Here is a 144,179-nt window from a genome sequence, read left to right on the forward strand (position 1 = left end):
TGATGAGCTTGAGCACCAAGATAATGTTTGACAATCCCTTTTAGGAGCCCATTTTTCTTAATTTTCCTTCCAAAGTAACTTTACCCTACCCAGGTTCTCAGTCTTAGGCTCCGGGGCCCCACTTGTCCTCAGAGATAGGTGAACTAAACATGAGCAAGGCTGACCTAACAGCAGCTGTATAAAGTTTCTATTTGCTACTGGTAATTACAGCAGCCACTGAATCCTATTCTCCATCAATACCGTATCATCTTCCTAACCATTTCCTTCCTTTTACCAAACCTATATCAAGACCTCCTGATGATATCTTCCTAGATTAAGCCAGCTGGGTATTTTTATCTGACCTGTATGAGGTCCAGGTTTTCTTTTTTTTCCAACGTTTTTTTTTGGGGGGGGGGGGGGACAGAGAGAGACATAGCATGAACGGGGGAGGGGCAGAGAGAGAGGGAGACACAGAATCGGAAACAGGCTCCAGGCTCCGAGCCATCAGCCCAGAGCCTGACGCGGGGCTCGAACTCACGGACCGCGAGATCGTGACCTGGCTGAAGTCGGACGCTTAACCGACTGCGCCACCCAGGAGCCCCCTTTTTTTTTTTTTTCCAAAGGTCCAGGTTTTCAAGGGCAAGAGAAGAATGGGAATTTATGGAGAATAATTCATATAATATCATATGTGTAGTCTGTACCTGTGTTCTCAATAGAGGGTGGCTGGATTGATCTGGCACATAGGAGGCTCTCAACTAATTGTTGAATGGGTTATTTTCCTTATACTCCTGTAGCTTCAGTCTCTGCCTTTCTATGGACTCCTTCCCAGTAGCAGTTCACCATACTGTCTCGCCACCCCTCTACTTCATTTCCTCAAATCCTTATGTTCTTCTCCACTGCTTGATCTCCCTCTGGCAGCCAAATTTCCTAGGAAAGTTCCTTGTGCTTGGCCATCCCTTTCCAATTCTTATCCCTCTCCAGTCTGACTTCCACCCCCATAAATGCCTCTGATTGAGGTCAGCCATCGTCCTACTTGCTAATCTCACATTTCTCAATTCTTACTGTACTTGCTCTCCCTTTGTTGAGAAATACACTTCCATCAGCTTTTGTGACCTCAGCATCCATTTTTTTTCTTCTTCTTCCTCCCCCTGAGGATGTTCCATCTCAGTCTCCTCTGCAGGTCCCTCTTTCTTTGCCAAGACATTAAATGTACTAGGTATTAATATACCCAAGAGCTCTGGCCTTGTACTTCCTCTTGCTCTCCATTTTCCCTGGCACATCTCACCTTCTCCTTTGGCTTCAGTTATATGCTGATGCTTCTCAATCTACTTATAATTCAAACACATCCCCTAAGGCCAGAGGTATATATTCTAGTACCTATCAGATGTCTCTATGTACCACTGGCACCCCAGACTCAAAATCGCCAAAGCTGATCTTATCATTTCTCCTTAAAACCCACTGGTTCTCTTATTTTTCCTTCTCTCTCTCTTTTTTTTTTTTTTCATTCTGATGCTATTATTGTCCTTTTACCTTTAGACTTCCACCATTTCTCCCACTTCTGGCAACCACCAGTCTTTTCTTTGTATCTGTGAGTTATTATTTTGTTTTTAAGTGTCTACATACAAGAGACATTATATGGTATTTGTTTTTCTCTGTCTGATTTCACTTAGCATAATGCCCTTGTTGCAAATGGCAAGATTTCGTTTTTTATGCTGAATAATATCCCATTGTGTGTGTGCATACTGTAATATGTATACTAGATATACAGTAATATAGACACATACACTCTCTCTATATAATATATACTCTAATAAATCTGTATATATATAACAAATTTTTATCTGTTCATCAATCAATAGTCTCTCAGGTTGCTTCCATATCTCAGCTATTATAAATAATGCATACAACCTTTTCAAGTTGTGTTTTTGTTTTATTCAGGTAAATATTCAAAGTGGAATTGCTGGATCATATGGTTGTTCCATTTTTAATTGTTTAAGGAACTGCCATACTGTTTTCCATAGTAGATACACCAATTTGCATTCTAAATGTGCAAAGTATTCCCTTTTTTCCACATCCTTGTCAAGACTTCTTATTTCTTGTCTTTGTGATAATAACCATTATAACAGGTGTGGTTTTGATTCATTTCTCATTGTGGTTTTTACTTACATTTCCCTGATGATTAATGGTGTTGAACATATTTTCATGTGTCTATCATGTGCATGTATTTTTTTAGATAATTGTCCATTCAGGTCCTCTTGTCCATTTCTGAATTGGATTATTTGGGGTTTTAATGGCCATTGAGTCTTATGTTCTTCAATTATTTTGAATATTATCCCCTTATCAGATATAGGATTTGCAAATATTTTTGCAAATAGTTTGCCTTGTCAACTTGTTGTTTCCTTTGCTGTGCAGAATCTTTGTAGCTTGATATAGTTCCACTTGTTTATTTTTGCTTTTGTTGCTTGTGCTTTTTTAAAATTTTTTACACTTATTCATTTTTGAGAGTCAGAGACAGAGCACAAGTGGAGGAGGGGCAGAGGGAAAGAGGGAGACATAGAATCTGAAGCAGGCTTCAGGCTCCGAGCTAGAGCCCGACGCGGGGCTCCAACTCACAAACCTCGAGATCATGACCTGAGATGAAGTTGGATGCTCAACTGACTGAGCCACCCAGGTGCCCCACTTGTGCTTTTGATATAAGATTCAAAGACTCACCACTGGGGCACCTGGGTAGCTCATGAGTTAGGCGTCTGACTCCATCTCGGCTACAGTCATGATCTCACAGTTTGTGAGTTTGAGCCTCATGTTGGGCTCTGCACTGACAGTGAGGAGCCGGCTTGGAGTTCTTTCTGCCTCCCCCTGTACCCCTACCCCACTTCTGCTCACTCACTCTCTCTCAAAATAAATAAACTTTAAAAAATTAAAAAAAAAAAAAAACAAACTCATCACTAAGACCGATGTCAAAGAGCTTACCACCTATGTTTCTTCTAGGAGTTTTATGGTTCCAGGTCTTATGTTCAAATCTTTAGTCCATTTGAGGTTAATATTTTGTGTATGGGATAAGTAGGGGTTGAGTTTCATTCTTTTGCATGCAGCTGTACAGTTTTTCCAACACAATTTATTGAGAGTCTGTCCTTTCCCCATTGTATACTCTTGGCTCCTTTGTTGTGAATTAATTGACCATGAGTACAAGAGTTTATTTATGGGCTTTTCATTCTGTTCCATTGATCTGTGCTTCTGTTTTAATGCCAATACCATACTATTTAATTACTATAGCTTTGTAATATAGTCTGAGTGAGGGAGCATGATGCCTCCAGTTTTGTTCTTTCTTTCTTTCTTTTTTTTAATGTTTATTTTTGAGAGAGAGAGAGAGACAGAGCATGAGCAGGGGAGGGGCAGAGAGAGAAAGGGAGACAAGGAATCTGAAGCAGGGTCCAGGCTCCAAGCTGTCAGCTCAAAGCCTGACGAGGGGCTCGAACCCACAAACCGTGAGATCATGACCTGAGCCAAAGTCAGACGCTCAACCGACTAAGCCACCCAGGCGCCCTCCCCCCCAATTTTAAATATTTCTTTTCAATATTTTATTATCAATGTATAGAAATACAACAGATTTTTGTGTATTGATTGCATATCCTGCAACTTTACTGTATTTGTTTATTAGTCCTAACAGATTTTTGATGAAGTTTTTAGGGTCTTCTATATGTAATACCATATCATCTGAATATAGTGAGAGTTTGACTTCTTCCTCCATTCCTACTTATACATACCTTTAAAAAAGTTTACTGATTTTAAGCCTGGGATGCTTCCAGTTTTGAACATTGAGCAACCCAAGAAAACCTGACTGCAGACAGAGTATATAGTAGCATTTTATCTTCTGTATTTCCCTTCTCTGTGCTATAATCTCAGCTCTGCAGACCTTCCTACTTGCATATCTTATGTTCCCATCATCTCTTCACACAGTCCTCTCTGACCACTTTCCTTGGCTATCAATAGCTGAGCTGAGATTACACTTCTATCTGTCCTTTTACCTTATTTTGAATTGAGCAGCATAGTGATAAAACATGGGTCTACTTATGAAATAAAAAGAGCCCATTCTGCAGTTAAAACCAAGTCTTAAGATACTAATATCCTGAAGACACATGATTACGATTTGCCTATTTTACTTTTTAAAGTTTATTAATTTATTTTGAGAGAGGAGGAGAGAGAGAGAGAATGGGAAAGGGACAGAGAGAGAGGGAGAGAGAATCCCAAGTAGGCTCTGACTGTCAGATGCAGAGCTTGATTTCACAAACTGTGAGATAATGACCTGAGCCTAAATCAAGAGTCAGACCCTTAACCAACTGAGTCACCCAGGTGCCCTGCCTATTTTAAATATTAAGCAGTATAAGTGTAAATTTCCAAAAGAGGATACAAGTAAAAATGACACAAGAGCATTGTTTAAAAAATAATTTATTTATTTTGAGAAACAGTGCACAGAGCCCAATGCGGGGCTTGAACTCACGAACCATGAGATCATGACTTGAGCTGCAGTCAAGAGCCAGTTGCTTACTGGACTGAGCCACCCCGATGCCTCAACACAAGAGTTTTTGATGGGAGAAGGGAAATACCAAATCTAAAATAGAAGAGTTTCACAAGGATGGGAATCCAAGGAATCAAAATAAAACTTCTATCCCAGATTTTTGCCTAAAAAGGAGCTCTAGGAGTTTCTGTCTTGCAAGAGTTCCTATCTGGGTAGACACAGCTGTACTGAGCCCCTGCTTGTCACCAGGCTTTGCTGTAGACACTGGACCATTCTGCAGTAAACAACAAGGCTACCGGATTAGCAAAGCAAATACTTTTATTTCAATTTAACAGACAATAAAACTGAGGCCCAGAGAACTTGACTGAGTGATTTTCCTGAGGTTCTTGGAGACAGTCAAAGAACTGCATCAAGAACTCGAGTCTCCTCATTGTTCTTAGTAGACCATAACTACAAATCAGACGTTAGATACAGGATTCTAATAAACCTTGTCACAGTTTCTTACTTCCTGCACCCATCTGTTCTTCACTTATTGGAGTATCATTCTCCATTTTTCTCTGTCTTTTCCTCTATTTCCCAAGAACGTTTTGCACTTTGGCCTTGAGATTGTATGCATTGCTCCATTATCTTAAATAGACCCAGCCAAAGATTCACATGATAATCTCTGCTGTAAGCACATTGGTCAAGGTGCGAGGGAGGCAGGAAGTGTGCCAATACATTGCATAAGTGCCATGAACATGTAATCGGATAGTGTGACACGGACAAAGTGACCAAGGGAAACAAAGAATAAGGCAGAATAAAAGCAAAGGGGAGAAAACCACCGGACTGTTACTACAATGTACTAGAAGCAGAATAGGCTAGGATTCTTCTGTAACCACACTGTTGGAGAGTTTACTGACAGAAGGAAGTCTAAATAAAATCCAGAATCTAATTACATGAAAAGTTATTAGGCCACTTGATCCATGATCAAAGACAAGAAATAGACATTTCCCCTGCAGCACAGAGTATGTGATCTCCCTATGGGTGCTGGGATATACAAAGCGACATGATGTCTGATTTGCTCACTAATGTTGTTTGTAGTTTGTTTGTTTTTTTTCTCTCTGAAGTGTGTTGCAGTTTTTTACAAAAGATCGTAGAATTGGGGAAAGTCTTAGAATATTCTTTTATGCAGTCTCTGAAATGCCATGTTTTCAAAATGTAAAGGAAAGGTATTCACTTCACATGGTATTTTCTCATTTTAGGAACCATTTTCTGCTCACCCTCAAATGATTGTTTTGTACTATCTTTGCATGTTTAGCAAAAAATGGGTGATCTGTGCACTCTAACTTTATACATAGCAAAGGTTGGAAAACAACTCCGGTAAGGATGCCTGGGGAAGGTGCTAACATCTCTACCTTTCCCTTATAGAAAAGTCTAGAGACGATAGTTTTTCAAATCAGCTTATTCAACTCCTGCTGTCACACACCTTGATGTCACCACTTATCAGTATCCAAGATTTTCTAAATAGTTTTTAGAAACATTCTGGGAGTGAGTGTATAAGAGATGTCTGGATATTACAAAAAGAAATGTTCTGGGAGTGGGTATACAAGAGATATCTGGATGTCAGAGAATTTAGGATATGAGCTCATTCTGTTTATTTACAGCTTGGTTTCTCTTGGGAGGAAATGTACTCCCTTTTCACTTACAGGATCTCCTACGTGGAAGACAATTGTTCTTAAGTCCTCCTGTTTGTCTTTTCAATCAAAGGTCTTGGGCTTGAGATTGATTTTTCTTCAAGGCTATATAAGTCTTGGTGTTGGCAGGATGATTTTAGAGAAGGTACAAGATGGAAAAAAAGGAGTACAAGCTATGAAGGCAGTGGGTTGACATGCTATTTCTTGTAAGTCCTTAAGGAATCTTCAACTATGTGATCAACTCCTCCCAACTGAATGAATACCACTTTTAAATTGAATTAATATCATAAAGCAGTTGTAAAAAACAATAGCAAGTATATTGTTTATAAGGCAATGCTAGTTCTATTTCCTATTCTACTATAAGAAAATGAACATATTTTATTTCTTATACTCTTATGTTAAAAATATAAGTATAACTGGCAGGCTGCACAAACTAATATTTCCTTGGAAAACTATTCAAACCATGGTTTTCATATTGTCTTTCTTGATATAATTTTTAATTTTTAATTGATTTTTTTCTGCTTAAAGATGAGAATGTTCTTCAAATGTAAATAGAGAAATACTTAAAAATGAAATATATATATATATATATATATATATATATTATTTATTCCACTAAGTAAATATGAGCACTTTAAAGGTTTCATTTATTTTCTCCCAATGAAAACGCTATTTCTTTTCTTTTCTTTTTTTTCTTTTCTTTTTTTTGTTTTGAAAACCCTATTTCTTATTGCCTAAGAGTGATTCAAGACTGACTGTTGTATAACATCAAAATATTAAGAAATTCAATGTCATTAATTAGGACTTAAAAGGAATGATTAGAACTAAGATGGACATATTACATTCATCATGACAACTTAGTTCTCATTCGTTTAGGCTTTTCCACTATTCATATATATGTATTTTTTTTTGGTTGGGATATTTTTCTGATGTTCTAAATACATCTTATTATAGTTCATTTGACTATTATTCCTAGATATTATGACAACTGATATCTACAGAGCATAGTAAAAGGACAAATAACTTTGATTATGATGGCAAGCTTTTTTGTGCATTTTTTATGTCTTCTAAAGTCAAGACATATGTTTAATTATCTTTTTTTTTTCTTCTAAGATTTTATTTAAATTCAAGTTCATTAACATATAGTGTAGTATTGGTTTCAGGAGTAGAATTTAGTGATTCATCACTTATATACAACACTCAGTACCCTCCTTAATGCCCATCACCCATTTAAAACATCCACCCCATATCCCCTCCAACAACTCTCAGTGTGCTCTCTGTAGTTAAGAGTCTCTCAGGGTTTGCCTCCCTCTCTGTTTTATCTTATTTTATTTTCCCTTCCATTCTCCTATGTTCATCTGTTTTGTTTCTTAAATTTCAAATATGAATGAAATCACAAAGTATTTATCTTTTTCTGACTGACTTACTTCGTTAAGAATAATACACTCTAGTTGTATCCACATCATTGCAAATGTCAAAATTTTATTCTTTTTGATGGCTGAGTAATACGCATGCACACACACACACACACACACACACACCACAATCTTCTTTATCCACAGTCTCTTCAGTAAATAGTGTTGGGAAAATTGTACAGTGACATGCAGAAGAATGAAACTGGACCACTTTCTTTTTTTTTTTAATATATGAAATTTATTGTCAAATTGGTTTCCATACAACACCCAGTGCTCATCCCAAAAGGTGCCCTCCTCAATACCCATCACCCACCCTCCCCTCCCTCCCACCCCACATCAACCCTCAGTTTGTTCTCAGTTTTTAACAGCCGAGAAACAAATAACCCAGTGAAGAAATGGGCAGAAAACATGAATAGACACTTCTCTAAAGAAGACATCCGGATGGCCAACAGGCACATGAAAAGATGTTCAACGTCGCTCCTTATCAGGGAAATACAAATCAAAACCACACTCAGATATCACCTCACGCCAGTCAGAGTGGCCACAATGAACAAATCAGGAAACTATAGGTGCTGGAGAGGATGTGGAGAAACGGGAACCCTCTTGCACTGTTGGTGGAAATGCAAATTGGTGCAGCCGCTCTGGAAAGCAGTGTGGAGGTTCCTCAGAAAATTAAAAATAGACCTACCCTATGACCCAGCAATAGCACTGCTAGGAATTGACCCAAGGGATACAGGAGTACTGATGCATAGGGGCACTTGTAGCCCAATGTTTATAGCAGCACTCTCAACAATAGCCAAATTATGGAAAGAGCCTAAATGTCCATCAACTGATGAATGGATAAAGAAATTGTGGTTTATATACACAATGGAATACTACGTGGCAATGAGAAAGAATGAAATATGGCCTTTTGTAGCAACGTGGATAGAACTGGAGAGTGTGATGCTAAGTGAAATAAGCCATACAGAGAAAGACAGATACCATATGGTTTCATTCTTATGTGGATCCTGAGAAACTTAACAGAAACCCATGGGGGAGGGGAAGGAAAAAAAAAAAAAAAAGAGGTTAGAGTGGGAGAGAGCCAAAGCATAAGAGACTGTTAGAAATTGGACCACTTTCTTACACCAGACACAAAAATAAATTCAAAATGGATGAAACACCTAAATGTGAGACAGGAAACCATCAAAATCCTAGATGAGAACACAGGCAGCAACATTGACCTTGGCCTCAGCAACTTCTTACTAGACATGTGTCCAGAGAAAAGAGAAACCAAAGCAAAAATGAACTACTGGGGCCTCATCAAGATAAAAAGCTTCTGCACAACAAAGTAAACAATCAACAAAGCTGAAAGGCAGCCTACAGCATGGGAGAAGATATTTGCAAACAGCATATTGGATAAAGGGCTAGTATCCAAAAATCTATAAAGAACTTAACAAACTCAACACCCAAAAAATAAATAATCTGGTTAACAAATGGGAAGAAGACATGAACAGATATTTCTCCACAAAGACATACAAATGGCTAACAGACACATGAAAAGATGCTCAACATCACTCATCATCAGGGAAACCAAATCAAAACCACAATTAGATACCACCTCCCACCCATCAGAATGGCTGAAATGACCAACACAGGAAACAAAAGATGCTGGCGAGGATAGGAAAAAAGGGAAACCCTCTTACTGTATTGTTGGGAATGCAAACTGGCACAGTCACTCTGGAGAACACTATGGAGGTTCCTCAAAAAGCTAAAACTCATTCGAGTTTTAACCTATGACCCAGCAATGGCACTACTAGGTATTTGCCCAAAGGGTACAAAAATATTGATTTGAAGGGGCACATGCACCCCAATGTTTATAGCAGCACTATCAACAAGAGTCAAATGTAGAAAGAGTCCAAATAGCCTTTGTATATTTCAATTTCAAATTTATATAGTGATAAATCAAGGAGAATTTTAGAATCCATATAACCCATAATCTAACTTTCAAAGGCCCAGGATTCTGATATCTCTTGTTCATAGCTGAAAAAAGGTTTTATTTAGGTTTTATTAAGTCCTCAGTCTTTCAAAAGGCAGTCTTAGTTGAGGCAGCTGAGTATTGGGAAATCATCCAGGTGTTTGGAAAATATAGAGTTATGGGTAATCCATTAGATATCCATTTCCTATTAAGAACTATAGTTGTAAGAGTAAAAACATGACAACTGATTACGAGGATAAGAAAGGATGTTACAATCAAACTACATTTTGACACTTGATAAGGAGTGATTCTAACAGCAAGGATAAATAATAAAGCCTGGCTGATAAATGACAGTTTCTTTTTCTAGTAGTTTATCCGCACTATAGTGTTCTTTACATGAGGCACTCATAAGGCTTAACTGAAACGGGTAAGGTAAATAACTGTAAGGTGGGGTGTCATAGCAGGAACCAGAGTAGTCAAAGAGTACGTATAAGCTATACCTTGAGGGAACATAAACCCTGAGTTACCCCTCGGAGACATAAATTCAGTGTAGTGTAAAGATGAGGAGTTTGCAGTGGAGTTATCCCCTAATAGCAGTACAGAATTGCACCCGGAAGAAGGCATTTACCTTTTCTCATCTGCCATCTGTGTGACTTGAGTTAGCACTTACGGTTTGAATTCATTTTGAATAAATTAGTTCATGTATATGTGTCAGCTAGTCTGGTTTTTATAATTACAAGTCATCAGAATAGTTGCTCTCAAAAGTCAGCCTTGCTCAAGAGAATGCAAACATAGAGGTCCTTAAGGATGGCCTGATATTGGAGAGAATTCTGAGACCCAAGGGGAAAGATAGGTTAACTTGACTTGAAAGCTAAGCTTCAAAATTGTTTGATTGTGAAATAGCAAATCCCTGTGCATGATGGAGGCTCACTGTTCATGATTCTGATACTACAGATGATCAGAATTCCATCAAACTTTTGATTGATAATTATTACATTATACAATGCTTTGATGAATCTATGCATTAAAAAGTATTGACTACCCACTATGTTCTAGACACAGTGATGACTGCAAATCACTTCCCTCCGTGAGCTTCCAATTTAGTGGATAATGATAGTTAATAACACAAGGCAGCATTTGTTAATTTTCAAATGAGTGTCATTGACAGTAAATTCTCCAGGAAACCATCTTTCTCAACAGAGAGGCTCATAAAGCCTCTTTGCTCCCTGACATTAATCTGTCCATCTTTCATGTGAAACCAAACATTCAACTAAATTTACATTCTTCTCCAAGGAGAACCAGCTGGTGTTTATAGTGAATCCTTTTGGCTTGATTATTGCCATGTACAACTTATTCTTTATTTCTATTTTATAACATGACTGGAAACAGCAACAAATTTAAACAGAGACATTAGCAACGGTCTCCAAACATAGTTAATTTATGTCTTTTAAAAACATGTATTTTTAAAGCATGGTGCAAAATTACCAGAAGTTTCTATAGCATGATTATAAATGTGAAATACATTTTCATGGAGCCACCAAAATAGTTAACCTGAATACCCCTTCTGAGAGAAACTGATAGAAAAGCATATGTGGCATGCTGTTTTTCAGGTCGTTATTCAAAGGACTTCAAAATGAAGTTTGTGAATTCATACAATTATTCGCAGAAAGTTAGATGACTATAATGTTCATTAATCCAATGAACCTATTCAAAGGTATCAGAGGTATCTCACAGAATGTAGGGATATAAATATCTTTCCTGGCTCTTATGTGCGCTATCTGTGTCGTACGGGTTAAGAGGATATCTAAGTGTTTCTCGGTGATTTAAGATAAATGAGACAATTCTTGAGACTGTCCTTAGAGTATTTTTAAGCTTTTTACAGATCAGATTGCTGCCCAAGTTACTTATTTTCTATGATTACGAGAAGAGTAAGGGGATCCGGAAATCCTACTTAGTTGTATAGTCTGAAAATGTTTTCAGAGATGAAGGGAAGCAAGGTTTGGGTAGGGAGGAAAGGAGGATGGAGAATCACTGGTCACATACACCTTTTGTTTTTAGGACCTCTTTGGTGCCCATTGGAGTGTGGGAAGATTTGCTAATGCCACTGGTAAGCTAAACTAGTTCTCTCACAAGCCCACAGCTGGCATGGCTCCAAAATGTCAGGTGGGTGACTTCTATCCTCAGAGTCTGATCAACTCCCCCTTTAATGAATCTTTATCACCTTGGTAACACATCTCTGTCAATGTAACCAGCAACATTTTGTCATAGAGATCTTAGAAATAATTTGTCCAATTTCCATAGAAAGCCTTCAGTGTGACAGGCCCTGAGCCAAACAAGGGGCAATTCACTAATACCGAGTTGTTACTGGCAAATAACTGAGCCAAACTTCCAAGGGCATTTATATGATAATGCAACAAAGGCAGTGGAATACAGTTCTCATTTTGGGTATCAGGAAGAAAAGTAGAGGTAACATTCTTAGACTCAATGATTTATGTTATCTCTTTGGGCCTATAGATTTCTAAACTTCTATTATAGCAAAACGAACCCGATCAGTTTCTTCTGTCTTGTAAACTGCCTTGCAGGCAATACAAAATTTCACTACTGCTTTTATCTACTGACCCCCAACCTTAGTCTTTGCAATTCTAATCTAAGCTCTGATTATGCTTTCAACTTTCAATATTTACATGTCCATTCATTTTTCATGTGTCCTCCATAATTCCCTTCCCTTCATCAAGGCCTTTTGGGCAAAATATATCAAAGTGATCTGCTGTCCAAATGGCAAAATGTTGATAAACGCTGAAGCTGGGGAATGATCCTGTAAGGTCATTCATTATACCTTTATTTATACTTTTTAATTTTTTTTTAAGTTTGTTCATTTATTTTGAGGGAGAGAGAGAGCGAGAAAGAGGCAGGGAGAGAGAGAATCTCAACCAGGCTCCACAGGACTTGATCTCATGAACCGTGAGATCATGACCTGGGTTGAAATCGAGTCAGATTCTTAACTGACTAAGCCACCCACATGGCTCTATTACAAATTTTACAGAAAAAAGTTTATAGGAAGACTCACAGACTTAAATGTGCTTCTTCTATCCATTAAAGAACATAAATATGTCCATTAAAATACATAAGTATCTTCTGTATTAATTTCATGTGGAATCAAGTCTTTGTATGAAAGTCTGTGGGTCTCCTATGGTTTCTAAGTTTCCTTGATGAGGTGATGTCCATGTAAATCTTGATCAAGAGTTAGGCCTTGAAATCCCAACTGCTAAATTCACCATTTCTATGTGGGAGTCATTGTTGTTAAATTTAAAATTCCACAAGTCTGTGACTCTTTTTTAACACATCACTAATGTTAGGGACCAGATGTTTCCTTTAGATCACATCAGGGTTTGTTATTGGTTTCCCTTTTTTTTCTCTTATGATACATATGTAGCAATATGCACACTGAAGGCAGTTGTTTGAGGAACATTACAGTGTAGAATCCTTCAGGTGGAAGCTTGAAATAGTTTCTCAGTGACAAGGAAGGGAAATGTGACAAGGGGAAAATGTGGAAAGGAAAAAAAATAATAAGAGAAACAAGCACAATGTATATACCAGATGAGGCTAAGGAAAAAATAGATAACAATCTCTAACTTGTTTAACTACTGTGATCTTAATGCGAAAAAAAAAAAGGAGAAATGTTCCAATTTGCATTGTTAGTTTAATATTGAGAAAAACTTTTGATAACTGTCTTTTAGGATGTGAATATATCTCCATGGCTTGATATTCTCACTGTATCAGTAAATTTTCCATTATGTATCATTTAATGGGAAAAACAAAAATACTGACATTACTCACTGTGCTTCTTTTGATGTAACTTTTGCTCCCTATGATCAAGTAGAAAATATGTACCCGCAAAGGACATTCAGGATTGTAATGGCTATTATAAAATTCAAGTTAATTGAATGTTTTTATTAATATATCATCTTTTTGCTGACTTTTACAAGTGATAAAATTAAGATTTAGAGAAGTTAAGTGACTTGTGATCACATGTGTTATAAGTGGGAGAATCACCATCCCAGATCTCCTCAGTCAGAATTGTTTAATTTTCAAGGACTCCCATTATATGAACAGCTCATTTTTTCCCTTTGATACTAAAAAAATAGCATTTAAAAATATATTTTGAGGGTTTTTTTTCAGCTTTTCAAGTCTTCCACATAAAATTTAAATGAGTCTCAACAAATTGTCATTTAATTTTCAAACACTGAATTGTTGAGTCCTATATTTCATCTAACTCTCATTGCAAGTGGTTACAAGTTTTGCCTGATAAACATTATTTCTCGAGATCTCATTATATTTGGAAACAGGATATTTCCAAAGGAAAGAAATGACAAGGCTGCATCTTTTTTTAATATTTTAAACAACTGCTGTATTTTAGGGATGAAGGCCAGCTTCTTCAAAGTCTCATGAAAAATCATGATGAGGAATCACATGTGACTAGGAAAAAACAGGCACTAAATTTTGTTTGTATGCATGCCAATTCACAGCCCAGAAAGGAACTGGTTGGTTTATTTTGCTATCTAGTAACTTTATGTATAAGCATATATACAGAATATAAATAAATTCTGAAAATACCTTTAAATATTCAAATGTCTGTTTTAAAATGCATTCTAATAGGTGATATATGAATTCAAGAGGCCTAGATAGACTTCATTTTAAATTCCAAACTGTTAAACACAGGCTGGTCATTTGGGACACCATCTGAGAAGATTGATTTTTTTCAAGGGTCGAGACCTCATTGAAAATATCCCACTCAAAAACTGAGAAACCCTAACTGCAGATGAAATGAGCCTAAGCAAAGTCCGTAAGATAAGGCTGAGATCCACGTTCCTGGCCAAGAACCTAGGCACACCATGGTCGGTGGTGAGGCTTGAGGATAAACTCAGAGAGCAGTTTCAGAGCTGGGTGTGAGAGGAACATCATGAATACAGACTGGAAGTGAGCAGGCAGGTCTGAGTTTCATAGGCTGTGTGAGCTGAGCAGTAGAGTTCTGATACAGCAATGCAGACGAATTTCTCACAGATTCTTAATGGAAACCTATGTCGGTAAATAGATAAAATGACGGGAAAATTTTCTTACCTTCCTGCTGGGCTTTACCTCTGCTGTCAATGAGGGCCTCACACTATGAACCCCACGGCAGCGCATCCACACAGCCGCTAGGATATTTAAACTGGGAGTCAAGGAAAGAAGTTCTGTGATTACATGCTGTGATCAGTGTATTGGCATCTGCCTATTCTATTGGCACGTGTGTGACACATACCTTAAGCACATCACTTAACAATGTACAATTTCTACAATCTTCCTTCATTGCAAAATGCATGGCAGGCACCCCGTTGAGTGTGTTTGTCACTCCCTGTGGCTGCTCTTGAAATATTTACGGGAACATTAAAGAAAAAATATCCTCTATCACGATAAGTACAGGATAATGAATACAATTGTTGAATTTTATATTGTACACATGAAAATAAGATAGCACTGTATGTTAACTCTACAGGAATTAAAAATTTAAATGTAAATATGAATATGAATATAAAAATAAATAAATAAATAAATAAACATACATACATATATACATTCTCAGGTTCCACAATCTCAGAACAAAAAGTCACCCGTGGATAGGTTGCAAGGATCCAAGGTTAAAAACCATGGTAGTGACTCATATCAAATGCACTGCTGAATGAGCAGTCATAGAAATGAATATGTTAACAGTAATGGTGGGATCAGTAAAAAGAAAGTTTCCACGATTGCACAGATAGGCAAATCTATACTATTTTCAGACCTTTGACCTTTGCTCAGATATGACCCAGCTAGTCTTCTATGCCTTGGCCTTTGTATTTTATCTGACCCTTTACTGCTAATAGACATGAAACAAATCGACAGCCTTTTCTTAAAATTTCCCATTTAAGTTTGTGCCCTTTTTTTCACTTAGGTTTTTTTTAAATTTATTTTTAAATTTACATCCAAGTTCTATAATGATTTCAGGAGTAGATTCCAGTGATTCATCCCCTATGTATAATACCCAATGCTCATTCCAACAAGTGTCCTCCCTAATGCCCCTTACCCATTTAGCCCATCCCCCCACCCACAACCCCTCCAGAAAAAAACTTCAGTTTGTTCTCTGTATTTAATAGTCTCTTATGTTTTGTCCCTCTCCTTGTTTTTATGTTATTTTTGCTTCCCTTCCCTTATGTTTATCTGTTTTGTATCTTAAATTCCTCCTATGGTTGAAGTCATATGATATTTGTCTTTCTCTGACTAATTTCACTTAGCATAATACACTCTAGTTCCATCCATGTAGTTGCAAATGGCAAGATTTCATTCTTTTTTTAAAAATTTTTTTAATGTTTATTCATTTTTGAGAGAGAGAGCAGAGACAGAGCATGAGCGGGGGAGGGGCAGTAAAAGAGGGAGACACAGAATGTGAAGCAGGCTCCAGGCTCTGAACTGTCAGCACAGAACCCAATGCAGGGCTCAAACTCATGGACCACGAGATCATGACCTGAGACGAAGTCAGATGCTCAACTGACTGAGCTACCCACACGCCCTGAGATTTCATTCTTTTTGATTGCTGACTAATACTCCATTGTGTGAGTGTGTGTGTGTGTGTGTGTGTGTGTGTGTGCGCACGCGCCCCACATCTTTTTTATCCATTCATCCATCTGATGGACATTTGGTCTTTTTCCATACTTTGGCTATTGTCAATAGCGTTGCTATAAACATTAGGGTGCATGTGCCTATTTGAAACAGCACACCTGTATCCCTTAGATAAATACCTAGTAGTAAGTTTGTGCACTTTTAAATAGGATTTGAAGTAGCCTATATTAAGGCACAATGATCACTGCTTCATTATGCCATTTTAACCACCATTAGTGATCAGAGACAATAGTATGCTTTGAATACTGTGTATAATTTAGTCAATCTGCTTATCGGTGCTTGAAAAGGCAAAAACAAAACATATAGCTGCTAGAGACAAATAAACTAAAAACTCCAATCAACGATAAAAATTATGGCATGAAATGAAGACTAGAAAGCTGCTATTAGTGTTGTGTATTTTGAATGTATTCATAACTACAAATGAAAAGGCCAAGGTTAAAATCAGTTAACATAGCTTACTTCTTGCAGGAATCTATGACAACAGTGTCTAAATAAATAATAAACTATGATCAGCAAACATACAGGTTTTCTTTATAATCTTGTAACAGAGACTATTGTAACACATTATGTAACTATAAAATTATTATTTGAACTTTCATACAAAAATATAAAAAACACCTTGTTACATAATATTATTATTAAGTCTTTAGGCTTTATGCCAAAGTGTTACAAGTTTGATAAATAGGAAATCTCTTTTCCTTGTACCTTTATTGTTACAACTGATGTCTGGCTACATGTTGACTATATAGATAACAATTGAATCATGGGCATGACCAGTAATTATGATCTTAACTTGGTACAGAGATGTCGTGGGTTTGGTTCTAGGCCACCACACCAGCAAATATCACAATAAAGTGAGTCAAATGATTTTTTTTTACTTCTAGTGCCTATGAAAGGTATGTTCACATATACTATAGTTTATGAAGAGTGCAATAGCATTACATCTAAAAAACCCCAATGTACATGCTTTAATTTAAAATGGTTTATGGCTAAAAAACGTTAACTATCATCTGAGGTTTCAGCAAGTAGTACCCTTTTTGCTGGTGGAGGTTTTTCTCTCGATGTTGATGGCTTCTGACTGATCAGGGTGGTGGTCGTTGATGAAGCGGGTGACTATGGCAATTTCCTAAAATAAGACTATGAAGTTTGTTGCATTGTTTTCCTCTTCCTTTCATGAATGATTTCTCTGTAGCATGTGACGCTGTGTGATAGCATTTGACATTTGACCCACAGTAGAATTTCTTTCAGTCCTCTCAAACCCTGCCACTGGTTTATCCACTAAGTTTCTGTAATATTCTAACTCCTCTTTGGTCATTTTAATAATCTTTATAGCATTTTCACCAGGAGTATATCCCATCTCAAGAGACCACTTTCTTTCCTCATACATGAGAAGCAGCTCCTCGTCTGTTCAACTTTTGTCATGAGATCACAGCCATTCAGTCACATCTTCAGGCTCCGTTTCTAGTTCTCGTGCTATTTGCACCCCATCTGTAGTTACTTTTTCCACTGAAATCTTGACCCCTCAAAGTCATCTATGAGGGTCGGAGTCAATTTCTTTCCAAATTTCTGTTGAAGTTGATATTTTTGTCTCTTCCCATGAGTCATGAATGTTCTTCATGGCATCTAGAATGGTGAATTCTGTATAGAAGGTTCTCAATTTATCTTGCCCAGATCCATCAAGAAATCACTATTTACAGCAGCCATAGCTTTACAAAGTATATTTCTTCAATAAGACTTGAATGTCAAGATTGCTCACCAATCTTTGGACTGCAGAATGGATATTGTGTTAGCAGGCATGAAAACAACATTAATCTCCTTGTCCACCTTCATCAGCGCTCTTGTCAAAGAGCAGTAGTATTTTGAAAGCAATCTTTTTTTTTTTTTTCCTGAGTAGTATGTCTCAAGAGTGGGCTGCAAATATTCAGTAAACCATGTCAATAGATGTGCTGTCATCCAGGCTTTGTTGTTCCACTGATAGAGCACAGGAAGAGTACATACAGCATAATGCTTAAAGACCCTAGGATTTTCAGAATGGTCAATGAACATTGGCTTTAACTTAAAGCCACCCACTGCATTAGGCTTTAACAAGAGAGTCAGCCTCTGTCCTTTGAAGCTTTTTAAAGTCTTTTTTAGAGTTTATTTATTTTGAGAGAGAGAGAGAAAGGGTGAAGGAGGGGAACAGAGAGAAGGAGAGAGAGAGAATCCCAAGCAGGCTCCTCACTGTCAGCACAAAGCCCGACACAGGGCTCAAACTCATGAACTGTGAGATCATGACCTGAGCCAAAACCAAGAGTTGGATACTTAAGTGACCTAGCTCCCCAGGTGCCCCTGTCCTTTGAAGCTTTGAAGCCAGGCACTGACTTCTCTCTAGCTATGAAAGTCCTATCTGGCATGTTTTTCTAATATGAGGTTGTTTTGTCTCTCTTAAAAATCCGTTGTTTAGTGTACCAACCTTAATTATTTTAGCTTGATCTTCTGGAAAACATGCTGCAGCTTCAACATCAGCACTTGCTGATTCACCTTTCACTTTTGTTATATGCAGATGGCTTCTTTCCTTACACATCATAAGCCAACTTCTGCTAGCTTCAAACTTTTCTTCTGCAGCTTCCACAACCTTCATAAAATTAAAGAGAGTTAGAGCATTGCTCTGGATTAGGCTTTGGCTTAAGGGAATGTTATGGTTGGTTGATCTTCTACTCAAGTCACTATAACTTTACATCAGTAGTAAGCTTTTCATTTTCTTATCCATGTGTTCATGGGATAGCGCTTTTAATGTCCTTCAAGACTTTTCCTTTGCATTCACAACTTGGCTGTTTGGTACAAGAGTACTAGCTTTTGGCCTATCTTAACTTTTGATGTGACTTTCTAACCAAGCCTAATCATTCATAGCTTTTGATTTAATGTGAGAAATGGGAGACTTTTCCTTTTACTTATCACTTACAGGCCATTGTAGGGTGACTGATTGAAATAACTGACATACATCAAAGAGATTAAATATGTATGCTAAGTATGATAAAATGAGATTTAAGTTTACAGGGAAGTAAAGGGTCACATATAATACTATGGGAGGTCAATATAGGAAAAGCTTATGCCAACGGGAATTGATGAAGACATGACAGAAGGGAGAGGCTTTCATTGAATTTTGAAGCAGGACTACTGTGGGCAGCTACATACAGTAATGCTTATTGTACACTGAACAATACTAAGGGGCACCGTTTACACCGTATGTGTGATAAATTATATATAAATATAAATATTATGGTATAAGAAATATAAATAAATTTAAATATATATATATATATATGTATATGATATGGCACTTTTCTTGCAGAGTGCAGCGGAGTGTCTTGAAGAAGTGGTTCCTTTTATTTGCACAAAGTAACCATATGGGCTAATAGCAGCATTAACAGTAATTTTTAAACATGGGAGTATCCATTAATTCTGATTTAATTTGTCTGGGATGGAAATTGAGCATGTTATGTTTTTTAAGGCTTCCAGTATACACACCATGTTAAAGGATTCATTGATTTTGAAGAGTAACATTTAAGTAGAACATCAAAAATTGTAGAGGAAATACCTGAAGCAGTGGGAAATGCAAGGTGAGAATGCAGAGACCATTTCCCTGAAGGACAGACTTCATGCAGGAATAGAAATGATAGTTGAGAGCCTTCAATGGTGGTCTAAAGAGGTTAAAGTCCATTCTCTGGGCATTGGGTACAATTAATGTTTTATTGTAAATAAATAAGTCATAAAATCTAATTTCTTTTTAGAAGATTAATCTATAAGCAGTAGGAAGGATAAATGAGAGAGGAGTAATTCTGCATGCAAGAAAGTCAATTGGGAGACCATGGCAATAGTCAAGGTAGGTTGGAATAGAAACCTGACTTGGGTAGAGGCACACAGGAGTTAAATAGAACACAGGAGACAAACGGAAGATACATGGTGAAGTTAGAATTGTTAGGAACTGGAAGATGATGGGGTGCATGGGCAGCAGTTTCAGGCTGAGTGACAGGAAGCACAATGATATAAGTGCAGAGACTGGGGGCACAGTCTCAGAGATAGGGACGTGGAGACGTATGTTTAGGGCAGCAGGGTAGAAATGTCCACAGAAATGCAAGAGTATTATATCACTGTGGGTCAATTACAGAACAGTATCTCCCAGCTCAAGATTTGAATCTATGGAGAGAGGAACTAAAATCTGGCTACCTGGAGCACTCTAACCATGAAGCAGGTAACTTAACATTACTAAACTTCCATTTCAACTTGTTAAATGGTAAATATTAGTTTTATCTTCAAAGTTTTTTAAAAAAATACATGACATAATACAGACACTGTACTAGTATATAGAGAATTCTCAAAATGCTAACTAAACTTACTATTAAGATAGAAGTTTGGGGTAAAAAATAGATTTGGGGATTAACTGGAAAGGTGCTAAATCAAGCTCATAGAGTTGCCAAGGAAGAGAAGATACAGGAGGAAAAGAATAGGGATAGGCCTAGACCTTCTTAGATGCCTACAATGAGAATGCAGACAGAGCAAGGGCAATCCAAAAATGGACAGGAAAAGGACAGTTAAGAAACTGGGTATCAGATCTTTACATGAAAAAAAAAAAAAAGACACAGAAAAGAAAAAAAAAAAAAAAGAATCATGTGAACTGTGATCTGAAGAGTAGCGGTCTTAATTCCAGAACTTTGTCAGAACCTTCTGACTGACTCAGGATAGTCTTATTTAATCCTCCCATTTCTCTTAAAGAGGATTCCACTACAGTGTACTAGACACTGCTTTGTACAATTGCTCACCAAAAAAGTACTAAAGGCTGCTTGATTATTAGCTGATTATTATGTGATAACATCAAAACAAAATACTACAAACAGAAAGTGCTACAACATGGAAGTAATAATTATAGCTACCAAGGCTCTGTCTGGTTTTAAAAACCGATGGGACATCTGCTTAGCTGCTAACCATAATTGGCTACCAGCCTGTTGTTTTGTTGTGCTGGAAGAAGGACTTTATGTTCTGTGGATAATATTTGCTCTTGGTCCAGGGGGACCCAAGTTTCCATTAGATTACAAGCTCTACAGACATAGCCACATGTATGCAAGACACTTGCACAGTTTCCCTAGTCACTTTAAATTTCCTTTTAGTACTGGATTCTTTCAGGGGCTTTTGGTTCCTCTTCTGTTAGAACTAACAATCCCATGAACTTCTAGTCTCTAAAGTGTCACTTTGTGTCTTGTGACACTTCCTGTCATAGCTTTGGGAAAACTTCCTAGGATAACCTAAACAAACAAAAAAAAGATAGATGATGTTACAATATAACCATTCACTCCTGCTCACATTGTACTTAATTCCACTCATTGATCTCTTCATTTATACTATCTTTAATTCAAAAAATCTTATTTCAGCATTAGCTCTGGGCCAATCACTGAGCTAGATGTATTCTCACGTTATCTGTAGAGTAAGTGTTCATGATAGGGTGCAGAATGATTTTTGGAATAGCTTCACTTTAAAGACTTTCTCAATGAATTATTCTGCCCCTTTCTTCATACACCACAACTACTACCATCACCAAAATCTGTTGATTATACCTTCCAAATATTTTTTTAAATCTATGTGGATATTTTCCTCCATTTTTCCTACATCCATTTTTGGTCATGTGACCATTCAAGTCAGTAATAACTCCCTAACTAGTTTCCCCACATCCATTCCTACCTCTCTTCAATCCCAGCAGCCATGATGCTATCAGAATTTGTTTTTAAATGTAATTGCGATTCAATCATGTATCTCTCTTGAAATTCTTCAAAGTCTTCCCATTGTTCTTGGGGTAAATCCCTGCAAATATCTATGATATCTGGCTCTTTCCTAACCCCTCTGCATCATCTCCTTTTGCTTTTCCCTATCCTTGCTCATCCAGCCACATTGTCCTTCTTCTTTCCTGTCCATGGCAGGCTGCTTACAGTTGCTGGCTTCTTACCTCTGAATGGTTCCCTAATCTGCTGCTTCTTAAAATCTATACTCACTCTTAGAAATTAGTGTGTGTCTGTATGTATGTGATGTATATCTATATACATTTGAGCTCAGTGATAAATAAAAAGCCAAAGTTTGTGCTCCCAAGTATTGTTTAGTGAAAAAAGTCAGGCATTATTTAAGAAATCCTAATATATAACCATAAACTGAAGTAAACTGGAATAAATTGAGAAGGGATGTTACATTGTGATAAGATAAAGCTGAGAGGTCAGAGCTTCCCTGATAAATTATACACACACACACACACACACACACACTTTCTGAAATAATATGTATATATCTGTATATAGATATATATCCATATCTATATATAAACAAATGCTTACAATTTATATACACACATATATATGATCATACATATATATATATATATAATATATACATATATATGTATATTAGAGAAACCTCTCTGTTCAGTTTAGCTTATCACAATGACACTTTGATTATTTATCACAGTTTATGATAATGCATTATGATTTGTTAAATCGTGCTTGTTTTCCTTCACTAAACAATAAGATACTTGAGAGCCCAAAGCTTGGCTCTTAATTAGCCATTTTCCCCCAAAGGAGAAGCACAATCCTGTATACATCAACAAAATTTCAATATATCTTGCTGTTGAATTAACAAATGATTAAATGATGACCAATCCAACTTAAACAGGAAGAATGCTGCGTTGGGGCTATAATATTTCATGTAAATTCTTGATAAAACTTTTATAATTAATGCAGATGACATTGGAAGGGAGATAAAAATAAGGCTATGAAATTTAGCAATAATTTGAAGCTTCAAAGACTTAAAAAAAAAGCAAAGAAAACCACTCTGTTAGATTATTTTTAATAGTATAAATTATGATTGATCCTCATTACTTTTGAATAACAGAGCTAGAATTCTCTCCTAAAGTCGGTTTCGAGAATAAATGGTAAGAAAATCTTTACCCTAAGCTGATGTTCAGAATAAAAGCATCTCACACACATATAGATTTGAGGAGAGCAAGAGAAGTTTACTGTGAAGTCTTTTCACAGCTTTCCTGCAGGTAAATGCTCCTTATGGAGAAGGTCTTTGAGTGAAATTATTCATTACATGCTAACATGGGAAAGCAAACAGACAAACAAAACTCTGGTAAGAAGAGTCTGCTAATAGAATCAGTTACAAATGAGCCCCAAAATGTCTTTCAGAACCTGAAAATACACATTAAGTAAGCTGATAATAATCCAAGGGCGTTTTCCAAATACGTTTTTCCTAAAAACAAGTTAGCAAGGTTAATGTGTTATATTTTCATTGTTTTCAAGTGTGTACGGGGGTTTATGCCAATTTTCCCCAACAAGGCCACAAACTGTTCTTTCCCTATTATGTTACAGAGCCAGGGATTCAAAAACGCTTTACTGTTAACTCTTACACAATGGACAGAAATATGAAATAAGGGACAAATCTTTGATTTAAAATTTGAGTTTCTCTGAAGAGAATTTTTTTCAAGCATATTATTAATTTAAAAGTCCTAAACATACTCAGCATGGCATGCTTAAGGATGAAGTCAGTACTGTTATTAATACTTGATGAAGCCCACTGGATGATGCTGGTTGGATAGAGAAGAAAGATATCTGGAAGAATAGCACCCAGAGGCATCAGAGACATATGATTGGGAGTTGTTGAGAGGGAGAGAAAATATGATTACTCTTAATGCCACTGTATTGATGATGCTTTGCATATCTTATTTTGAGATGAACTGCTTGTTTGGAGAAAAGATTTTCACAAAGAAATGGGAAATTCCATAATAACATCTTGCAGGGAACAGTATCAACAGCTGTTAACAGCTGCTATTAACAGCAGGATTATGGGTTCAACTTTAATGCCTTAAAGTTCTTTTTTTTTAATTTTTTTTAACGTTTTTATTTATTTTTGAGACAGAGAGAGACAGAACATGAAGGGGGGGGGGGGAGAGAGAGAAGGAGACACAGAATCGGAAGCAGGCTCCAGGCTCTGAGCCATCAGCCCAGAGCCCGACGCGGGGCTCGAACTCACGGACCGCGAGATAGTGACCTGAGCTGAAGTCGGACGCTTAACCGACTGCACCACCCAGGCGCCCCTAATGCCTTAAAGTTCTGCCATGTAGCATGCAACCAAAATCAGAAGAGGTTTTGGTTTTGTCTGATTTAAAAATTTAGGTTCATGATTTGTTCATTATAGCCACTCTGGTGTGAGGTGATACCTCAGTGTGGTTTTGATTTGTATTTCCCTGATGAGGAGCAACATTGAGCATCTTTTCTTGTGCCTGGATGTCTTCTTTAGAGAAGTGTCTATTCATGTCTTCTGCCCATTTCTTCACTGGATTATTTGTTTTTTGGGTATGGAGTTTGGTGAGTTCTTTATAGATTTTGGATATTAGCCCTTTGTCTGATATGTCATTTGCAAATATCTTTTCCCATTCTGTTGGTTGCCTTTTAGTTTTGTTGACTGTTTCCTTTGCAGTGCAGAAGCTTTTTATCTTCATGAGGTTCTAATAGTTCATTTTTGCTTTTAATTCCCTTGCCTTTGGAGATGTGTCAAGTAAGAAGTTGCTGTGGCTTAAGTCAGAGAGGTGTTTTCCTGCTTTCTCCTCTAAGGTTTTGATGGTTTCCTGTCTCACATTCAGGTTCTTTATCCATTTTGGGTTATTTTTGTGATTGGTGTAAGAAAGTGGTCTAATTTCATTCTTCTGCATATTACTATCCAGTTCTTCCAGCACTGTTTGTTAAAGAGACTATCTTTTTTCCATTGGATATTCTTTCCTGCTTTGTCAGAGATTAGTTGGCCATCCTTTTGTGGGTCCAATTCTGGAGACTATAGATACTGGAGAGGAAGTGGAGAAACGGGAACCCTCTTGCACTGTTGGAGAGAATGTAAACTGGTGCAGCAACTCTGGAAAGCAGTGTGGAGGTTCCCCCCAAAGTTAAGAATACAACTACCCTATGACCCAGCAATAGCACTGCTAGGAATTCACCCAAGGGATACAGGAGTGCTGATGCATAGGGGCACTTGTACCCCAATGTTTATAGCAGTACTTTCAACAATAGCCAAATTATGGAAAGAGCCTAAATGTCCATCAACTGATGAATGCATAAAGAAATTGTGGTTTATATACACAATGGAATACTACTTGGCAACGAGAAAGAATGAAATATGGCCTTTTGTAGCAACGTGGATGGAACTGGAGAGTGTTATGCTAAGTGAAATAACTCATACAGAGAAAGACCAATACCATATGTTTTCACTCTTATGTGGATCGTGATAAACTTAACAGAAGACCATGGGGGAGGGGAAGAAAAAAAAAATACAGAGGGAGGGAGCCAAACCATAAGAGACTCTTAAAAACTGAGAATAAACTGAGGGTTGATGGGGGGTGGGAGGGAGGGGAAAGTGGGTGATGCGCATTGAGGAGGGCACCTGTTGGGATGAGCACTGGGTGTTGTATGGAAACCAATTTGACAATAAATTTCATATTAAAAAAACAAAAATAAAAACATAAATAAAAATTTCGGTTCATCCACACTTGAAAAGCAACTGATTTGGGAGGAAAAGAAAGTCTTGGTTTTGACATTCTGTGACGAAATGTTTAATTTTGAAGATAGCTGGTTAAGAAAATTCCTGATGATTCTCTGGATGAAGGGGTCAGAGATCTTGTCCTTCTTCATTATCCCAGAGCCAGGGTCATTTTTTTTTAGTTCACTCCACTACTATTCCTTCCTTTCCCTCACCACTACTCATAAGTTGGTGTCTAGCAGGGAGTGAACAATTGAATGACAATGAATATATAATTCATAGAAAGGAAGCTCAGACTTTCTTATTCTTATTTATAGGACATAATCCATATTTCAAGATGATGGTGCTTAGAATGTTGAAGGCATTCTGATATTCATTGTGATTCGTAGAAAATATGTGTGATTCTGAGTTCACTGATTTGTCTTCTCAGTTCTTTGATAAGATATTTTATTAATAAGCTTTTAGTTTCACGGAAAAATGCTTTGCACACATAGAACAATACTTTTTTCAATGAACAGGGTCACATTTTATGATAGTTGAGAATGTGACCCCCTCACTTTCTCATGCAAAATTTCCCTGGTATTGGCTACCTGACCTTACCAGCTGACTCTGCCACATGGATATCCCTCCTCTATGCTGGTCATCCAATCTCTAACTGCCAGACGTGCTATTATGTCTGAGAAATGTATGAGACATGTATGAGAAACGTATGTCTGAGAAATGTATGAGAAATGGCCATCAGCTCTGGAAGGTCAAACTCTGCTTACACAAAATCAAGAGGACATGGGACATCTGGGTGGCTCAGTCAGTTAAGCATCCAACTCTTGATTTCAGGTCATGAACTCATGGTTTCATGGGTTCAAGCACAGCTTTGGGCTCCACATTCTCAGTGTGGAGCCTACTTAGGATTCTCTGTCTCCTTCCCCCTCCCCTCTCCTGCTCTCTCTCTCTCTCTCTCTCTCTCTCTCTCTCAAAAATAAATAAACTTAAAAAAATTAATGAGGACGAGTTGTCAAAAAAGAGAAATGCAAGAGATGAGAAATATTTCTGGCTAGAGTCATGCCTTACAGATCTATATTTTCCTTGTGCTGGAAACATAATGCTTCTGGGGATTTCCTGGTATCATAGCAATACTCCACAGGGAACATTTCTGTATTTTCCCTAACTTTGTCTTAAATAAAGAAAGAAGCCTTGGAATTACTCACAGGATGGGTAATCTGATACAGATAAAGTATGGATGACACTCATTTTTAACCTGAAACTGTATTGTATGATGGGAAAACAACGTACTTTCAGTCAAAATCCTATGAGTTAGACTCTTATATGAACCACTTATTAGCAGCCATTGTCAAAATCTACCATTTAAGTTCTAGTTTTCTATTCTGTAAAATGGGACATAAAAATATTAACTTGATTTGAAACGATACTTTTGGATTAGGAAAAGAGAATGAAATGATACGATATCTACTTAGCAAAGTGCCAAGAACATGGACAGTTCTCAATACATGGGACCTATTATTAAAATACAAAAACACTAGTTTTGGTAAATTGAAAAAATAATCATTCTCCCTTCTGGGATGGTCGGTACCACTAGATACAGATCAGCTTCATTTAGAAAGTGGTAACCCAAAATCCATTATTTTTCTTTAATGCCGTTCAGTAAAACATACTATTGGTTAAAACATTTAATACCTCAAAATCTCAGGGGAGCAGTATGGCTTTCCTAGTTCCTCTGTTTGATTTGTTCAAATATAGAATTAGAGATCCTTAAATTATGAGTCCCAGAGAGTGATTTATTGTTAGAAATCTTGCCATTATATCTTCAGAGTAAGAATTTTAATCATAGCTTCTCAGGCTGAAGGTAACCTCATTTATACGTTTACAAAGACTACTAAGCAAAATTCAATTTAAATTAGCTACATTATACAACTATACCAAAAGTTTAACTTAAACCAAAGCACCTGGCAATGGATGACACTTTCTGGCTCCATAATTGAGGCAAACAATAAAAGGACCAAATCACTACCTGCAGGATATAAGAGAAAAGATACTAGAAAGTTTACCAAATAGATGCTCACATTTAAGGACTCACCTGCCAAAGATCCTTTAAAAAAATAAACTGAGAAAATAATTCTTAATGTTCACTGTCATGCTTCTTTTATACTTCACCAGGAAAGGAGAATTTGAGCCTGTCTCTATACTATCCCACAGATGGTAATTATGGAGAGAAGTGAATTGATTATTAATGATTATTTGAATCCTCATGTTTCATAAGCACTGAAGCTATTTTTTTAAGGGGTATAACAGGTTTTAACAGGAAAAGGATTAATGGTTTTATTTTCCTCAACTGAGGCACAAAATGAATGAGATTTTTCAAGCTAATGTTCCTTCCGTCTGGCTCAGGTGTCTGGGCTCTATATTTATCTTGTGTCAGGCATGCGCCTGAAGTGCTGGAAGGCTCAGGCTGTCAATGGCTTTCAGATGTCAGGATAACCTTAAAGACAGATGAATGGCCAAGACCCCGTGCCTCATTTTTGAGTTCTCAGCTGCTGCGCTGTGGAAATCATGTGTTTATTTTCTGCGTCTCCTCCTACCACAGTCTCTCTGAAGCTGACTTCAGATCCTACATCGAGACAAGCCAGCTCCCCTAGAAGTTGGTGAGCAAAATCACTTTTGTTTAGGGGTCTGACTGTTAAGGTCTTTCTTGTTGATGGGTTATCATCTGACAGATATTAATAATTATTATTTTTAGCTGTTTAGGATGATAAATATGATCTGTTGGAATAATTTCATCTATGATGCTTCTTTTAACATTTGTAAGCTTTCAATGAAATAGATGAATAGACTCTTGACACTTAAATTTAACATTTCCACTAGTGTCTAAATTCATCCTATGAAATTCCCATTTGCACATTTTCCTGGCTTTTATTTCAAAAGTACCAGAAAATGTAGAATTCTTATCAAAAGTATAATATTACTGGCAATCTTATTCCCTCAGATTCTCTAAGTTGATATGGCTTGTCCTTATCTAGACTGAGTTTTTATTTAAATTGCTATTTGCCTTCTTATAGCATTTTTAAAATATCTTTTTGAAAAGGACACTCTAAAGCCCAATTAAATTTTTCTCTTCCAAATTGGAAAAACTTTATTTTAACTGAGACTAGAAGTTGAAGGATCTTTGTTCATGATATTCTGAAAATGTTTTTTTGGCACATTGTCATGACTAACAACTATATTTAAGCACTGATTTAACATACCCAATCCTCTAAACAAACTGACTCTTAGAAGGAAAGAAGAAAATAATCTTTCCATATATAAACATATTGATCATTAGTGGTCATACAAACTGTAGTGACTGTGGGCACTGGATATCTTACTTTGGAGGGAGGGGGTTTTGTCACATAGCAGAACTTTGTTACACGGTGTGTTTCATAGTATGGCTATATAAGGCCAAAAAACACTGCAAAGAATGATAGAGGAGTAACTTATGCAGAAAGGAAACTTAGCGACATACTCATTTAGAGACAAAACCAGATGCTGATTAAAATCAGTAACCTGTGACTCCCCACATTATTTTGCAAAGTCTCGAAATGAACTGGGTAGAATTCTTTACCTTTTAAAGAAGATCATTTCCTTGTATTCTTTGAAGAAATGGTTGCTTGAAGCTGTGCTGAATTCTGGGGAAAGCATTCTGCACTGATACTTACAAAAGTGTCAACTTCCTGTTCCCTTCCTGTGTGAGAGCCCAGAACTTAGATGGGATGCGGATCAGGTGAAAAGGAAAAGGCAGCCTGTGTTTTTCTCAGGTATACCTGACTAAATAATGAAAGTGGGATTTGTGAGGCAATACATGAGACTCCTATAATCTTGGCAAGGGAAGGAGAAATATTTTCAAATGATGTACAACACAAACACTAATTATTTGGAATCAGATCCCTTTGTAAAAGACAATGACAACTTTGCAGCTAACTGTTCTGAGAGTTTAAGGAAGAAAGCAAACAACTGAGGATAATAAAACAATTTTCACCTGGGAAAAGGTAAGCTCTTGACCTCAGAAGAATCATTGTCAGGCAAAAAAAGGAGGAAACAAACAAAAAAAAGCTTTCCAGTGGCTAACAAATCAGTGGCAAAGACCATGTAAGACTGCAGAGTAGGCCAATCAAATGGAAAAATATGTTTTGTTTTGTTTTTTTAGAGTGGAGAAATACACAATCTACTGATGTTAATGTGACTGGCTAATTTTGCTTTTGGCACCGACTGCTAATTAAGATCACTCATTAAGGAATTTAATCTTCTTAGTTTTTGTTAGCTAAATTTCACAGATTTCTGAAATTAAAAAAAATGCTTTAAAATGTATGAAAAGGGAAAAATTTTTTTATTGATAGTTTTCTTTAAAAATTTTTTAACGTTTATTTATTTTTGAGACAGAATCAGAGCATGAACTGGGGAGGGTCAGACAGAGAGGGAGACACAGAATCCGAAGCAGGACCCAGGCTCTGAGCTGTCAGCACAGAGCCCCACGCAGGGCTCGAACTCACGGACTGTGAGATCATGACCTGAGCCCAAGTCTGACGCTTAACTGACTGAGCCACCCAGGCACCCCATGGTTGGTTGTTTTTTATTGCTCTTCTGATGAAAACTGCAAAGCGCATCACCGCTTTACTATAGCTTCAGTACAGCTTCAAAGGAGTGGTGGGCAGTGAGGAACGGGGAGCTATCGCAGGTGGAGGAGGGACACTGTGTTTTTATCAGGGTCCTGGAATCCTAAATAATTCCAGGTTAAGAGTGATTCTCTCCATGACAAACAATGAACTGTTGTTCATCAGGAAAATGAAACTGTCTAAAACTAGCACAACTGCACAGAGAATATAAAAATAAACCTAGTTTAGTAAATAATTAGTCTTACTGTTTGCTGTGTTGTATCAAAGGGCAGAAATTGACTAAGACACTAAACTTTTACAAAAGGCTTTGAGTATGCCACTGGCTCCCCAGTGAACTTCCCAGCCATTTCTTTTTGAAGATTGGTAAGATGGATTTTGTTTTGTGTCTTCTGACAAATTTAGCTGTGTGGAAAATGATTAACACTTTTAAGGTGTTTGTTGGTACGCTGTTGTGTAAAATGTTTTGAAATATACCTAGAGACCTTTGTCACACAAACACTGTCATCTCACAGAGGAAATGACAGAAGGTTGGCAAGCATTATTGAGGGGCATAGCAGGCAGCTTGGCTCCATTCACCAAGGACTCCAGAGTGCCCCCAAATAGAAAAGCATTGTTTTTCCTTGAATGCTTGTGAAGTTTACAAGTGGAATAAGAACAGCGCTTTAAAAAGAACTACTAGTTTCATCCCTTAATTTTGCTTCCCTCATTAAATCTTCCAAATATAAATGTTACATTTCTCCCATGTTAATTTTTAGGAAATTGGAAAGGATATTAGTATTCATGTCATAGTTTTAAAAATTAAGAACACAGTGTAATAGAAATGCAGGCAGAGGCTCATTTTGCTCTATTCTGGAATTTCATTATTACTCTTTGAAATGTAATAGGAGCCAGGGTAGAGTGTCCTTCTTGTATCTCAATCCAGGAACCTTTAGAAATGAAATAATAAAAGTTAGTTTATTCACTACAGTGGTCCCATAGAATGGACCCTAAGCACAAGATCTTTTTAGAGAAGGCATAAATTTGTAGTAAGTGAGCAGGATCTTTTCAACAAATATTCTTGCCTTAAGAGCGAACCCTAAAACAGCAAACCTATTTTGAATACCTGATGGAGTCCTCTATCTTTCACAGTCACTTATTCATTGATGCATTTGTTAAAATACATACGGATGAGCATTCACTGTGTGTAGGACAGTGTTGTAGGCTCTAGAGAACATTATTAACAATTTTTTGCTGAATGTTTATAAGGATCCAGGATCTTTTTACAGGTGGTTGTTCTAAATTTTGTTTATATGGAATGAAATCTTTTGATGAAAGTTAAAAAAAAAAAAAAAACTGTTAGTAAATGATAAAGATGTAGGATGATTTTGTGGACATTTTCCCCACCATGTACACAAGCAAACCACTTAATGAACCATCCATCTCCTGAAGAAGATAGGCTGAATAGGTGACTGTTACCTTTACAGAATTAGAAGGAAGATGATGAGCACAGTTGCCTCCTCTGCCTGCTCTCAGCTTCTTGCCATTGCCCCTACAAATGAAAAAGGCATATTTAAAATGCTGAGTAACTTACATAAAGCACATGGAAACCCCTTCCGAATACACTAACATAATTGAGTGTACATCCTAAGCTTTAATAGCCTATTTAATAGGGTTTAATAGCTCTTAAGGGTTACTTTTTTTTTTAATGTTTATTTATTTATTTATTTTTTTAATATATAAAATTTACTGTCAAATTGGTTTCCATACAACACCCAGTGCTCATCCCAAAAGGTGCCCTCCTCAATACCCATCACCCCCCTCCCCCCCTCCCACCCCCCATCAACCCTCAGTTTGTTCTCAGTTTTTAACAGTCTCTTATGGTTTGGCTCTCTCCCACTCTAACCTCTTTTTTTTTTTTTTTTCCTTCCCCTCCCCCATGGGTTTCTGTTAAGTTTCTCAGGATCCACATAATAGTGAAAACATACGGTATCTGTCTTTCTCTGTATGGCTTATTTCACTTAGCATCACACTCTCCAGTTCCATCCACGTTGCTACAAAAGGCCATATTTCATTCTTTCTCATTGCCACGTAGTATTCCATTGTGTATATAAACCACAATTTCTTTATCCATTCATCAGTTGATGGACATTTAGGCTCTTTCCATAATTTGGCTATTGTTGAGAGTGCTGCTATAAACATTGGGGTACAAGTGCCCCTATGCATCAGTACTCCTGTATCCCTTGGGTCAATTCCTAGCAGTGCTATTGCTGGGTCATAGGGTAGGTCTATTTTTAATTTTCTGAGGAACCTCCACACTGCTTTCCAGAGTGGCTGCACCAATTTGCATTCCCACCAACAGTGCAAGAGGGTTCCCGTTTCTCCACATCCTCTCCAGCATCTATAGTCTCCTGATTTGTTCATTGTGGCCACTCTGACTGGCGTGAGGTGATATCTGAGTGTGGTTTTGATTTGTATTTCCCTGATAAGGAGCGACGTTGGACATCTTTTCATGTGCCTGTTGGCCATCCGGATGTCTTCTTTAGAGAAGTGTCTATTCATGTTTTCTGCCCATTTCTTCACTGGGTTATTTGTTTTTCGGGTGTGGAGTTTGGTGAGCTCTTTATAGATTTTGGATACTAGCCCTTTGTCCGATATGTCATTTGCAAATATCTTTTCCCATTCCGTTGGTTGCCTTTTAGTTTTGTTGGTTGTTTCCTTTGCTGTGCAGAAGCTTTTTATCTTCATAAGGTCCCAGTAATTCACTTTTGCTTTTAATTCCCTTGCCTTTTGGGATGTGTCGAGTAAGAGATTGCTACGGCTGAGGTCAGAGAGGTTCTTAAGGGTTACTTTTTGTTGAAATAATCAATATGAAATGGGGAACAGGCACAAATCCAAATTTTAGCTCAGTCTCTTGGAAGGGAAGTGGGGACGACCTCTAGTTTTTACAGAAACCTCTCATCTCTAGTTGCCTCATGCTTCTAAGAGCTGCTTGGTCAAAAGTTAGATCTAAGCAGACACGTGGAGGGGCAATTACAGTGCAGGAGGACACATGCTGTGGTAAGGGTAGGCACAGTGATCAGGGCACTGGGTACAGACCTTTGCTATTCCCTAGAGACAGCTCTTGGGCTGGGCTATAAACTTCAGGGAGGCAGAGGTCATTTGTCAACCGGGTATCATTAGCATTGCCCAGTTCCTGACACGTAGTAAGCACTCAATAGCTAGATTTTATTCATCTATTCAAAATTATGTCTAAATCTTTTCTAACTCCAGTGTTCACCTTTCACTGATTATCCCTAAGTGGGTCAAGTCCATGGACCTCATTTATTTCACCTAATACCACTGATTTCTTAGTCTTCTTCCTCCACCCTCCCCCCCTTCCCCCCCCCCCCCCCCCAGTCTGCATGCAAAACTTAGATGTGCTTGCTTCTGCATTCAGCCTCAGAGATGTCTTTACACTGTGTGCCAAGTTTTGGATAAAGCTAGAGAAAAACAGCACTGTCAGTTCTACTCAGGGTCCACTGGCCATCTTTAAGATTTTCTAACCTGGCCCCAGGTACAAGTTATGATTTCTCTTCTCATACTTTATGAGAAATCACAACATGCATAATAGTAGTTGTTTGCCAGTCTAGTCACACAGAACCCCAAAACCTTCCCTGGGGTTGGAAGCTGTGGCCAGCTAGTGGTAGAGGGGTGGTAATCATCTGTTGTCTTCCTCAGCCCCTTGGTCAGTGTTCCTCTGTGACTTTATTGAGAGCATCTCGCAAGTTTCTTCCTTCAGTCTTCCAAAACTCTGTGTATTGCGTCTGTACTCTGCACTCCTATTATGATAACTCAGTAACATTTTATGTTTTACCAAATGAAGTCAGGAAACAATAGGATTAGGCAAGGAAAAAAGTAAATCTTGCTATGAAGAGGCATACTGCAGGAAGCTTACTATAATTGTGCCCATTATCTTCTCTACCCCATTAATATTCCTCTTAAGGAATAAAGGTGCCATTTTGTTTTCTCTCTAAAATCTCCCACACAGAACTTCTGTACATAGTAACCGCAAGAACATTTCTGAAGCTGAAATCCTCTAAAATAAATAAAAGCAATTGAAACTAACTGAATGGTCTTTTGTGAAAAGAAAACTACTTACTAATTATTTACCATGGCAAAGCAACAGCTATGAAGCTTGGCTTTTTTCTGAGGTTTAAAGCTGGAAGTTGACTTTCGATGGCTCTCCCGATGTTTACATTTGTTCACAGCAAAAACTGCAAACATTAGAAGTGGGAATAGTTCTTAACATACTCTCAAACCAAGATCCGCTAATTTTATGAGTGAGAACCCCAAAGCCCATAGACATTAAATGAGTTTTTTGCGCTTCCCTGGGCATTGGATTGGCAGTCCCCCTGTTTGCAGTTTTTCTAGGGTCCCCTTCCCCACCAATATCTGTTCGGTGACCTCATTAACTTTTACAGTTTCACCAATAGTCTATATTTTGCAGAGAACCCAAATCTACATCTCTTGGCCCCAGTGCCTGCTAGTCAAGGTCTCAGTGTGGATGTTTTATATCTTATGTCAAAAGTATCTGACCCCTTTAAAAACATAATCTAGTTTTGTGTTTCACGATATGCATTTTGTGTTCAAAATTAAACTGTAATCAGCCCCAAGATAGGTGTGACATCATACTTGAATTTATCCTAGTGTTTAGTAAAATATATGCACATCCATATACTCTGCAAATACTTTTCAAACAAATGGATAGGTTAAATAGTTAAGTATATCCTGCCAGTGAAACCAGAGATTATAACCACTCTGATAATAATTATATGAAATGGTTAGTATTTAATGAGAGGCACTGTAAACATTGGCTGAAGCACCCTCTCTATAGCCAGATTGAAGAGGTTTGAAATTTGGATCGGTCACTTCCCAGGTCCGTGGCCTTGGGCAAGATGGTAAACCTCTCTGTGCCTTTGCTTAATCTGTAATATAGGGATTATAAAAGTACTTACTTCATAGGGCAGTTGTTTAAAGTAAGTGAGTGACTGTATGTAAGATACTTACTCAAGTGTCTTCCTTGTACATGATAAGTGCTTAGAAGGGTTAACTATTATTTAATTGTCAAAATAATTAAAACATGTCTAATGTTATCCTCATTTTAAGAATGAGTAAACGGGTGGCTAATTTGGTTAAGGATCCGATTTCAGCTCAGGTCATGATCTTGTGGTTCACAAGTTCGAGCCCTGCATCAGGCTCTGTGCTGACAGCTCAGAGCTTGGAGCCTGCTTCGGATTCTGTGTCTCCCTCTTTCTCTGCCCCTCTCTCTCCCTCCCTCCCTCCCTCCCTCCCTCTCTCTCTCTCTTTCTCTCAAAAATAAACATTAACAGTGGGTTAACAAAAACATTAATATGTAGTGGGTTAACAGTTAACAAAAACATTAATAATGTTAAAAACATTAACAAAAACAGTAAACAGAGAGATTAAGAAACTGTCCCAGGATCTTGGAACTAATTAAATGAAAATGGGCCTAACCTGAGCCCACCCTCATGTCTAGTTATATTATTTCCTTTCCATTCTTCTCTTTCATCTTGTTACTAGACCTGAAACCTGGGACTCATTCTTGATTTTTTTTTTTTTCTCCTTAACCTAGCTATTTATTCACCAAGGCTTAGCTCTTCATGCTCCCTTCTAAATTTCTCCCCATCTCTACTAAGTATTTCTGAAATCTTTCTCAACCTCTTCTTCTCCAGCCCACTATAATTCAGACCATATACTTTTCTGCCTAGAATATTTCAGAAGATTTCCTCTGGCTTTCTGTCCAATCTACTCTCCAGAGAGCCAGAGCCATCTTCCAACCCTGAATTTTATTGTATTCCTTCCCTAAAATCATTGAGTAGCTCTCTATTGCTTTCAAGAGAAATTCTTGACAGAAAGAATTCCTAGGTATTTAGGCACACGTCTTGGTGTGGTTTGTTGATATTAGGTCTTTGTGTTGTCATCTGTTCCTGCCTCTCTAGTGTCCTGTCTTGTCTTTCCAAAACTCATATGCTATAGCAAAGCCTTCTCAAAATATCTGTATTTCCTCACTGTGTGTGTTCTTCTGGATTTATATATTTGGGGGGAATGGCTCTGATCCCTTTACCTTCTCCCACTTTCTTTACCTGGGCCTGTATTCTATGACTCTCAAGGAAGATCACACTTCTTCTACCAAAATGTCCTTCATCTCTCTTCCCCAATCCACTATTCTTCTCCCCACCTGAGTGCAGGTGTCACAATGTATCATAACAGTCTGCTTAGGAATTTATCTTCCTAGCCATGCTGTGAGCTACTTGAGTGTGATACCAGGATTTTGTTTTGGTCATTCTCCTATTTTGTCCCAATTAGAAGTCCAGACCAAGAATGCCAGAGGAATTTATTTTACTCTTGCAAAGGCTACAGACTAATGAAACATTTGCCAGTGTCCTGGAGAAATAAAAGTATAAATAAGTGAAAAACAAAGTTAATGATAGGAAAGTATCCTATCATTTCCTATGATAGGAAAGTAGCTCCAAAAGCAATCTGAAATTTTCAAGAATGAGGAAGAGTTTGATAGGGGAAATGACCCAGTATTTTAACCTGTAGAAGTAACTGCAAAAAGCCTGGAGCAAGAATCTGCATATCCTCTGGGTTGTGACATGGAGGTGAAGGGAGCCAGATCACAACTTGGTTCAGGTTCCAGGCATGACCGCCCAGCAGGTGCTTGCTATGTAGGCAAAGGGTTGAGGGCAAGATAAGATTAGGAAAGGACATGCACTATGATGTTGAGTCAAACTCCGAGTCTGATCTAGTTTTCAATCCTTCTTTCTTTTGGAAAAAAACTCCTGGCAAGTAAGGGCTAGAGATTAGAGAGTGAGAAGTATATCTCCTAGCACTCAGTTCAGTTTTAACAGCTATTTAAATCAGATTGGATTTAACACAGCTGTTCTCAAAAAAATTGTTATATATGTGAATAACCAAAAATGTTTAACTCAGTTCTCATAATGCTTGCTTTTGAGAAATCCGTTGTTACATTGCTGTTTTAATTACCTTCCTCATCACCATCCTTAGGATCACTCTTGCTATTTTCTTAATCTACACTCGTACCCTGTACTTCCTACCCTGATTACCATAAAATTTTAATCCCTATTAAATACAGACTTTATCTTAATCCCTTTTAAGAAGTTGTTTAAAATTAACCGACCATTATCTTGATGGCCCTTTACTTGGAGGGCCATTAGTTCCCTAATTATATGACCCTATGCCTATGTTTTGTACCTACCACAATAGTATATTATCTTCAATGTTGTGACCTAGACTCCTTCCCTTTAGTGGGATTTTAGTGAAAAAGACAACATTCTCCCCTAGCTTCTTTTGAAACAGTATTATAAAGCTCTTCAGTGGTTCAATGTCCTTCAGCTCTTGATGTGTCCTCCCTGTGCCCTGGCTTATGTCCCCTAGCTTGGCATATTCTTTTATTCTATATTTGATATGGCTGCTCTAACCTTAAGATCTTTGTTTGATGCCATTTTGCACACCCATAATCATTTCTCCTGTTCCTCATCCCTAAGGCATCTTCTAATTATCCTTCCTTTAAGTTCCATTTAGTCTTCCACAACATTCTGGAGTATTGTGGTACCAAATACGTCAGAGCTTCTTGATAACACTGGCAGGAAGAGCCAAGCTTGTGAGATACTTTATCACTGTCAATGGTCTTTAGCCAAAGACCTGCAGGAACACACCTGTAGTTGAACAAGTTGAGTTGATTATTCATCTCAAAGAGGGCAAAGTATACCATAGGGAAACAAGGGTGACTCAGTAAGAAGGTGTTAAAAAGAAACTCATACAGAATTTGGATTTGGGGTGATTAGATTGGAAGTGGGGTTAAGGAAACAGAGTTGTGCTCTGAATTGGATGTTGTGGGGAAGCAAGGTAATTTTACCACTGGGGGTCTAATAAACCTTATCTAGGAGTAGGGAAGAAGAGACTGGCTAAGGCTGTGATTGGCAAAGCAGGAGCAATGACCCATATTAGCTGGAAAAGGGAGTTATGTGGTATCTTAGTATTCATAAATGCTCTGTGTTTAGACATCATTATAGAGCGCTTGGTTTTTGTCATGAACCATCATGATCATAGAGTGGCCTTTTCTAAAGTTGATGTTCTGTCAAATTGTTGATGTTCAACAAGAGGATACCAAGGCCTGGCTGTGAGTACCAGGCCAATGTCCAGAAACAACAAGACCTACCAGATAGCAGCAGACCAGGTCCTGGACATCAGGAGCTATTTTCTCTTTCACATGACAAAATTCTTTGTTGCTTCAGTAATGAAACTTACCTTTATGAAATCCACTTTCCACTACTTTGGTTATAAGATTCTAATAGAGTTTCTTTGTAATTTTCTCCCTAAGCCCTATGGTATAGTCACTGCACAGTATTTTAATACAAAATCTCATTAATTTGATGCTAGTAATTTGATGGTCAATGAGAACCACAAGAGATCAATCTGTGTATAATAACTACAACATGCACAAACTGTTTAGGGAATTGATTCAGTTCCTTGCATTTACACTCTAAAAACTAATGTGTTACATAAATGAAAAAAATATACCATTGACAGATAAGAAATAAATGGAATAAAATCTTAATTTCATGTAGTGAAGTTACTTGTGGAAAAATTAAGCAGTCTTTCCACTTACTATACAGGATAAGAATGTAATTAACCAGAGATTATAAAATCTTGGAGTTGTGAATTATTGTAAATACAGTATTTCTGGAAATCTCCATCTAAGTTTAACTTAAATAAATGTGGTTTAAAATATATGTGTCAATTTTCTACTTAGATATTCTAGATGCCACCTAAAATAAATTGAATCATCTTACTTTTTCTTTTACATAATAGACAATCATCATAACTTTTGCTTAAAAGCACATCTAGTGAGTGATTCAAGTTCATGATCGAGTATTCAATGTTTTAGTAATGTGTGGATTTCAAATGAGTAGAAACATTAACAAATGACCCATGCTTCTAATTTGCTTAAGAACTTGTTATCAAGTCTACAGAGGAGGTGTTGTGGGTGGGGATGGGACAGGAGGGGGGGGGGGGAGGGCGATAAGGCTACAAATTAAGCTTGATTCCATAAGTCACACATGCAAAAATTACCTTTCCATAATGTATATTTGAGACATTTGGATTTGGAATATTGTTAAATATACCACTCTCTTTATATGTATATGCTTTTTAAACATGAGCTGCATAATAAATGCAAGGTTTCAGTCCCATATATAAGATTAAGATTTTCCACCTTTGAGTTTTTTCAATTGGTCTTAAAATAGAAAAAAGGCAATACAAAATAGAGATTTGTTATCCACCTCTGCTTTATTTACCATATTATTAATAAAGAGAAGCTATTTTCATTGAACTTTATAGAATTTGCCCTTAGTTATCTTTGAAGATAGGATCTAAGCAAACAAAGATGTGCATTTTTTACTTTCCCCTTAAGATTTACCCTTTTGCATGATCCTAGTTCATCTTTCCTGTTTTCAAGTGAAACATGTAGCTTTGTTTTATGCGAGACAGTAACTGAACAGGAAACTGACATTGAGAAGTTAAAACTCGAGTTAAACATTTCCACTGTTAATTAAATAACAAGGCTTAAGTCTTTTTAAAGATTACAGATGTCTGTTATGAGCCTAGGCGATGTGAGTTGATTCAAGTCTTGTACAACCACTGCCATCGTTTTGGATGCGACATCTGAATGGTTCAATAGTTAGAGCAAGGTCATGATAACTGACTTAATTCCCTTTTAATAGTAATAAAAGGAGAACAATACCAATAAGTATAAAAAAATCCATTAGTTAGTTGGGAAATCAGTATTCTTGGAGACCATTCTTTATTTTTTGCAGAGTCAAATTTGCATAATGTACTTGGGGGTATGTGTATATTTTAACATTACAATCTGGAAGACTGCTGTAAATAAACATAATTACTGCTTTTTGTGATGGTCAAAAGGAGTACTTTGTGTGCCCAGTTTAGCAAGAGATACCTATTTTAAATGGAAATTTAAAAAATTAGGGTCAATCACTTTTCTTACCTGAAACATTCCTGCACTTGGCGTGTTTCTGCAAACTACATCCATCATGGATATTCTTAAAATGATCGTTGTATGACTTATGCCAGAATAAAATGGCACCTTTCTCCTCTTACATCTAATCCTTGTTTTTCCAGGGCGTATTATTAGCCTTAGGGGCAAACAGTAGTGATTGTTTTTAATTGCAAAAACCACACAGAGTGTTTCTTGGAGAATATTCTTGTTTTCCACTAGCTTAGATTCTCTTTTTTCCCTTATCCTATACCTCTTTAAAGGGTCCTAATGCATTTACATTTTATGCAGGCACTGGTCAAACAACTGCACCAAAAAGCAGGTTCATGTAATCCTTTCTTTTATTGCATGTTCTTGACAAGGTCCTTCTGTAAATTACTGAGCCTAGTCTAAGCAAATGAAATGATAAGTGTCTCCTACATATTGGTCCATGGCCTTTGCAATACAGACCTCCATCTCTTGACCTTTGTTCCCCTCACTTACCTCCACATCTCCCCAACCCCCATGATGATGCTAAAGTGCTGCCCTGATTCCACACCACTACCTTAAAAGCTAAACCACTGCCTGGAATGTGAAGTGGGGAAGATGGGAAATTAAGAGATTAAATACTTCCTAATAGCAGTGGAAGTGTGTGAGTGTTCCTGTTAACAGCTTAACTGCTGTGCTATTTGTTAGCATTATACTATATTTGACACTTCAACCGGTGCCGGTATAAGAGAAGTGTCCAGTTCTAGGTTCCTTTGGATTTTAGTGTTTTGTTTCTGCTTTTACGGGAGCTCTTGGTTCAGTTTTTACCCAGTTTTCATTACTTCTCCTATTCCTACCCCTGCTGTTAGGCTCCAGAGCACCATCAAAAAGCTTTTCAGGAGAGTATTTCTCCCACTCAGGAGGAGAACTCCTGGGGCTGGCTTCGTTTTATAGCCCTCCTCGCCGTGGATGCCACCACACACTGCAAGTATCTTCCTACTACTCCAAAAGTCTGTCTAAAGTGAGTCCATCTCCTCTTCATTGACTGAATACAAGTTTTAGTTCAGAGCCTCATGTCTTCCCAGTATTCATTAGTCTCCTGTGTAGACTCTCATCCCAACTTATTGCCTTTAATATGACCCTTTATAAGTAACAACTCTTATCTTGTCATTTCCCTGACTTAAAGTGACTTAATGACTCTATTCTGCTTACAGAATAAAACTCAAGTTTCTTAGAATCATGCAAAGGGCTTCAAAAGCTGGTTTCTGCTCATCTTTCTCACTTTGTGCCATTTCCTTGCAAAGAATTTTGTGGTTTTGCAAATACATCATTCCCTCTGGCTTTGAATTTATACATGCTGTTCTTTCTACTTGTCCTGACTTTACAACCTCTTGGGTGGTTAGAAAATGTCTACGTATCCTTTGACGCCTTTCCATTAATTTATAGTGTATCTCCTCTCAACAAAACCACAATCTCTGAAAGACATTTTTTTTTCATCTTTGTGTCCCGGCACCAAGATCAATGTCTGGTTATAGTCAGTGGTCAGTAAGTGTTTAAGTGAATATATGAGTTAATGAGTGTCCAAATACCTTTCCTCCTTTCTCATCTAAAGCTTGGAACTTTCTTTATTCTACTCTTTATCATTTCTCTCAAATAAGCTTAAGGGGAAAGCTTCATGAAAACTCTTGGAATTTTCTCCAATAGTAGTTCCCAAGTGTAAAAACTATAGGCTATATAATTATTATTATTTATTAAATAAATCTGAATTCAAGTGCTGCATATTTTGTGACATTGAATAAATTGTGTAACCTTTCAGTATCTCAGCTTCCCCATCTGTAAAATGGGTGCAAAATTATCTTAGGGTTAAGATTTTAAAAGCCAAACTATATATATACATATATATGTGTGTATATATATATATATATACACACACACACACACACACACATATTTATGTATATATATAAATCTGAAACTCCACTTCCTCATCTGAGAAATAAATCATTTAGATTAAATGACTTTTAATATCCCTTGCAGGTTTCAGATTTAGGGGACATGAACTTTGGTCCCTCTTCTCTTACTATCTGTGACACTGAGAAGATAAATTTTCAGGTCCTCTCTGTGCTTCTTGGCTAAAATGAGGAGGTTGTACTAGGTGATCTATAAAGAATCTTCCAATCTAAGTTTACTGGATCATCTGTTATCTAAATCTATATGTCTGTTTCCTTTCTTTTGTATATACTTACTACCATACAGCGTCCCAGGTTTGTTTTTAAAATTACTGACTAATGAATATAATTTCACCAGGGGAAAGTGTTCTCGATTTACAGATGTACAGGCTGGGAGCTGGTAAGTAACAGGTTATATAATATCTTGGTCAACTTCCAAACACAAGCAAATTTCCGTGTGTTGACTTTCTGATCTACAGAATTCTATAGTAACTGTTTGTAAAGACTTCAAAAAAATTTCAGATTAAATAGGAGTAATGTCAGCAAAATAGCAGTTTTAGAAATTTCTAGCACCCATTCTGTCTCAGAAACCTCAATCTGAACCACTACCTACACATGAAAATACCTTTATAAGAGCTAAGGTTTCCAGGTGATGATTTACGTATGTGTGTGAAGCAGGTACCATGTTTTTGTAGAGACATTGAGACTATAGCCGATGGCCTCAATCCTTTCCGTAAAGTAGAATATAAAGCAGTTTCCTGAGCAGATACATTTCCTGGGAAATTGTTAAGAAAACGAAGATGTGGCACAACCAAGGGAGTGAAGGGAAGAGACACAAGGTAGGAAAAGAAGTAAAGGATTGGTAAGTAGTTACTGCGGACAGCTCAATACAAATGTAATCTTGTTTTGGGTGCCAGGGTGGCTCAGGAGGTTAAGCTTTGGACTTTGGCTCAGGTCTTGATCTTGAGGTTCATGAGTTTGAGCCCCACTTTGGGCTTTTTGCTGCCAGTGCAGGACCCACTTCCTCTGTCTCCCTCTGTCTCTGCCCCTTCCCTGCTCCCCTGCTCATGTGTAGGTTCTCTCCCTCTCCCTCCCTCCCTCTCTCTCTCTCTCTCTCCCCCCCCCAATAAACATGAAAAATATTAAAAGAAACAGATATAATACTGTTTTAAAATGTATTTGATTATCAAATGAATGTGATTGAAAAAAGTCAAATAATATTTTAGCAGCTAAAGAAAAAAAGACCATTGCCCTATTTTCCCTAGCTTCTCCCATTCCCCATGACTCTTTCCAGGAGAAAAATACCTTGAACTATTTCTAGATAACATACTTACAGTGTTAATTCTTGATTTTATAAAAAGTATTCTCTTTTACACATGGCCTTTGATTTGTTCGTATGGAGACAGATCTAGCTTTTATACTACACTACGGAACCCTCCCTCCATTTTACCCACTTGATATAGTCACCTTTCTTGATAGTATTGACTATCTACCTTCATGTTACAAATTTTCTTAAAAGGAGAGCCACAAGTTTGGAATGACTGCTTTCTTTCTGGTAAAATTTATTTTTTCCTGGTGATGATAATCGCCTCCTAAAATCCTGTCATCCTCCTGACCCAATACTAACTTCACCCCCACCCCCACCACCCCCAAGGCCTGTGACATAATTCTTATCCTAGAACTTCTTTTAAATTTCTTCCTGGAAATTCCTTTTGTCTCTTGGTTGTCAGACAAGCTATATTCTCCATCCTCTGTCTTCTGATTTCTTTATTTACCTCCTTACTTTGGTGGAGTTTCTGTTCTGGGAGTTCTTTGAACTCCTTAGGAAAGGATAAAAGACAAGTAAAATTTGGGAACTTGCAGATATTAAAATGTCTTTATGCTCCTTCTTGAAAACATGTTTGCATATAGAATTACAGTTGGAAATCCTTTTCCCTCAGATTTTTAAAGAGATTGCTCACATGTCTCCTAAATTCCCAGTGTTCTGACTTGGTGTGACGTTACTCCCAAGTCCCCCGGGAGGCTTTTAAGATCTTCTGTTATTCTTGATACTCTGCAAGCATGTGAAGACAGACAGGTAGGACAATGGCCTGTGGCCATTTCAATCCACCGTGCTAAACTGGCTGACTTCTTGTACTCTGGAGACTTAGATCCTTCAATTCTGGATAACACTCATGCATTCTATCCTTACCCACCCCCCCCCCCCCCGCCTTTTTTTTCTGGTTTTATTTTTCTTTCCCTGGAAAACCCTTCCTATGAATGTTGGATCTGTTCTGTTCCTCTGATGGTGCTCTTGTGGCTCCTGTACTGATGTCATGCCCGTGATATTCCAAAAGCCCTGCTGACTGTGTTATTTCTACAACCATTGCTTAAATTTTCCTTACTGCTACCTTTTATTTCCCTTTCTATGACTTTATGATTTTCTGTTTCACTAGTTTCATGATGGAGTATCTTCCCTTAGTTGTCTGAACAGAGTAATCACAAAAAAATATTTAGTGTTTTTTTATTCCCTTTTCTTATATTTGTCCTTATTGTCTCCTTGCCTGTTTTAAATACTGTCGTGCATGTCAGAGATCTTCCTCAAATGTTTGGTGATTGTCCATTTATATTTAAAATTGTGGCATATAAATACGAATCTCATTCTAGAGTTTCATTGACCAGTATGAAAGCCACTAGCCAGAGGTGGCTATTGAGAACTTGAAATAGACTTACTCCAAACTGAGATGTGCTACAACAGTAAAACAAAAACCAGACTTGTAAGTCTTTGTATATAAAAAAAGTAAAATATCTCCTTAATAATTTTATCTCAATTATTATAATACATTATAATAATGATAATATAATTAATATATTAACACATAATTTATATATATAGATTATTATTATATTAAAAGGATAGTATTTATGATATTGGGCTAAATGATATATTAATATTAAAATTAATATCACTCATTTATTTATGCTTTTAATGTGGCTAGTGAAGATTTCAAAAGTATATATAACATGAGGCTCACATTCTGCTTTTATTGGACAGTGTCCCTCTAGAGGGATCAAGTAAGCTTCTGGTCATTTCATTTTCCTCCCTCATTACCCACTTCTACTAGGAAGTAATGTAATGTGTTCTCTTGGACCAGTCAGTTCCCCCAGAAAGAAATCCTGTCATTTCTTGCTCGCTAGAGCTCTGGAAGTGGCAGTAGAAAAAGGAATCAGTATGTGGAATTTCACTTAAACTTATTTCTGAATGGATGTCCCTCATGCCCCTAACTGGGCCTTCTGTTTTTAAATCCAGAGTTCTTTGCTCAATGTTGTCAAAGCAGAAACACCCTACCCTTTAACAGGGTGAGGAAGGAGAGTGCATTGGCTGAGTGGAGTATTTGAAGAGAAGATCTAGGGTTTAGGACTTAGAAAGACAGTCAACCAAGTTAGACCCTGGTTCCCATGGCACGCCATGCTGCTGGTTCATGACCCTTTCTGGAATTATTTAGCAGATCCTTTTTGCTTCATATTGGCTTTCTGTTCTAGGCATAGATGTTGAGAATCTGACATTTTAGGGCCCATTATCATGAGTCAATTTGCTTTTTAAATATTGACATATTTTCTGGATTTTGTCATCTAAATATCTGGGCTGAACACATGTGTTCATGGTTTTGTTTTTTTTTTAATTCTATTACTTTCATTTTAATGAAATTTCAGGTGCATGTGAAAATGGATTCAATCTTCCATGTTTAACCAAGGGTCTTTAAATCACTCATCTTTTCCTTCATTATTTTCTGTCAGATTATGCTCAGGCATTTAAGTTTCCCATAACCTGGTCTAAATATACTTCCCTCTACCTGAATAGGTCAAACCAGGCTTACATTTTCCACATGCCTTTTTTTTTTTTTTTTAACCATACCAATGACAGTGCTAAATGCTTTATGTAATTACCTAATTTTATATTCTGAGAACCCCACTTCCTTCTACTTATTTATATTCAACTAATCTTCTAGGGAAGATTAAGGATCTGTGAGTTCTGTGAACATACTCTTAGGACTTCATTGTTTCCTTGGTTGTTTCCTACATTTTACAGTTTTTATAATATGATGAAATGATATTGTGAGATATTAATCCACATGATTTTATCCCTCTACCCTCTTCCTTCTCTTTGAACTGCAAAATAGGAAGCTGCAAATTGGGGAAGGACCTTGAGTGAAGACAAGAAATAGACTTTATGTGAATATTCAGTGTTAATAAAGATATGAAAAGCAGTTATGATCAAACTGACACATTGTTCTCAACATTATTTCAAAGTAGCGCAAAGGGCACTACACTTGAATAGAGGTGGGAACAAAGGAGCTTAGATGTGGAGGAATCCCAGAGAGCTACTGTGGTCTGCCTTGCCGCAGACACATTCCTAAAGGCAAGCTTTCTCACCTCCATCCCCACAGGCGAATATGAGGATCTCAGAGCTGAGGCATGCCTCAGAGAGAACAGCCTCCGAAAACACTGTGTCCATCATGGCTCCAGAGCAGTGGTGTATAATAGGCTGTGTGTGATGTGTAGGCAGCTATGTTTAGAAACAGATTCACAGAGCTCTTGGGGCCCTATCACTCTGCTCAAGGCCCTACACAGTTGCATAAGTAAACTAAGGAAAACAGGGCCATTACCTGCCAAGTGCTCATGACCAGGATAGGGAAAGCCACAGCCACCAGTTTAGAGAGGGTATTCTGTGTTCTAATCTCTTCGTCCGTTTTTTTTTTTTTTTTTTTTTTGGTAAAAACATGCTTCTGATAAGATTATCATTTCACAAAGTAAATACAATGTGATAGTGCAAGAAATAAAAACTGTGATGTGATTATTTAAAAAGTCAACCAACACACATCAATGCTACATCACCTGCCCTGCAATCAGATTCTGGAGATAAGTGCAGTGACTTTGGAAAGGACTCACTAGAAAGAACTTTGCTTGTATGTAGCCCAAAGGAGGAAGGGGCACAAGATACCCTTTCAGTGGTATTTAAAACTAGATTTGAATAATTATTTGTCCAGTTGTCTCATTCTAGGAGCTTACCCATATATCTGACACTTATTGTGGGTTTAAACATTGAGCTAGGTATAGTTCAGAGAAAGAGGAGTCCAGTCCCTGCCTCCAGGGAGTTTGGGAGTTACCTATTTGATAGAAGGAAGCAAGACTTGGCTTCCTATTACCTAATCCAGTTGAGCAATAAACAGGGAGAGACTCCAGGATAAAGTGCCTGACAGAGGTCAGAGTAGGGGGTGCATGTGAGAGAGTGTCCTGTCCTCACATAGCCTCTGTGTCTTGTAAGGAGAGCCTTGACATGAATCTGACCAGAAGGCTTTATATTTGAGTGGCATCTGTAGGAGTAGATTTTAAAATGAGTAATCTGGGATTGGGAAAAGACTTCTAAAGTGGGGGAAATAAAGGATATAAGAGGATAATCAGTGCTTCTAGAAAGCCAATTTCCCTGACTTAATGCTATGATCTAGACTTTACAATTTCAAGAATGTTTTACTGTCAAAAATAGAAGGACTGAGAAATTTTTATTTAAAAACATTTTTTTTCCTCTGCTTTTAAGTGGAAACACATCTACTGCATTTAATTTCTTTATATAGGAATGCATCATTGAAGTTTTTATCTTCTGTGAATCAGTATTTGTACAACCTTAGGTTTCTTGTTTCCCGAGGCATGAATATGACTGTTTGCTTTCTTTAAAGCCTAACATTCATAGTAAGAGGATATGTTTTATCCAGAGTAAGACATACACAAATATACTAAGATCTGCTTAAAATTTACTTAATACAACAAAGAGATCTCTAAGTGTCATAAGCATGTACCTTTTGATATGTTCAGCCTGATTAGTTTTAGATTTAAAAATCATTAAATGCTTCCAAAGTTATATATACACCTTAACTTTCAGTCTTCATTATTTTCAAATCAAATCAATGAATCAAATTAAATTGGTATGCTTACCAATTTATTGGTATGTCAACATATTTACTCTCATTTTCTAAATTTAAATGACCTTCCACTATCTGTGAAGGTATGGAAACACCAAAGATGTTATAAAATGTATCCAGTATGTTGTTACTCTTTTTTCAGCATTAAGTAAAATTTGGGGGCTTTGAGGAAGAATTTTTAGTTCCTTCTTGGACTTATTTATGCAAAGTTATAATTCTTGGCAGCTTAATACAAATTGCTTTTGAATTTTAAGAAGAAACCACATCTTTCCCCTAACAATGCCTGAACTTAGCAGGCATCCAATTAATTTGAAATTAATTTCCTCTAATCTTATTTTGATGTTGCTGGCAACAACTTTTTATATTTTCTTCCTTGAGGTCACTAGCTTTTTGGTAGAAATTGCTCTTTTTAAAGATGGAGAAATACCTTCTGCCTTTAACCTTTCTCTGTGTTGGCCAATACATGGTAGTCAGTCTCTGACTTATGCTTGCGGAAGAAGCTGGAAATATTAATCCCTCTGTGAAGCTTGGCATCTCTCCTGCTGAAACTTCCCCCTCTGTATGTCCTCCACTGTGCCATAAACCTTCCATTAAGCCACCTATTATATTACTATAATAACTTTTCTGTATGTCTATCTCTCACTCCATGAAGATAAGTTTTATTTACCTTCATAAACTCTGGACCCAGAAATACCCAGTGCCAAGAGAAATAGTTTAATAAGAAATTTCTTTACATTCTTATTTAATGTAACTATAATCTCTATATAAGAGTGATGAAAATAATTTTAAAACCTCAGGGTAGCATAGCAAAATGTGTCTGCTGAGAGCTTTATATTGGCAAAAGGTAAAGATTTAGATCTGGGCAAGGAAATGTTTGTATGTGACCATGTATCCTTATGTCTTCCTACTAATCTTTGCTATTGCTTGTTGTATGGATGCATAAACTCAAGGTCATCCATTTCATACTGATGCTGAAAATTTTAGCATTTATATAATTTTCTTAGTTTTCCTTGTGTTATCTCCTCTGTAAAAATGTGGCTCATAATACCCAATCAGAGAATTTTTTGTGGACTTAAATAATGACAAATGGAAGCATTTAGTATGACACCTGGCCCATGGTATAATGTTAACAAATAAGTCTTCTCCCTTACTCTTTCCTAGAACTTTTCAAAGTGTTCTATGTGAAAGGGAAGAAATAGAATATATTAATCAAGTAGAAAATTTTTATTTTCATATTTAATAACTAAATTTAAATTATGTTGAAGATGTTTAAATATTTAAAATAAATTTGAGAAGTCCAAAGAGCAGGAACCAGAATAGCTTTAAAAAATCAACTTCACTCTAGTGATAGTATCTAGTTCATGGCAATCAAAAAGAGGTAAAAGTTATTCTAATTATCCAGGAATTGAACTTTAAATTGGTGAGCATTGCTAAAGAGGAACAAAGAATAATGACATATACACAAAACGAAAGCAATGCTTTAGCAAATATCAAACCAGAACCTAGAAGAAGATATGTGACAAGAGGTAAAAACTAAGAAAACAGAAGCATAAGGAGAAAAAGAAAGCAATGTTTTTTTGAAAACCATTAGGGCAATGTAGAATAAGCATTTCCAGTTCTCTGGGTCTCTGTGACCTCTTTTGCTCAATTATCAGGACCAGATGATTCCTAAGATTCCTTCAATTTCTGCAGTATAAAGGTCATGAACAGAGGGAAGAAATGTGTCATGCGTAGAAGTGGGTGAAAGGTCTTTGAACTAAGAGTAACAGCTATTTATATCTGAGTAAATGTGGATGTTCTGGGAGCCTAGGAAACTCTGTTATCTTCTACTGTAGAATCTTTCTATAGAATTGTCCTCTGTATGTGAGGTGTGTCCCCAGAATGTGAGCTCCTTGCAGGGAGGTGTTGCTAACCTATCCAAGCTGATTTGAATATATTCTATTATTGGTTTATCTTAGTAAATATTGGTAGCTTTCAACAACTAACAGCAGGGAGAGCTATAAATCTCCTTCTTAAAACAGACAAAGTGAAAGCTCTCTCAAATTGGCTTCTAACTGAAGCAGATGAGCAGCAAGCAGGAACTCAACCTGTTGCCCATGCTCCATGAAGCTTTCATGTTCTGTACTTTTCAGTGTCTCAGTAGTCCTTACGTGGACAATTCAAAGGCATATGCTTAACATGCTAACCATGGAATTCAGCTAACAATACCGTCATAGTCAGACAATGGGGAATGCCCCCAAATCAAAAGCTACACAATGGGCCATTTCTCAACTGAGCCTTAGGCATCTGGGCTTGGTGGGTTTTTATAGCCTGTGATGTAAGAGTAGGGAGTTAGCCATATTTCTAGCCAACTCATAAATCTTTGAAGCCATTCATTTCACCACTGGGAACCTCATTATTATTTTTTATGGAAAGTTTCAGATTTTACGAAATAAAGGTAATTAAATTACAGATTTTGATTACATGGTAAATAGCTCTAGAATGAATGTTCACAACCAGGGTAGCACCCCACTTTAGAAGGTGGATTAAAAGTGTTCAGTACTCACACATTGTATTTATTCTCTTTTGTTTGTTTCAAGTTTTTGTTTAAATTCTAGTTAACATAGAGTGCACACATTGTATTTTATATGGAAATATTTGTAATGCATTGCAGAAAAACTCATGGTAGGAAACATGCTTTCTTCCTCTTTGTGGCAGAGTTCTTGGAACACAGTGGTCACATGATAAATCTTCACCAAATATGTGTATGTATAAGGATGCATATCATCAACAGTAATCCCCAGGAAATTACTGCCTAAATGATGGGAGAAAAATCATATTTTCTTGTCTAATTTAGCTTATATTATAATGGCTCGATTTATTTTTGGAGTGTCTTTACTTTTTTATTCTAATGAGTTGCAAAAATAAGAGTACACCCACCAAATATTGCTATCTTAGTCCTCTTACATGGCAAAAGAATGTCATAACCATTGTAGACCCCAAGCTGTTGATTTTGCAATGCCCTCACCAAGAAGCCTCTTCTCTCCAGCTTTTACAAACTAGAATATTCATCGATGCTTTGATTCTTCTCCTAAGAGAAGTGTGCATGTTTTTATCAGGTTCCTATAACAAAGACACAGGATGAAAAGAGTCAAGGGAACCGCTCTAAGAAAATAAGTAGGAATATCCCTGGAGAGGGATCTGCTTCTGTGTTCTTTTAAACGTCACAGCGTAATTGTTTCTTTCTATCCTTTTTTTTTTTTTTTTTTTTTTTTTTTTTTTTAAAGAAAGAACCAGGGTGAGGAGCAGCTCACTTGCAAGCTGGGGAAGTTGGCAAACACTGGCGGCAGAGCCTAACTTTGGTTTAGAAATCATACTGCCTCAGTGGAGTGTCACTCAAAACTCCACAGCCATTCTTGGATACTTGAAGGTGGGGCTCACAGCAGTCAGCAGTGATTTGACCCAGCACTTGGGGCAAACACAACCACAGTTATCAGTGTTAATTCCATTGTCTTCCAACCAGCATTTTGCAAGTGAGTTAATATTGGAGGATTTGCACTTTCTCATCGGACTTCAAACTGGTAATTATGCTTATGTAATCCCTGTGAAGTTTTCTACCCTAACAACATAGGATGCAAGACTGGTTCCTCTAATACTAAAATCTTACTTTGATCTGGTTTTTTGCTTTCTTCTTATCCAGTTTAAGCTCTACCTGCATTTCTCTCTTCTCTCGGGCAGTATTTGAGATACAGACCTACAGGCACCCTGTCCCCAGCTTTTTGATAAGAAGTTGTATCTAAAAGAAAATAGAAGAAGTTGTAACTTTACCATGTATGATCTTGCCAGTAATAAATACAATACTAAGTGATAAGAGGGTATTAAAAAATACTCAGAAGTATTGAAACCCTCCAACAAACGTGATTATATACATGCAGCAGTGGAGGAGTATCTTAACAGAGCAACAACATACTAAAGGACAAATTCATGCACGGTTCTTTTATTCTTAAGAATATCTATGCCCAGGGAGACTGTTAAACTGCAGATGAATTTTTATAATTGCCTGAAGAGGCAATTGTAATATAATTATGCAAGTTTTGGACTCTCTTATATGAAGATTGTAACGCAGAGTGGGTGTCTTCCCAGTCTTGAAGAAGAATCTATCCTTTCCCATTTAGCATCAACAGTAATCAGTAGTTATCACAGGCAGAGTTTCTACTGCTGAAATTCCTGGTATGTCTCCAGTCAACAGGTGGCTTCCTGGGACTTGTATGAGAGGTGACATGTCAACTTTATTTTACATTCAGGTTACAGAACTCTATCATCATATTGTATACCTGGCAGGTTACTGAATCTTTGATGCAACAGCTAACAGGATACAGGAAGTAATGTTACAAAATTTACCATTAAATTAGAACCAGTTTTCAATTTGTACATCATTCCTCCAATGTTTTTCCTGGTAAGAGCTAGCCACATGGAATGATAATGGGAGGCAGGTATTAGAATTAGGTAAAATTTTACAGATTTCAGACCTAATCATTTTACTGTTCACATATAACCATTTCTAGTAATGGTGTTTTATTCTGACCTGCATTGTGATACAGTATTCTATAGGAACAAATGATATCTGTCTGTGTGCCTTAACTCTCTTTCACTTTGATTATCTCAAATAGTTGGAAAGTAAGCCCTGTGAATTAAGAGCTCTAGAGGCAGTGGTTTGCCTCTGTGGGTACTGTGTGAAGACAGGAGACTGGGGGAGAGTGTTTGACATAGACAGGGGCGGGAAATGCTAATATTACCTCATTCAAAGAATTCCTAACCTTCCTTGTACCTCAGACCTATACAATTCTATTTGATGTTTGGGTGGTTAATTATTCAAGCATTCTAGACAAGCCATAATTAAACATTTCAATATAAAATCACAAGCAATTACTGATCTATAATTATGTATGCTACCTAAGTATAAATAATTAGAAAACAAAAAAATTGAAATGACCTGCTGTGTGGTAATGCTGCTAAACAGATATATTTTTTTACACTAAAAGGCAAGGACTTTATGAATGCTGGCATTATGTAAATGACTTTGTCTTTAGAAAGTTGGATTGTGCGTGGTATCTTGTCTGTTTACTCAAACATTTGCCTGCTCAACACATACTAGGTATTGATCATTTTCTGTACCTAATTTCATCCACTTAGCACTTTAACAATCAATTCCCTATCACAAATATTATTTGATAAATTAAATGGATATCAACACAGGGACATTTTATAGCAGGTCACTGCTCTATTGGGTCATCAGGGAATCTTCCACTGAGTCTGGTACCACAAGTTTTCATATTTCTCCCTTAAGGATGATGAAAGATCAGTGGATTCCTAAGTATCTGAAGTCTGTGGAGCCTTGGGTTGCTTAGAAACAGTGAATATGGGCTTGCTATGGCAACCCAATTTATCAGTGAATGAAAAGCCAGTTTAGCTGGCATTGTGCCACCTCTCCATACTTTGATGGTAAGAATATTCAGATCAGATCCTCTATTGTATCAGTATTTTTTATTATTTATAAATAAAACTATATTTATTAGCAATTTACATATTTATATATTTATTTACCAATTACAAATTACCAAATTTTGACATAGGAACTCACAGTTTATAATGGATAGCAACTACATGAAAATCAAGCTGAAACTTACTATGTAACGTTAGTATACACTTCAAATTTGTTACGTCTGCTGGTTATTACCCCATTGCCTAACTTTTTTATACAGGATTTTCATTAAATTAAAAGCATGAGAAAGCAAGACTAGTAAAGTATATTATTTATGTGATAAAAAAGTTTCTGTAAATTTGACTTAGATTAATAATTCCATAAAAACAATCTATAAATTTATCTATGTAATGTAGTATATTTTAGTGATATTTTCATTTTATATTCACTCTTTGTTTGCATATAAATAGAATAAATGTGGTTTACCATATTTTTAAAAATCTTATGCTTTAAGTAATATACCATGTAATCTGACACACAAAATGTATTAGAGAATTAATTTATTTGAAAAACACACCTTTTTAATAATGGAAAAGATTTTAGAGTCTGACTCTCATCCTCAGTTTGAGGATTTGCTCCTTGGAGTACATTTTCAACTATTTTGCCCTTTCTGATTTAAGACAATTTTTCCGATTTTAATGACACCTTTTAATTTTTTTTTTTTTACATATTCATGCTTTATAAGACCATAACCTCTGCACCTCTTCACATGTAGGTGTTGTATTTATCTTATCTGCCTATTGACTCAAACTCTTGTATGTTTGTCACAGTCTGTGGCGGAGGCAGGGCTGGCAGCCTCTCCTGAGACAAAAATGCTACCAGGTTCTACTTACTGTCCTTTTCTCCTGGGTTTTGGCATTTATGCATTTTGTTTTGATATTTAAGAGTTCATAGTCATAGTATGAAAAGTTCTCTTGAGAGTAAAAAAAAAAAAAAAAAAAAAAGTCCATCTCAGGTTGCCATGGGATAAGGAAGGACACATTTGGTGATATTTTCGATTTTTTCTTTGTACTTTATTCATTTTTACAGACTTCTGAAATTGATCAGTGTTTGGAATCCTCTAGCATGTCTCTTTAGCTGAGCGATGCCCCTCTTAAAGATAAGTCTCGTGTCACAGATGGTAACAAGTACAAAGACAGAACTTAAACGGAAACAGAACTTCAGCCATTTTTCTTGAACTAACTGCTATCAGAACATAAAGGCCAATCCTCAGAGGTGCTTAAGTTTCTAGTGACTGGGCCATACTAACACTCTTGACAAAGGTGCATTTTGAAGTCAGATAAAGACCCACTGTCTTTTAACAAAATAAATGAGCAGTCCAGAATAAACCCTCTAAACAACCCAGAGGAATCAAACTATTAGCAAGGGATCGCATCAGTTGATTTATAAAAAAAGATGGTCATGTAAAAAATTAGACGGTAGTGTATTACTATTCAGAAGACTTGGCGAAAATTTGATAGGCAAAATAATACACCACAACCACTTATAATGATCTACCTTTAATACCGAATCATGGTTTTTGGTGTGAATTATTTTAACAAATTTTAGGAATCTTCATTTTAATAAATATGTCTATTCCTTGATGTGGATACAGAAACACAGTTAGTATATTAGATCATTTAAAATGTTTGGGGGGGGCACCTGGATGGCTCAGTCCATTGAGCGTCAGACTCTTGATGCTCAGGTCATAATCCCAGGGGTATGGGATTGAGTCCTGCATGGGGCTAAGTGTGGGGCCTGCTTAAGACTCTCTATCTCCCTCTGCCCCTGTCCTCCACTCATGCTGTCTCAAAAATAAAAATAAACATTAAAATGTTTGGGAAAAGGTTATTTTGTAGGAGCATGTCATTCATCCTTGTATTGTACTTACTCAAGAAGTATCTGAAGAATGACAGAATCCTTTGTAAGAATGGTTTTCAGTTTTTAAAAAAATGGCCCTGACTGAGCCACCCAGGCACCCCAAGAATATTTGCTAATGTGAAAGAATCAGACTATTTGTTTAATACATGCAGATTTTTGCTTAAAGCAGACCACACCTGTTCTTTGTTGCACTTCATGCCCAGTGTCTACTAAATATAAAAAGGCATACATAGAAAATAACCATTCCTTTTAAACTTGATATCAGACAACATGGAGAACCAAAGATAACCTTCTCTCCTACCAAATTATATAATATACCCATGTTTCTTTTTGATCTATCCTGTGATATCTATAGTATAGGTTCTTCATTATCTATTCAATGTGTATTTTAGCATCTATTATGTGTCTGGCACTATTTTAAAATCTGGGATATAAAAATCGCTACCAACACAGTTCCCAATGAGTGCATTATAGGGAGCTTCATTGTCACCTGCACCCTTGCAACTCCTGAATGAACTGAGCTTTTTATGACATATTTTATGAGTATAACACTAAAGAGTTCTGGACATATGTAGAAGAAAATATAGTTACATGGTATTTTATATGTGTTTAATATTATACTAATATCTCTGTTACATATAGTGTAAAAAACCATATTTCTGTCCTTGATTCTTTTTTTTAGAGGTCTCCTGATTGTGTTTCTTTTTTTTTTTTTTTTTTTTTACATTTTATTTATTTTTGAGAGAGAGACAGAGCACAAGCAGGGGAGGGGCAGAGAGAGAGAGAGAGAGAGAGAGAGAGAGAGAGAGAGAGACAGGAGACAGACAGACAGAGACAGAATCTGAAGCAGGCTCCAGGCTCTGAGCTGTCAGCACAGAGCCTGACGCAGGCCTTAAACTCACAGACAGCAAGATCATGACCTGAGCCGAAGTTGGACTCCCCTCCTGATTGTGTTTCTTGATGACACTTAATGAACAAGAACTTTGGTTAGATATTTTATTTGTGTAAATGAGCAGTGATCTAAGATCCACATTTTACATAGAATATTGTGTTTTCAACTGAAACTAGCTGACTCAATAGAGGGATTTTAGGGAGTCCACATAATTGACAACTCCAGAGTTAGTACTTTAATTTTTTTTTTATTTATTTATTTTTATTTATTTATTTATTTTTTTAGGAAGAGAGAGGAAGAGGAGCAGGGAGAGAGAATCCTGAGCAGGCTGCACAGAGTCTGACATTGGGCTCAATGCCATGACCCTGGGATCATGACCTGAGCCCAAATCAAGAATTGGCACTCAAGGACTGAGCCACCCAGGTGCCCCCAGTGTTAGTACTCTTTAGGCATAGTTGGATCAAACTTGTTGGCTCTTTCTCCTTAACTTTCTCTCTTCCACTTGTTTGGGTGTTGGCTTTGACCCAGACTGACCTACCCTGAGTTTTTAAAAGTCCCCCAGCAGGAAGAATATGTGTTTCCTTATTCTTCTACATAGAAGATGGGGATGGCGTTGGGGGGGGGGGGGTAGATAATAGTAGAAAGACTGATTCATACCAATGTTGAGCAAAGGACCTTTTGTGAGTCCTGAGGGAAAATGCATGTTCTTGTAACACTCCCTACTTAATCAAAGGAAAATTTTAAACAGAGCATTGGCATTCTTAGAGGCAATGTCTCTAGAATCAAAACCTTTATAAATCAAAATATGGAGGCAGTTTTTGAATCTTCTGTACTCAGTATGGAAGGACATCTCTAAATGCTGAGTCAGTCACTCATGGCTTCTAGATCACAAGTCACTCCTCCCTATACAAAAGGGACTAAGGTTCTAGGGTGTGAAGTCCCTGAAGAAACGTCACTATCTTGGGGTGCCTGGGTGGCTCAGTCATTAATCGTCTGACTTTGGCTCAGGTCATGATCTCACGGTTTGTGAGTATGAGCCCCACGTCAGGCTCTGTGCAGACAGATTGGAGCCTGGACCCTGCTTTGGATTCTGTGTCTCCTTGTCTCTCTGCCCCTCCCCAACTTGTGCTCTCTCTATGTCTCTCAAAAAATAAGTAAGTAAAAAAATTTTTTTTTAATTAAAAAAAAAGAAACATTACTCTCTTTCTTTCCTCTGGGAAATTCTCAGGCATAGTGAAAAATCCCTTAAATAATCAACTAAATTCATTGTGTTCCATCTTTAAAGATTGAAGCCAATTCCCTCAAACACATCTTAGTACTTATTTAATGGACTTAAAAACAAAAAACAAAAGACATTGTTCTCATTTTTAATTGTATTTGCATAGGATCGGATGAATATTGAAAGAGTGATACATATGATGGTAGAATATTATATCCTAGAGATAAAAAGCTTCCCAAGTAATGGATTTGCACCAAAAGACTTAAAAAGAAGATCACACTGTATTTTTTTTCCATAACCTGGCTGACATAACAGACAAGCCAGAGAAAGTTTAGTAAATAGCATAAATGTAATTTAATATTCATTTTTTGAGTTTCTTGAAGAATTTAAATATTTCCTACTATACAGAATAGTAAATGCAAGGCTAATAGAATCAGTTGCAGAATATGATGAAGTTTTGACTAGAATATTTTTTGGTAATATTTTGATACCTGTAATTGTACATTGAACTGCCACTGGAGGCTGGACGCCTTTCAAAACAGAAATATCTTTTAAGTGGATGATGTAAGCATGTTTGTAAAAGGAGTGAAGGACCAAATGAATTCATGGTTTCTGCTGATTTAGGGATAGATATGCTTTTGTAAATGCAATTGCAATAAGTCATGTGAATGCAACTCCAAATTTACATATCCCAAATCATGTACCCTTTTGAGAGCATACTAGAAAGATAAAAATGAAATGTCAAATAGTCAAATAGAAATCAATCAGGACAGATACACATAGGGTAACCAAGGAAGAAAAGAAGCATGTGAAAGAGAGGAGTCTATACGGAGCCTTACTATAAAAACAGTATTTTGTGACATGCCTCTTTATAACATAGGAAACACTGTAATCGTTTTTAATTTTGAGTTAATTCATGAAATGGTATGGTTTTACATGCTTTTATGGACTTACTTCACCTCCCAATTTTACTCACAGTAGCCTTCTTTTCTCCAGCCTACTGTGATGACCCAGTTTTCCCTGTGGAGTTGTAGAAAATGAGAGGAAAAACAGGCCTAGCAACATTCCTGGATCATATCCAGAAAATGTTCTTTAGTCCTTGGAACACATGGAGGATGCTGCTTCAAGCCTTGTACATGCAATTTGGGAAAACAAGAATATTCTCAGCATTCACCCTGAACAGGAAAGCACTGTGCTCTTAACAAAAGGAGCATCACAGAGTCCACTGAAACCCACTCAGATAATATAAGCACTCCAATTCACATACGTACCTTTACCCATGAACTGGAGGCACCGTGGAGGAGGATACTTTGCTTACCTAAATAACACAACCGAGAGACCTTGGGCCCTAATAGCCAAGAAAACAGTTGTGTCCCAGTTGTCCTGAGGACAAGTGAGCTAATCAAGCAGAGCAGAACTAGCAGGACTAGTTCAGTCATGTATGAGGGACATTCTGTAGCAATTCAGACTCCATAACCTACTATTGGTTCCTTGAATCACAACCTCAGAACAAAAGACAAGAGTGACATTCAGGAATCTGAAAGGGATGGTCATGATAAACAGGTTTTGAGTCCTTGGTTGCTTGCTGGCGAGCTCAAGGATGACCGATAATTGCAGAGACGGTGCTGATGCTGCCTGAACCCACCTAAACCTACCCTAGTACAGTTACCACAAGGTCAATTCCTTTATCAGTTCCCTTGTCAGTGCCCTATATTGCAAAGCAAGGTTTAATGCTGCTGCGAAAGTTGCTGCTAAAGTAATGAAGTTTAATAGGCAAGTCAAACTTCTTTATGATTCAAAACTGAAGTATGGAGATCACAAAGGGAAGGTTTCACTCTACCTCTGATATGTTGCAATTTCTTTCATGTAAGCAGGTACCCAGCAATCACAGAGACACATAGAGGACAGTTTCAGGATTCTGACATTTTAGAATTATTCTGAATTCATCTATCTGTCTCATGCAACATAGAGTGCTGGTGTACCACTTTTTATTCTGTCTGGATTCTAATGTTTATGGCATCTGGAATATGCCCATTGAAATATGTAAAGAAAGTGATTGAAATGATCCATAACATTTCCGGGTAAACATTTGCTTCTGAAAATTTTACATGTATATATTTTCAATGTTTTTGTTTGTTTTTCTTACAAACAACGTGAGGCTTTATTCAAACAGAAAAATACATTTAAAGTAAAATGTTCCCTCTTGGAATCCTATGGGTTCTTTGAAATTTTAAGAATTTATTTCAAGTTCTTCCAAGGAGTTCATTTGATAAGTAACACTCTAAACCAAACTTGCTGGTCTCTTTGAAGACAGAAAACTCAGGCTCATTGAAGGGCAAACCCTTCCCTTAAGCCCACTAAGAACCAACCTGGGCAATGATGGTCCGCAAACTGTTTTATGTTTCTTTAAAATGCCGGGTCACTCAGATGCAGGGTTTATCCCACTTCAAACAAACAGAAAAAGAAAGGTATTGGGAATATAGTTTTTCCTGTGTAGTGATTTTTTAAATAAATTATTATTGTATAACATGTTTCTTAGAAACCTTTTTTTTTCTATCTTTAAAAAGAAACCTAATTAGGTCGGTCTCCTTCTATGTCCCTGAAGGAGAGTGTGTGTGGGTGCATGCACGCGTGAGTGCACGCACACGTGCATACAGTATGTATACCTAAGTCTTGTAGGAATCTGATGTCCAAGTGTGTATCTTTAAACTTAAGGTAACAGGTTGTCAGATGACACGTATGTCCATATAATTAGGTTTTTCATTGTCTCTAGTGTGATTAGCATGTCTCCATTAAATGGAATAAAATCACTTTGAGTCTCATTATCCATCTTTTTTCTTTGATTAAATGTATTTTGTTTTTATACATTCATCACACACTTCAGCTTTTTACTGGTGTTTAAACAGAGTTAAAAAACCTGATATTTTAGGATTTTAAAGTACATCCTTTTGATCAAGCCATGAGCTAAAGCAAATGTAAACTGATGTCCCTAACCCCTCTTAAAATTATTTTATTTATTTAATTTTTAAGACCCCACTTCAGGGAGTATCTTAGGTTACTTTTCTTAATGATAAAATTTGTTTTGATTTTTTTTTTGTATTTCAATTGAATAGTTTTTTTTTTTTACATTTTTCCTGTCCTGTGAAATTTCAAATTCATTGATTATATTTTTCCTTAACCTTTTTAAATTTGGCATTTGTTAACTAACTTCTTGTTTTCTTTATTGATTATTGTGCTTTTTTTCCTACTATTTCACCATGCCATGTTTTCAGGCCTTGTTATCACTTTACCTGAATATTTCTGGTTTTCCCCCAAATAATATCCTATCAACTGTATGAATACAAATTACCCTGACAACTATGCTGATCATACCATGTCCTTATGTTTCGTAGTATAATTTAAATGTTGACTTACTCTACTTCCCCTTAGAGAGTTGAGTCAGCTTTGCAGTGTTCAAGTAAAGATTAGGTCTGTCAACATTTTTAGATGGCCTGTGAAATTTACATATTGATTTGGCCCTGCCCACGTGAGCACTGTCCACATATACAGAGGTGCTCTCTGTTAAATCTCTTTCACACACAGCTCCTACTATGGCTTCTATTAAACATATGGGTAAGTTTATTTTATAATTTTAATTCAGTATGTTTGCTTGTGTCCTGTGTTTCAATTTATTAGATCACATGGTTTAAGTCTAAACTTTAGTTACCCTGATATCCTATGTTTTACCTTTATTAATGTCCTTGAAATTCTCTTTTAAAGGCCATCTTAGAAGCCTGTATTTTAGTCTCTCAAGTTTTACTGGCATTACATTATACTGTTATATCTTAGTTATGTACATATATATTTATTTATTTTTGTTCCTGCATGTTAAGTCCTTCCTCACCATAGAAAAGAGGTAAAGCATGCCATTGATTTCATACTTTCACAAATAAACAAGGTAGCAATTGAAAATGATAGATGTTTATACACACACACACGTGTGTATACATGTGCATAAATATGTGCATATGTATGTGCACATCAATCTCTATGGTTAGTTATCCCCAAGGATTAAAGTGAGAAAACAAATTTTACTTACAGTTTGACACTGGTAACTAATGTTTTGAGATAGTTTACATATCTTTAGAAGGATTTAATTTCAAAATAATTCTGTTACTACTTACAGAATATGTTCACTGTTGATTCTTTGTTATGATTAGATATCATTTTCCTCTCAGTGTAACATCAATTTATTTAAAATTGTTACTCAATTTGTACAAAGGTGTTGAGAAAAGTATATAAAATTAGGTATTGTTCAAGAATTTTTTATCTGCTTTTTTTCTTTCAGAAAAGAGTATAGGCTCTTCACTTAGTCTCTCTGGGTTTTAATCCTTGATTTGGCACATACTAGCTTTGTGACCTACTCTAGTTGTCTAAGGAGCCCAACGGGTGGTATGATAGGTCAGCAAGTAACACAGGTGAAATACTTAGTTCAACAACTGACAGATAGTAAGCCTCCAGTATGCGTCAACCCCCTTATTATATCATTATCATAATTTGTAAGTCATTGCTTATCCATACAGTCCACAAATGCAATGTATATTATATCAAGATTCTTTTTTTCATTTCCTGAACTGTAAAAAAAAAAAAAAAAAAAATCACTTAAAAAGTTCCATCTCCTAACAGAAATGCATACAGATTTAAATTAGGTAAACCTAACATGTGATTTGATCTGCAGCTTGAGGGTGTGGATGGACTCTGTATGATGATCCTCTTTGGCAAGAAAGAAAATCAGAAATACAATGACTGTGTGTTACTTACTGAGTTCACAAATCCTGCTGTTACTAATAATGTGATCAGAACTCAGGCCATGTGACCCTTCTTCTAGAACTCTTACAATTCATCTGTCATCTGCTTCTCAAATATGTTGCAATATTTGTCATTCAATTTACTTTACTCTTCCTCTTTTACTTCGTAAGTGTTAAATTCCATGAATCAGCTTCTCTAAAAAATACTGTTACAAAGGATTTTGTAAATCATACAAATGCTAAAAGAAGTTTTATTATATTTAATACTTCTGAAGTAAAGAGAGCCTTTGAAAGCATGACACTATATTTAAAACGAAATTACTGTGAAAGTTAATGGCATACAAGTTTTAAATTGTAGTAATATAATAATACAATGAAAATAGTAAAAAAAAAATTTTTTTTGTCAAATGCAGAAGGCTGGTTGGTTCCTTACCAATTAACAAAGAAAGGACAAACAAATTTAAAGAAAAAAAAGATGAACAAGGATATTATCACAAGTATTTTAAAATATAAATGGCTAATATACTTGGGAAAATAGGTACAACTTCATTCAATTGAATATTTACCAATAAAAAAGTACTTGTTAGAAACTTAAAGTTCAGTATAAAACAGTGTAGACAGGCATTCTCACACATTGTTAGTACACACTAACAATTTCACTTACTGCTGTTTATTGGTGTCCTAGAACAGGTAAACAAAACTATGTATGCATGCAATGATATTGTAATAGTGTCATACAGTGACAGCTGAGAACTACACTTGTGGTGAGCACAGCATAACATAGATGTTGAATCACCATGTCATACACCTGAAACTAACTTCGTGTGTCAGCTATACTCAAAAATTTTAAAAACTACATAGGAATTTTTAGCATTTTTTGGCAAGATCAAAGAACTGGAAATAAAACTATGTCCATTAAATAGGAGATTGGTTATTTAAAAGACAATACACCTGTTAGTATGGAATATTTTTCAATGATGGAAAAAGCACATTAACTCTATCCAAAACATGAGAATATCTCCAACGCACATAATAGGAGAAGAGTCAAGTTTCAGAAAGTATCATTTGGTGTATGAATGATCCCATATACATAAGAGGGGTAGGGGAGAATTTTATAATTTTCAATACTTTTTTATTTGTCCATATTAGTTTAATAAAGTCCCTAAAATAAACATTTGCTTAATGGCTAATCATCACCATAGCAAGTATTTACTAACTATACATATGAATCCTTTATATTCTCACTGTCAGTCTTTACAACAGATTAGATCCATGGTAACTAAGAGAGGGGAAGTAGTTAGCAACCTTAACACACTTTAGGAAGTGACGAATTCCAAAGCCACACTCTGCTCCATTGACTTTCCAAGCAGATGCTCTTCATCCCAATCAAACCATTGAATATTTGTGGTACGGACAGCCAACATAGTAACATCTGACTTCTGGCCATTCTCGCTCCGTTTTAGGTATTATTATGGTTATGACAGTTGTTGCATGTGTCCATTTACTTAACCGGTTACCAGCTATGAGCCTGGCCTGCACTCTGGGGATTCAGCAGTGAGCCAACCAAATGTCCCCCTCCTCATGGAGACAACATTCTAGCAGATGCAAAAACAGGACCAAACAGATAGCCCAGTAGATGGCTGATGGTGCTATGTAATCTGAAGAAAATAAACCAGAAGGGAGAAAAGAATGGAAGGGGCTTGACTTTGAGTGTCTAGTAATCAGGCTTCTGTCAACTGCCCTCACTTAGTTCATATTATGACCTTCTTAGTTTTGCCCACTTTTTTACTAAAAAAAGAAAAATAAGAGTAGTCATTGAACTCCCAACCCCCACTCAATACAACCATTGCCAGTAACATCAGGATTCACTTGTCTGTCTGGGTCCAAACCCTATGTGGTCTCTCGCAAAAGAAAGGTTCCCAAAAAACTGTGTCTAAGCTGACTTCATTATGTTGAAAGTTTTATCCTTCATTATACTAGATGTATGTAGTGCTGCAGTGGATTTACATAAGGCAAGGGGTACACTCATATAAAATATATCTCTTCAAAATACTGTGGGTATGTAAGCTTTATAAAATGAAAACCTCAACATTCTTTACTCGGAAATGGGTACAGCATTTTTCTGCCTTGTTGTTTAAGGTATATATTTTGCTCAAATCTAGAGAAATGATCGCAGATTTTACTTAGCTGTGCCCTCTCGGGGTATTACCACACGAGACTCAGAAAGCTCCTCAGGAACTGCTGTCTATGGGATTGAACACAGCTGCCTCTGGGAATGTAGATTTGATTCTTTGGACTGCTCTTGGGAGTGTGTGACATTTTCCTCTCCAGAGACAGTCAGAGGGTTTGGATGGCATTAGGCTACTGATGAGTGATCCAAGTAAGTTCAGTGTCAACTTAAAGCATGTATTGTGCTTGTATTTTTTCCGAAATATCTTTCTCTAATAGTGTTCATAATTTCATCATAATTTAATGATCCTTTCAATATGTTTAAAATATGCTCTTTAAAATAGGTACTATCTGAACTCCTGTGTTGGTGAGCTATTTCTCAATTTTCATACAGGGGGTGGGGGAGTAAGTGTGTTTGAATTAAAGTTGAGAAGAAAATATATCAAAGCAGCTTCAATACAATAAAATAGATGTTTTTAATCAAGATATTCATTAAAATAGCCTTTTTCTACCTTTTTTGCTAATACAGCAAATACCAGAGATCACAGTTAGAGAAATCCTCTTTTCAAGCTACCTGAAATCTGTGTAAGTTATTCTTTTAAAATGAGTAGCATAAATCACATGGAAATTGTCCAAGACCATTTCTACTTGACCCTGATTAAGCGGTGTAAAATTTGAAAAAAAAAAATCCCAATATATCTAAAGTATTAATATCTAAGTATTAATTTTTAAATAAATGTGTCAGTAAAAATACCTGGGAAAAAGAAAGTAATGCCTGAGGGAAAAAGAGAACTTTGAATCCTTTTCCAGTTGTATTGCACTGCTAACAAATGAAAAGATTCACCACATACTCAGAAGGGGCCAACATGACCAATCCAATGATAAGAACTGGTTTAAATATGATCTAATGGACTAAATATATTTCTGCCTGTTATTGTTAGCTTACTTTATTTCAAGGCTAACTTTGAGACATTTATTCAGCTGGCCTGTCTGATAGATGACAGTTTAACTGTCTAAAGATTTTGATCTCTCTTACACGATTTTGAGAATTTCTCTGCAAGAATGGGTTCTTAGTATTGAGGGTCTCCCCCCACAAGGCTTTTTATTTTTATTAGGTTTTAAAATAATACCTTTCTTTTAAAGTAACTTATGTTTATGCTGTTTTTTACATTAAAACGTCATCTTAGATGTAATCTGTTTAAATGCTATTTAATAGTTGTATTTTGGCTGAAGAAATTTAAGGGAAATTTATTTTTTTGTTTTTATAGGGATATTTTGCTCTGCTCATGAAACTTCTGTAAAACTAACAGAAAATGATGAACAGTTAAGAATTTCCAGTTAAAACAATATGCTATTTCCTTTTTTAAAGTCGGTTTGTCATCTTTGTTGATAGTATCTCCAATTGTTTTCAAAATTGTTAGTCTTTATGCACGTCAAATTAATGCTGTATAGCAAGGTACATTTTAATTCAGCATTATGAAGTTTTGTAAGCTAAGTCATGACAAAGAAGTGATACTGCTAATCCTTCCCAGTTTATAGTTTCAACCCCCGGAACCCTATTCGTCATCTGGAATAATGATTGTGCAGTAAAACAGAATAAATAGAAGCAGCGCAGCAAGTCAGTTCCTTTTGTTTCTCTGGCCTCTGACTTACTTGGATGGGAGAATGGCCAAAAAAAAAAGTCTGCTGAGTATCTCAGATATAGGGAATGGGTCCTCACCAGACTATAAAAATAGACCAGTAAAAGCCATAACAGTAGTGTGATATGTGTGTGTGTGTTTTTTTTTTTTTTTCTTTCCTAATTCCTCTGGCAACAAACCACATACTGGGATGGGATTTTTTTTTTTTAAGCATATTTAAACTCACACACTTTATGTAATGAGGATTTCAGTGTAGGGTTTTTCTGCAGAATACCATTTGGTCCTACTAAGAACCGTCTGTTCAAATGTTTGAGCATTTGATTGAAAAATCCTTCTTAGCCTTTTTAAAGGTAAGTCATATGCTTTTTTTTTTTTTTAACAGAAAAGATTTCTATGTCCCAAATGATAGATGACTCTACTATATAAACCCTCTTAAGAAGTTGTATAAGAGTAACAACAAAAAGCTTGTAACTGTTTTGGTTTTTTTTTTTTTTCCAAGTCATTAGGCTTTATTTAAAAATTGGGTTTGTGTTGTTTTCCAAGTTGCTAATATTTTTACATTTTATGTTAAAAAAATATTAAAACCTTGTCTAATGGTCAATGACATTTTATTTTTGATGTTTAAAATCTTATGCCTGCTATAAACCTTTACTTTTTAATATTTAAAAATGAGTTTTAATCCAATTGAAATTGTAAAACTTTCATTGTACACATAGGCAATTTATACCTGATTTTTAAATTAATAAAAAATTATCATAAAATAAATATAATACATTAGTTATAAATGACTTGCCACTCATGTCAATATGCTTTCCAGTATGCAATTAACTAGTGAAAAGTAACTAATTACTTTTCAGAGTCATTAGTGTGTTTAAATTTTTATCTCAATTGCATTAAGTTTTCATGAACCTGACTTTGTAACATGGTTAAACACAATATGTATTTTGGATATGTTCTTGTTAGGTATTTTTTTCTAATGAAAAAGATACTATAATTGCTACTGGGAATGGTAAGTTATATTGCAAGTAATGATTCTAGATTTAATTAGTATAAATTATATAAAATTTGGTGAGAAAATAAAAACCAAAACTACTACTTTTGACTATTTAGGAAGCTTATAAATATCAGCAAATTATTTCCTTGAATGTTGATACCAAGTTTAAAGGATAAATCACTCTAGAAAAATTACAAGTTCCAAATTAATTACAGTAAGATAATTCATATATAACTGTAAATGGCATAAATTCTCTGGAGTAAATCTTATACAGTTTCTAGAATCACCAAGAAACATAGTGAAAGATGTTTTAAAAATGTTTGCATGTACTTTTCAGTCCTCTTCTATGTGGTCTTAAGTTAGTAACGTCTTTTGGGTCTAAAATAAACATTGCTTTCAATACTGGCTCACGAAACAACCAAAATGAAATTTTTAAAAAGTTTTGTTATTCAGCGTCCAGTGGTCCATTGGGTTTTATGAGAAAAAATATGTGGAAAATTTTTATTTACTAGAAACACGATTAAACCAAAACAATGATGAATCAAATACACAACCATCAGCTAACAGGTTAGCCCAGGAAGAATATCATAATTACAACTGGAAAATATGTGGGCAGAATGTACTGGAAATTTTAGAATTTCTAATTGCCTCCCTTATTTTTTTATGAAAACGTTTGGGCATGTTTACTCCAACACATTTGAATCTTGTAGATTTTTTGTTTCTGAAGGAATTCTGTAACTATATTTTGATTTAATTGTAAGCTGTTTTAGTTCACTGGCCCAAGTTATGGCTAAAAGTTTCAAATAGCATCTTCTAAGCTAGCAGATGCCTCTCCATTTGGGTGATACTCTGAGTTCCTATATACATAAATAATAAATAATTTCATCAGATTTTATTGTAATCTATGTGTTTTGCAAATAATCATTCCTATTTGTGTAAACTATACATATTTATTAGATTTCTAAAAAAAAAATTTGACCAATATGAAATAACACTACACTGTTTAATAGTAAGGTTGTTCAAAATAATATTTCATGATAACATATCAAAATAACATTTCCTATGATAAGAATTTTATACTAATATCATTTACTTTTATTTGGCATTCACAACCTTATCTGTTTAAAAATTTTTTTTTTTAATGTTTATTTATTTTTGAGTCAGAGGCAGAGCATGAACAGGGGAGGGGCAGAGAGACAGGGAGACACGGAATCTGAAACAGGCTCCAGGCTCTGAGCTGTCAGCACAGAGCCTGACTTGGGGCTCGAACCCACGAACTGTGAGATCATGACCTGAGCCGAAGTCAGATGCTTAACAAACTGAGCCACCCAGGCGCCCCTTACAACCATATCTGTTGAGTGATACAGCATTTTAGAGAAAATTAAGCCACAGAGAAACTATGCTATTAAGACCCAAAATTGAACCTAAATCACTTGACTTCAAATTCCAAAATCTGAACTATTGTAGATCACATGCTATCTTACTGTTTATACTATAATTTGGGGTGGGAAAAAAAAAGCATTCCTGTCTGAGCTTCAAGGATCAAGAAGTGCTCTAGACAATCTTATTTAAACCAACATGAATCAAAGAGAATCATTTCAAACCTATAGTAATCCCTGTAATCAAGTACTCCAAAAGACAGGCTTGTTTCTAGAAGGATCCTTAGTATGATACATGAAGTACAATATACTTACTGCTTTAATTTTTTAAGAATACCACCAAGTTTTAAATTGTAATGTTTTAAAAGTATAATTTAGTGATGTGTCTTATTGTTTCATATTATAGATGTTTATAATTTTTTTCTATTGTGAATTTTTAGCTACACCTATTCTAATATGATAAAAAAGGACTGTGGTAACTTCAATAAGAAAAGATAAGAGAGAACTTCTCATCTAGGTATTTAAGAGTCTTCTGCAGAGCCCTTGAGTTCTGTGAGGATGACTCAGAACCCAAGTGAAGTGTGATACGAAGGGGAAAGGGCCACAGAGTTCCTGCTCCCTTTTATCAGAAGAGGTTTTCTGCTTATATATTGGAATTTCATGTAAAGAATTCTGTCTCTAAACAGAAGTTTATAAAGTACTGATCTAACGGCCTTCTGTTTCCACATGATGAAATGCAACCAGATTTAAATTATTGATTTACACCCATTACAAATAGCTGGGATTTGAATCTGCATCTTACTCATGTCTAGGAAACCATGGCTTTGTAAACACACCTAGTTACAGTGTAGGGCCAGAAAGTGAAAAGGAATTTAATTTTGAAAGCTAACTTTCATCATTTATACACAACTTGTTAAATTAATCACCCCTCACAACTCCAAAAATGGGGTCTGTGGGCAGATACTGTATTTATTAGGCAAAGAAGGCTGTGTATCAAAAGAACAGTGTAATGTGTGTGTGCTTGAAAACAGAAGTGTGTGGTCTGGTTTTCAATTCTAAGAAAATGTGGAGGGAAGCTTCATGGATAGAATAAGAAATCTGAGGTACTCACTCATCAGTAAGAAAATGTCATCCCAGCCCTGGCATTCATTTATGGTACAAATACTCTTGTAATCTGAAGCTTTTTCAAGTTTTGCAGTTTACATCCCAGAAAATTTACCTCTGGGTCGTGCCTTTTCTGGGTGGAGTTTCCCAAGGAATACAGCTTTGATCACACATGGGAAGAATTACAGATTCTCTAAGAATTTTATCTGATTTTCTGACCTATTTACTGGAAAGGTTTATTATAGCTCAGTCTCTCAGTTTCCACCACCAGGTTTCCAACATAATGGAAAGACATAATGCTCATAAATTCATTCTGGAAACACTCCACTGATTTGACAACAAAAAAGTAAAGAAAAAAAAGTACCCCTTTTTCCTTCTTTCAAAGATAACCCAAGGGAATAAAATAGACTCACAAATTCTACAAAAGGAATAGGATCTATAATCTATAAACTGATAGGATACAGGTGATCTCCCTCTAGACTCCAGAAAGGTATGTGATAAGTGATATTTTAAAATACGCCTTTTTTTTCTTTTCTCTGCTTTATACAAGTCTCAGCAATTGGTTTTTCTTTACTGTGCCTGTGATGATTCTTTGCTTTCTAAATTTATTTACTTGAAACAAGAAGTAAATTATTGCAGATTTTGATGTCTTGTCTATTCCTATGAAGGAGAAATAACAATAAATAATAAAATGTAATCCAAAATTAGCAAGTGAAATAAATTACTATTTTAATATGTAAGGAATTTGTTATTAAGAAAACCAAGTTCACAAGACACAGATTTACAAGCCTTACCAAATTTGAGAGGAGAATGGGGACAAACAACACTTTTTTTTTCCCCTGAAGATAAACATGGGTGGAAAAACTGGTGAATGTGCTGTAACCTGAACTTTCTTATGTAGTCAGCATGTGTCTTACATAGTGTGTTGGGCCCTCCTTTGCCTCAGGTGAATAAAACTAAATTTAATAATATGAAGCATAAAGCTAAGGGAGGAGTTTAATAACAATACTTCATTACTCATGGTTTCAAGGCACTGAAGGATAATGAACCCAAGTAATGTCGCGTATCTTACGTATTATTAGGGGGAAAAGTTGGAAACTTACAACAAAGTAACAAAAGTGAGTCAATCAAATAAAAATTTGAAAGAAGTACATAAACACAGTCTCTCTCAAAACTATTAGTACATGTGTGAAGTGATGTTAGATTAATACTTACAGCTTTGCTTATATATCATCCAGACCAGTGTTATTCCAATAACCATCTAACGGCATGATTCAACAGAATAAGTTACTGGATACTTCTTTTTTCTGATGAGCTTGACTCAACAGCAGTGGGATGGATACACTATATCACTTCAGTTTTAAGTTTAAAGCAGACAGAGCCTATGTAGGACCCAGGCATGACCATTACTTGACAGGCCTGGGGCTCAGGGTCCTCAGAAGTCATAATCATGAGTTTCCAGGTTTAGAGAGGGAAGTATTGGACAACATGTGCTGTTGCCTGAGTCCTCCAGTGGACATTCTTGGGACTCTTTGCCCCTTGCAGAAACTTTCCTCTGTAGTACATGGGCTACTTGAATAAAGGAGAATAATTTTGGCAGAAGTCCAATTCACAACTAGGTTATGGCACCTAATCTGGAAAAGGGCAGATAAATGCACAAAATATTTTAGCAGCCATAGAATTGTAATTTTTAAATCATTTTATTTCCATATGTCAGAGTTGCAAATGACATTAATAGGAGTGAAGTTTTTTAGTGATATTTATATAGAACATAAAATAATTTTCCAAAAGGGAAATTTAATACTTGAGTTGTTTCTTTTATGTTTTTATTTATTTTACTAGAGAGAGAGAAAAAGAGAAAGCATGAGTGGAGAAAGGGCAGAGGGAGAGTGAGAATCCTAAGCACACTCCTTGCTGTCAGTGCAGGGCCCAACGAGGGTCTTGATCTCACAAACCATGAGATCATGACCTGAGCTGAAATCAAGAGTCAGACGCATAACCAACTGAGCCACATAGATGCCCCTTCAGTTGCTTTTTAAATTTTTTTTAACGTTTTTATTTATTTTTGAGACAGAGAGAGACAGAGCATGAACGGGGGAGGGTCAGAGAGAGGGAGACACAGAATCTGAAACAGGCTCCAGGCTCTGAGCTGTCAGCACAGAGCCCGACGCGGGGCTCGAACTCACCGCGAGATCATGACCTGAGCTGAAGTCGGCCGCTCAACCGACTGAGCCACCCAGGCGCCCCTTCAGTTGCTTTTAAAAGATAGATTCATGAGGGGCTCCTGGGTAGCTCAGTTGGTTAAAGGTCTGACTTTGGTTCAGGTGATGATCTGGTGGGAGTTCGAGTCCTGCGTTGGGCTCTGTGCTGACAGCTTAGAGCCTGGAGCCAGCTGCAGATTGTGTCTCTTTCTCTGCCCCCGCCCCCTGCTCATTCTCTCTCTCTCTCTCTCTCTCTCTCTCTCTCTCTCTCTCTGTCTCAAAAATGAACATTTAAAAACATTAAAAAAATAGATTCATGATATCATATAAAGAAAACTGCAATTTGACTCTGGGGATTTCCTTTCCCAATTTTTAATTGGCTTTGCAAAGCCATAGATTTCTACAGAGATTCTCATAGAGCTTCCTCAGAGAAAGGAGTATGTCATGTGGGAGTAGGTAGACCAGGCTGGGACTCAAGGTCACAGGGTTGCCACCACTGTTGTACTCCATAGTCACTCTGCCTGTTGGTCTTCCATGTAAGAATCTGAAGAACTGATTCAGCTACTTAAATTAAAAACTGCCGATCTCATCCTAGCATCTCATTTTACACATGAGGAAATTCAAGTCCTAAGAGATGAAGTGATTTGCCCATTGTCATCTGGCAAGAGAGTAGTAGCACATCAATTTTTGGTTTAATCTCTACTAGTCTACTGGTCTTAACTACACTACATTAGATCCCTGTCTTGATTGCTACTTTAGGTATAACTTGGAAATGAGACGTAGAGGATGGTGTCTGAAATGATGATTCAGCCAATGATTACTTAATTGGCTCCCTTGGATATGACTATTTGTCCATAGTATACAGACCACCCAGATGGGTAGCATGTTACATGATTTCAGAGGGCAAGGAAAGCTGTTCCTCACATGCCATCCCCAAACAATTAATACAAAGCAAACACCACTTGCTCAGTGAGATATGGAAGTCCATAGGAAAACCAAATTACTTGTTTAGACAGCTTATAGATAGTCCTTTTACATTGGGAAAAAACAAAAAACGTGTAATATTACTACTATTCACACTTCTTAGCTGCTAGAACCTCGGTGTGAATGAATTCAGTTTATCCTCCTTTACAGTGGAAGTATCCTAGATAGAAGGCATCGGTAAAGGGAGATCACAAAGATAAGAAAGGGTAAAGAGAAATAAATAAAATTGCCATGGGAAAACTCTGTAACATTTATATTCACAATATTGAGGAAAAGTCTAATTTTCCTTATTTTCTTAGCTATGTAAGCAATATTCCTGAAAAACTAAATGGTTCCTCTAGTGGAAATAAGTACTAAGAATATCCTAAGAGTGGCACTTCTGTTGGAACAAAGCTGTGGAGGGAAAATCTGAGACCATAACAAAGTAGAATTTTTGTTATTACATTTACAGTGCTGACAGTAATAATTGGCATGTGACTCTTTTTTTTTTTTTTATATATCTATAGTCTCCATTCTGTTGGCATTTATGTTTTCCATGGCCTTGGGCAATAAAGTAGAGAATTTTTGTTTATAAGCTACAAAGCACATTTTGGCTCTTTATCAACGTCAGGTCAGCCCCATTTAAAAAAAAAAAATACTGTTACAACCAAAATATGAAGGTGTTTTAAAATCCTAGAAGTAATAAATTCTTATTAACTTTGTTAAAATAGAATCCACTCGTTTCATTAATCATTTCCTTTCAATCTTTATGAAATAGCCACATACTGTACAGAAAGATATCAAAAATAAGACTGACTAGTGGAAATACACACTGGCACAAATTAGTTGATTTTAACCGAATTGGTGTGAATCAAATGTTCATGATGACAAAATAAATAATGTTGCAGTTTCATATGTAAAAATAAAACAAAAACAAAAAAACCCTGTGAGACTAGTAACAAAGAAATGTCTGTCATTAAACATCCTTTACATTCATTATGTATTTTCTTTAAATTCTTCCCACCTTTAGTGTATTCAAAAGCCAATTATTAACAATGAAATTGAAAGTACATTCTTTAAAATATTTGTTTTTAACACTATAAAAAAAATTCAAGCATGAGCTCAGTATTCATGAAAGATTTTTTTAATAGTGATTATAATTTTGGTGTTATTAGACAATATTCTGGTATTAATTTACTGACAATGTATTTTCCCAATGTAACCGTGTTTTTTTTGTTTTGTTTTGTTTTGTTTTAACAGATAGCTTACAAATGATTAGAAGAATTAATTCTTTCTGAGACTCCTCAGATCATTTCCTATAAAATTTGTATCTTGCTGTATACTTGTGAATAAGGTATAGTAAAGACACCATCTATTACCATACTTGTTTAGCATTGGACAGAGAAGACATGGGTCAGGATACCTCCAGTTTGCAGGAGAACTCCAGGCAAGATGTGGGTGGCTGTGCTTGAGTGGAGAAGCCAGATAAAGAGCAAAGATGCATCTAAGTGTCCTGGGCTGAGGGTAGATAGATGAGGGAGAAAGTACAGTAAGCAAGTTCTCCTTAGATAAGATTTCAGTGTTAATCATCCATAGGAAGAAAATTTTAAAAGAGGGGAATTTTAAAGAAATACTCTATATGACAATGTTCTTTATTTCTTCCACTGGTAAATAGTGAAAAGCAAGACAGGAGAGGACCTAACCTAGAAAGTCAGTTTCATCAAACAAAAATTATTTATTCATAACCGGCTAAATGCTTGTTCAGTTGTGTTTTCTTTGTACTTTGATCTTCTTGTACTGATATTCAAGCTTCTGTTTTATGATCTCTTTCTAATGCTAGGACCAGACCTCTGGAAACCACCTAACCAGACCTAGGAGTTTGAAAGAAGCAGGTGCTGAACCTTAATTTCTCCCCTGATTAAGAAAATGGGCTGTGACCGAAACTGTGGGCTCATCGCTGGTGCTGTCATTGGTGCAGTCCTGGCCGTGTTTGGAGGCATTCTGATGCCAGTCGGAGACATGCTTATTGAGAGGACAATCAAAAAGGTACAAGTATTCTAAAGGATACTTCTTGTCATTCATTTCTTGTCATTTGTATTTCCTGGTAACTGGCAACTTTGTATCTTTAATACAAAGGTGATTATGAGCCATTACAACTTCACACAGTTGAGAAATGTTAAAAGCATAATGTACTTTTAACATGAATGCATCACTATCTTAAGTATAATATCCAAATTCTCATCAAAGGTGTTTAGAAGTGTACAAGTTAGTAGAAATAATTGTTTTTCATTACGCCTAAGGACTATATTGATGAGCTTCTGAACGAGAAATAAGTATGTGTATTTTGTGTATTATATATAAATTTAAAATTGTGTTTAATAATGAAACAGGAATCTTTGGTAAAGCTGGTATAATTTTTTTTATTTGGTAAACTGTTGCTTTTTATAATATATGTAATAACATAATATTGTTTTATAAACATTCCTATTTATAAACATTTATACTGATTCTGCCAAAATACTTCCGGAAATGTTATGTAGGACAAATGTCAGCATAAATGAAATGAGTTGACTGTAGTTTTAACAAAAACTAGAGCGGTTCAATAGCCAGACTTTGCACAACAAAGTAGAGTTCATCTTCCACCTTCCTTCCTTCTATTGTGCTTCACACTCACCGACTTGAACTGAGAGAGAGTAGGAAGACTAGAATAAGAAGCAGATTTGCTGAAGTCCTAAATCAGTGGGTGGCAAATTGAATCAGCTTCAGGAGTTTGAAGACAGGGTTTAAAAAAAAAAGAAAAGAAAAGAAAAAAGTGAAGCCTCTAAGAACTTTCCAAGAACAAGATAACATAAGAACAGGGATAACTGTGAACTTTGAGAGTGTGTATCCTGCCCCAGGGCTAGTATGCTCAGGTTTTTTACACATAATCCTACCCAAGTAAAACCTATCTGAGTGCTGGCCTCAGCTCTCAGCCTGCTTAGATGTCAATGCCCTGGCAGAGACAGATAGACAGATAGATAGACAGACAGACAGATAGATAGATAGATAGATAGGAACCATTACCTCAATAACATCCTATTGTCTTATCTTTGATACTAAGACATTAATATATATATACACACACACACACACACATACGTATATATACACATACATACACACATATATGTGTGTATATATGTGTGCCTGTATGTGTGTGTGTGTGTATATATATGTATATATATATATATATATATATATATATATATATATATATATATTTATTTACTCAATAATAACATAGGCATTTTTATCTTTTGCTAACAGGTTGTAAATCTTCAACCCCATGCATTTAACTTTAAAAATATATTGTAGGGGCACCTGGGTGGCTCAGTTGGTTAGGTGACTGTCTTTGGCTTAGGTCATGATCTCATAGTTCATGAGTTTGAACCCCACATCAGGCTCTTCGCTGTCAGCACAGAGACTGCTTTTGATCCTCTGCCCCACCCCCCTCTGCCTCTCCCCAGCTCTACTTGCTTAGCATTTGACAAAGATGACATGGGTCCACATACCTTCAGTTTACAGGAAAACTCCAGGCAGGATGTGGGGGGCTGTGCTTGGGTTGAGAAGCCAGATAAAGGGAGAAGATGTATATAGATATTTATATATATATATATATATATATATATATATATATATATATATATGCATTTATATAATATATATTATATATAAATAATATAGATTTATATATTATATGTTTATTATGTTTATATATTATTTATATATACATAAATATAAATATAGATAGAAACTGAATGTCATCCCCTCCCTTGGAATGTCCAGTTTTCTTGCTATTTTTTTTTTTTTAATTTTTTTTTTCAACGTTTTTTATTTATTTTTGGGACAGAGATAGACAGAGCATGAACAGGGGAGGGGCAGAGAGAGAGGGAGACACAGAATCGGAAACAGGCTCCAGGCTCCGAGCCATCAGCCCAGAGCCTGACGCGGGGCTCGAACTCACGGACCGCGAGATCGTGACCTGGCTGAAGTCGGACGCTTAACCGACTGCGCCACCCAGGCGCCCCCAGTTTTCTTGCTATTATTCATGATACAGTTCAAAAGAGACAGGCAGATGCTGGTGAGGTGGAGCTTATGTAACCATGTGAGTTGGAGCTCCATTGCACAGCGCTCTTGCTATTCTATAAATTCTGCTTCCCTTCTGGGCCTTCTGTGGAGAAAGAACAGATACAGTATCTGTACTAACACTCAGGCTATAATTTATCTTCCGGAAAAGTCTCCAGAATGGAAATTCCCAATAATCTCCTACTACACAGCATTTTAGACTGTTTTTTTCCAACACACAAATGGTGTCCAGTAGTTGAATATTGTTCACTTATCTTTTTCTTCTTCATTCAACAGTATTAGTACAGATAGTTTTTCTGTTCAATCATGTGCAAAGAGCTAACATCTATTTTAACTGTCTAATGTATATCTCTAACTTCATAATAGTTGTTCATGAGGAAATAAGAGTTTTGAGATGTCAAAAAATTTACTTTTATATAGTGACAGAGAGTAAAATAATTTTTTTACTTCAACAATATAAAATTTAACCAGGGGAAAGCATAGTATACCAAAACATAAAGAACCATGAAACTAGGGTATTATATGGGAATTTGCTATTTAGAAAGAGAAGTCTCAAAACATTTGATCACTTCCGAAAGATGAAACTGTTGGATTTTCAAAAAGGATAAGATTTTGGAAGTTCAAAAGAGGGCTGTAATAAAGGCATCAGAGGGCTGAAGAATATTATAGGAAAAGGATGAAATGCAACTAAGTGCTGTAAAAAGGGAAGGAAGAACATATCAACTGTGCCCAAAATATGGGATCTACAAAAGAGATGATTAGAAAAACAACATGGGGTAAAATATATGAAGCTTTGAACATCAGGAAGAAGAATATTTAATTGGCCATGTGACAGGCAGTAGTGGTTGGTGGATCTTTCCTGGTAGGTGTAAGAGATAAGAAAACCTGCATTTAACGATTCATATCACATGGCTTCCATTTATTTAGTGCTGTGAAGAGCTTCATATACACTAGTTCATTTAATCTTTGCAGATATCTATGAGATCCTCTTATTGTACCCACTTTAGTCACAAGACCTTAAATCTACTTGCCAACTCATGTGGCCAAAAGGAGTCAGTTCCCAAACCTAGACAATCTGAAGGCAGAGACTAGATGATACACAGTCTTGTGCAGTATGATCCTACAATAAAAAGAGTTGGAGAGACCAAAAACAAGAGAACAGGGGGCACGTGGGTGGCTCAGTCAGTTAAGCATCCAACTTGTGATTTCAGCTCTGATCATCATCTCACAGTTCATGAGTTTGAGCCCCACATTGGTTTCTACACTAACAGTGCAAAGCCTGCTTGGGATCCTCTCTCTTACTCTTTCTCTGACCTTCCCCACTCACACACTTGCTCTCTCTCTCTCAAAATAAATAAACATTAAAAAAAAGAGTTTAAACAAAAAACAGGAAAACAAGGAAAAATTATGCAGGACATGGCCATTTTCAAGGAGAATTTAAGATTCCTTTTTAGGAAGATCTTTGCACAATCTGCACATTATGTAACAAAGGCACTCTGGGCTAGTGTAGTGGAGTACATAGAAAAAAATGGGTGATGGAGCGTAATGGCAGTTTGGATATGGAACTAAATTAGGAGGGAGGGTAAAAACACTTCAAGATGTCCAGTTGAATTATTGGGAGAGATGTATATCTTAGGAGAATAAAAGAGGTTTTATGAGTGTTTTGACGTGAACATCAGTATTTCAAATGTCAGTACTCAGATTGATTTGATCATTGATCTAGAGATTACAGATAAAACTAAACAATCTATTTGCTATCTAGATGGCTTGAACATCAAGACAAAAAAAAAGCAGAGAGATTACTATAGGTTTTATACATAATTCAGAGGTATAAAAACAAAAAAATGATTTTATGAATGAAGAAATAAAAACAGAAGAGTGTAATTACTTTGGAGGTTAATATAAGGCTAGTGCTCAAAGAAAGAGAAAATGCTCTGAGGCAGATGAAAATTCAGGAAAAAATGATTAGGACATGGTTACTAATGTTCTTGAAAATATAAATTCAGTAGGGTAGGGTAATAAAGAGAGGTATGCAACAAAGAAATAGAGTGCTTTCTCTTCTTGTTTTTGAAATAAGAGTTATCTGTCCAATCTTGTACAAGACAAAAGGGGATGGTATGGATCTAGACCCTAGAAGGAGGAAGAGGCACAAAACAGATTTAAGGAAGAATGAGTATCCAAAAATATTAAATGATAGTTTATATTGTATGCCTGCCACAAATCTATAGCCTAAAACTAATCACCAGAACCTCTCCAATGGTCAGAATCTGTGATACATTTAAAACTAAGCCTGGTTTTGCTCTCAGATTTCCATATAGTCATGTTGATCTTATCAACTTTAGTCCTATAAAGATGCTGGGACTTGTTCTTTCTTTATACAGGGTATTTCTTTTTTCTTTAGTTTACAAAACTGTTCTAAAAGTAAGGTTGGAATATATATCTGTTTGAAATACAGTCGGAGTCAAATCTCTGAATTATGTGTAAACCCAAAGAGCCAAGTCATTTAGGGTAAAGCTGTTATTTTACAAATAAAGAATAATTTTAGTACCAGTCAGTTTTGTTTGCCGCTGAAACTCACTGAAGACTACTTTCTTCATTTAATTGACTAACAGCAAATTGGGAAAGTTATTACCTATATACAAGCACCTTTTAAAACTATTAAGTTGCTTAATTTAAAAAAAAGATCAGAAAATCATCCCATAGTTATCTCATTCATAAAGCAAAGCTGGGACTGTATGATATCTTCAGTTCTAAAAGAGCACCCTGAAACTGGCATTTAAAATGGTCTAAAATAGTCCAGAAAATTTATTTCTTTCATATATATATATATATATATACACATATATATGTATATATATATATAAAATGTGTATATATATGCATATATATAAACAACATTAACAATAAATAACAATATTTATTAACAATAAATAAACATTAAAAACATATACATATAAAATGTGTGTATAGTGTGTACAAATATACAGATGTATATACACATCTATACATATACACATGCATTCATTTTACTCTTAATTTTTAAGGGATGTTTTCTAGGGACTTCATGCTTTTTATGGATTACAGCTGAGAACTTTCTTACCAGTACTTTTGACTATGATTCCTAACAGATAAGAGTGGAGCCAACAGATTTATGCAACCTTATGTAGATAAGCAAAGTCAGTGGCATTAGCTTCCACAAATATAGAAACTGGCACAGCACTTTGGAAAAAGGTCAAAGTCCTGCCACCGTTTATAAAAGATAATTTATCACTTGACACTGTTAATATTACTTGATGAATGTTTAATGAATATTGTATAACAGTAGTAATTTTAAATAAATTTTAATTTCCCTATGATATTAAGTATAGAACACCAAGAAGGAAATTAAAGCTCTTTCTTTCCTCCTAAAAGACTAATGTTAAATTATACATCATTTCTTTGCACACTTCCTGAAAAGAATAATCCTTTAGTAACTTGTAAGACATGCTTTCAGATAAAATAAGTTGAAATAATTAGTTGTTTATTAAAATATCCAATATTGGACTCAATAGTCCATATTTTAATAATATAAATTAACATTTATATTGCTTCAGTAATATGTGCTTATTGTATTTCCAGATATGAAAAAATAATTTGTATAAATTATGCTAATGATAATATATGAGAACATAAGCATGAACATGAAACAGTCCAAAGTAAATTTTAAATTAAAATAGAGGCATAAAAATGAATTAAACACTACATACATTAGCATTTTAATTGCAATAATAAAATTACTTAAAAAGGGTTTCAAGAAATAGCAGGTAAGCATATATAATTTTTCCCCCAGTCCAATTTTTATTGACATATCAACATAATTTACTACTCAAGCCAAATGCAGAATCTCCCATATTAAGTTCTTACATAAATTTTGGAGGCTAATAACCTGGGTTTCAGAAACATTAAATCCAATCAGTTTCCCCCAATTGGTGTTTTAACTGATGACTTGATATCTGAGACTGAAGTCATTTTTTGACTCTCAGCACAGCTGCCACTAATATTGTAATTCAGTCTCCGTGAGCATGCACACGCAAGCATGCATGCACACATATGCCCATGTACGTAATACACACTTTTTTGAATGTGGGGAAATGGTTTGTAACTGGTCCTAACCAGAACAAATTGTGGTAGTAACTGGAAAGGCTGAAGACTCTTTTCAATATGAAGAAACACAGTGCAGAACATTTTAAGGAAGTTTTGATGTCACTGCAGTGAAAATAAATGTAAAAATGATTAAAGAAAAAGAAGTGTCACCATATACTACATGAGTTATTGCCACATGACTGGGTTAGACATCTCCATTTACTCTGGAGAGTAAATATTAGAGTTTTTCCTCCAAAGAGTAGATAGGATTTGTATAATAGCCAACATTCACTGAATGCTAGCTCTGTGCTAACACTGTTGTTCTAAGTGCTCACATTTATTAATCTCTATAAGAAGCTAGGAGGCTATATATTCAATTAAACCATATTCAACTCATGTTGAGTTTCAAAATACTACTCTCATGTGGTTCAACCTAATATTATTATTACCCCTATTTTACAAATGAGGAAACTGAGGTATAAAAAAATTAAATAACCTGCCCAAGTTTAATGGTTACCATGGCACTCAACTGGGGATTAAACCCATAGGATCTAGTTTCATTCTTAAACACTTTACTCTGTACCCGGAGGGAAGAAGCCACTCTATATGTTCAGGGTAGGGATAGGATAAGGAAATGTAACTCATAGGTTAAAATCTGCTACACATGATCCTGTCTATTAGTACTTTACAAGATCCTTGAGAAATGGGACAACATATTTTCCACATTGGTACTCTATCTACTCCACCCATGGGAAGTTATCAAGGACATTTTAATAATTACCCTAAAGTTGCCAGTGGTGGTGATGGGCAATGTTTTCCTGCAAAAGCAATAATCTAATGAGTATGTAACAAAGTAGAAGATACTACTATTCCAAACTTCTGCTTTCACATTAATGTAACAAAATAGAAGTTTCAAAGGTCAATAGTTTTCAACCCAGCTGGAGACCATACCATAAGAGTGTCATTAGTTTGGAATCTAGTCAGCACTGGGACTAGTCTACATGCTTAAAGTCAGGGACAGATACTGATGTAGACATCAGCCAAATGAGAGGATTTTGAATTACATTGTTTTTTTCATGTGCTCATTTATCAGCTTTGTACTTCTAACTTAGTGAAAGGTTTGCAAGATTGGCTAGATAGTGCAAATCCAACTTAACTTTAAGGCCTTTTAAGTTCACAAATGATGTAAAATCCTTTGCTCCTTTTAAAATTAAGGGAACTTGTGGCTTGATTTAGTCTTGGTACTCAAGGAGTGGCTAGCCAATTTTCTAACACATAGAGTAGTCTTAGGATCAAAAGAAATGCATTCCTATTTTGACTGCTTCAATGTTTTTCTCTTTGGCTCTGAACAAACGATGGCATTATGAAACTATGCAAGATTGGAGTAAAAAGACCTGATTTCTCCATTACCTGCTACAAAGTTGTCCTATAACATTGACTAATCATCTGTTTTTCTTAGGACTCATTTCTACCTCTGAATAAATAGAGATGTGGTTAGATGACTCTAACAGCTAATAATTCAATGCATTCATTTCAACTTTTTGCGTTTCATCTTTGCCATTTAAAAAATATCTCCAGATCAACAAATAAGGCAAAGTGTTTCCTGGCCTTTAGAAGAAAGGCATGATGCACTATTAGTCTTTTGATGTTAAATGCACACACATTAGAGTTAGGGAGGTTTTCTGCCCTGCCAAGTATCTTCCATCACTGTTCCTTTTCAATTCTGTAAACATTTATTGAGTTTATTGCATTAAGAACTAACGTAAAATGTGTGCCTTAAGAGGTGTATGATAAATAATTGATATTGCATTGTCCTTAAGATTTGTATAGTGCAAAGGTAGTAATGTGTAAGTTCGTCTGTATCTTCCCCTCATAAAATCTCTTGAAATTGGTAAATTAACATAGCTTTCAGCTTCAACGATCTCATCAAACATATTTACATGCTTGATCTGCATGTAACTCTGTCTTAATATGGAGCTTGTTACTATTGGAAATAAGACTTTTGGGGAACTAATAAAAAGTTTTTCAAGGACAGTTGGTCATAAAAAGTAATGGTCGAACATCAACATGAGCACAACAGTGAACCCAGTGAAAATGCATTGCAACAGCACAGGATTTTGTAATAGCATTTCAGCTTGGTTCCCTGTTCATCTCTAAGGAATTTCCTTATTCTCTGGATTAAGCAATAAGTAACATATCCTGAAGATATGAAACTTAATCTTACTTCTACCAACTAAGTGCAGAGGTGACAGGAAAACTAAAAGACTGTAATAGCATGGTATGAAAGAGGACTAGTCTAAGAGTCAGAGACTAGGATTTTCATCACAGTTCTGCTATTATTTGCCTGGGTTACCCATGGGCCAGCCACCTGGTTCCTCAGAGCCTCAGTGTTCTCTCCTAGAAAATATGATATTGTTCAATGTCCTTTCCTGACTCATCATTCTATGAATTGATGCTTCCAGGTGAAGGAAACAAATAGATCAGATTGTTCCTGTATTCATAGATCAGTTGGGATTCATTTTCTGTGAAATACTTTTCTTCCTCTTCCTCAAGCACAAAGGTAGAGCTTTCCATTCTAGGCATTCTTCCCAAGGTGCTTAACTGGGAATACTGCCTGCTACCAAATCACCTTTGTTTGCCCTAGTTACTATAGCCTTATAGACTTTGGGATAAGAGAGTGAAAGCCGGGGAAGGAAACTGGGAGATCATCTATAACCACCTCTTTTATAGATAATGATATTGACCTTGAGTGGTTCGGTGACTTTCCATCCAGTTCCACAGCATCTAAAGCAAGGGAACACGTTTCTAACATGAGGTTTTGTGATTACCTCATTGACATTTTTTCCCACTTGTTTATCTTTACTACATTGCGCATTGGTGATTTTTAACGAATTCCACAAAATAATAATAGGATAATCTCCTCATTTCATCCTTTTATTGTGTAAGTAATAACTTTAATAATAACATTAGACTGTTGTAGCTTCTGGAAACATGTCTTATTTAGTTGTCACATATATACTAAGTTAGGGATTGAGAAGGATTTTGAAGAGAAGAAGTCAAATTTGTGTTTTTCACCAAGAAATTTTTTTTTAAATTTAATAAATGTTAAGTGATCATCTTCTGAAGTGTCCAACTTTTGAAGAAAAGTTAAAGCTTTCAATACCACCAGATTTTTCTCTCTTTTTTCTGTTTTGTCTCATCAATCTGAGGACAGCAGAGAAGTTAATGTTCAACCTGGTAGGAACTTTGTTAGGTTTAATAAAATTTGCTTAATAAGTTATAACTGTTGCAATATAGGGTCACTCTAAAGCTTGCCAATGGTTGGGCTTACATCAACAGCCATGTCTGCAATATTGTACCCTGATTCCCTTTGTAAAAGGTTGACAAAAAGAGGTTGCTATAGTAATTTTTTGAAAACATTTCTGTTGCAACCGTGTGGCAAGGTTCACATGAAGAAGGTACTTGAGCTTAGTCCTTGCCTTGGCTAACAAAGTTATAAACTCCCAGAGGTGCCCATATTTACTACAGAGAAATAACCCAAACTTGTTTTCTTTTTCATAGGAGGTTGTACTCGAGGAAGGTACCATTGCTTATCAAAATTGGGTTAAAACAGGCACAGAAGTTTACAGACAGTTTTGGATCTATGATGTGCAAAACCCACAGGAAGTGGTAGCTAACAGCAGCAAAATTAAAGTTAAACAAAGAGGTCCTTACACGTACAGGTGAGTCCTCACAAATAAGTGGCATTCTTTCCTTGACCATACATATTTCTGAAAAACTTCCACTTGAAAAATGCCATTGTTTTCAGATGTACTTCTTCCTGTTCCCCAGTAAAATATCATGAAATATTTTGTTTCTGCCTATATGGAATCCTGATAAGGATTTAATAAGAAATATAGATTTTATTATAAATTCAGCAGTATCAGATAACAACCCTACATTTAAGAAGTCACAGGTGTTTTACAGTTACGACATATATTCTCAACAACTCTGACATATGCATGCATAATAGAAAAAATCTTATCAGAATTTTAAGAACCAGAATATTTTAAGATCCTAAAATTGTATACATTTTATCAGTTATTCTCAAAGTGTGGTTCCCACCCCGACAGCAACAGCCTCACCTGGGAACTTGGTAGAAACACAAATTCTGAGAATCTGCAGATTTTCCCAGATCAAATGAATCAGAGACTCTTGGGTTGGAGCCCAGCAATGAGTTTTACAAGTCCTCTGGGTGATTCCAGTACTTACTCAATTTTGAGAACCACAGAATTAAACTGATTTTATGTAACCGCAGTACCTGTTAAGGATTTCTAGAAACTAATTTCCAAGTCATATGGGTGTTTATATTGATTCAGTGGCTTCATTCTTATATTTTCTCCAGAACTGAGACCAAAATGCTATGCCTTTCTCTTATATACCCTAATAGTTTAACACAATTCTAAATAGAATGTTCGGGTATTAGAACTAGAGGGGAATGATTAGCTAGGACTTTTCATTTTGTATACTAAAAAACTGACACCAAGGGATATGAAGTGATTGTTATGTTTACACAGACCTAAGAGATGGTACCTCCTAGATTTTTGTGTGTATTTTTATTTCTTATTTAAATTATACACTATGTGTTTTCTCCAACTATCGAAGTAACACAGGGGGGACTGAGGTGCTAAAAGCACTAACTGTAACCAAGGATTAGATTTATGATATCCATGTGGGAACACCGTTAAGTCCTGCTGTATCATTTGTTATACAAATGTGTGATTTTCCCTCAAGGATAATTACAACTAGTTACTTAGTTTGATCAGTTTTTATCACAAAATAAAATTACATATTTATTATGATTTCATATAACTCGTAGTTTTAATATCTGTTTTAGATAGTCTATATAGTTTCTTTTCCATGCATTAATATATTTTTAGATTGACTACTCACACACAAAATATAATAAAATAACAGTAGTTGTGAAGGTAGTGGCTGCTGCCATAGTATGTGATATATAAGCTACAGAGGGCTGTGGTGACTTTTCTGTCCTAGCAATTGTCCCCAAGTCTCCTGTCTCTGTGCATATGTCTGTGACTATTCACAGTACTGTTGAAGAACACTTGGTTTTCATTGTTAAAAAAAACAAAACAAAACAAAACAAAAAAACCTTGGAAAATGTTTTTTTCATGGTCTTAAAGTTACCATGTTATTATCAAAAACTTATATGAGGTGTGCATGGGTGACTCAGTTTGTTAAGTGTTTGATTCTTGATCATGGCTTCATGGCTCAGGTCATGATCTCTGAGTCATGCGATCAAACCCGGTGCTCGGCTTAACACAGAGCACGGAGCCTGCTTGGGATTCTTGCTCTCTCCCTCTCTCTCTGCTCCTCCCCTGCTTGTGCTCTCTCTTTCAAAATAAACAAGTAAACTTAAAAAAAAAAAAAAGCCTATGCGAGTATCTTACTCCAAAAAAAATTGTTAAGAAATAATAATCTAAGAAAAAATGTTTAAAAAATTATAACTTGACTGAACTGCATGCGTGTGAGGAAACTGAATAGTTGTTAGAATTTGAGAACTCTTTCACTTTTATTTTGCAGGGGTATTTTTTTTTTATTTTTAAAGATATTCCTTGAGATATGTAGAAACAAACAATACTGAATCTAGCCCTAGACAGCTAATACATAGTTACTTTTTAGAGACTTTAACCTATGTCTCTAAGGGACAAAAGGGTTAGTTTAGATTTACTTGGAGAAGCAATGAGGGGAAGGTTGAATTAGGGAAGTGGGATTTGCAGCTAAAGTTTATAAACAATAAATCCCATTTATATAACAATGTTAAAGGGAATTCTAAACTAGGGTTCATCTTAAGATGTCACCAAAATGGAGTCATTAGTGTCTGTCTGGATACCTTAAATAATAAGAAAATAATTGATTACCTTTCAGAAAAAGTTAATAATTTCATATTCTTCCTAACAGCTAATAAGTTTTACTGAACCTGCCTCCCTATAAATTATACCCTGAATACATTTGAAATTGGAAGTGTAGGAGGATGTCCCTCTTCAAACACAACCACAGCTTATTTGGCTGATGTCTGTTAAAGTGAGTTTACTGAAATTTTGACAAGGTACAGCATTGGTCAAAGCATGAAATTGCCTGGATTGAGATCTTAATTATACATATTGTAAATTACGTGGTCTCTATGAAGACTCATTAATTCCTTGAGAATATTCTCAGGTCCAACATTAATCTTTTATTTAAAAAAATTTTTTTTAATGTTTATTTAATCTTGAGAAAGAGAGACAGAGTGTGAGTGGAGGAGGGGCAGAGAGAGAGAGGGAGACACATAATCTGAAGCAGGCTCCGGACTCTGAGCTGTCAGCACAGAGCCCGACGACATGGGGCTTCATGAACTACGAAATCATGACCTGAGCCTAAGTCAGAGGCTTAACTGACTGAGCTGCTCAGGCACCCCTCATCTTTTATTTTTTTAAGTTACTTGGCTTTGGCAGGAGTACAAAGAAAGCAATTTGGGGCAAAGTCTAAGGCAAATTTCTCCCGTTTACCTCATTAACCAACACTTTCCAAAATCTGTGTACATTTTAATTTTTAAACAAAAGAATTGAGCGATTATGTTCTCCTTCTAAAAGTATTTTCTAAACACAGACCTCAGTTAAAAGATTTTTCTCTTAGTGCCATCTACTGGTATAATGTTGTAAGTACAACTTAAGTAAATTGGAATCTGGGTAACATTTTGCTATTGTTTCAATTATTTTACATACATAAATTTTACTAAAAATTAAAGTACTTCAATTTTAAATGCTAATAGTAGGTTCTCTAATTTAAAATACAATTATGTAAGAAAAACTAGAAGTTGACTAGTAACAGACTGTCTTGGGTGCTCTTTCGTATTTGTATATTCCTGGTATGTCTACAGTACTTCAAGAAGAATAAATAATAAAGCTTTGATGACATTATATTAAAAATAAATTTTCTATAGTACTGTGAACTCTTTTAAAAGAATGTGAGCCATTAACTAATTTGTTTATTCATGCAAAAAATTATTTATCATGAACTCAATATGTGCCAGGCACTCTGCCTGTGGATACAAAACACTCATAATCCCTACCCTACAGGAATTTACAACTTTATTACACCGGAGTGAAATGTTGTTCCTTGTCCATGGGTTTTCAGTCTTTACCTTAGCTATCTATTCATCTCATGTATGGACATTCACATATATGATAGTGAAATGAATGATATATACCTCATTTTGTCTCAATAAACATCTTGTATTTGGAAAAGATTTTTCTTCATAATAATGAAGACTATTCATTCACCCTTCCCCATGTTCCTAAAAGGTATTTGGTACTTATAAGCCCAGACATTTTACATCCAGGAGCTTAGAACTAATAAGTATTTAATATACGGCAGGAATGGTGAGGGGAATTGACCTGTAAAATGGAAATTATATTCCATTAGTTATCTTTCATTCTCATTAAAGTACTAGAAAATATGGAAAAGCCAGTGCTGAATACGCTATGTACTTAGAACATTCTTTCTCATTTAAGAAAATGTACTCTTAATATTCATTCCCCTACTGAAACCTTTCTGTCTCCTCCTTATCCTCAGGATCAAGGCTAAACATTTGAGGATAGGATGCAACTCTTTTATGCTTGAGATCTTGCTTACTTCTGTGCTCTATTTCCCATGATACTCCTTATTCTCACCTTGCAATCCATCCAAATTCAACAATTTGTGTTTCTAACAATACACCATGGGTCTTTTTACCCCACTCCACCTAAACTTCTATTTGTCATTCGGACCACCTGGGTGGAATTGCTACCAAAATGGCTATCATTACTCCCACTATGACAGTCCTAAACCTGGATTTATATTTATTCTGGGTTTCCCCCTGGACTCTGCATAAGCTCTCATAATGACACATGTTACTTCTCCTATGTTGTGAAGATTTGGGATCACCTCTAATACACTAAAGACCCCGCACTGGCTTACTTGTCATTTTAAACCAATTGGTTGGCATCACTTGTGACGTATTCTATATACTCAAAAATTATTTGTTATGTGAATGGATGGCATTTGAGACCTGTTCACTTGAGACAATTATTTTGAATTTTATTTACTTCTGGTTTTCAGAGTTCGTTATCTAGCCAAAAAAAATATAACCCACGATCCTGAGAACCACACAGTCTCTTTTCTTCAGCCCAATGAGGCCATCTTCGAGCCTTCACTATCAGCTGGAACAGAGAATGACACTTGGACTGTTCTCAATCTGGCTGTAGCAGTAAGTAGACAAACAACAAAAGTACTGGTTTTGAAATACTCTAGGATCCACTGTAGTGGATCTTATGATTAGAACTCTCATCAGATATTCTTCATTTTGTCATTTTAATAAAAATATGTTCCTATGTCATTATTTTGAATGGATTTAGCATCATTTGGAAAAATGACAAAATCATAACAACTGAATTGGAAGACTACTTTATCATTAAAAAAAAAATAGGGTTGAATTTTAAATGTCTCCTTGTAACTAGCACTGAGGCAGAGAAATGTAGTCATCTAGGGATTAGATAAATTGTACTTTTTGTCCTGGCAAGATTGAGCAGTAATTTTAAAGATAAAGTTAGATTTGTTTCTATTAAACTTAAGGCTCGTATTAAATCCATCTATGTGTTAAAAATATGATACTAAAATTGATGTCTCAAACAGTGATTTTTTTTTATAGGCTGCACCCCATCTCTACCCAAATACATTTGTTCAAGTGGTACTCAATTCACTTATCAAAAAGTCAAAATCTTCCATGTTTCAAAAAAGAACTGTGAAAGAGCTCTTGTGGGGCTATAAAGATCCGTTCTTGAGTTTGGTTCCATATCCTATTTCCACGACAGTTGGTGTGTTTTTTCCTGTGAGTACCAAATGTGAATGTTGATTTTTTATATCTTAGATAAATATAATGACATTGGCAATTTATAATTTTACAACTTAGTGTGTTCACATGATTTCTGATCTGGAGTAGATATTCTAATTTTTTATTTTATTATTTTTATTATTTATTTATTTATTTACTTGAGGTTATTCTAATTTTTTAAAGTCTCTATCTCAGATGGCTCTGTAGTTAGAAAATTTTACTCATCTAAATTTAACAATTAAATTTAAAATGAATAAACTGAGATTTAATTAGGTTTCCATTCTTTGATAAATACACAATTGTCTAAAATAGGTTGTAAGCCAATAAGGCTGCGAATAATGTTTTCTGTTTTGATTCCCCTTATCAAAAAATCAAGTTTAATACTGTATTTTTCTTTGTGTTAAATGTATTCATCTTAACATTCCTCCTTCTCCAGAACTCTCACAAATTTGTGTTAATAAAAATTTAAAAGTTAGCCTAAATTGGAACACAGTGAGATTGACAAATCAGCAATGTCCTATTTTAATGCACTTTGTCAAAGATATGGCAGTTTGCAGATGAAAGAAAAAGTGAATTTGGCAATGTACTTATAGTTTAATATTTTGAATTATAAATAGGACAAGCTAACTATTGAATTAGAATTTTGACTGATTTATTTGGCACTATATGTGATATTAGTTATATTCTCCAGTTTATTATTGTTATTTTACTTTTAGATAGTGTTTAGGATTGAAAGGTTATATGCCACTAAATAGGAATGTAGAAAGCTTTAAAGGATCAGAGATTCAGTTACTATGTTTTGACTCAAAAACTCTTAACATCTTTCCTTGGCTGATTGCATTTTTAATTTTGTAGGCCTAAGTTTTATATCCACTTGTTAAAGATCATAACATTTAGAAAGAAAACAAAAAATATCATAACATTTAGAAAACCTCTAGAAGTCTTCCCTTGTTCTCAAAGTTTTTTCTTAATATCCCCTTACCTCAATATAATAGGAGTAGTGATCAAAATTGCCTTACTGGCTTAGTTATGACCAGAGTTTGGATCATGGCAACTTCTGGTATTGGTCTTTCTTCCTTTGTCTCAACCCCTAGCACAAATTTGAGGTGCCATTTATAGCCTATGTTTTTAAAGTGTTAAAGACCAATAATTTTAAAACTTGATTGCATATATATTTCAGGCCACATAAAATAATTATTAATTATCGATAACTGGTATTTGAAAAATATGAACATGAGTTACATACTTTATAACTTGGAAACTATGACTTGTCCTAGAAGTAATTTCTTCTTGTACATATCTTTTCAGTACAACAACACTGCAGATGGAGTTTATACAGTTTTCAGTGGGAAAGACAACATAAACCAAGTTGCCATAATTGACACTTACAAAGGTAAAAAGTAAGTATCCAGGTAAAGTGTGTGAACTCCAAAGCAGGAGGGGTATTTATTTAACAACTGCTAAGGCACAGGCACTAACTATGGTCCAGATCTGCCTATATCTCAGCCCTAGAACTTCGTGTTCTTTGAGGTGTTAACCCTCTAGTTGTGACAACTGGTCACTAGTGCATAGTTGCTAAATATCAGCCTCACTATAGAATTAGCTTTACCTTTGTACACAGGTTCTCTTACATAAAGAAATCCAAAGTGAATTCCATCTCTGTTGCATGGCCACCATCACAGTACACTCATACGGCCACAAATGAAAGGAAGAAAAGCATTACATCAGCTGATCAACTAGCAGATAGAAAAACATAGTTTTCTGGGTGTGTTTAACTTGTTGTATTGAGCCTATCAAATAAAAATTGTTCATTCCACAGCATGACTTCATGTGTCTCTATAAAGTTGAAAACTTAATGAATCCATGCAGATGTTGTCATGGCGTTTTCCTTCAAAATTTCTTAATTTGCTATATTGATAAATCAGCATTTTATACCTTTATCAGTGCAAAAGTGGAATTAGTACTGCAAATATAGTTCTAAAGTTGCCATATTAAACTTGAAAATAAAGACCAGGCCTCCTCTGAAGTAGTAATAGAATGATTACTATTCTATCTTGTTACTACTGGATTACTACTATGCTACTATTCTGAATGAATAGTAGATAGTCATGATTTGCTTTTTTCCTTAGCTCCTGCTTAATCATCTAGAGTACACATAATTTATCATGTAAATTTATCATGTAACAAAGGAAGAATCTCAATAAATGTCAGGGAAGAAAGTCATCTTCTCTTTTAATCAAGGTTAATAAATATGCTTTGGATCAGTTATTTCCTGGAAAGAATACAGTAATCAAAATTCAGAGAGATTAAAGGTTTTTATTAATTAATACAAGTAACCACTGCCTCACACTGAGTCCTTATCTAAAAATTGCATACAACCATTAAATATTCACTTAGGTAGTAGTTTTTCTTCTATAGATTCCATACTAACATCTTTTTATAGAAAAGTATAGTGGAGGAAAACTCACACTCCTAAATGCTTATTGCAATGAAATCACATCACTGTATATTGAGAAACACAAGCATTTTTGCCTTTTCAATATTACAGAGATATTTTGAGGAGAGTTACTAAGTGCTTCTAATTGGAGTAAGAATTCCACCTCAGTTTAAGATTTGATAAGCTTAATGTAACTGATCATGGCAAGACTGAGCATGGTTAACAGTTTATTCCGTTTAAAAAAAAGTAACATTAATAAAATAAAAATAAATAAACAGTGAGACTAATTAGAAAAAAAAAATTTTAATAAAAAAGAAGCAACAACTTCCCTTGACATCTCGCTAGATGATACATTATCAGTGGGGAAAAACCTGGTTTTGCATCACCAAAAAGTGGCTGAGGATACAGAGAAATTTTTACTACTATTTTTATTGCTTCCAGTTATATATACATATATCTTACTTAGACATCAGTATATAAATTAATAAACTCTGTCCTTTATTTTTTTAATGTTTTTATTTATTTTTGAGACAAAGAGAAACAGCATGAGCAGGGGAAGGGCAGAGAGAGAGGAAGACTCAGAATCCGAAGCAGGTTCCAGGCTCTGAGCTGTCAGCACAGAGGCTGACACAAGGCTCGAACTCACAGACTGTGAGATCATGACCTGAGCTGAAGTCAGACGCTTAACCAACTGAGCCACCCCAGTGCCCCAACTCTGTCCTACTTTAATGCAAGCTTATGCAAGAGTTAAAAGGGAGAAAAGTATAAATTGATGATCTATATGTTTCCATCTCTTTCTTCGACATCAGCTTTTCTTTCTTCCCTACACCCCTCTTCTCCCCTCATACTCCCTCCCTCAAATATGAAGAAAACCACTTCATATTTACCTATATATTTTGAAAACTCAACATATTACCAAATAGTTCATTTCTCCAAATGGAAAAAAAAATTCTCTGCTATGTAGAGATATAAATTTCTGAGGTATTTCTCCTTTTTCTTTTTTCAGAACTGCTTTCTATTCTAAGTTGTGTTAACATTTGGCACTTTTTATTTTATAATCTGGCACTTAATGGTATTGGGCACTTAATTTATCTCAACAAGATGAAACCTTCAAACAAAACATAAACCACAGGACTTAGAACATTGCTTAAACTTAGCATTTGTCACACATCTAATCTTTATTTTAGCAATATTGAATCATAATAGACTAAGTAATATGAGAAAGGTACTCTAGAAAAAAGAATGTTTATTCATTTCCTTTCTTTTTATTCCAAAGGAATCTCTCCTATTGGCCAAGTTATTGTGACATGATTAATGGTACAGGTAAGGGCATTTGTTTTGTGGTAATAATCACCATGAACCCACCTCCCTCTCTCCCACAAATTCCACCACTGTACTTACAATGTTCTGAGTGTTAAGGGTATGCGTTTACCTATCTTTATATCCCAAGGACATAATTGAGAGTGTCTATTGTTACACAGGCTTAGTAAATGTCTGCCTAATGTGATGGGATTTCTGAAGATTAATCCTTGAGGATTAGCCTTTACTGCATTACTAGGGAAACATTTGATTAGTAAAACCTTGACTACTTGAACTATCTTCATGGCAACAGAAGTAAAAGAGTAAAAAGAAAAACTTAGAAAAGTAGTTAATATTCACATGTTTTATAAATACTGTACAGAAAATGATTTAAAATTGAAACATTTTAAAAATGAAGATAATTACAAAAGGTAAAATTTACTTTCAAGTGAGATTTCAAGCAGAAGTAGAAACTGTGAAGTTGCAAGCAGCCCTGTATTTCTGAATAAGGTGATCAGAATGAAAGAAAAAGAAAAACAAAAACTTGACAGGTTTCATGCCCACTAACCATGAAAAATGTGTGCAAAAATGAATATTCTGAACTAGAAGTGGGGAGAAAAGAAAGTAGAAGGAACTTAGATTTGCAGCATGGTTAGATTTGGCTTCTTCTTCTCCATGAAGAAAAGCAAAGTACACATAGACATATTAGTTTAAGAACTAAGGTTTTAAAAAGCAAATGGGGATCAATACCATGAGGTAATTAAAACCTGAGATAAGGTGAGCTCTCAGCAATGCAGAAGCAAAGACAGAGAAGCATGATGTTTACAAAGCTGGTGAGGCAGTACCCTGTAGGAAAACAATATATTAAAGATGAAGAAAGTTAAATACGAAGTTATGTAAAGGGTGGGGAATAAGAACAAAACACAGGGTATTTACTTTCCCAAAGGTATTGTTGAGCTTTACATGCCTATTTAATTTTGTTACCACTGTCTTCTAGAAAACAACAGCAAAAACACAGTTGAGTTTGCTTTGTAGCAAGTTTCAAGAAATCCCTAAACAAAGCATTTCTGCAAATAAATTGTCAAGTGTCCTAATACTACTAACTCCAATAATTACATAAGTGTAGTATTTCAGACTTTAAATACAGAGAAACAGATTGTACTGCTCCTTAATAGTAATGGATTCTTAATGGTAATGAAAAGAAAAAAACAAAAAAAGCTATTAAACAATTCTGTCCAAAGCTAAAAAGTTTTAAAAGGGGAGGCAAAGGATTCATTAATCACAAAAATATAAGTACATGAGCATCAGGCATAAAGTTAAAAGTATCTAAGAGGAAAAAAAGAAGGAAAACAAATGAGGATCAGAGGGAGATTGGACAGAGCAGAGGACTCAGATGTGATCACTGGGAGAGAGATTCTTGGTTGATGGCCTCAGGGAAAAGCAACCAACAAAACTGAAAAAGTCATAGTATAGAAGTGTCCCCTCCACCTTCAGTGAGTAAGAGACAGAACATGAAAATATTGATACACATCTGAATGTTTAAAAAAAAAGTCTGCAATCTTGTACTTATTTCCATGGTACTTGTTAGAAATAATTATGGCATAATCTTCAATGATATTTCAGTAATAATTCTTACAGCTTTTTAATGTATTCTTTTCCTTCAATGGTTAAAGTGTTGGAAAGGCAAGTTGGAGATGATGTCCACTGAGTCACCTATCTGGGGAGTTTAAACTAAACTCTAATATCCAATGCTCTCAATACCACAATCAAATTCACTGTGATATTCGATTTCATTGATCACAAGAGTATAAGTGAAATGTAATAAGATCACAAGGTTGAAGCGTAATTGAAGGATGGGCACTGTTTACAACAAACACATTCAGTTCTGTGGCTCATTTTAGTGATACTTATTTGAGAAGCTAATAGAGGAGTTATCGAGTGATTTCTTCATATATCCAGTGTGTTCCATGGATCATAACCATAGTAGAAATTCAATAAATACAACAAAATCCTTTTTGTAAGGTGATGGATATATTTCAAAGCAGTTAGAGGAAATTCTAGTTAATGAGAGAATTTTAATAAATTTTTAAAATATTACTCAACCCTTAGGATAGACGAATGAATCCCTATAAAATGTAAGAAAAACATAACTCTAACTGAAGTCCTAAGTGAATTTCATAGAAATAAAAGTGCCACTCTCCTTAAAGGGTGGGGAGATTTCAAAAACAAACACAATCACAATTTTAACAACATGTGATTTTGCTATTATTTTTGTAAATATTTATTTTTAAGGTGTGGGGAAATTTAACATGAAACTAAATACCAATGAATATCTATAGTATACAGACTTACTGAATATGGTAGCTGCTAGCCCTGTGTTGCTATTAAGGAATTGAAATGTGCTATAAATATAAAATACACATGGGATTTTGCTAATTTTTAGATCGATTACATGTTGAAATGATGGCATTTGAGGTACATTGGGTTAAAAAAATATATACCTGTTTTGTTTTGTTTTTTTCCTAAAAGAAATTGGCTACTAAAGAATTTTAAAAGTACATCTACAGTTTGCATTATATTTCTATTGACCATACTGGAATAGAGATTTCTAGATTTTTCTAGGATACACATTACATCTAATCCCTTGCCACTGGCTTGATTTTTGAACAGACGCAGCCTCATTTCCACCTTTTGTTGAGAAGACACGAGTGTTACGTTTCTTTTCTTCTGACATTTGCAGGTAAGACCAAGACGCCCAATGTATTTCTGTAACTTAGAATTTTTTTTCCTCAAGTGACAAAGCACAGACCAAGAAGCTTATACTTAATAATTATGTTTTCTGAGAAGACTAAAATACACATAGGGAAATTTTTCTTGATTTATTCAGGATAAATACAATATGGAATTGATAATGTGCTTATTAACTTTTCTAAAAATTGAGGGCTGCAGGAGGATATTTTACATAATGCAAATTATTTTATTCTCATTTTTAAGCGTGAACTATTTTTTTAAAAAAAACTAAACTAGTAGTATATTCAATAGCAATTATGTCTAGAAGGTCATCCCCATCTTTCTAATGTTGTCCAGAGAAGATGATGCCATTGTCACAGAACTATGTTAATGTCACATTAACAACCTCTTTTAAAAATGGTGGAACCCAGTAGATATCACATAAGCATTGGAACCCACGCCAGTTCACTCTTAGCCCTTTTCCTAAAGATCATATGTTTATGGGCAAACATTTAAAATATCTCAGTATTTTCCTTATCTGTAAAATTGAAGAGAGCAGTGTTTCTTCATATAGGGTTATGTGGGGATTAGAAGAAATAGGTATAGAGCCCCTGCACATTGCCTAGGTGTTGGTGAATACTAAGTAAACGATGGAGGCACTCAGTAAATAATGAGATGTATATCAAGAACTCACATGCAAGTACCTCAGTGAGTATGTGGTCTTTCTCTCCAGGATTAAGTTTTGAAAGAAAGAAATTTTAATTGTATTTCCTGTAGCCTGGGCACAAATAAAGGATTTGAGGGAAGACATATAAATATTTAATCTACAGAGGAAATTAACTATGAGAAACGTCTTCAGTGTAAATAATCCATGGTAATACATAAGCAAAAATTGCTCTTGGAAGTTTTTGAGAACAAAGAATAGTTCACGCTCAGGTATTGTGTCCTGGTATGCCTTAAAATTTCACAAGAGGGGCGCCTGGGTGGCGCAGTCGGTTAAGCGTCCGACTTCAGCCAGGTCACGATCTCGCGGTCCGTGAGTTCAAGCCCCGCGTCAGGCTCTGGGCTGATGGCTCGGAGCCTGGAGCCTGTTTCCGATTCTGTGTCTCCCTCTCTCTCTGCCCCTCCCCTGTTCATGCTCTGTCTCTCTCTGTCCCAAAAAAATAAATAAAAAACGTTGAAAAAAAAAATTAAAAAAAAAAAAATTTCACAAGAAAGTTTTTTTCATGTGAATTAAATGAGGATTTAAAATTCTAACAAAAGTATCCAATCTTTCTTTTAATTTTTTTTAACATTTATCTATTTTTGAGAGACTGAGAGAGAGCACGAGCAGAGGAGGGACATAGAGAGAGAGAGAGAGAGAGAGAGAGGGAGACACAGAATATGAAGCAGACTCCAGGGTTGGAGCTGTCAGCACAGAGCCTGATGTGGGGCTCAAACTCACGAACTGCGAGATCATGACCTGAGCCATAGGTCATTTGCTGACCTGAGCCATAGGTCAATTGCTTAACTGACTGAGCCAACCAGGCGCCCCAAGTATCTAATCTTTCTTATTTAAAGCAAGAATATAATCTAAAAATAAGAGGAAAAAATAATCTCTAGAATGTAGTTTAGGTTCCTGGAATAAAGCTCTTTTTTCTCTGTGTTTAGGTCAATCTATGCTGTGTTTGGAGCTGAAATTAACCTGAAAGGAATCCCTGTCTATAGATTTGTTCTTCCATCCATGGCCTTTGCATCTCCACTTCAAAATCCAGATAACCATTGTTTCTGCACAGAAACCGTTATCTCCAATAATTGTACATCATATGGTGTATTAGACATTGGCAGATGCAAAGAAGGTAAGTGTTCTCAGTGTCACAGTCCATGATATAATCTGAAGCCTTGATGAGTGAGCATCATCAGGGAAATACAAATCAAAACCATGAGATACCACTTCACACTCATCAGAATGACTAAATTAGCAACACAGGAAACAGATGTCGGTGAGGATGCAGAGAAAGGGAAACCCTCTTACACTGTTGGTGGGAACACAAACTGGTGCAGCCACTCTGGAAAACATTCTGGAGGTTCTTCAAAAAGTTAAAAATAGGGGCGCCTTGGGTGACCCAGTTGGTTAAGCATCCAACTTTGACTCAGATTATGATCTCATGGTTCGTGAGTTTCGAGCCCCGCATCGGGCTCTGTGCTGACAGCCTAGAGCCTGGAGCCTGCTTCGAATTCTGTGTCCCCCCCTCTCTCTGCCCCTCCCCTGCTCATGCATGCTCTCCTCTCTCACTCTCTCTCTCTCTCTCTATCAAAAATAAACAAACATTAAAAAACTTTTTTAAAAAAAGTTAAAAATAGAACTACCCCATTGCCCAGCAATTGCACTACTAGGTATTTACCCAAAGGATATAAAAATACAAATTTGAAGGGGCACATGCACCCCAGTGTGTATAGCATCATTATCAACAATAGTCAAACTATGCAAAGAGCCCAAATGTCCATCGACTGATGAATGGATAAAAATATATCATATACCACAACTTCTTTATCCATTCATCATTAGATGGACATTTACACACACACATATATGCATACACGCACACACATATATACAATGGAATATTAGTTGGCCTTCAGAAAGAGTAAAATCTTGCCATTTGCAGTGCTATGGATGGAGCTAGAGGGTATTGTGCAGAGCAAAATAAGTTCATCAGGGAAAGACAAATACCATATCATTCCACTCATATGTGGAATTTAAGACACAAAACATATGAACATATGGGAAGGGACAAGAAAAGAAAGGGAGGCAAACCAAAAAGACTCTTATGTACAGAGAATAAACTGAGGGTTGCTGGAGGGGAAGTGGATGGCGGATGGGTTAAATAGGTGATGGGTATTAAGGAGGGCACTTTGATGAGCACTGGATGTTACATGTAAGTGATGAATCACTAAATTCTACTCCTGAAACCAGTTTTACACTATATGTTAAATAAATAGAATTTTAATAAACACTGAAAAAAATACACAAAATAAAATGCAACCTTGAGGCACCTGGGTGGCTCAGTCAGTTAAGTACCTGACTCTTGATTTCGGCTAAGGTCATGATCTTGAGGTTTGTGAGATCGATCTCCTCGTGGGGCTATGTGCTGACAAAGTCTGCTTAGGATTCTCTGTCTCCCTCTCTGTCTGTGCCCCTTCACCACTTGCTTGTGCACACACTCTCTCTCAAAATAAATAAATAAACATTTTTTAAAAAATGCAACTTTTACCCAAGATCCCTTTCAACCAAAATTTAAAATTAAAGCGAGAAAGCAAGAAGACAGTTAAGGAAGCGTGGTAATAGAATAATTTTGCTTTGATTTTTGTTTTGTTTTTGAGGTCCCAGTTGTGTTCCAGTGTTGTGAAACTTAGTTATTATTAGGTAAAACCATACTGATATTTCCGTGCTACTTTGGACAATGTCTATTTAGGTCCTTAGCCCATTTTTTGTTATCTGGTGGTTTTTTTTTTTTTTTTTTTTTTTTTGAGTTCTATGAATTCATTATATGTTTTTTATATCAACTACTTACTGAATATGTGGCTTGTATCTATTCCACAGTTACACTTTTCATTTTGTTGGTTTCCTGGGCTCCTTTCAAATAGATGGTAAAACAAGAATAATTCCTAGAGTACTTTGAACATCCCAACTTGTCCATCTGCCATATTTCTAGATTTTTCTTCCCTAGAAATTGGTAAATAAAAATATGTTTTCAATATGTCTCTGAAAGAAGAATTGACTTAAAAACAAAACTTGGAATCTTATTTAGCTCACCTTCATATTGGAGTCAATGTGAAGGCAAAAAAGAAGACCTCTTAAATTAATTCTCATTCACAGACTTATTACTGCCTGAAACAAGAACATGATTGAAATTTTATGCTCAGCAGCTCATCTTTACATATTGAAAATTGACATCTAAGGAAGAACAGCAGGCATTAACTTACTGTTTAATAGGATGATGCATAAATTTTTATTTTCTTTTTGTACAATAGTGATCAGGTAATATAATTCTCCCCCACCCTCACTCCCCAATCATTGTTCAAGCCTAGTTATGCATTCTTTTATTTAAAATTTTTATATTTGGGCTGCCTGAGTGGCTCAATTGGTTAAGCATCCGACTTAATTTCAGGTCATGATCTCGTGGTTTCTGAGCTTGAGCCCTGTGTCGGGCCCTGTGCTGACAGCTCAGAGCCGGGAGCCAGCTTCTGATTCTGTGTCTTCCTCTCTCTCTCTCTGCCCCTCTCTCTCTTTCAAAAATGAATAAACATTAAAAAAAGTTTGTTTTATTTTTAAGGAAATATTTTTTGGGTGGTATGCGAAATGAGAAAAATTATTTATCTCCAATATCTCTTAAAATGTTTTCAGGAAAACCTGTGTATATTTCACTTCCTCATTTTCTACATTCAAGTCCTGATATTGCAGAACCCATTGAAGGCTTAAATCCAAATGAAGACGAACATAGCACATACTTAGATGTTGAACCTGTAAGCAAACATATTATTGATCTGATTTCATTAAATTGAAAGAAAAAGTAAATTCTCTCCTTGTTAATTGCAGTTACTGAATCACAATCTTGATATATTACTATTATTTCAGTCAAAATGACATTATTTCTTTCTATTGTTGCTTATGAAATGTCAAGGTAATTAAACTTCAGTTTCTCAGCATATGGAAATTTATATGCCTATCTAATGGTTCATAGGTCAGGAATACCAATGATGGGAATGATTCTAATTGGCTTAAAACAATTTGAGATGTATAAAATAATCATCAAATAGTAATTTATAACTGTAAATACTGCTTATATGAAGAGATACTGTGTATTATGAGGAATTAAAAGATATTTTATGGGTATTATGTGAATTCAGGGCAAGATCTATTTCACTTAGGGTCAAGAAAAATCAATAAAAATTCCTGTAACTCAACAGTTTAAAGTTTTAAATGATTTTGATATTTTCCTCTTCAAAAGTCAAATGAAATGTCAAAATTTTAATAGTCATGTGTCACTTTAAATAATGATACAACTAGTATAATTACACTGAGGATACATGGATTTTTACTGAATATATATCTGGCCTTGTGTAGTTTAAGAATCTAATTATATGAGCTCTGTGTTTCCATATTGCTGATTACCAAAATCATGTTAGGTAACTATCACGAATCTAACTAAAGCCTTGACATTTGGTTGGGCAAAGAAATTGTGTATGCAATACCTGCATATACACATGTAATTATAGATAGCTATTTGGTTAAATATCACATATCTAACTAAAGACCTGACATTTTGTTGCACAAAGTTATTATGTGTGCACATACCCGCATACATATATATGCCTGCATATACACGTGTAATTATAGATATGTAATAATTTAATATGTCCAATTAATTTCACAAGTTTCAAGTAGTAGCGTCATATTAAATTTTACATAATAATAAAAGTAAGTTTGGATATTGCAACTTTTTGTTTAAAGTTGGTAATTAGTTTGTTCTCTTTTTAGATAACTGGATTCACTTTACGATTTGCAAAACGGCTGCAAATCAACATATTGGTCAAACCAGCAAAGAAAATTGAGTAGGTCTCTTAAGTGAGGTTATCACTGCATGATTTTTGTAGTATTTTCTTTTCATAGACTTAACTCACATTCTTATAAGAAGTGGAAAGAATATAAAATTTCAACTTCTCTTTGCTTAATGTTATTAAATAATTATTAAATGCTTATGATAATTTTTTAAATTTATAATTATGCCTAGTGTTTATAGAAATGATATTTACACATATTTTGATATGTTTTAATTTAAGTATTTGGTGGTATCTCTCATTTTGCTAGCTGTCCAGATACTTCCATGACCATAGTTTCCAGAATTCATATTTTACCTTCCTGGGTAGAATTTGTTGAAAGGGAAAATCTGTGCTTAGAAAAAGTTAATCTAATTATATATCTGTATTAAACAGATTTGTAAGCATGGAAAATGTCTGAGGAACAGCTATATTAACATTCAAATGACTTGTTACAGGGAACAGAAATCAAGGAACTTAACCAAGTTGCAAAAGCAACTAATTTCTGAACATATATTTACACTAGTACTTGTTGAAATTTATGTTGTGTATGTGTAATATATTAGTATATATTTTCATAATTACTTTTAATGTATATTACAGGGCATTAAAGGGTCTTAAGCGGAACTATATTGTGCCTATTCTTTGGCTTAATGAGGTTAGTATTTTTATCAGTAAACAGTAAACTTCATTGGTGTTTCAAAATTAAATATATATGTATAGTTTTTGAAGTTGTATATGTTTTCATTGCCCATATAGATGAATATATATATATTTGAGAAAACCCAATCACATAGTTGTATCAGTTTTCAGTATTTTTCTTTTAGAAAATCAAAGCAATTTCTATCATTTTAGATTATTTTCAAAATGCATCTTTAGGCACTTTTTCTTGGCATAGTGCTTATTTTAAGAAAGAGTCATACATACATGTAACTCCAAATAACTCAAGACTCAGTGAATATTATACTGGTAATAAAAGTCAACCAAACTTATAAAGGCCAGGTTAGAATAGGTGTATGCAGTCTATCCTATTCCCTGATGACATAATTTTAGTGTAAACCATGATATCAATTAGCCCCAGAATTGGGGAATGCAGTACATAAAACTTCAGAGCGATTGAAACTATTGAAACCTTGCCACTTCCCTTGGTTAAAGGGAGCATCTTTTGGAAAGGATGTTATAAGGTCATTCTGAAGATCAGTGAAGCCTAGCATGTTCAATAGTGCTATATAACATGTGCAAAGTGGGGGAAGGATTATATTTCACTCTCTAAGTATTCTACCTTGGCATTTACTGCCGCCTTTGACATGCAAAGTGAATTATCCTAGTTTATCTTAAACATACAGATGACTAACACCTATGCAAGCATTTGGAGGAAAGAGTGATATGTAAGTGGAAGGTTTTAAGTCTTTTGCTTTGCTCATCTATTCAAATCATGCTAATCATTAACTTTATTACAGACTGGTACCATTGGTGATGAGAAGGCAGAAATGTTTAGAAAAAGAGTGACTGGAAAAATCAACCTTCTTGGCCTGGTAGAAATTACCTTACTCAGTGTTGGCGTGGTGATGTTTGTTGCATTTATGATTTCATACTGTGCGTGCAGATCAAAGAAAGTAAAATAAGTAAGTATATACCAAAAATTATTACCTGTATTCATTTTACCAAAGAGGGGTTATAAAATTAGCCTACAAACATTTTTAGATTTGTCTACCCAACTACCATTTTCAATATATCCTCCAAGTTTTGAGATAGCTAATGTAAATTAAAACACAAAGACTGAATGAGTAAATAAGGCCTATGAGCAGATTACTCATTGCATCAAGCAGATTACTACATTGCATCTTAAGTTCTGGGAGGAATGGAATAAAAAAATGAAATTATCACCTTTGAAAGTACGAATATAGCTTTAGTGCAAAATCCTGACTTTTAATTTTTTTAATTTTTTTTTTAATGTTTATTTTTGGGAGAGAAAATGTGATCAGGCATGGGGCAGAGGGAGAGAGAAGACAGAGGATCCAAAGCAGAATCTTTTCTGACAGCAGAGAGCCCCATGCAGGGCTCGAACCCCAAACCTGTGAGATCGTGATCTAAGTCAGAGGCTTAACTGAGTCACCCAGGTGCCCCAGTGACATTTTGTTTCTTGATTATTTCTAGCTAATTATAACAAAAAGTCACAAGTAATTAATACATTATTGTCTAGGGCAGGTTATGGGAGATTGAAATTATTTTTTTTAATATGTATTTATTTAGAGAGAGCCTGAGCATGAGTGGGGGAGAGGCAGAGAGAGGATCTCTGTGTTGACAGCACAGAGTCAGATGCGGGGCTTCATCTCACCAACTGTGAGTTGATGACCTGAGCCTCAATCAAGAGTTGGAGGCTTAACCAACTGAGCCACCCAGGCACCCCGAGATTAAAATCCGTAAGGGATTTTCCCACTGCTTTCTGATTAATAACATTTCTTCTATTTTCCAGGCAGTAAATGAGTTTCAACCTTTATGTACCAGCTACATCAGGGCCATTGTTACTATTGACCTACAAAATGAAGATTAAATATGCTTTATTTTTACAAAACACACCTTCTAGTTGAAGAAATGGTGGCATTATTTTTGCACTAAGCAGCAGCATATTTCTAACTGATTTTAAGATATTATTAAAAATTTATACTTTGAACACAAAACTGGAGCCTTTTAAAATTCTTCATGTTCACAAACTGATTTCAGTTTCTATGGACCTGGCTCAAGCATGAACCAATTGTTTTTATTTGGTACTGATTCACCAACTGGTTCCCTGGTGGCAAATTCAGCACAGTGCACATTCTCAACAAATGTTGGACCCTGAACGCTTGTCTTCTTTATCAAGGGAAAACATCAGCATCCCTATTCGTTGCAATAGACTGACGCCAGGACTGTCAGTACATCACATTTCATGAGCGCCACCAATTGTGAAAGACATTTAAGAATGGAAAGTAAATGATTGGCCTTAAGAGCCATTCATTATATATTACTTAAGTTTCTTTCTCTGTGGAATCCTTTGTACAGCAACAGCAGGCATTGTAACCATTTTCTTACTTTATAGCAAATGGGCTTATATTTTATCACTAATTATGCAAATGGACATTAATTTTAGCACATTTTGGCTCTTCATGTTTAAGAACTTTGTCATCTTCCACATCCTGAAGCTCTTCTAGCAATACGGGGAGATTGTGATCTTTCTGCTCAGTTACATGCAACTTACGCTTGGCAACTTCAGAATCTTGTGCTAGCATTAAGAGATGTAAATGACAATAAAGGAATTATCATACGAAAGATTATCAAGGATTGAATTGTGTTAATAGTTATTTGTTGTAATAGTTCTTATTTCCCTTGTCACCTCGGAAAGACTGGTCTCAAACATTAAAATATGTTCTTCCTTAAATTCCTGTGTTTTTCATGGTTCTTGTGACACAAAGCATTTACCCTAATTTAATATTCCATCTGAATCTCTATTTCCTTCTGGCATATGCTTTCTGAATTCAATCATGACAACTTTCTCCTAGGCTAAATTTTTAAGCGAATAGGAGGAAAAACAAACAAACAAACAAAAAGATATTTTGTTTCATCCTCTGCAGAAGCAGGACTTGAGCTCTAAACTGAAGGATTTTTCCTTTCTATGAGGAGACATACTGGTAAGTAATCCTGCTTTCTTCAGCAAGGGTTCACTTATTGGAGAGAACTAGTCCTCTGAAAAAGTTCCTCACAGAAAGGGAAGATGCACCACATTGTCTTGTGTTTTATACACAGTGGTTTATAGGACAAAGTAGTAGTAACTGGTTTGGATATGAACATTGATTAAGAGTAACTTGTTTCCCTCACATTACCTTCCAGGGCAAATACTGAAAATCCAAAGATACTGCCAGTTTGGAGGGATCATTAGAAAATCTCAAAAGTGTACTGATTTAGTGCCTTTACATTTAATTGAAAGGGGGGGGGGTGGGGGGTGGGTGGAAGGCATCCCTGTAAGCTAGTGACATGTAAGATTAGATTCTGGACATCTTATATGTAAAAGTGGACATGTTGATCTAAGAGATATAGGAAGGAAATTAATTCTTGAACAAAGTAGGACTAAAGAATTGTATGAAAAACATATGTAGCCACCTCACACAAGATCTGGATATCCAATCAATGATTCAGACTTTAAAATCTTCATAAAGAATATCCTCTCACCACATTTAGGTATCAGGAAAATATTTTCACTTCTGGGTCTTTAATATTGTTTAAACGCATGTGTGTTCTAATATTTATAATTATACATTTTCATTCCAAACTATCTTTCCTCACCACCACACAAAGCATGGTTGTTCATACCCTAAATTTGAAAATCTACAGCATCTGCAAAAGTGTTAACATAAGTTAGACAACCTACGACATCTAAAAATGTGTTAATGCTTATTGTTGCAGACAAGTGCATGAAGAAATAAAATCTCTATAGCTTTTATCTCAGGAACAAAAAGATAAAGGGGATATCATTTAGGGAGAAAAAAAATGAAGCTACAGACAAATTGGTCATCCCTAAATATCCACTGTGAAAGTACTGGATGTCTGTGTTTGATATGTGCAAGTGCAATAATCAATCTTTTAACCTATTGTCAATGTCTGAGCTACACAACAATATTATTTGTAATTAAAGGAAAGGCAGAGAGAACTCAAAGTTGACCTTCATTGGCGTGTTCCTTGAGAATACCTCCATAGGCTCCTAGATATGCGCCAAACCTAAAGCTTGTCCCTCAGGCCAGAGCTCCTGGACAAGCAAATTGAGCTCTTTCTCAGATAAACTGGGCTACGTGTCAGCCTGTTGTCTGTCCAATGCTCTGGGAGTGGTAATCTGTCAACAAATGTCTCCCGATTGTTTCAGACCTATGGAATCTAGGCACATAAACTGCCCCAGACACCAGGCCAGGTAATCAAAGGGTGTTTCCTGGGCAGCGCTGCAGAAATCAGGGCACTAGATTTGTGTAAAAGCTCCCCTCTGGGAGCTACTGGCACTCAGAGGCATGGCAAGGAGGTTGAAATTGATGCCTATTGACTAGAGCAAGGCAGAGGACACGAAGATAGCACCCACCAGATTCTCTCCCTGGAGAGTAGCAGGCCCACTAGTGCTATGTTAAAATCCATCTGGAGATTTTTTTTTGGCTGCTGCCCAGTTGATACCTAGAGTACTTGGCTTCAGGGCCAGCAGTGTATACATTTGCAGTTCCACAAGACTGTATATATTTCCAGACCTTAAAAGCTGCTGCTGCCTGAGGATCTGGGTCCAGTCTGCCTGAATACAGATGCCTACTGAGATCCTCCCCTTTTTGACACTGACATGTCTTGGCACACCTTCATCTACTGGGAGTCATTAAAAAATAAAATAGCCTCCTTGGAAAATCACAAAGATTTAAGAGATAACCAAAAGTTAGGGGCAGGGTTGAACAATAAGGGTCATCTACAGGAAGATACTCCTTCAAATCAGAGAGGTGGCTATTTCATCTAATGCATAGAAACTGTCACAGAAAGTCAAGCAAAATGAAGAAACAAAAGAATATGTTCCAAATTTTAAAAAATACAACTTCAGGAAAAATTCCTTAATAAAATGGAGATAAGTAATTTACCTGATAAAGAGGTCAAAGACACTGTCATAAAGATGCTCAAAAAACCCAGAAAAATGGATGAACACAGTGAACTTCAACAAAGAGAAGATAAAAGTATCAAACAGAAGTTACAGAAGTAAAGAATAAGTAAGTGTACTGAAAGTACATGAGAAGGGTTCAACAGAAGACTAGAAGATAAGATGGAGTAGAAGAAAGGATCAATGAACTCCAAGACAGGGCAGAGGAACTCACCCTAATCAGAACTGCAAAAGGAAAAACAAAAATTAAAACAAGGAAAGATACCTTAAAGGACTTAAGGGACAACATCAAGCAGGCTAATATTTGCATTAGAGGGGGCCCAGAGGAAAGGAGAAAGAGAAGGTACAGAAAACAATTATTTAAAGAAATATAGGCTTAGGGGCACCTGGGTGGCTCAGTTGGTTGAGCATCTGACTCTCTATTTCAGCTCAGGTGATGATCTCATTGTTTGTGGGATCAAGCCCTATGTTGAGCTGTGCACTGACAGAGCAGAGCCTGCTTGCGATTTTCTTTCTCTTTCTCTACCTATCCCCCGCTCACTCCATCTCTCTCAAAAATAAATAAGTTTAAGATATATATATATATAGGTTTAAAACCAACCTAACCTAGGGAAGAATAGCCATCCAGAGCCAGGAAGCCCATAAAGTTCCAAATAAGATGAACTCAAGGAAATTCTCACTAAGGTACATTACAATTAAATGTTAAAAGTTTAAGACAAGGAGAGAATCTTAAAGGCACAAAATAAAAACTACTTGTTATGTATAAGGGAACTGTCCCCTCCCCCCATAAAGTTATCAGAATTCTTAGCAGAAAGTTTGCAGACCAAAAAGAAATGGCACAATATATTCAAAATGCTCAAAGAAAAAAAATCCCAACCAAGAATATTCTACCTAAAATCAAAGTTATCATTCAGACGAGATACAGAATTTTCCAGACAAACAAAAGCTAAAGGAATTCATTGCTACTAAAGTGGCTTTATAAAAAATCTGAGAGGGACTTTAAGATGAAAAGAAAGGGTGCTAATTAGTAACAAGAAAACTTATAAAAGTATAAACCACACAGATAAATGTATGGATGGTAAAGGTAATTGATTATTCACTATTAAAGCTAGTATAAAGATTAAAAGTCAAAAGTAAAACTATAATAACTAAAGGGCACACAAGATAAAAAGAGGTAAAACATGATGCCAAAAAACATAAAAATATGGAGCTTTAAAAATGCATTCAAACTTAAGTTTTTATCAACTTAAGCTGTTATAAATAGAAGTTTTTATATGTAAGTATCACGATAACTACAAAGCAAAAACCTCTAGTAGACACACATTAAAATAAAGAGTAAGAAATCTAAACATACCATTCTGAAAGTCATCAATTTACAACAGAAGAGAGCAAGAGAAGAAAGGTACAGAGAAGGACTATAAAATAGCCAGAAAACAATGAACAGAATGGCAAAGAGTACATACCTATCAATAAATACTTCAAATGTAAATGGACTAAATTTTAGAACCATGAGACAGAGTGGCTGAGTGGATTTAAAAAATAAAAACAAGACCAAGATACAGGCTACCTACAAAAAAATTCACTGCAGATATAAGGACACACAGAGACTAAAAATGAAGGGATGGAAAATGATATATCATGCAAATGGAAACCAAAAGAAAGTTGAAGTAGTTATAGCAGACAAAAAGATTTTATTTTTAATTTTTTTAATGTTTATTCATTTTTGAGAGAGAGAGAGCGAGCACGTGCATGAGCAGGGGAGGGGCAGAGACAGAGGAAGACAGAATCTTAAGCAGGCTCCAGACTTGGAGCTGTCAGCACACCGCCCAATGTAGGGCTTGAACCCATGAATCGTGAGATCATGACCTGAGCTGAAGTCAGAAGCTTAACCAACTGAGCCATCTAGGCACCCCTAGACAGACAAAATAGATTTAAGATGAAAACTATAATAAACATCAAAGAAGGACATCATATAATAATAAAGGGGTCAATCCAACAAAAGGATATAACATTTACAAATATTTATACACCCAATATAGGAACATATAAAAATGCAAAACAAACTTTAACAGACCTAAAAAGAAAAATAGACACCAATATAATAAAGTAGCAGACTTTCATACTCCATTTACCTAAATGAATAGGTCATCCAGACAGAAACATTGGCCTTAGACCAGATGGAACTTAATTTTTATATACAGAACATTCCATCCAAAAGAAATACAACACATATTCTTCTCAAATGCACATGGAATATTCTCCAGGATAGACATATGTTAGGCCACAAAACAAGTGTAGATAAATTTTAAACTTAGAAATCATATCAATATCTTTTCTGACCACAGTGGTATAAAACCAGAAATCAATTATAAGAAGAAAGCCAGAAAACTTACAAACATGTGGAAATTAAACAACATACTACTGAACAACCAATGGATCAAAGACATCAAAAGAAATTTTTTCAATTTTCCTTGAAACAAATGAAAATGGAAATAAAACAAACACAAATGTATGGGATGCAATTAGAGCAGTTCTAGAAGGGAAGTTCATACCAATGTCTACATCAAGAGACAAATATCTCAAATATAAACCTAATTACATCTTAACTAAAAAAAGAATAAATAAAGCCAAAAATTAGCAGAAGAAAGAAAATAACAAAGACCAGAGCATAAATAAATGAAATAAAGAAAAAAAATAAAATAGAAACAATCAATGATAGGAAGGACTGGTACTCTGAAAAGAGAAAAACTAACAAACTTTTAGCTAGATGAACCAAATAAAAAAAGAGAGAACTCAAAATGAGAATGAAAGACAAAATTTACAGCAGATGCCACAGAAATACAAAGGATCATGAGACTATTATTAACAATTATATGTCAACAAATTGGACAAACCTAGAAGAAATTGATGAATTCCTAGTACTATACTACCTACCAGGACTGAATCATGATGATATACAAAGTGTAAAAAGACTGGTTACTAGTAAGAAGAGTAAATCAGTAATCAAAAACCTCCCAACAAACAAAATTCCAGAACAAGACAGCTTCACTGGTAAATTCTACCAAACATTTCATGAAGAATTATTACTAATCCTTCTCAAACTCTTCCAAAAAATAGAAGAAGTAAGGACACTTCCAACCTTATTTTACAAAGCCAGAATTATCTTCATACCAAAACGAGACAAGGATGCCACAAGAAAACAAAATATAGGCCCAAATGTCTGATGAACATAAATTCAAAAATCCTCAACAAACCGAATTCAAAAATACATTAAAAGAATCATACATCATGAACAAGTGGGATTTATTTAAATAATTCAAGGATGATTCAACATCTGCAAATCAAGCAATATGATATGCCATAGCACATTAACAAAATGAAGAATAATAATCATATGATCATCTCAATAGACACAACAAAATGCAACATTGATTAGTGATTAAAACACTCAACAAAGTGGACACAAAGGGAACATATTTCAACATAACAAAGGCTATATGTGATAACAGCACAGCTAACATTATACTCAACAGTAAAAAGCTGAAAGCTTTTCCTCTAAGATCAAGAGCAATACAAGAATGTCCCCTCTCATCTATTTTATTCAACACAGTATTGGAAGTCCAGGCCACAAAATTAGGCAAGAAAACAAATAAAAGGCATCCAAATTAGAAGCAAGAAGTAAAACATTCACTATCATAAAGAGAAATTAAGAAGACAATCCTATTTACAATTGCATCAACAAAAGTAAAATACCTAGGAATAAATTTAAACAAGGAGATGCACGATCTGTACAGTAAAAACTATCTGACATTAATGAAAGAAATTGAAGGAAACACAAAGGGAAAGATACTCCATGCTCATGGATTAGGAGAATATTGTTAAAACGTTCATAGTACCTAAAGCATTCTATAGATTCAATGAATTACCTATCAAAATTCCAATGGCATTTTTCACAGAAATAGAATAAATGATCTTAACATTTGTGTGGAACCAGAGAATAGCCAAAGCAATACTGAGAAATAAAAACAAAACTGAAGGCATCATACTTCCTGATATCAAACTATATTACAAAGATACAGTAACCAAAACAGTATGGTATTGGCATAAAAACAAACATAGAGATCAAAAAGAAAGGATAGTCTCTTTATAAGAGAAACTGTGTTGAGAAAAATATATAACCACATGCAAAAGAATGAGACTGAACTGCTTTCTTAAAACATGCATGAAAATTAACTCAAAATGGGTTAAATATTTGAATGTAAGACCTAAAACCATAAAACTCTTAGATGAAAACATAGACAAAAAGCTCCATGACATAAGTCTTGACAATGATTTTTTTGGATCTGAAATCAACAGTAAAGGCAATAAAAACAAAAATAAACAAGTCAACTACATCAAACTAAAAACCTTCTGCACATCAAAGGAAACCATCAAAAGGCAGCCTATAGAAAGGGAGAAAATATTTGCAAATCATTTATCTGATAAGGGATTAATATCCAAATATATAAAGAACTCATACAAATCAAGCAACAAACAAACAAACAAAGCACTTCCCAGGGGAATTCTACCAGACATTTAAAGAAGAGTTAATACCTACTATTCTCAAACTGTTCCAACAAATAGAAATGAAAGGAAAACTTACAAACTCATTCTACAAGGCCAGCATTATCTTGATTCCAAAACCAAAGACCTCACTAAAAAAGGAGAATTAGGCCAATATCCCTAATTCACATAGATGCAAAAATTCTCAACAAGATCCTAACAAATAGAATCCAACAGAACATTAAAAGAATTATTCACCATGATCAAGTGGGATTTATTCCTGGGCTACAGGGCTGGTTCAGTATTCACAAATCAATCAAGGTGATATACCACGTTAATACAAAAAGGATAAGAAGCATATGATCCTCTCAATAGATGCAGAAAAAGCATATGATAAAATAGAGCATCCATTTTGATAAAAACCCTCAACTAAGTAGGGATAGATGGAACATACCTCAACATCAAAAAGGCCATATAGGGATGACCCACTGCTAATATCCTTAATGGGGAAAAACTGAGTGCTTTTCCTCTATATTCAGGAACAAGACACCTACGTTCACTCTCAACACTGTTATTTAACACACAGTACTAGAAGTTCTAGCCTCAGCCATCAGACAATATAAAGAAATAAAAGGCATCCAAATTGAAAAAGAAGAAGTCAAACTTTCACTATTTGCAGATGACATGATACTGTATATAGAAAACCTAAATGGGGCATCTGGGTGGCTCAATCAGTTAAACATCTGATTTTAGCTCATGTCACAATCTTGTGGTTTGTGAGTTCAAGCCCACATCAGGATCTCTGATGTCAGCACAGAGCCTGTTTAGGATCCTCTGTCTCCCTCTCACTCTGCCCCTCCTCTGTTCACACACACACTTTCTTTCTCTCTCTAAAAAATAAATAAACATTAAAAAAAATTTTTTTAAAGACAACCTGAATGACTTCACCAAAAATATTGCTCAAACTGCTACACAAATTCAGCAAAGTTGCAGGATATAAAATCAACATATAGAAATTTGTTACATTTCTCTACATTAATAATGAAGCAACAGAAAGATAAATCAAGGAATCTATCCCATTTACAACTGCACCAAATACCATAAGATACCTAGGAATAAACTAACCAAAGAGGTAAAAGATCTGTACTCTGAAAACTATAGGACACTTATGAAAGAAACTGAAGATGACACAAAGAAATGGAAAAACATTCCATGCTCATGGATTGGAAGAACAAATATTGCAAACATGTCTATACCATTCAAAGTAATCTACATATTTAATGCAATCCCTATCAAAATACCAACAGATAGAGCTAGAACAAACCATCCTAAAATGTGTATGGAACATCTAAAGACCCCAAGTATCCAAAGCAATCTTGAAAAAGAAAAACAAAACTGGAGGCATCACAATTCCAAACTTCAAGCCATATTACAAAGCTGTAGTCATCAAGACAGTATGATACTGGCACAAAAACAGACACATACATCAATGGAAGAGAACAGAAAGCCCAGAAATGGACCCCCAACTATATGGTCAACTAATCTTCCAGAAAGCAGGAAAAAATATCCAATGGAAAAAATAGTCTCTCCAAAAAATGGTGTTGGGAAAATTGAACAGCATCATTCAGGAGAATGAAACTGGACTACTTTCTTATACCACACACAAAAATAAATTCAAAATGGATAAAACACCTAAATATGAGAAAGGAAACCATGAAAATTCTAGAGGAGAACACAGGCACCAACCTCTTTGACCTTGGCTGCAGCAACTTCTTACTAGACAAGTCTCCACAGGAAAGGGAAACAAAAGCAAAAAGGAACTATTGGGACTTGATCAAGATAAAAACCTTCTTCCCAATGAAGAAAAAATCAACAAAACTAAAAGGCAGCCTATGGAATGGGAGAAGATGTTTGCAAATGACATATCTGATAAAGAGTTAGTGCCAATAATCTATAAAGAACTTATCAAGCTCAACACCCCAAAAAACCAAATAATCCAGTTAAGAAATGGGAAGAAGGCATGAATAGACATTTTCCCTAAGAAGACATCCAGATGGCCAATATGCTCATGAAATTATGCTCAACATCATTCATCATCAGGGAAATACAAATCAAACCCATGATGAGGTACCACCTCACACATGTCAGAATGGCTGAAATTAACAACACAGGAAAGAATAGAAGTTGGCCAGGGTGGAGAAAGGGGAACCCTTTTATACTGTTGATAAGAATGAAAACTGGTACAGCCATTCTGGAAAACAGTATCGAGGTTCCTTGAAAAGTTAAAAATAGAACTACCTTATTGTCCAGCAATTGCACTATTAGGTATTTATCAATGGATACAAAAATACAGATTTGAAGGGACATATGCACCCCAATGATTATAGCAACATTATGAACAGTAGCCTGATTATGGAAAGAGCCCAAAAGTCCACTGACTGATGAAAAGGTAAAGAAGATGTAGTATACATGTATGTATGTGTGTGTACACACACACACACACACACACACACACACACACACACAATGGAATATTGGCCATCAAAAAGAGTGAAATTTTGCCTTTTGCAATGATATGGATTGAACTAGAGTCTATTATACTAAGCAAAATAAGCTCTTCAGAAAAATACAAATACCATATGATTTCAATCAGACATGGAATTTAATGAGCAAAACAGATGAACATAGGGGAAGGGGGGAAAAGGATGGAGACAAACCATAAGAAACTCGTTTTTTTTAATGTTTCTTTATTTATTTTGAGAGAGAGTGAGCAATCAGAAGAGGGGCAGAGAGAGAGGGAGAGAGAGAATCCCAAGCAGGCTCCTTGTTAGCACAGAGCCTGACATGGAACTCAAACTCATGAACCACAAGATCATGAGTTGAAATTGAGAGTCAGATGCTTAACCAACTGAGCCACCCAGGTGCTCCAAGAGACTCTTAACTATACAGAATAAAATGAGGGTTGCTAAAGGGGGGCGTTGGTGGGGGGGGACACCACCACCCATGAGCTAAATGGGTGCGGGCATTAAAGAAGGCACTTGTTATGTTGAACAGTGGGTGTTCTATGTAAGTGATGAATCACTAAATTCTACTCCAGAAACCAATATTACAGTATATGTTACCTAAATAGAATTTACATACAAATTTGAAATAAATAAATAAATAACACAACAACTACATGAACAAAATGAAGAATCCAATTTAAAAATGGACAGATCTGAATAGACATTTTGATAAAGAAGACATACAGCTGGCCAACAAGTACATAACAAGTTCTCAACATCCATAACCATCAGGGAAATGCAAACCAAAACCACAGTGAGATACCACCTCACACCTGTCAGAACCCAAAAATCGAAAAGACAAGAAATAATAAGTGTTGGAGAGATGTGTATAAAAGGGAACTCTTGTACTGTGTTGGTAGTGGTGCCACCACTATGAAAAATAGTATGGAGTTACCTCAAAAAATTAAAAATAGAACTACCACATGATCCTATTCCACTACTAGATATTTTCTGAAGAAAATAAAAATACTAATGAGAAAGATCTGAACCCCTATGTTTACTGCATTACTTTCAATAGCCAAGATGTAGAAACAACCTAAGTGTCCATCAATGGATGAATGAACAAAGAAGATATATACACATATAATAGAATATTTTTCAATCATAAAAGATTAAATCTTGCATTTGTGACCTGGATAGACCTTTAGGGCATTATGCTCAGTGAAATAAGTAAGTCAGAGAAAGATAAACAATGTAGGATTCATTTATACGTGGAATGAATGAATGAATGAATGCCCATCTCACAGATATAAAGATTGCTGATTGCCAGAGGTTGGTTGTGTATGGGGGGTGTTATTGAAATGGCTGAAGGAGGTTTAAGGGTACAATCTTCCAGTTATAAAATGCTTAAGTCATGGGGATGTAATGTACAAGATGGTGACTAGAGTTAATGTTATGGTACTTCATATTTTAAAGCTGATATGAATATAAATTTATAAACTCTTATCTAAGAAAAAAGTTTTGTAACTATGTCAGTGACCGATGTGAACTAGACTTATTTTACAGTACAGTATGTACAAATATGTTGTAATCCTAAAACGAATGTAATGGTATATGTCAATTATACTTCAATTAACAAAAAAGAATATTCAGCTTTGCTTATAAGAGAGATAACAGGGAGAGAAACTAAGTGTTAAGGAAGGAAGTAGTTTGTGTGACATGTTAGACAAAAACTAGAGAATTTGGTGAAAATAGGAAGGTACAAAACAGAAAGGTACAAAATTGCCAAAATAGGAAGGCACATATGAGTCCCTACATATGTGTAATACATTTATATGAGACGTAGCAGTATCCCATTTTCCCCTGCCAATAGCATGCAGAAAAAAACAAAAACCAAAGGCCTGGCTATCTATCAGGTCACTGGTTCTCTACAGCTGTAGCTAGACATACTTTCCTCTGTGACTCTCCAATACAACAAGGGAAGATTTTGATACCAAGCATCCTCTGTACTTTGGACCCCCTTGCTCAAACCCCAGCTCTGGTCTTACTATCTTCACCATCAACAGGGAAAGCTGTTGCAACAAAATGAGAGACAGGCAATATGATTCAGGAATAGTAGGGCTTCCACTCTGTCCTAAGTTTGTAAACGTACTCACTCACTTTCTCCTAACTTCTCACTGTGTATTTTTAAATAGATAAATTAGGTTATTTGATAAGCTAAGATTTTCTGAGACTTTCTGTTTTAAGACCTGTGGCACTGCCCCTGGATGTATACTCAGAAGAAACTATTGCATCAAGATCATTTCCTACACACTAGAGTTCTTGTAATATGAAAACAAAAACAAAAACAAAAACCAAACAAAAAGCCCAACACACAACAAACAACTTTGTTTGTTTAGAGTAACTTAGCATGCAAAATAAGAAGAAAATATTCAGGAGTGTTAAAAATGGGTGGGCTCAGGAGGGAGGGGCCAAGAAGGCAGAGCAGCATGGAACTTTTTTTTTTTTTTGCCTTTCTCAGCCCTGAAATGCAGCTAGAATACCACCAAACCATCTTGCACACCTAGAAAACTAATTTGAGGATTAACACAACAACCTGCACAACTTGAACCACAGAACTTGGCAGGTACTTGGCACAGAGAGGTGAACTGGAGGAGAGAGAAGCCACAGAGTTTAGGGAGCTGGTTCGCTTACTGAGAGAGGACTGAGACTGGGGGAGAGTATAGGAAAAGCACTCTCCCTCCCCCCACCCCCCACCCCCCGCCAAAAGCAGCCAGAGAGAAAGAGAAAGAGTAGACTGAACAAAAAAAGGGAAAAGGAGAAAGGGACTTCAAGGGACTGAACAAAAAAGGGATAAAGGAGAAAGGAGAAGGTTTAAATTCCATTAAGATGCTATAAACAGGAGAGCTCAGAGTCTGAAACTTGGCAGCTCAATACCTGGTGGACCACTGGTGGGAAGGGTGAATCCCCAGGAGCAGACAGTGAGATCCAAGGGGTTCTTAGAACACACAAGGAGAGGTGGTTTCCCTGCTGGGAGGACATGTGGTAGGGGCCAAGCGGCCTTCCCCCAGGCAGAGGTCTCAGCAGACCCCGGAGAACAGCCACATTCTCTGGGGTTGGAACAAGGACATTAATGGTTCACTGAAGCCTGGCGTTAGATGGTGTTGTGATTTACATAATCCCTGAACCACAGCTGCTACACAATTGCACGAAATTTTTCTGGGGTGGGCTTCCACCGGCCACAGTCTCTGTGCATCTAGAGCAGCACAGCCAAATGAACATTCCAGGGGGGAGGCTGGCACCCAGCCATTGCTCAGAGAGATGCTCCCCAGAGGGTTTGAGTGGGCCAAAGCTACAGGGCACTCAGAAATGAGGGGTTTGGAAACATAGCCCCATCTAAGATAAAACTCTGGAGGGAAGTGCAGCCTGGCAGGCTGGTGGCTTGGTCATGGACAGTGTAGAAGCAGGGAGTAGACGGAAGCAGGAGAAAAAGGAGGGGCGCTTGATTGCCAGTGGGCAAGAGCACAGAGTTCTGATACTAGAGACTGGGTGGCTGTGTGAAGCCATTATCACCCCTCCTGCACATGCACACACATGCCTACACATGCCACAACAATCCACCCTGGTAAACTAAGTAGCACTATCTACTGGAGAATGGAGCCACTACACCAAGACCTTCCCAACTGGGCCACCATGCTCTACTGGAACACACAAATCTCTTCATCTGCTTAGTATAAGGACTATAAAGTGCTTCATAGTTTGACTACTAGGGGAAATTGGATGTACTTTCAATCATATTTCATTCTTTTTGCTGGTCCATCAATCCAATTTTTTTCTTTTTCTTTTTTTATTCTTGAATACAGAAAGAAAAAATTCATTATCATTTTCAATTTTTATAAAAAAGACTTTAATTTTTTCTACTATATTTTTACTTTATGGTAATTTTTTAAACCCTATTTTATTTATTCATCTTATTCTATTTTATTGTATTCATTTTTTTAAATTTTCACACATTTTTCTTTTTCTTTCTATTTTTTTCTTTCCTTTCCTTTCCTTCCCTTTTCTTTTCCTATCTTCTCCCCCCGACCTTTTTTTTCTCTCTCTATTCTATCAAGCTTCTTCAACAACCAGACAAAAACACACCTAGGAGCTAGCATCCTTTATTTGATTTTTTGTGTTATTTTTAATTTCATTTTAATTATTATTTTTATTTTATTAATACTTTCTCTTCCTTCAAAATCACAAAATGAAGGAATTCACCCCAAATGAAAGAACAGGAAGAAATGACAGCCAGGGAATTAATCAAACAGATACAGGCAAGATGACTGAACCACAAATTAGAATCACAATAATAAGAATACTAACTAGGGTTGAAAAAAGCATAGAACCCCTATCTGCAGAGATAAAAGAAGTAAAATCTAGTCAGGACGAAATTAAAAATGCTATAACTGAGCTGCAAATTTCAAATGGATGTCATGGCGGCAAGAAGGGATAAAGCAGAGCAGCAAATCAGCAATATAGAGGACAAACTTATGGAGAATAATGAAGCAGAATAAAAGAGAGAAACTCAGGCAAAAGAGCATAAGAATGAAAGAACTCAGTGACTCATTAAAAAGAAATAACATCTGAATCATAGGGTTCCCAAAAGATGAAGAGACAGAAAAAGGGATAGAAGGTTTATGTGAGCAAATCATAGCAGAAAACTTTCCTAACCTGGGGAAAACACAGACATCACAATCCAGGAAGCACAGAGAACTCCCATTAGATTCAACAGAAACCATCAACAAGACATATCAGAGTCAAATTCACAAAATACTCAGGCAAGAAAAGAATCATAAAATCAGCAAGGGGAAAAAAGTCCTTAACTTATAAGGGAAGACAGATCAGATTCACAGCAGACCTATACACAGAAACTTGGCAGGCCAGAAAGGAGTGGCAGGATATATTCAATGTGTTGAATCAGAAAAAATATGCAGCCAATAATTCTTTATCCAGCAAGGCTGTCATTCAAAATAGAAAGAGAGATAAAAAGTTTACCAGACACAAAAACTAAAGGAGTTTGTGACCACTAAACCAGGCCTGCAAGAAATTTGAAGGGGGACTCTCTGAAAGGAGAAAAGACAAAAAAAAAAAAAGACCAAAAGCAAAAAGACTAGAAACGACCAGAGAACACCACCAGAAATCCAATTCTACAGGGAATAGAATGGCAATAAATTCACATCTTTCTAAATGTCAGTGAACTAAATGCTCCAAAAGACATAGGGTAATAGAATGGATAAGAAAACAAGATCCATATGCTGTTTACAAGAGAACCATTGTAGACTTAAGGACACCTTCAGATTGAAAGTAAGGAGATGGAGAATTATCTATCTTACTAACAGTTACCAAAAGAAAGCCAGAGTAGCCATACTTATATAGACAATCAAGATTTTAAAATAAAGACTGTAACAAAGTATTAAGAAGGGCATTGTACCATAATTATGGGGCCTATACACCAAGAAGATCTAACAATTGTAAACATTTATGCTCCAAATGTGAGACACCCAAATATATAAATCAATTAATCACAAGCATACAGAAACTCATTGATAATATAATAGTAGGGGACTTCAACACCCCACTTACAACAATGGATAGATTATCTAAACAGAAAATCAATAAGGGAACAATGGCTTTGAGTGACACACTAGACCAAATGGACTTAAGATATATATTCAGAACATTTCATCATAAAGCAGCAGAATATACATTCTTCTCAAGTGCACATGGAACATTCTCCAGAATAGATCATGTGAGGACAAAAATCAGTCCTCAACAAGAACAAAGAGATTGAGACCATACCATTCATATTTTCAGACTATAATGCTATGAAACTTGAAGTCAAACACAAGAAAAAATTTGGAAGGATAACAAATACTTGGACACTAAATAACATCCTACTAAAGAATGAATGGGCTAACCAAGAACTTAAAGAGGAAATTAAAATGTACGTGGAAGCCAATGAAAATGATAACACCACAGCCCCAAACCTATGGGACACAGTAAACACGTTCATAAGAGGAAAGTACATAGCAATCCAGGCCTTCCCAAAGAATGAAGAAAGGTCTCAGATACACAACCTAACCTTACACCTTAAAGAACTGGAAAAAGAATAGCAAATAAAACCCCCAAACAGCAGAAGACATGAAATAAGAAAGATTAGAACAGAAATCAATGCTATCGAAAACAAAAACAAAAACAAAAAACAAAAAAATAGAACAGATCAATGAAGCCAGGAGCTGATTCTTTAAAGAACTAACAAAATTGATAAGCCTCTAGCCAGTGTGATCAAAAAGAAAAAGGAAAGAGACCAAATAAATAAAATAAAGAATGAAAGAGGAAAGATCACAACCAACACAGCCAAAAAACAAAAAATAAAAGAATATCATGAGCAGTTTTACACCAATAAAATGGGCTGCCTGGAAGAAATAGACAAAGTCCTGGAAACATACAAACTACCAAAACTGAAACAAGAAGAAATAGAATTTGAACAGACCTATAAGAAGTAAATAAATCGAATTAGTAATCAAAAATCTCCCAAAAACAAGAGTCCAGGGCCAGATGGCTTCCCAGGGGAATTCTACCAGATATTTAAAGAAAAGTCAACACCTATTCTTTTGAAGCTGTTCCAAATAATTGAAATGGAAGGAAAACTTCCAAACTCATTCACTGAAGCCAGCATTACCTTGATTCCAAAACCAGAAAAAGACCTCACTAAAAAGGAGAACTACAGACCAATTTCCCTGGTAAACATGGATGCTAAAATCCTCAACAAGATACTAGCAAACCAGATCTACATTAAAAGAATTATTCATCACAACCAAGTGGGATTTATACTCAGGATGCAGGGCTGGTTCAATATCTGCAAAACAATCAATGTGATACATCACATCAATTAAAGAAAAGACAAGAACCACATGACCCTCTCAATAGATGTAGAGAAAGCATTTGACAAAAGACTAACATCCTACTAAAGAATGAATGGGCTAACCAAGAAATTAAAGAGGAAATTAAAAATACATGGAAGCCAATGAAAATGATAACACCACAGCCCCAAACCTATGGGACACAGTAAACACATTCATAAGAGGGAAGTACATAGCAATCCAGGCCTTCCTAAAGAATGAAGAAAGGTCTCAGATACACAACCTAAACTTACACCTTAAAGAACTGGAACAGACACTAAAATCAATGGAACAGAATAGAGAACCCAGAAACAGACCTCAAAACATATGGCCAACTAATCTTTGACAAAGCAGGAAAGAATATCCAATGGTATAAAGTCAGTCTCTTCAGCAAATGGTTCTGGGAAACCTGGACAGCAACATGCAGAAAAATGAACCTGGACCATTCCTTTCTTGATAAAACCCTCAAAAACATAGGGATAGAAGGATCGTACCTCAAGATCATAAAAGCCATATATGAAAGACCCACAGCTACTCTAATGCTCAATGGGGAAAAACAGAGCTTTCCCCCTAAGGTCAGGAACATGACAGGGATGTCCACTCTTGCCACTGTTACTCAACATAGTATTGGAAGTCCTAGCCTGAGCAATCAGACAACACAAAGGAATAAAAGGCATCCAAATCATCAAGGAGAAAGTCAAACTTTCACTCTTTGCAGACAAATAATATTCTATATGGAAATCCCAAGAGAATCCATCAAAAAAATTGCTAGAAATGACCCATGGATTCAGCAATGTTGCAGGATATAAAATCAATGCACAGAAATCAGTTGCATTCCTATACACCAATAATGAAGCAACAGAAAGAGAAATCAAGGAACTGATCCCATTTACAATTGCGCCAAAAACCATAAAATACCTAGGAATAAGCCTAACCAAAGAGGTGAAAAATGTATACATTGAGACCTACAGAAAACTTATAAAAGAAATTTAAGAGGATGCAAAAAATGGAAAAATACTCCATGCTCATGGATTGGAAGAACAAATATTGTTAAAATGTCGTTACTACCCAAAGCAATCTACATATTTAATGCAATCCCTATCACAATAACACCAGCATTCTTCACAGAGCTAGAACAAACAATCCTAAAACTTGTATGGAATCAGAAAAGACCCTGAATAGCCTCAGCAATCCTAAAATAGAAAACCAAAGCTTGAGTCATCACACTCCCAGACTTCAAGCTGTATTTCAAAGCTGTAATCATCAAGACTGCATGGTACCGGCACAAAAACAGACACTCAGATCAATGGAACAGAATAGAGAACCCAGAAATGGACCCCAAAACATATGGCCAACTAATCTTTGACAAGGAAGGAAAGAATATCCAATGGTATAAAGTCAGTCTCTTCAGCAAATGGTTCTGGGAAACCTGGACAGCAACATGCAGAAAAATGAACCTGGACCATTTTTTTACACTATACACAAAAAGGAACTCAAAATATATGGAAGACCTAAACATAAGACAGGAAGCCATCAAAATCCTAAAGGGGAAAGCAGGCAAAAGACTCTTTGACCTTGGCTGCAACAACTTATTAGTCAACACATCTCTGAAGGCAAGTTTCCTTTGCAAAAATGAACTATTGGGACCTCATCAGGATAAAAAGCTGCACAGCAAAGGAAACAATCAGCAAAACTAAAAGGCAACCAACAGAATGGGAGAAGGTATTTGCAAATGACATATCAGATAAAGGATTAGTATTCAAAAGCTATAAAGAACTTATCAGACTTAACACCCAAAAAAACAAATAATCCAGTGAAGAAATGGGCAAAAGACATGAACAGACACCTCTCCAAAGAAGACATCCAGAAGGCTAAAGACGTGAAAAAATGCTCAACATCACTCATCATCAGGGAAATACAAATTAAAACCACAATGAGATACCACCTCACACCAGTCATAATGACTAAAATTAACAACTCAGGCAGCAACAGATGTTGGCAAGGATGTGGAGAAAGAGGATCTCTTTTGCATTGCTGGGGGAATGCAAACTGGTGTAGCCACTCTGGAAAACAGTATGGAAGTTCCTCCAAAAATTAAAAATATAACTACCCTACAACCCAGCAATTGCACTACCAGGTATTTATCCAAGGGATACAGGTGTGCTGTTTCCAAGGGGCACATGCACTCCAATGTTTATAGCAGCACTATCAACAATAGCCATAGTATGGAAAGAGCCCAAATGTCCCTCGATGGATGAATGGATAAAGAAGATGTGGTATATATATACAATGGAGTATTAGTTGGGAATCAAAAAGAATGAAATCTTGCCATTTGCAACTACATGGATGGAACTAGAGGGCATTATGCTAAGTGAAATTAGCCAGTCAGGGAAAAACAAGTATCATGTGACTTCACTTATATAGGAGGAATTTAAGATATGAAACAGATCAACATAAGGTAAAGGAAGCAAAAATAATACAAAAAAAAAGGAGGGGGACAAAAAATAAGAGACTCTTAAATACAGAGAACTGAGGATTTCTGGAGGTGTTGTGGTTAGAGTGATGGGCTAAATGGGTAAGGGGCATAAGGGAGGACCCCTATTGGGATGAGCACTGGGTGTTACACATAGGGGATAAATCACTGGAATGTACTCCTGAAATCATTATAGGACTCTGTGTTAGCTAACTTGGATGTAAATAAAAAGAGGAGGAGGAGGAGGAGGAGGAGGAGGGGGAGGGGGAGGGGGAGGGGGAGGGGGAGGGGAGGGGGAGGGGGAGGGGAAGAAGAAGAAGAAGAAGAAGAAGAAGAAGAAGAAGAAGAAGAAGAAGAAGAAGAAAGTATTCAACAACCTTGCTAAATAAACAACAAATTACAGATAGCATATGCAGTATAAGACCCAAATGGCAAAATAAGTCTCTTTTAGCAACTGTTTGGTAGGAGTTTCCTGAAGTTATTTGGTTGAGAAAGACTGAACTGAATGAAAAAGATAAGTAGATGGACCAATGGCTATCAATAGTTAGCAAGGCCTATCATAGACAATACTGAGGGAAAATCCCTGGATCTCTAGGGGAAGGGAAAGTCCCTAGAGTTAACTGTATGAAATGTGCAAGTTGATGTGTGGGTTTAAACACTGACACCATTAAATGAGATAAACATTTATGATCAACTAGTTTAATTCACTGCCACATTGTAGAAATACTTACAAAAAAAATTCTCAATGTTGTATTAATCTTAAGGTTCACTTTTAAACACTGAAGTTATATAAGTCACTCAGTTTTATATACATGAATGAGATATTTATCACTGATGAAAATCTGCTTAAGCTACTAAAATAGGAATCAGCATACTTTTTCTGTAAAGGACCAGATAGAAAATATTTCAGGCTTTGCAGGTCATATGGGCTCTGTGTCAGTTATTACTACTTAGCTCAATCATGTAGCACAAAAGCAGCCAAAGACAATACCCAACAAATAGGTGTGGCTATGTTCCAATAAAATTTTATTTACAAAAACCAGGAATGGACCAAAATTGGCCCGCAGGTCATAGTTTGTTGATCCTGTACTAGAAAATATCTAAACCTCGCAAATATGGTATGATGGGTAATGTTGAATGACTTGGTTAACTTGGAAGTTTCCTATACACTACTATTACAAAGCTACACAAGTAAGGCATTTGTCACCCAAAACTTGGGCTCTAAAGAATAGATATTTAACTGATTCAATTGCTTTTCCACACCAAGAATAAAACTCGACGTTGAGATTAGAGGCCCATCTTGATGGGGCTTCTATGCTTGATACTATAGGAATTGTTAAATAAGAATTGCCATATTTTAAATTGGTGGGGCCTTCTCTTCTAATTCAAAATTCATTTGCTCTCTTCTCAGATACTCTTATGTTTGTTGGAGAAAAAATTTTGATTTGCTTTGATTTTTATGGGAAGATATTTGGAAATCTGGGGGTTTTATGGTTTAGAGAATCATACTTCAGTTAGGTTTTTTATTTTTACTTTTTAAATAATAGTTTCGGTTTCTACCGTGACTAAATGTAAACTTGTTTCCTTTCTCTTAGTTTTATGGGTAATAATTTAGTTCTGGTGCCCGGGTTTGAATTCCAGGCCTACCATTTACTGTATGACCTTGGAAAAATTATTGAACCCCTCTATGTCTTAGTTCCCTCATCTGTAAAATGAAGGCATTAGCAGCCCCATCATGGAGTCACTCTAAGGATCCAATGAGTTAATGCGTACAAAGTGCTTCCAACAGTGAATGAAGCAGAGAAAGCATTCAAATGTTAATTAAGACCATGTAAATTTGGTAGATCACAGCAAATGTGAGAGACTTGTCTAATAACTCACATTTCTCCTCTCTCAAATAAAATTCATAACACTGGAAAATTGATCCAAACTAACCATCCTTTGGAAAGTTCTGAAAGTTTATTATTACCATGTTGTACTGTTGGATCCCGTATTTGACTTTGCCCTACTTACAAGCTAATAATTTACCTATACTGTGCATAGATGTGGACAGCAGATAATGATACTCCTGGGAAAGAGATGAATGGCCCTGTTACTTATAGCACACCAAAGCATGAGCATCGGCGTATTTGCTTTCAGCTGCCCTTGACTCCAAGTATCACAGGGGCGATGCAATACAGCCCAGATGGATGCTGTGCACATAGTGGATTTGTATCCAGCTGAGGTACAATGAGTTTCAGGAATCTACCACTTTGAAAGTAAACAGTATGCAAGGCTGCTTTTTGTTTGGGGATGGGAGTGAGACATTCCTGTGTCCCTCCCGACGGACCAGTGTCCTAAGACAAGGACCACGTAAGGGCCAGGGCCAGGGCCAGGGCCTTCCTCTCTTGGCACATCCAGCAAGGCACACAGGAAAATGAGAAGCCTGATGACTACTATCTCTTTCAGTGATTTACATGGCCAAGTAGTTTGTTAGATTAATTTCTCTTTACTCTTTTTAGCTATATGATAAACAGTTTGATAAATGTGGGAAAGTAACATTAAACTTATTTCTTCCTGGAAGGTTTCTCAGAGGCTTTAATGTGCTATAAATCTCCAAGGAGAAAAAAAATACTGTTCAGTGTATCCCAAAGTTTTAGGACTATGAATTCCTTTTACTTAAGAATAATTACTTATGAAAGCTAAGTACATTAAAAAAAAAAAAACTGTTGGCTGTTCCTATTTTGCATGTTCCTCACAAGGTATATCTTGGTCTTTTTTTTTTTTTTTTTTTTGTCACTGTAAAATGACCATACCTTTAATCTGTGCATGTATATGAGGTACTTAGGACCAAAAAAAGGCACACATAAAGTGCTCAGTATTTAAAACCATTGTCGTCCCTACTCTGTGACTTTTAATGACAAGCTAACCTTAATCATCTGATCATGATAGTGACTGCACTGTTTTATTAACTTCTTATGCCACATGACAAGTTCCTGGGCTACATAACTACCATCAGTAAGTGAATGCCAAACGTTCCTTTAGTGCCTTGCCAAGACTTTCTGAAATTCTTCTCTCAATGGTACGTGACACACATCTTACTAATGCATTTATCTTATATTCAGTATTCCCACATTCTGTGGCAAACTCTATTCATCATCCTACAATATGTATGTTAATCTATCACGACATTCAGGAGACATTGCTCCCATTGATGCCATGGAAATTTCACTCATAAAAAGACATCAAGAAGCATTGTTAGTAGCAGCAGAGAAAGTGGTGTCCCCAAACATTTTGTCCACCTCCCTACATCTCTCAGATCCCTACAATTAGGAGTCATGCAATAAATTCTGGCCAATTGTCTGCAGATGGAAGCAACATGCGATACTTACTCAGAAGCTCTAAAGAGATTTTAAATCATTGTTACCTGTTGCTATACGTGACATCAACAGGGACAAGATAGTGGGCTTCATCAACCTGGCTTCCTGAGTGACTGTGTGCAATACAGTCACCACTCACAAGTTTGAGGCATGTGGTATGAGAAAGAAAAACCTGTTGTGTTATGCCATGAAGGTTTTGTTATGTTATATTATAAAAACAAAACAATTTTGAATAGTAAAGGATTCCCCCCAAAAAGGGATTCCCCAAAATTGTTTAAGTTGTTTTAGGGGCCACCAACAGCCTATGTAAAATCTATGCTAATAAGTTCAGCAAACCTTGAAGACCCTTATTTTGAAATGAAAATATACTGTAGTGATGTTTACTAAATGGTGTCTCTTTGCACACGAATTCTTGGATATGATACTATATGGGGAAAATTGGCCCTCTGGTGAAATATTTGGTAGATATTGCAAGCTAAATAGCCCTCTAAGAGAATCATAAGATATATAAGCATGATACATGTTCCAAGATACCAGTTACTCTTTTAAGCCAATGTTTTCTAAATTTAAACATGGAACACAGTTTTTTCCATTAAATATTCATAGTAATAACTTAAGAATTCCAATTTGGGAAAGTCAACATGGAGAAATGTTTAATACTTCTCACTCAGGCTGCTATGTAATAAAGAAATTATGCATATTTCATATAGCTCAAGAGCTCCAGGATGAATAGGTACAATATAAGAAAGATAAAGAGTATAACTGTTAACTCAAAAAAGAAGCCTCTTTACTTCTACAAAAGTACTTGGATATAAATAAATAAGGACAATACTGAACCTCAGCAGGCAGCAGTCAAGCTCCAAAAGCACATAGATTATTTGGTGGGGTTCCTAAACCACCTGAACCTTAACATGTGTATGTACATGTACAAGGTATATGTGTACATACACACACTCATGCACTTAACATGTATACTATATGCATGTGTGCATGTATGTGTGCATAGAACAACACAAGAATGGTCTTGTTCGTGTAATGTTAGGTTTCTCCAGCATATACCCTGAATTTTATGAACCGTAAGTTTGGAAAGCCTAGTGACTTAGATTAAGTTTAGAGAGAAAATATTTATTGAATACCTGTTATATGCCAAACATTATTCCAGTATCATCAGATATATCAATTTTAAAAAATTGTTTTAATGTTTATTTTTTAGACAGAGAAAGAGCATGAGCAGGGAAAGGACAGAAAGAGAGGGAGACACAGAATCTGAAGCAGGCTCCAGGCTTTGAACTGTCAGCACAGAGCCGGATGCGGGGCTCAAACTCGTCAACTGCGAGATCATGACCTGAGCTGAAGTCAGACACTCAACCAACTGAGCCACCCAGGGGCCCCAGATATATCAATTTTTTAAAAGACAGGCATGCACAATTAAATTAGGGCGATGTGATGAAGTGCTGAGCAGTACCTTCGTACTGAGTAATGAGGGAAGATCTCTGTAAGGATTTGACATTTGTAGTAAGAAGACTGGCCCTCCAAAGATGTCTATGCCCTAATCCCTAAAATCCCTATAAACTGAGACTGTATTTTGTTCCATGGCAAAGGGACTTCAGAGTTGTAATTAAAGTTATAGACTTCAGTTGGGAGATTATCCTGTCTTATCCACGTGGATCCAAAAAAAATCACAAGAGTCCTTCAAAGTACCAAACTTTTTCTGCCTGCAGGAAAAAGAAATGTAGCAGAAGGGGACATCAAAGAGGAGGCAAGCATATATTATTCAGGTTTTGGGAAATGGAGATGAAGAGTTAGAATAATTTCTATACAATAAGACCATATTATGAGGATGTACCATGAATTATAAGGAACAAGCTATGTTATGCAGCATTTCCAAACACATTTTTTTCAGAGCAACTTACTGGAATAGTGTTCCACAGAACAGGCTCTGAGGAAAAGTCATCCAGACAGATTATAATTCATATCTGTGAAGGGTAAAATGTTTTGGTTGAAGAGTAATTGTCCAGTAGACAGGAGCTCCAAATTTAGTCCTGTCAATAACTTTCTGAGTAAATTTCATTTGCTTCATCTATACATTGAAAGAATTGAGCTGAGTGCTTTTTATCTTTAAAATTCTAGATTTTTTTCAAAAGCTTATAGTAGTTATAATATGCTGTTACAGATACACAAACAAGAAAATTGTGATTGTTCCTCTAGAATCACATATTGTTACTCTAGAATTGATTGTATTTCCAAAATAAATTGATTGAAACTATTCAAAACATCTTACTATTTTATATATCTGATGAGATTTGATTATTTTGAAATCTGTCCTCTCACTTAGACAGTATTTCCCCATGTTTAAGGCTTTTGTTGAGATTAAAACTAATTTAATCACACCTCACAGACCACGTGGCTGCCTTAATATCCTGGAAAGACATCTTGGTCTATAAATGGTTCATGGGCTACTGGTGATTCTCAAATTTAATGGGCGTCAAATCGCGTGGGAGTCTTGTTAGAATGCAGATTCTGATTGCACAGGCCTGGGATGAGGTCTGCGATTCTGCATTTTTCACAAGCTCCAAATGTGATGCTAAGACGGCTGCTCTACAGGCAGTAGAGGAGACTTTTTAATGCATTTCCTATAACTGCCAGCCCTTCTATAACTGCCAGTGAGATTGATCAACTAAGTATTTCTCTTCCTGATTGCTCATTGGCAAATAGTAGTAACAAGCCCGCTCTAAAGGCCTCAAAGAGTTATTGGAAGATGAAATGAGATTTTATGTGATGACTCAACAAAACTTAAAAATATTTTACACATTCTTATGTAGATTCAATGATTCTCTCATGAGTATTTTTTACCCTCTTTTCCACAACATATGTGACTTATGTTAATCATCTTTTAAAACATCATTTGTTGATTTTCCACATAATTTTGGTTTCCTATTACCTGACCGATGCATATGAATGATCCTTATAAGTAAGGTATGAAAACAGAGGAAGAGTATCAACTTAAAAAATGATTTTTACTGTTATCAATCAACATTTAGTATAATGCTGTAGAATGCTGTAGTGAAAGAGATTTTAACCTCATTTTGTGGAAGAGTAAATGAAGATGGAGCGAAGGGGGACAGATATTGTCCAAAGCCACATAACATGTTAGTAGCCAAAATCCGGACTGTACAAAAATTCCAAGATGACAAAACACGTATACATTAGATAATAAATAATGTGTACATAAGAGTACTTTAAAGGGGCCAGATAAAGAGTTTGATTAAATTTCAAAAACAAAAAAAATTGAATAGCCTGCTTTGAATGATTCCTTTGTTTTTACATGTGATTCATCAAAATTCCACTAGATGGCAAACAAAACCCAATATAAAATTAGTAGGCAGGAAGAGGGGGGAAAATGGATAAGCAAGAATTTCTTTATTGACTTACTAATTTTTACTTGAATAATTACTTTACTCAATTTACTATTATAAATCGTATCGTTAATATACAGAGATATACTTCCTATACGTTAGCTTATAAGTTTAATAATGAACTGAAGGAGTGGCTATCCAGAGAAAAGGATTTGGTATAGTGGAAAGAGCATATAAGGAGGCTTGAGGCTTAGTCATAGTTTTGACATTAAATGAAGGAATTATGTTATCTAACCTCTCTGAAATTCACATCCTTACTCATAAATTGTGGGTAACAAATAATAAAGCACCGACTAAGTGGAAGATTGTGAGTTGTATGGAAAATTGCTTTGTGAATGATAGAGCAGTACTCAAACATTGATTAATGTTATAATTTCAGTCTCCTCCCCCTTTTTAAAAAAAATTTTTTTAACATTTATTCGTTTTTGAGAGACAGAGAGAGAAAGAGGACAAGCGGGGTGGGGCAGAGAAAGGTTGACACAGAATCAGAAGTAGTCTCCAGGCTCTGAGCTGTCAGCACAGAGCCCGACGTGGGGCTCCAAGTCACGAACTGTGAGATCATGACCTGAGCTGAAGTCAGAGGCTTAACCGACTGAGCCACCCAGGTGTTCCTCCCCTTGTTTGACTGAGATGGTAGGAACTGAGGACCTCAAGTCAGGCTGGCCGCCGTTAACCAATCCACACTTTGATAATCACCCTCAATGTCCTCCTCAGTCTTCACAGATTCTGGCTGGCTTCTTTATTTGTCTCCCAGATTCCTTTGGACATTTTCAAGTTTGTCTACTCCAGGTGAAACATTCTCCTAGTTTCATAGTGGGAATCACAAGGACTCTTGTGAGTTAAAGCCCTGACTGGGCTCTCATGAGAGAAATATAGGAAACTTCTCTAGAGTCACATTGCTAGAGTCACTTAGTTTTCAAATCTGTGAGAAAGAACACAGGTGATGTCATACTTGTCCCCTCACATTCTTTCTGCCCTTCTGCAGAGGTTTTGTTCCCCTCCTGGTCCTGTTGAAATTCCAGTAATTCAGATTCAGCAACAGCCCCAACTCCCTCCTTATAGCTCCTAGACTGGTACAGATTCCCACTTGAAAACCATTTCCTAACAAGACAGCTTTATTTAAAATTCAAATTAATTACTGCAATCTGAGGTTACATGGAATATAACGCAAAGCTCTAACTATAGCAGGCAATACGTGAGACAATCGTGCTTTTTAATATGTGAGAACAAACAGAAGGTGACTTTTCAGATCTGTAGCTGGTTAGCACAACAGTTGTAGAATATTCTCCAACGAAGGTTGTGGCCAAGGCATTATTGGAGAGTGTGATGCTAAACACGCTAACCAGAGGGTGAACTAGCTGTTCCATGCAGGAACAGTGGGAGTCTTTGAACAACCTGTAAAATGTCTAAGTAATAAACTAAATTCCAAATAACAAAATATTTATCTGTCACTTGCAGGCGATTAGAAAGGTGTGTACCTCTGGCCTTTTTGTTAATAATTTTCACACAAAAACAAACTTTTAAGCTGTTAATGTTTATCAGGATCTGCTTGACCTCATTTGTGAAGGAGGTGAAATTGATTCACTGTGATTTCTCTCTGGGAATACATTATTCCCAATTCCCAGAAATGCCCCCATGTTCAAGCTTTTTCCTCTTTTTCCCACCCATCAAATCTTACCTCCCTGGCTTGCATTTACACAGAATGGTAAATACATGATAAGATCAGAATGAATTAAATACTCCTTCTTAGGCTTTCACATTTCTAAGAAATCAGAATGGGACGAAGCAGGAAGAATATTTGAGATTTAAATGGGTTCTAAGGCCCCTGAAAGTCCCCCCAAAAGACTGACACCTCCCAGCATCCTATATATAACATATATACATATATATATAATACATATAAATATATAATAACTATAAGTATATGTTATATAATAATTATAAAAATATACTAAATTTTTGTCTTTTTGCTACTAACTGGAGACAAGCATCTGACAGAATTGTGACAAACTGGAAGACTATGTTTGCAATGATTTGACTTGAAATGGGTTAGCAAATTACCCTGGCATATATCCCAAAGATGAAAGTGAGCAGCCTCCAAAGCAGAGGTAACTGGGGTACACATAAGGGCCCATGTAAATTCAAACTGGATAGAGGCCTATGTGAATTAGGATGTTCTATACAGAGAAAACACGCAGTGCTGAAAGCCCCTAAGTTGAGAGTGGCAAAGACAGATCATCCAAAAAGCAGGGGCTTATATACTACGTTCCCAAACAGCTTTCCGCATGAGCAACTCCAGAATGAGCAGAGGCAGAATTATTTACATAGACCGAGCAACATGAAGGAGGGAAGGTGGTGAATACATATAAATATATATTAATAACCTTATCTCTTAAAATGCTAATACCAAGCTCACGTTAGAAAAATACTTCTGCTATATTAATGAGTATCTATAACAGAGTTAGAACTTCAACATAGAATTTTGAGGGGATACAAATATTCAGTCCATAATGGAGACCCTGATCTGGAATGTCTGCCTAAAGCTGGTCCACACCAGAACCATGAGAAAGAATATCAGATGATTGTTGTTGTTTTATGCAACTAAATTAGGGATAATTTAATACACAGTGACAGAAACCAGAATACTGGGTGACTCCTATGTAATGTTCCAGGCTTCTGCCTGTCATATCTGCAGAGAAAACTTTTCTGTACTATTCCTCTTCATTTCTCCTACCCAGGCATAAGGTAGCTATCCCTCTCACTTGCTCCCCAAAATCATTTTTAACTTTAATGTGGCATTTATCACAAGTAAGTACAATTGACTGTATCCCCTATGAAAGTGTCTGAAGGCAAGCAATATAGAAGCTATTTAAAACAATGTTGAAAAGATAAACACTTAAAATCCATGCTCATATGTTATCTCTGAGGAGTGCACTTGTGCATAGAGAGGAATTAGGGACAGCACGAGATGTGGAAGGAGCAATTATATATTACTCCTAAAGAAAACGTTAGTTTTACATCTTCAATCTCTCAATAATTTTTGTGTGTACGTGTGTGTGTGTGTGTGTGTGTGTACACATACAAGGGTCTTATCTAAGCTGACCCACAAGTTCAGTTGAATTTTAAGGAAGCATCACCTTCCAGAGAAGAGCATCACCAGAAGTAGCAAGCTTGTTTTTGATATAATTATATATGAATGATTAAAGAGAGCACAGATGGTAACTAACAGTGCAAACATTAAATAGAAGAAAGATCCAAATGTACTCAATTAATCAAAACGTATTTATTGAATGTCTGCTGTGTGTTTGGAACTATCTTATTTTCTCGGGGAGAAATGAGGGAATTAAAAGGAAGACTTCAAGGGAGTAATTATCTAATTAGTGAGATAAGATAAACACAAAAGAAATTTAATAACAGAGGAGATAAATGGCTTATTTGAGCATATTAAGATCTGATACCACCCAGCAGGAAATAATCTGTGTAAATAAGTGACCAATGCTATGTTCAAAAATATTTTTCAAAGTTGGGACATTTAAGATTTAAGAAAATGAGCTATATACCAAGCTGAAGCACAAAAGGAATTGCTTATATTTATTTTATTACTACTGCAATTATAAAAAGTGAAGATATGCCAAATAAAGAACTCCTTGTTGAATTTTCTGATTAAGAAAATGGAAGTGTTCCCCTAGGGGATCTAACAACAAGCACTTGTTGATGTTTCTCTTTCAACTGTATATTTAAAGGATACTTATAGATTTCTCCCTAATGTTTTTAAGGCCTCAACACTTTCAAAATTTTTCTTATGACCTACAGGAAAGCATTATATCAAATTTGATTCGGGCCATCAAGTAATATCTGAACATTTCTTACTATTCTCTCTAAAATTCATAACCTCCATTCCAAATAATTATTCTTTATTCTTTTGTAGGCTTCGAGGCTCAACTTGATAATTTTTCTCAACAAAAACTATACTGTTTTTAGTTTTACACATAATGAGAAGTTAATACAAAAGCAAAATCAGAAAAAAAATACACTGGACACATAATGAAGGAATTTGAGAAAACAGATAGAAATGTGTTAAACTAATTACATTTCCCTATCTTGTCCATTTCCTTTATTCTCTATTTAGTGAATGGCTCCAACATTTATGCAGTTGTAAAGAAAATGAACATAAGTAACTTGCAGTTTAGAGGGGACACAAATAAATAAAAAGTATAATACTCTGTTAATCAGGACAGGAGACAGGACTACAGAACAAACAGACTGAGAAAAATGAAAAAAAAAAAAGAAGAAAAATCAGAAAAACTATTAAATCAAACTAGGGAGAGTTCTAAGCAGAACATCATATGGAAAGATTTAAAGAGAAATGCACCTGAAGGAGCAGAGACAAGTTTTGTAGGGCTAATGTTTCAAGTGCAAGTTGGTGATTGGCAAGAATGGTGCTGAAGATATGAACAATAGGTGAATAGAAAAGTATCCATAAAGCAGGCTAAGGAGTAATGGAAATAGGAGGGCAAGGTGGAGACAATGAAGGTTTTAGGTAAGAGGGTGATATGACCAGATAATATTTCAGAAAGATCATTCCAGATACTGTGTATGGAATCAATTGAAGGATGTTACAACAAGCTTAGCAAAAGATAAAGTGGTCAGAAATAAAGTACTTGAAGTTTCGCAATGATATGGAAGGTATTCAAGAAATAATGAGCAGATTAAATTGGCAGGATCTGTTAATTAATTTGAGAGATGTAAGAAGATTTCATTTAGATAGTTAAGCAATTTGATGAATGAATGTACCAACCCCTAACATAGGAAACAAAATCAGACATGGTTTGTGTTGGGTGAAGTTCCTGATTTTTTCAGATAAATACATAATTTATAAGTGAACTCAGGAGATGGAGCTGGAAAGAGGTATAATTAAAGCCATGGAAGTGAACAGATTCATCCAGAGGAAATGTATAAAGTAACACGATAATCCTTGACAAAGTTTTGAGAAGCACTAACTTTATTAAAGGATCAGGTGGGAGAAGGAGTATTTACAAAAAATCTATCACAAATAGTAGGAAGATAACTACCTCCTAGTAGCAGGAAAACCACCTGCTGCAGAAAAGAAGTATTAGTAACTAGCAGCTTCCATCCTTATGCTAGACTTTGGAGGAGAGCAGGGATATTGGAGTGGGGGAGTAGAAACCAGATTGCCCAAGAATGAGTGGAGTATTAAGCAGTGTAGGGACTCCTGGGTGGCTCAGTCAGTTAAGTGTCCAACTCTGATTTTGGCTCAGGTCATGATCTCATGGTTTGAGAGATGGAGCCCTGCTCCAGATTCTGTGCTGACAAGGCAGAGCCTGCTTGGGATTCTCTCACTCCCTCTCTCTCTGCCCCTCCCCTGTTCACTCTCTCTCAAAATAAATAAAGAGAAAAGAAGCATAAAAACTCAAAAGCTGAGAAAAAGAGGTCATCAACTAAATCTCATCCTATGCATTAATCAAAAAACTAAAGAAGGTAGCCAGAATGGTGTAGTGAGCACACTGTTTTCTCTGCAAGCAGGTTATCTCGGTGAGCTTTAGAAAGCCTATAAAATTCAAGTCAGTACTAACGTACAGGGCATTCTCCTGTGTATGTCCCTCTCACCCTCACCATCTGAAGCTGCAGCTCCTAAACCCTGTGCTTTTCATCTTCCACCCACAATCAATCAAACATTGGATCTTCCACTGATGCTGAAGTAGGGGTGGTACATGAAAGAGGTCACTAAAGCTTGGGATTGGTGACAGTCTTTCCTTTTCTCTCTCAGGGCACAAGTTAGAAAGACTTTGAAAGAATTCCGTTTTGAGATCTCAGGGGCAGTAGTACCAGCTCTTTATGGCATTTCACTGAGAAATGCTGTGAAAGCTGGAGTCTAAACCTGAGGAAGTGCTTTCTTGATGAGTCTCAAGACCTCTTCCAATTAAATGGAGTACACGCTCTTTTTATAGTCTTGGGAATATAAAAGTGACTATTAAAGCTGCTATCTCTACGTCAAGAACTTCCTCAAGTGAGGGTCCTAGTCACCTCTTCTGGATGTGATGAAGGCAAAGCTACTTGTCAATCATAATAGATTTCAATACTATAATCACTCGGGATAACCTATCACCAAAGTAAACTTGACCAGCTACTTGTCTGTTTCTGTGCATACATTCAAGTTAATTGTTTTTATTGAAATGACTGCTTACAGTGGACTTGCAACCAGATATGAAAAAGCGACTTCATTCAAAATGATCAATCTCTAAAGATAGGGCAAAGACTTAGTACTTCAAGGAAATGGAAAATGAATCTAATTTCAGGTTGAGTTACAATATCCTAATTTCTTCAAAATCCAGCCAAGTTTCCATCAGTTTTGATGGACCTTGTAAAATCAGATATCCAGCTATGCTTATAAGAATATCACTTGCCCACTTAAAAGCTTTTCTGATTTGGCATATGTCAATGAAATAAAAGGATTCACCAGAATTAACATATATTTCATATCATTTGAGAACCAATAGAGCAGCATGATTTAGAGCATAGAGTGTCAATCTAGAATGCATGGGTACAGATCCTATCTCCATCTGTTATTGATTATGTGACATTGGGCAAATGAGTTATTCATTCTGTCCCTTAGTTTCCTCATCTGTAAAATGCAGATATTAATAGAATCCTACCCACTGGATTATTAGTAAGATTAAATAAGGTAATATTTTTAACAAACTTAGAATGGTACCTAGTAATACTATTCATAGTGCATAAGGATACATAAGTATTTGTTAAAAAAAAAATTTTCTTGGGTGTCTGTGTGGCTCAGTCAGTTGAGCATCCAACTTTGGCTCGGGTCATGATCTCATGGTTCGTTGGTTTGAGCCCCACGTCAGGCTCTGTGCTGACAGCTCAGAGCCTGGAGCCTGCTTCGGATTCTGTGTCTCATTCATTCTCTGCCCCTCCCCTGCTCGTGCTCTGTCTCTCTCTGTCTCTCAAAAATAAATAAATGTAAAAGAAGACAATATTTTTAAAATTTAAAAATTTCAGAATCTTAATAGGACCTTAGGATAAACACCTTGAGAGCAGAACTATTTCGACATTGCTATCTCCCCTGTATTGTCTGGTATGTTTTTCTGCACATGGTAGTTTCTAAAAAAGAGTTTACTGATTTTAATTTGTTTCATAAGAACAAAAGTCTAAGTGACTTTGGAAAATTAGAACCAGGAAGTTTTCTCACTGCATGCCAAAGAAGAAGACAATAAAAAGGGAAGTGTTGCAAGAAGACTACAACTTTATAAACTGCATCACATGCAAATAGTGGTAATTTCTGGTCACAGCTGTAATTTCATGCTAATAGCAAGCATTTCCAAATGCTGAAAGTGTGATAAATACTGCTGTCATGTCTGTTATAAATTTATATTTATTACTACCACACAGCTCTAGCCTACAACTGAATTCCTGTGACCTGTCTTCTTGTATGCATAATTGACTCAGCTTGGCTTCTCAGAGTCTCGGGGGGACGTTTTGGCCCTCTGCTCGCACACAGTCCCTCCGTGGTGTATTCAGCACATTGCACATCTCACTGTCAGGCACACCCACCTGGACTCTTTCTCCTGATTCACATGTGATACTGCCAACCTCTTCATCATCTTGAGTCAATACTCCCCAGTGCTCTTACATCTGGCTCAGGGACTTGAGAATCAGGAGTCAGGCCCAGAATTCCTGGATATTCCTTACTGCTAACCGGGACTAAAAGTTGGATCAAGGTGACCATCCTTTCAGCTTCTATGAGCAGAGGAGGGCAACAGACCTAAGTCTGTCCAGCATGACAGCTGACCAAGTCTTCAATCCCCAGGCAAAGGTCACGCCTCCTTCAGCACACAGCCAGGATTTGGAATTACTAATTTTTATCCCTCATTCTATTGCACTAGGACACTCCCATTTTCTTCTTTATTCTAACTATTGTGCAATGGGGCTAATAATACTTAATGTATTTTTTTTAACTTTTTTTTTAACTTTATCTTGTCAGAGGATGAAAAAGCCAAGGTAAAATTATTTATTTATTTATTTATTTATTTATTTATTTATTTATTTATAAATGTTTATTATTTATCTTTGAGGGAAAGAGAGAGAATGAGGGAGGGACAGAGAGAGAGGGAGATACAGAATCTGAAGCAGGCTCCAGGCTCTAAGCTGTGAGCACAGAGCCTGAAGCAGGGCTCGAACCCACGGACCATGAGATCATGACCTGAGCCGAAGTCGGATGCTTAACAACCCGAGCCACCCAGGCGCCCCTTAAAATAATTTTAAAGCAATATAGAAGTTTCTAACTTGGCAAGGTCTATTTTATTTTGGACATGACTACCTTTTAACGGGTTAAGAGCAGAGTTTTCCAAAACAGGATTTTGTAATACTATTTCCCAACAATGTTAATGGTATTTACTGAAAGAAAAAAGAAAAAGAGAGGAGTAGGCTGTGCAATAACTCTGAGCAATGCTGGATGGAGTCCACAAAATTGAACAGGTTGCTTTATTGCAGAATTCTTCAGCTGTTAGTAAATAATTGTGCAGTTTGAATACTTAAGAAGACAGGACTGCAGCACACAGCATTTCTTGCTGTAGTTTTTTGTGTTAGTGTTCTATGGATCATGGTTAGGGGGAAAAATGCTCCTCTAAAGGCATCACTACTGACAGGCTCACACAGGTCATGCATATACATGAGCTGTCAAATCACTGATGGTTTTGAATTTGCTTTAGCTCCAGGACTGGGAAGGACCATCATCCACATTGCTCTCTGGTGCTCTTGTGGACAGTGGTAGAAAAAATTAACTAAGTAGTTGATTGACTGCATTAGGTCATGAGTACCAAAGGCATCAATCAGCTAACAATGGTGGCATCAATTTCTACTTACAGTTTCTACTCAACTTGAAAGTAGAGAAAAGTTAATCATCTCTTTGGCCCTACCTAGCACTTTAGCTAGTTAGCATTATTCCTCACGAATCCATGTAAATATGAGATTTGAAATATAAGTTCTATCTAAGCATGGATAGTATCCTTTAAAAATAAAAAAAGCTGACACTGACCAGATTTTCTGTATATATTTCCTGAATCTAATTGCACATCAGAGAATGTTGAAAGGCAAAATAAGATCATAAACTGTCTCTTTCTGGTTACACAGCTGAGAATGATTCATCTTATAGAGCCACAAGAGGTAAAAAGATTTCACTGTCATTCTTATGGTAAGGGGGTAAGTGGTAGAGGAGAGACGCTGAGGCAAGAATCTGCCCTTTCTGTCTCCCAGTGCTATACTGTATCCCGAAACAATATCAGGTTCTCTTATCTCTATGTGAAAAAGCTTTAAATTCATACAGATAAGGGTATCAGATTAGCTTAAGGTTTTAAAATATGATTTTGAGAAGGTCTGTTCCTCTCATACACTTGAGGAATAGTATTATCTTGAGGCCTATAGATACCACCACTGTAGATCTGATGGATGTCCTGGTGCTAATGAATTGCCACACTCTAAGCAGTAGTGTTATTTAAAATTATGCCTCAAAAGAGAATCTACTGCTATAAATAGACAAGGGCATCCACAGTTCCTTAAAGCCCAGCAAACAAGGGTTCCAATTTTCTTCTTCCAAATTCAGAGGATTAAATATCAAAGAGATGGGAACTGAAAACTCTCAGACTCAACAATTCTAAGAGTGGTTTCGTTCCCTAGACAACTTACAGAAGGAAGAATTTGGGTATTATTTACCTATAGTAATATGCTAAGTATTAACCTGTTTTGACAGAATTTTTAAATATAATGTACATATAAATATATCTATATCATACATTATGTAACATACACAATTTTAATACATTTGTTATATAAAATATTTGTAATTGAAAATATTAAATAAAAATGTAAATTAGGAGTAATGTCACCAGGATGGCAACATAGGTTGTTCCCGACTTTGTTCCCCCTCACAAGAAGAATAACTAGCAACTATTCATGGTTCTCTCTCTCAGTGAGAGAACCACAGAACATGGCTCTGAGGCTGAAGCACCCCTCTCCCCTGCACAATGGAGACCAACACACACCACTTTAGAAGAGTAAGAAGAGCCCCTGACCAAACTGCCCCTCCCCCACACTGGTGCAGTGTCATGCTCAGAAATCTCCCTGGAGCCTCCTGTGGTTCCTCCAGTTAAAAAGAAAAAAAAAAAAAAAAGCGCCTAGGATGGTTATTCAACTCCTCCAGTGGTATGGGTTGCTTCTTGGAAACGCCCACCCCGTGGGGAGATGGACTCGCCCCATGGGGCTAAGGGGAATCTTGAGACTTGACCCCTAAGAATCTGACTGTGATGGAGAAGCAGGGAGGAGCTTGCAACAACCAGCACTCAGATGATGGCAGACCAAGTTCCTACTTGCGGTAGCCAAATTGTAGTACCAAAGAGCAGCTTTGTTCACTTGCAGAGCCAAAATGGTGGTGCACTTGACCAGGGAACACAGGAGGATGCAAGTCTGCCCAATTCACCTTTGCCAACCCTGGAGCCTAATCTGCCTCTGTCCATGCAGAGCAGCTGAGTAACAGTCCAACCTGCTGCTGAGCTTACATCCTAGCCCACCTTGACAAGAAAGTCGGATTGGGAACACATAGAAGCTACCGAGCCCAAGAACCACTTGAGCACAGTGTCTGGCAAGTAGAATTAATTGCAAAGCAAACCAGTGCACAGTTCAGCCAGGGAACATAGGGAGGGAGTGGGGTGATTTGAGTCAAGAGCACAAAGGGCCTGACTGAGCTTGAAGTCTGTTCCTCTACTCTGCCCAGGCAGGAAAACTAATGTGTATTCCCATTGCTGAAAACAGCCTGCAGCCCCTAGCCAGGGAACCTAACAAGAGCACACAGTATAAGCTGCATATCTCATCCAATAGCCTTGCTTACAGAAACACTTGAATACAGAGCACAGCCCATAGTTTTCCCCATCTGCAGAGCAACATCAGTGATCTATGAGGCCAGGGAATTCAGTTCCCAGGCTTGCCTGATTTGGGTTCTTAAACAATGAGCCATGTAAACACTGGAGCCCATTTGGTTGATCTGTAAGTTTACGAAAGCTAAAATCATAGCTCCATTTATTGCTGAGTGTAGTACTGAGTCTGACCATCTGGTAAACCTAACCAGAGAACCCATGCAACTGCAGAACCCATTCTACATCCTCACTTGGGCAGAAACCCAAGCCAACAGTCCTATACAACTGCTCTCAGCTAGACGTTCTACCACTGCCCACCTCAGAGTGCGGAAAGTAGCCTTTTCACAGAATAGGCCCTGATAGTAAGTCCATCAGCAAAGGACATTACAAACAAACATATCAAAGAAAACCAAACTGCAAAGTCTGGAGAAGAAGACCACTTACTCAAATGCACAGATAAAACATAGGCAATGAAGAATTACAAACAATGAGATAAGCATGATATCACCAACAGAAATTAATAAAGCTCCAATAACTGACCCTGAAGAAAGGGAGATCTACGAACTATTAGACAAAGAATTTCAAATATTAAAAAAAAATTTTGAATGTTTATTTATTTCTGAGAGAAAGAGAGACAGAGCACAAGCAGGGGAGGGGAAGAAAGAGAGGAAGACAGAGAATCCAAAGCAGGCTCAAGGCTCCAAGCTGCATACAGCCCAATGCAGGGCTCGAACTCACAAACTGTGAGATCATGACCTGAGCTGATGTCAGACACTTACCTGACTGAGCCATCCAGGCACCCCTATTTTTAATTTTTTGAGGAATCTCCATACTGTTTTCCACAATGGCTGCAATGGTTTTCATACTCACCAACAGTGCACAAGTTTCCTATTTTTCCACATTCTCACCAACACTTGTTATTTTTCTTTTTTCTTTTTATTTTAGCCATTCTGACAGGTGTGAGGTGGTATCTCATAGTGGTTTTGATTTGTATTTTACTGATGATGAGTGATGTTGAGCATCTTTCGTGTGTCTGTTGGCCATCTGTATGTCTTCTTTGGAGATATGTGTGTTCATATCTTCTGCGCATTTTCAATTAGATTATTTGGGGAGATTGTTTTAGTTTGAGTTGTATAAGTTCTTTTTTTTTCCTTTTCTTTTTTCTTTTTTAAGTAGGTTCCATGCCCAATGTGGGGCTTGAACGCACAACCTTCACGTTGAGAATTGCATGCTCTACCAAGTGAGCCAGGAAGGCCCCCACCTATTTATATATTTTGGATACTAACACTTTATTGGATATGTCATTTGTGAATATCTTCCCCATTCAGCAGGATGCCTTCTGGTTTTATTGACTGTTCCTTTTGCTGTGCAGAAGCTTTTTCTTTTGATGTAGGCCTAATAATTAATTTTTGCTTTTGTTTCCCTTGTGTCAAGAGACATCTATAAAAATATTACCATGGCCAATGTCAACTAAATTACTGCCTGTACTGTCTTCTAGGATTTTTATGGGTTCACATGTCACATTTGGGTCCTTAATGTATTTTGAGTTTATTTTTGTATGTAGTGTACAAAAGTTGTCCAGTTTCATTGTTTCGCATGTAGCCGTCCAGTTTTCCCAACATCATTTACTGAAGAGACTTTTTTCATTGCATATTCCTTTCTGCTTTGTCATAGATTAATTGACCATAATCATGGGTTTATTTCTGGACTATTTATTCTGTTCCATTGATCTGTATGTCTGCTTTTGTGCCCAAACCATACTTTTTTGATTACTGCAACTTTATAGTATATTTTCAAATCTGTGACCATGATACTTCCAGTTTTGTTCTTCTTTTTCAAGAATGCTTTGGGAGCATCTGAGTGATTCAGTCAGTTAAGTGACCAACTCTTGGTTTTAGCTCAGGTCATGATCTCATGGTTCATGAGATTAAGCCCTGCATTAGGCTCTGCTCTGACAACAAAGAGCCTGCTTGGGATTCTCTCTTTCTTCCCCCCTCCTACCCCTCCCCTGCTCATGCTCTTGCTCTCTCTCTCTCTCT

General features: G+C 36.1%; 1 protein-coding gene across 5 annotated transcripts; it reads left to right on the top strand.

Moving 5' to 3' along the window:
• The first annotated feature begins 28,407 nt into the window (after nt 1-28,407).
• On the top strand, nt 28,408-105,730 carry CD36 (CD36 molecule). 5 transcript variants are annotated; one of them, XM_019451296.2, is made up of 15 exons: nt 28,408-28,430; nt 74,372-74,465; nt 74,952-75,157; nt 84,920-85,080; nt 89,495-89,642; nt 90,084-90,263; nt 91,575-91,666; nt 93,980-94,026; nt 96,673-96,742; nt 98,383-98,570; nt 101,120-101,238; nt 102,254-102,327; nt 102,916-102,970; nt 103,773-103,937; nt 104,789-105,730. In XM_019451296.2, the coding sequence occupies exons 3-14, from the start codon at nt 75,038-75,040 to the stop codon at nt 103,935-103,937; spliced, it is 1,419 nt and encodes a 472-aa protein (XP_019306841.2). In that variant the 5' UTR covers nt 28,408-28,430; nt 74,372-74,465; nt 74,952-75,037; the 3' UTR covers nt 104,789-105,730. The 5 variants fall into 5 exon arrangements, with proteins under 5 accessions (XP_019306841.2, XP_019306839.2, XP_019306840.2 ...); XM_019451294.2 differs by lacking the exon at nt 28,408-28,430 and adding an exon at nt 51,826-51,942; XM_019451295.2 differs by lacking the exon at nt 28,408-28,430 and adding an exon at nt 61,453-61,486.
• The last annotated feature ends 38,449 nt before the right edge of the window (nt 105,731-144,179 follow it).

The sequence above is a fragment of the Panthera pardus genome, unplaced genomic scaffold (assembly GCF_024362965.1).
Source record: "Panthera pardus isolate Hobbes unplaced genomic scaffold, ASM2436296v1 HiC_scaffold_8, whole genome shotgun sequence".
NCBI lineage: Eukaryota > Metazoa > Chordata > Mammalia > Carnivora > Felidae > Panthera > Panthera pardus.

Excerpts from the sequence above, each read along its gene's own strand:
- CD36 (XM_019451296.2), top strand. The coding sequence starts at position 75,038 with ATGGGCTGTGACCGAAACTGTGGGCTCATCGCTGGTGCTGTCATTGGT. Across the intron at positions 90,264-91,574 it reads CAGTTGGTGTGTTTTTTCCT|TACAACAACACTGCAGATGG; the intron begins GTGAGTACCAAA and ends ATATCTTTTCAG. Across the intron at positions 94,027-96,672 it reads TGACATGATTAATGGTACAG|ACGCAGCCTCATTTCCACCT; the intron begins GTAAGGGCATTT and ends ATTTTTGAACAG.